The sequence below is a fragment of the Eulemur rufifrons genome, chromosome 1 (assembly GCF_041146395.1).
Source record: "Eulemur rufifrons isolate Redbay chromosome 1, OSU_ERuf_1, whole genome shotgun sequence".
Lineage (NCBI taxonomy): Eukaryota > Metazoa > Chordata > Mammalia > Primates > Lemuridae > Eulemur > Eulemur rufifrons.
The window spans coordinates 72,227,418-72,371,596 of NC_090983.1; the positions used below are offsets into that span (position 1 = coordinate 72,227,418).

Sequence of the window (144,179 nt, forward strand, 5' to 3'; positions counted from 1 at the left end):
TTGGAAATGCTAGGGCAAAGATGCTTTCTACTCATTCGAATAGTGTAGGGTTTTATTTCCAAGGTCCAATTGACTTCAGACTTGTCTGTGTGACTTACTTTGGCCAATGACATACATAAGGAAATGACTTGTGCCATGTCTAAGGGGGAGCCTTAACAACCATCATGTATTTCCTCCATGTTCTTTTTTCTTCCATTCAGCCAGAACACTGACAATGACAGGGGCTGCTTCATCAGCCTGGGTCCTGAGACACAAAGATAGTGTGAAACAAAGCCACCGATGACTACCGTGGACGTGGACATTGAACTGAAAATGATTTTTTTATTGATATAAGCCACTGAGCTGTGGAAGTTGTTTTTCTGCAGCACAGCATACCCTACACGGTAAGGTGTGGATGTGATGCTGGGAACTGCTGCAGCCGTTTCTGCTGCATGAAGTCAGCCAATGACGAAGCTGATGGAAGAACAAAGCAGAGTCGGGAAAATCATAGACAAAGACAGGTGGAACTCTGATGAGGGCACAAACCCTTGGTTCATGGCTGCAGTCATCCCTAAGCTGACATTTTTAAAGTGAATCAGTATATTTGTTTTAGTACTTATACCAATTTAGTTAGGTTTTCTGTTACTTGTAACCAAAGCAAACTAATTGCCTTACATAGCATGCCGTAAGTTCCACTTCATTTTCACACAAAATACATGTGAAATAGCTTGGAAACCAGCCCATGCAATTTAAATTATGAGGTCCTGAAAGTTTCTGGCTAGATCAATATTGACAAAGGAAGGAAGCCACTCAGTAGACAAATTTTTCATAAAAGCAGGTGGATGCCAAGTAAGAACTATGTAAAATCACTATGCTAGTAATAAGACTCAGATTGTTTCTTTAAGGGTGAGTGAAGAGCTTAAACTTTTCAGAATAATGCCTGTTTAAAAATGTATGAACAAAGATCTATAAGGAGAAGTGTTGGGAGAAGGTACAAGGGGTCATGGAGTGATAAGTGCAAAGACCCTTGACCAAATTCCCACAAAGGGTCTAAAATCACTAACTGATTAATCACTGGATTTGTTTTCTCTATTAGAGAAAAATTGAAATTAAGAAAACTATCACAAATAAGTCAAAATAAGTATAGGCACCCCTTTCCCTAAACAGTAAACATCACGTTTTACAGCAAATAGGACATGTAACAATTGCAAAATTTTTTGAGTGTTTCTCTTGGGAGAGTGAGTCATGTGTGCTCTATGCTGCTACTCAAGAGCAGAGGGGACCTTTCCGTTGAACCCCCTGAAATGACTGAATGGAGTTAAAATTGGGCCTCACCATGGATCATTTTTTGGTTGTAGGAGAGAGAGTTACCAAGGTCAGAACACTTTCACTCTCTGAAACTGTCTTCAGTTTATGAGAAAAATTTGTGTCTACCCTTTCGAATGTGAATGGACATTTGAAAGCAGTAAATGGTACAAGTTGAGGGCTGAAATCAGTAACTAAGTAGTAATATTCTTAGCTAAGAATAAGGTGACAGTAAAACAGCAACAATTTTAAATACAGTATCTTTGAATAGTCTCTATGTATAGAAGCTTGTATTTCATTTTTTATATCATCTTATCTCTTATTTATGTAAGAACTTTTGAATAAGGAATACTCTTGCATGATAAATATAGAATACAAAATAGTATGCAGTAGAAAGTTTTGCTCTCACCTTTATTCTCATTGAGCCTATTTTCCTCTGTCACCAGCAGATAACCGTATAGTTAATTATGAGTGTCCTTCCAGAACTCCTTTAGGCACAACCAAGTAAATGTACATATATTGTTGTTTTCCTTTTTTCTCACATGAAATGTAGCACGCTATAGGCTGTTCTCTATTTTGCTATTTTCGTTTAATGATATATCTTGGAGATCTTTGTCAGTACATCAATAGCTTTGTCATGCTTTCTTACATCTGCATAGTATTTCATGGAAGAGGTGTATAGTAATTTATTTAATCAGCTCCCTAATGATGGAAAGTTGCATTATTTTCAAATTTTTATGACTACACAAAGGGCTTTTGAGAAATAATCTTTACACATATTACTTCATACATGTTTATGGCTTATTTCCAGAGAAACAAAATAAAGCCAAGTCCTAAAAGAATCACCTTCAATTTGGGCAAGCTTCTAAGTCAGAAGGCTCACTTGTGTTATTTTAGTGACTTACTGTTACTAATTTTTTTCTTCACTATCCATCTCATTTAGCCAAGAAAAGTGGCTTTCATTTATAAATAAATGTAAGTTATGCAAATATTTGGAAAGAAGGGATGCCTGTCATATATATCAATAGAGCTCTCTAGGACCTCTGTAGAAATGTTGCTTTCCAACAAGAATGATGGAAGGGGCATAGCATAAGAGCCATGTCAATAACATACCAAAACCTTGGAAAGCCCTTGGCCTTCTCATCTTGACTTCCATTTTGAATAAGTTACTTAATTCTGAGGATTTATCTTCCGAATTGATTCTGACACGCATTCCTTCCTTTATATTCCTTTTCCCATCAGCTACATTTTCCAACATGATTGCTCCATCACTAATACCCTTTGTATTATGTAAGGGAGAAAAATTTTTGTTTTTTCTCTATTCATCCTAGGTTCATTGGCCCGGACCTTGTAAATTAGATAGAGAAAAGACAGATTGGTAAGAAATGAACAAACAGATTTATCAATGCATACACACAGGAGCACTCAGTGATAAGTAACTCAAAGGAGTGGTGAGAATTTGAGCTCATATAGCATCTTAACAAAAGAACAATAAATTTGTAGAAAAGTAACAAAAATAAGGAAAAGGACTTTGAGCTTCTAGGGTGGCAAATTGTGGGGAGGCAAATATATGGAGAAACTTACTGAAGTTTGTTGTGTAGACCCCTCTAGTGCAGTATCAGGTGGGAGGTTGTCTCTGGTGGATGAACTCCTGTCCTTCCTGGTAGAGAGGGGAAGGGAACCCGCTTTTCGGCAAATAGGGGAAAGGCAGAGAGCTTTCCTTGTATTTGCTTCTTCTCAATTGTCTTCAGCTCAAAATAATCTTTATGCCAAATAAGTAGCCTATTTTGAGGTTGCATATTCCACTACCCTTCCACACCATCCTATTTATTCTATGTGCATTCTGTTGTGGCTGTGTCACTTTAAAAGATCTCTTTTGTTATCTAATACCCATATAAATTCTTCTTTGTTGTTGTTGTACAATGTTTTCTCAAGGACTTCTTTGGGTAATTACTTTAATGGTTTTTGATGATTTATTCTCTCCCCAAGCACTCCATGGGAAATTTAAAACACAGGCAAGATTTTGTTTGTGTCTGTTTGTTTTTGTTTTTTGGTTAAAAAAAAAAAAAACAAAAAACCCCTCTTAAATCACAAACTGCCTAAATGTGAATTTAGTTAATATTTTTAGTTAATATATTTTTATAGATCCGCATCCTTTTAAGAGGCCAATATTTTCAACTCTACCCACACAATCTGATCTCTGCATATTCCTCTCACTGACAACAATGGCTTGTAGGAAAGTTCCTTTACAAATTCTTCCCAGCTACTCCACCACCAGGACGTGTTCTCTACTAGTCAGGAGTCCCTGGGTTTTTTTTTAAGCATCTGTAGTTCATGCCTCCAGTATTACTTTGAAAAGTATGGGAGGGGAGGGAGTGGAGTGGGGAGTACTCTATTTTCTTTTCTCAGTAATTCCATTTATCGAGTCAATTGATTTCTTGCCATCTTTTTCCCTCTTTTACTGCCTTCTTTTTTTGCTCACTAGTGACTGAATTCCTATCCTCCATGGCTCGCTCTGCAAGTAGTATCTTCTTCAAATTCCTTTATCTGCTTTCCGGAATTCTGAAAGCAAAGGTCTCCAAAACATAAATGACCTACAAGGAAACTGAGAATAGTTTGTTTAATTATAGTCAGGAGTAAGTCAACATTACTATAATCCCTCTTTTAAAAAATGTATTCATACTTCAGTTGGTTTAGAATGGGTCTAAATAACTGTTTAGTCATTTGCTAGTTGCTCCTTGTTATTAGAAATGAAGAGGTCCGATTTTTGTATTTGGGCAATTTTGTGTACGTATTTATAAACCATCACAAAGATACAGTCACCAAAATATACAGAGACTGCATGTTTTTATAGTACTGCAAAGGATAATGCTATTGGTTTATGAATTCAAACTCATTTGCTTTTATATAAGTGAGAAAAAAAACAAAATCATACTTTTCCCAGTGGTTATGGTTAACCTTATGATGATTACCCCTCCAACATGTTATTGCTATTTGGGCAGTGGAATTTTGAAGAAAAGAACAAAAGACAGAAAAATGGAAAATATTCAGCAACAAAGAGACAGGAAATTATGTTCGACTAGATTGCAGTACTCAAATTGCGGTTAAACTGATGGCCTGCCTGATATTCTGGGCTGATTGCTCCCTCCCTAGGGGGATATTATAAACAAGGATTTACTATCAAAATATTTTTTATTTGTCTGAAAACTAATTTGCCAAGCCTGGAGATCAGAGGTGTGGAGCAGATGGGAAAAACAACCTGTTTCTCTGCCTTTAAGGAATCAGCTGCAGAGAGAACTGCAGCAAGTGGAATGGAAATGTCACTTGAGCCCTGAAGCTTCGTAAATATCAGGAAAGAAGACAGTACCAATCTCCCAGCCCACAACTCACAAAACCACTTTCTCCTCCAGCAGGTATTAAACATTAATGACCGTTTCTATAATAAGGCGCGAGGACGACTCTTTGCTGTAGAGCTGCCCAATCATTTGGGTTGTGTTGGATTTTCAACAGCAGCACGTTTCACAATTTTTTTTTCTGTGCCTTTTATCACAGTGAGAATCTTCAGCCTGAAGGTAATGAAGTGCTTCCTTTATCACTCTGTATCATTTGAAATATTTATCTGATTATTTGAATAAAAGATTACTGCAACTTACTGTAACTCTCTCCCTGTGTATACTCAGATTTCAAATGAAAAAGAAAGCTTAACAAACGAAATAATATCAAGACAATTGTCAATAAACTTAATAAAATAATACCAAGACATTTGTCAATACACTTTACAAGTAACAAAAAATGCCATGATAAGTTGCAGCTTGGTTAAGGAATGTAAACTCACACACAATGCTAAGCATTGGACCAAACCTGAAGCAACAATCAGCTTTTGCAATAATAAGTTAGACATCAATAAGTTTAAAAGGCTTTTTAAAAAATACATTTGAGCATTGCTGAATACGTTCTAGCCACCTTGTTGATTCTAAGTGGAGTCACTAAAGATAACGTGGATTCTCTCAGGCAGTTTTCTCATGATCCAGGTTATTCCGCACTGTGTCTCTGGTTTTATTACCTGGTGAATATAATCCATGGAAATGCCTAAGTATAGGTGCCTTCCAATTTCCACCTGCCTGTCTGCGGGGAGTTTAGTGTTTTGCAGAGGAACCCTCTTCACATACTTTTTGGAGTAAACACAGGTGGCAACATGAGTTCAAAAAGGAGCTTTTGTCCTCACTAATTGCCATAGAAGGTCACTCTGAGACTTTGCTCCATCAGGGCCCAACAGCCATAATGGCTGTTCTAATTACATTCCCACCAACAGTGTAAAGGGTCCCCTTTTCTCCACATCCTGCCCAATACTTGTTATCTTTTGTCTTTTTGTGAATAGTCATTCTGACAGGTGTGAGATGATATCTCACTGTGGTTTTAAATTGCATTTCCCTAAAGATTAGTGATGTCAAGTATTTTTTCATATATCTATTGGCCATTTGTATGTTTTCTTTTGAGAAATATCTGTTCAGGTCTCTTGCCCATTTTTTAATCAGGTTACTTTTTTTCTTGCTATTGAGTTGTTTGAGTTCTTTATACATTTTGGATATTAACCCCTGATCGAATATATGGCTTGCAAATATTTTCTCCCAATCCCTAGGTTGTCTCTTCATGTTGTTAATGTTTTCTTTGCCATGCAGAAGCTTTTTAATTTGGTGTAATCTCATTTGTCTATTACTTTTGCTTTTGTTGTCTGTACTTCTGGAGTCAAACTCCAAAAAAATCATTGCCCAGACCAATTTTGTGTAGTTTTTCTCCCATGTTTTTTTCCCCCCATGTCAGATAGGTAATGTGTTGATGTAACAAGGTGTGAGGGAGCCATATCTCACACAGGTGCACGAAAACCCAATCATCACACTGATGAACTACAAAAAGATCTTTCCCCCATGTTTTTCTGATATCTTCCTAAACCTTTTGTAGGACAATAGCTATTAAATAGAGAAACCAGAAATAAAACTCAGACCAAAGTGCCACCAAAGTTCCTAATAGATATGTTGGAGCTCTATAACCTCAATAGCTTCTGTGGATTAAGGAAGATATAACCTGAAGTGCTTAGTTTAGTATCTGACAGAAATTTTCCACAATTTAATAATAATTATTAGTTATTATTCTAGCTTCACATTGTAACTACAATATTGACATTGCTAGAAGCTGTTTTATTTTAATACAAATTAAATTTATTAGTAGAATTCTATGGAAAGTGTCAGCTTTTCTGTCCCCTATTTTTGGTATTTCCAGGATTGCTGGAGAAGAAAAGAGAACAATTACCTGGTGAATGTGTGCAGAAGTACTGTAAAATGGATGCCACATTACTAATGAACTAAATTATTATATTCATTGTGATCATTTTGTGTGATTGTTGTCTTAAGAGCGCTCCTGTGGGAAAGGATGAGGTGGCCTTTGTGATAGGGGAGAAAAAGAGATAAAGAACAAATGAAGTCTTGGGATATCTGGAGATGCTTCTAGCGATTTGGCCAAAGTGGAAATTGCCAGGGACTCCCACCTGGGAGGCAGGAAAGACGGGCACACAGCTCTTGTTCGGAACAATTGCTTGGCAGACTATAAATGTTAGAGGCAGTTAACCAAGAAAGGGGAAAATAAGACAGGTGCTGCAGAGAGTGGCTTCCAATCAGAGAATAATTTTCATGTGGGTCAGTACTGCTGCCTGAGCAGTGGTACATTTTAGTCACGTGGAAACCAAGTGGCAGCTTTTTAGAGTAGGGAGGGGCAGAGGGATGGGTTCTCAGATTGCGCCTTTAGTCCTAAGTCACAAGGAGACTTAAACCAGTCTAATAGAAGGTATGGAGAGGTTGTACAACATTATGAATGTAATTAATGCCATTGGATTATACACTTACAAATGGTTAAAATGACGAATTTTGTTATGTATAATATCTTTCAAAAATATATTTTAAAGTTGAATTTTTAAGAAGGTTTAAAAATTAATAATGCTATACACCAAAAGCCGTTGGATTGTATACTGTAGATGGGTGACTTGTCTGATATGTGAATTATATCTCAATAAGCTGTTTTAAAAAAGCTGTGGTGAGCATTTCGTTTCCACTATTAGTGGGTGAGCTTTCTTTCAGTTTTCTGAAGGGTGCCCAGAAAATAGAATTTGATATAATGGGGGCCACATAAACCCCAAGGTTGTAGGTAGCTCTGCAAACAGAGATGAATATGTCATTTCTGGTATTTGGAGTAATGTAGTCAGCTGAATGCGGAAAAGTACTTGACTGAAATATAGGGCTTATGTGTTTATTATGAGGTTCTCATTTTCTTATTCCTCAATCGCCAACTACAGTGTGTTGCTTTGTACGCAGCCTAACAAAGCTGTGCTTGTAAAATCTCCTCCGTACAGAAGCTGACAGGATCAGACAATAGACTTTTGCTAATTAATATTTAATGGGCCTATGGATTTTTCCTCAGCAGCTGGAGTGCTAAATAATAGTCAATTAGCAAATGTGTTAATTAACCCTAATTACATAGCACATGAGCTTCTCCAAGGATTTTTGCTTTATAGATTTACAAGTGAAGTCCCACCACTTTTCTTGCACACACCAGGCAGCTAATTAATTGATAAATAATAATTCATTCTTCTCTCAAAACATGAATTTAAAAATAAGATCCATTGTAAGCCTAGATGGCTTTTAAAAATGACATTTAAGGGTATAAAATGAATCTGATGTCTACTTTTTAAATGTGTTTGTCTTAATCACCAGGAAGTTTTTCATTCATACGTGAATGAGAAAGAGGGAGGGAGCATTATGAGTTTATGTGTGTATGAGAAGAAGAGAAGAAAAGAAGAAAGGGAGGGAGGAAGGAAGAGATTTAGGAAAGAAAGAATAGAAACAGAAAGAGATAAGAAGTGGGGGAGAAAGAGAGGATAAAGAGGAAGGAAGGGAGAGAGAACAGGAAGGAAGGAAGGAAGGGAGGAAGGAAGGAAGGATGGGAGGAAGGAAGAAAAATGAACTGAAAAACATAAGGGAAGCTGGTTCTTTGTGAGGAATCAGAATATGCCTTGTTTGACTTGCAATATGCAAAATTATGAACTCCGGGAGCAAGGGCAATCAATATGTACCATGCAATTAACAGCAATCTTCTGAGTGTCACGTGCCAGTTAAAGAAAAACGCTTCTGAACATTGTATGGTGCCTGCCACTGGGGACAGAGAATGCTCAGAGGAAAGAAATTAGCATAGCAGCTTTGCCCATGGTCTGGCAGGAGCCGTTAGATCAAAGGCTGTGCCTGCTCCAGGGGAGCCAGCAGCCCTGCCACCATTTCAGTGCTGGAGGACAGGACGCTGCTCAAGGCATTTGCAGAGAAACCCTCCAAGGGGACCCTGTGGGAACAGAGTTGGCTTTTTCAAATAAAATCAGGGTCACGGAATTCAGTTCAAATGGGTCACTGAGTTGAAGAATTCTGTATCACTAAGTTTATGTTAACTCTCCATTCATTGCCTCTAGCCTCTGCTAAGACCCTTAAATATTGGTTAGCTACAAAGAATGTTTAGCAAAAAAAGAATGATAAAATTGATCCTTCAGATTAGACTTGTTTGATCATTTCAATATGACCCAAAAGAGCTCCCAGCTTTGAACAAAAATCATGCTTTTTAAATAATCTCTCGTGTGGCAAAAGGAGTTACCAAATCTATAATTCTCTTTAAGTACACTCCAAAGAAACAGAAGGTACACACTAAACAATGCTGAGCTTTCTTTATGTATTCACTGCATTTCCTTATTGAGACACCATGGCAGGCTGGCTGCACTTACCTTTTTCAAGGTTTAGAGGAAGTGGGTGCGAGGTGCATCTGTTCTTGTGAATGAGCATGCACTTTCTTTAGCAGACAATACATTTGCTTCTGATGGACAGCGGCAGTGTCGCCTGTGTTTTGTTTTGTTTTGTGGAGCCTAGTTGAGAGCCACATTTATGGAGGGCCTTTAGGAAGCCCTGAGGCAATGGATGGTGGCACTGATAACAGGGCTGGAACATAATCTGGGAGAGTCAGTGTAAAAAAGGAAGGTCTAGGTGACACCATGGGTCAGTGACCAGCAGTCATAAAGCTGGAGGCCCCTTGTATCAGATACCTCATTGCCTCCCCTCACCTGGTGAGAGGCCGGCCAGCTGCAATGGGTGGCTCCTGGCTCCAGCTGTACAGCTCCCAGTCTGGTACCTCCTGGGACTCCTGCAGGGCCCAGGCAGCTCTTTTGGAAGCCTGCACAAACCTGGGAGTGCACAACCCCGGAGACAACTCCCTCTCCGTCTCTTGGGTCCTGGGGGGATTGAGGCTTGCTTGTCCACAGTGACAATCAGCTTGAAACACTCCCTCACATTGGCTTTCCTGCTTTCCCATAGCACTCTCCCTGAGGCCCCCACACCTGTTCCCTAGGGTCACCACCTGCACTCGAGCTCTTGTCTCAGGCCGGCCATTCGGAGGGAACCTAGGCTACAGCAACTCCACTCCAGAAATTAAGTTGAAGCCATGACTGGAAACACAGACAGGAATGAGAAGGGAACACATATTTCCCAGACCACAAGAAAAAGCAGGGAATCAGAAACCAGCCAAGTACTGCATGCTGTGGAACTGGAAGCAGCAAAGGAATGTAGATTTCTAAACTGGTCTCTGGGGTCCTTTCAGGCTCTGAGCTAGAGAGCTTGCAGTGCTGCCTGGGTGGAGGCACAGCCTGTGGCTGGGAAATTACTGAAAGACACTATTTAGTCTACCCACCTGGCAGAGTCTTCTGCATGCCCAGGAAAAGGAAAATGCAATGTTTACCCAAATAATTTCAACTTGTGTGGGAAATGTGCTTGGGACAAAAGAGAGAAAACTTCAAAATAAAAGAGTGCCCTTGTTTTTTCCTCCCTATTCTCTCTGCACAGGTGTAAACTCTACCCAAGTGGTGTTGCAAGGCTGTAATTTTTTTACAGTTAACAAATAGCAATAGTTCTGTATTAGTTTTCTGTTGGTACTGTAACAAAGTATCACAAAGTTAGTGGCTTAACATAATATGACTTAATTATCTTACAATTCTATAGGTCAGAAGTCTCACGTGGGTCTCACTAGGCTAAAATTAAGGTGTTGGCTGGGCTGCGTGCCTTTTTGGAGGCTCCAGGAGAGAATCTATTTTCTTGCCTTTTTCGGATCTTAGGGGTTTTCTGCATTCCTTAGCTTGTGGGCTCTTCCCCCATCCTAAACGCCAGCAATGGTGGATGGGGTCCTTCTCACATGGCATCACTCCGCTGCATCCCTCTTCTACCCTTAAGGACACTTGTGATTACATCGTAATAAGATAATCAAGGATAGTCTTCCTGTCTTAAAGTCGACTGATTAGTAACTTTAATTCCATCTTCAATCTTAATTCACTCTTGCCTTGTAACATAACACAGTCACAGGTTCTGGAGATTAGGATCCGGACATCTTTGGGGTGGTCATGATTCTACCTGTCTTTTCTGAAATCTAATTTATAGATTGAAAATTTCTGCTACCCCGGAAGTCCTCAGTCTGGCAATGATAGAGGTCTGACTTCTTCTTCAGGGTGCAATTCACATATTATGTCTTCAATTGAAAGCCTATCTTGAACCCAAACAGGTAGAAATAATTCTTTCCTTTATTCTGTTCCTAAAATATTTTGTACATTTTTCTAATATAGCACTTAGACGCATATACAGGCGCTGAAGATCCTGCAACTGGTGTCCCTGCTGTTGATATGCTCACACACTAAGAAAAGGGGACTGTCTTCGTTCTATCTGAATTCCTAGCTCACAGGTGAGGAAGCGTAGGATGATCAACTCCCACAACTGTCTCTTGAACTGAATGTTAATGGAAGTTCAAGGAAAGACCATAGCTCCAGATCTAAAAAGGTTCTTGTTGGGAGGAACTGTGTTTTTCTCACCTTCCTATTTATTTAAACACTGAGCATGATGCCCTTCTGAAAAGAGAAGCCAGAGGGTTTTGCCAACTAGCTGCTGGTGGAATGCAAGGAAATTTATTTCATCTTTTAGGCCTCATATTTCTCACCTGTAAAATGAGGATGTTGTTTCTCTAGATGTCCCTTAGGGTTCCTGCCAGCTCTAACATTCAGTGAGTCAATTAACTATTGAACCTAATAGAAGTAAACTAAATTCCAATCCAGTGTCAAGAAATATTGAATTTATATCTTACCTTGGAGTTTGAAAGTTTTGCACAAACAACCCCTGGGACTAAGTTTATCCTCATTTAAGTGTGAGCCACAGTGAGGCAACACCACCATTCATTTTCTACACTGGTTTTTTTGCTTCCATGTTTCAATAATATCGATATGTACTTTCATAGCTCTATGGATATGAGATTTATAAAAATTCATTCTCAAATTTTTGAGGAGATTATCATCTTGTTCATGAGCAGATAGATGATAGTGGTGACAGTTTTGGGGTGTATCATAGGGAAACAAAATTATTTTTAACTGTTCATTTGGTAATTTATAGATTTCAGGGCAATGGGTGAGGTTTGGGTAGGAATCATTAAAACAAAATTATCTTTGGATAATGCAGCAAGGCATATTGGGAAAGATGGTAAGTGTAGAATTCAGAAACTAGGCTCTGGTCCTGGCTTTCTTCTTGTGTGACGTGGGTAAATTGTTTAGTGTCTCTGTTCCTTAGTTTTCTCAGCTATAAAATGAGATCGTTCAATTAGATAAGAAAAGTGATAATGATGAACATTTTCTGAGTATTTGGTATTTGTCAGCAATATTCTAAGCATTTTTGACACATTGACTCATTTAATCCTTACAACAGCCCTGTGAGATAGGTACTATGGTAATTCTCACATTACGGTTGAGAAACTGAGGCACAGTGAAGTCATCAGCCTAAACCCAGTGGGAACAGAGCCAGCACTTGGCAGACAGTCTTGCTATAGAGCCTGAGTAGCAACCACTGGACAATACTGGATAACAACTAAAGGGTCTTATGGTTTAGATAGATAGCTTTGCAATTTTGATTCTATAACTCTCTTTTAGAAATATGCTTTCTGGAAGAATTTGTTTTTAAATTCGTCATGAAATAAGTGACTTTTCTAAGTAAGTAATTTAATTAGAACACCAGATGTTTTTGCCCATTGAAATCAATGACAATTTCAGGGGTAATGCACATGTTAAGGCCATTGTTCTTGACTGTGTGCATGTGTATCTGTGTGTATGTGTTTGTGGGTTGGTGGTACCTGCAGATTTAAGTGCTTGGTCTATGACTGGTGAAACTCTTCCCCAGTAATTTCTTAAAATATTTTGGTATACAGAAAGATTATATAGAAACTCTTGAGTCTCTACTAGTTATTCTGTAAATAATTCACAGGGCCTTGTGGAATTCACCCTGTTCACTGACATTTTAGTAAGCACCACTCTCTGTGAATCTATTGCAGCAACCATTGCAGTATTCACTAAAAGATTTTTTGTTAAAACTTTTTCTGGGTGAAGATATTTCGGAGTTTCGCAAACTTTAGCATAGCATGCATAAATATCACATGAGAAATAGGTATAAAATATTGATTTTTGGATCACTACTATCTCCCCACCAATTCTGAACCAGGAAATCTGGATAAAGCCCAGGAAATGCCATTTTTAATGGGTGTACCTAAGTGATTGTCCCAAGCTGACCGTGTATAAAACTGAGATGTGCCCATTCAAAAGTTTTATATAATTGTTTGGTCAAGTCAATCTGATCAATTATGCATAAAGTTGTACAGGTGTATTTATGTTGGAGAGGAAATGTCAACTCTAGTTATGTTTCCTTTTAAAATAAACATTTCCACAATAGTTTATTAGCAATAGCAGTAAAATAATGAGCATACATTTTGTTTTTATGATGCAGCAGGCATTTAACTGTACTCATTTAATCTCCCAAACAATCCTATTCAGTGTGTACTATTACTGTATCCATTTTATAGAGGAGAAAACTGCAGATTGTGGAAGATAATTATTTTACTTAAGGTCACATGGAAAGTTGGTTCTGGAGTCACGGCTGGCAAAGGTCTACTTTAACCCATCTCTCCTTCTGCTTTTCCTTCTCTCCCACACCTTCCCACCCCTCCCCACCCCTCCCCACCCCTCCCCACCCCTCCCCTCCCTTCCCTTTCCTTCCTCCCTTCCTCTCTTCCTCTCTTCCTTCCTTCCTCTCTGCCATCTAGTAATTGGTTTTTATTTTACCATTTTCTGTGTCCTGTGCCTTCGACCTTAGTAAAATGTTTACTATGAAGCCTTGGTCTTCATGAAGACAGAGTAAATTGGCTCCCCAGGGCAGACATGAGCTAGCTCTCTGCCCTATGTCTCTTCCACTGCCATCTGTGTTATATCTACAATCATAAATGTCAGAGGTGGGCCTCAATAGACATTATACAGATGCCAAGGGAAGGGAAGGAAAAAAAAAAGATTGTGTCTTGATTTATATGATAGGTTTTAAAAAAAAAGCACTTTAAAAAAAAAGAAAGCAGGTATTACATTTTCTTTTACCTTTTACTAAAAGAACCCTTGCATGAAAATAAAGCCAGTTTTCTATGTTCTTTTAAAATTGACCAATCTGTATTAATTTTTGAAAAATGATTAAGTAAATTATACATGGTAAATTATTAATTAATCAGTAAGATAACTTTTTAAAATAATTTGAAACATCTAAGAAAATAATCCTACATTAAGTGGAAAAAGAAAACAAGTATGGCAAAGTAAAAATCTGAAAGGAAATACACCAAAACGTTTACTGGGATTTTCTCAGAGTCAGAATTGCAAGAAATTCATATTTGATTTTTTGCTGTTCTCTGTATTTTCCATGTGTTTTCCCAATAACTAGGTATTGCTTTTATAATTGGAAAAATTCTTCTTTTAGTGCTATAGTTTTACGTTGGTAGAGTGAGACTGGTGCTATTTCTGTCATCTGCAAACCACCATCTTTTCAAATAAAAAATGCATATTAAGCTTACCTGTAAACCAAACTGGGGTGAAGATTTGTAAATTCAAAAATGGGAGAGGCACACCCTGGATAGAAAAAAGGAATGGAGTGAAGTGGATGGGGAGGCAGGAATTAGAGACTTCCTCATAGATCATATGCTCCCAAGATTAGGAATTATGTCTTCTGTCTCGCCAGAATTATGTATTCTGCAAGGCCAGTATGCAGCCCAGTTGCTTAATATGTGTTCGTGACTCAAATTAATAGGGAAGTGTTTGGCAGATGGGATCATCCGTGGACTGCCTGGCATTTCTTCTTCATAGTAGGGAAAGTCATTTTTCATATTACCATTTCTCTTAAGAATCTTACAATTTGTAAGATGTCTATAGAGTTCTGGCTGGTTTGACTGTGGTATATTGTTTTTGGTTACTCATCTAATAAAAACTTCAAGACTCATTTCCTCCACCTCTTGCAATATTTCCAAGCATCTTCCTCAGACATCAGGGGGTGGGGACATGAGTAAAGGAAATCAGTGTTAATAAGAGTCTAGACCAAATAATGGGGCAGGGAGGTGGGGAACTGCCATTTCTTATGCATTTAAGTGACTTTTTGATCATTGACAGGTTGAATCATCCATACGAGTTAAGTAGGTGTCACTTTAGAATAATTCACTTTGGGAATTTCACAAGGAAAACAAATTGCATTATTTTTAGTATAAACACAAAGCAGTAGGTAGAAAACCAATAAATCAGACCCATATAATTACAACTGATCCAGAGCACAAATTCAAGTCTGCCAGCAGCCAAGCACTTTCCTTAGAAAGTAAGATTCAGATTGGTGATGGGCAATGAGCAAAGTTGCTCCAAGCCATTAGAAGGTTGAAGTGACATAGTCAATTTCATTGTCATATTAAAAGCAGAGCCTCCTAGCTAAGGGCAGGCCTAATTGCTTAAGCATATCACTATGTGTCAAAATTCCTAATTGATTTCCTATTCATTAAAGCCATTATGCTCCTTCAAGGCCAGATTTCTGGCTGTGCATAACTTGTGTTGATGACTAGGGGAACCAGCTTCAAAATCTATAGATTATGCAGAAATCTATATCAGGGTTGATAGAAACTAAATTAAATGATTTGTAGAAAGCAGATTTATAAATAGAGTACAAGTAATTTAGGTATATTCTCTTAGTGCGATATTCTTTGAGAATTAAATCAAGCAATCAAATATCTTATTCTAAATTCTCATAAAAACTTTTTTTTTATAAAACCAGGCAATACCTTTGAATATGACTAAATGCCATTGGCTGATTCTTACTGCTGTAACACATTTTCCTCCCTGTTTAATCTCACAACAGAATGTCTTTTCTATATTACATTTTTTGATAGATTTTATACACATGTATTTAAAATCCCTTGTGAATTTGATTTGGAAATTAAAACTGAAAATGAGTCTAAGTTTTATGTGAGAATTTGTTCTTAGACCAGGATTATCTAAAGAAGTATATTTTTATGCTACACATTATATATTATATTCAAAATGAAGACAAACTTTGGAAACACAAAATTTATTTTGGTCTGGAATCTTAGACATGTTTTCCCCTTACTTATTTTCTTTTCTCTTTTCCTAAAAACCTAACAATGCTACTATGATAGCAAATATTGTTGCTGTTTTGATTTTTTTCATTGTGAAGCTGATGAACTTGAAAGGGTTCCTGAATGGTGATTTTCTATTTGATTTTGCTATTCTTTTGTGTCTTTTTCTCTGACTAACTAAACTTAATCCAAATATTTGGCAACAAAATATAATTTCTTAAACTTTACCCTCTGCATTCTCAGAAGCTATCAGGGAGACTCGCCTTTGGGGGCTCTCAGCAGAGCCCTTGATTGGACAGAGATAGACTGGTGACATGTGAATGAGTGAGCTTTAAATGATACAGACGACATAATTTTTGCATCTTTTCAGATTTAGAGAACAAATATATATCTTTGCTTTTGTGTGATAGGCATTTTTTACTTTGCTAAAATTCCTCCATCCCAGTTAGTTATCTGTTATGAATTGGATCGTGTCCTTCCCAAACAAGATGTGTTGAAGCCCCGATCCCCAGTACCTCAGAATGTGACCTTATTTGGAAATGAGTCTGTTGCTCAGGCAATGAGTTAAGATGAAGTCATACTAGAGTGGGGCCCCTAATACAATCTGGCTGTTGTCCTTCTAAGAAGATGATCACGTGAAGATGGAGACACATGGAGAACCCAAGTGACGAAGGCAGAGACTGGAGCTATGTAGCTGCTAGCCAAGGAATACCAAAGACTGCGAGCAAACTACCAGAACCAGAAAGAGGCTAGGACAGAGTCTTCCCTAGAGCCTTCAGGAGGAGCGTGGCCCTGCTGGCACCTTGATTTTGGATTCCTAACCTCTAGAATCCAGACAGTAAATTTCTATTGTGTTAAGCCACCACCTAGCTTGTGGTACTTTGTCATGGCGGCCCTGGGAAACTACTACAGTGTCACAGCCTGCTGGTCCTGCTGTCAGAGACTTTGGGTAATGGATGGTGACCTGGTTGACTGCACTGGGTCGTCTCCTCAGAACCATCTGCACACACTGACCCCTGTACTCCATCATGGCCAGCAATGGCTCCCCAAGACTGTGCACCAGCACTTCAAGGCCGGGCCCCAGCCTGGGCCATTGAGACATGGCAGTGGAGAGCTTTGCCTCCTCCCTGGGTTTGGGATGCTTTCCCAGGTCCCTGCTCTGGGAGCTGGCATGGCTGGTGCAAAGTGACAGAAGCCACAGTCAGGTTCTCGTAACTAATCCTGGCTGATAGCAGCAGAAGCAGCAGAGAGTTGCTGTGCAATGCTCGAGACCTTTCTTCACTTCCAGAATGCAACTTTTAATGTCCCACCCTCTCCTTTTCTATTTTGCCTCCATCTCGTTTCCTATGTTAACTATCAGGCCTTGATCCTCTTCCTGTGTGCTTTCTGTAGTTGAACAGATCTCTAATTTAGCAGTTTTCTTCTCTCATTCCAAATTCAGACCTAACCTGGTCTTGCAACAGTTTCTAGGGCTGGCAGCTCCTATATGAAGCACGGTGAACACAAAGGTGTCCTGTGCTGATGCTACCTGTCTTCAACAGTTTGGTTCCACCTGTTTCAGGGACAGAAGAGGATATGCACCAACCAATAAGCACAATTATTTAATCCATGAACCTTGTCTATTCAGTGAAGCTTACATGTCCAAGCAGTGGCCTGCTGGAACTTCTAAGACCTGCTTCAGAAATCCAGCCTACAATTAGGGCTATGTATCTTTCATTTTGATTGTTTTTTCTTATGATTACTGGACTTCCCACAATCCTGTTAATGGAAGTCCTGAGTCTCCCTTAGGAAGCACCATCTCTCCCCATCCAATGTCTCTCCCCTTATTCTGATTTGAAGAATTTGAAGTTAAGCCAGTCTACCCTTAAAAAAGAAGTTAGTCCTTTCTGCAAACACCAAACAGAGAGAACAGGTTAATAATCAGATATTGCCATTACCTGTCAACACCACCAAGTGTATTACTAAGGGAACTACTATGGCCCTAGACTCCTTTATTGGCCATAGTCAGCCAACCAATGGATGCTTGTCTTAAACAGCAATGTAATTACAATGTTTATAATCAATGTTTATAATCGAGACCTATTCTGGAAACCTCCCTCCCCTTCCTCTCCAGTGCAGAAATAAAGCCAGCCTTGTGATTAATAAAATTAACATACTCTGGGTCTAACTTCTTGGACTTGGGAGCTCTGTGGCATCAGGGCAGCCCCAGAGTTGCTGGCTGGTTTCACAGCCATGACTATGGCTCTCACAGTGACAGCAGGGTCACACCGCACAGGAGAGATCTTTTTCTTACATACACTCCTTATGCAACCAGTATTGTGCCTATTGATTATAAAAATTCCTTGGCTTTTTTTTTTTTAAAGAAATATTCCATGGGGTTTATCAATCTTTTCATTCTAGCCTGTCTAAAGATTCTTTTTCTTTTCAGCCTCTGTTACCTTATTTCTTTCCTCTTACAGCTATACATTACTCAGCTGTTTAAATTCTCCTGAATGCTAAAAACCCATAAGAGACCCAAAGGTAATAGATTTAGTGAAAGGGGCCTCCCCAAATCTCTTAAGTAGGACCTTTATGCCCGAACACTCTTATTATTTCTAGTTCATTGTTTCTAGTTATTGCTTGAGAACAGAGTTTTATTCAGTTCTGACACAGTGATGGCAATGGTGACTTGGAGTAGGGTAAGGTGTCTAGCAAAGTCCCTTCTTCTCCACCACTGTGATTGGTTTGGGGCAGTTATCTGATTGAATTGGTTCATTTGCAGCAAAATGCAAGGTTTGTGTTCTGTGCTTGAAGGAGAGGAAGTGAGCTCCTAGGTGCAGCTGTCTTAATGACAGGATGACAGCAGCCACCTTGGGTCAGGAGCAAGACATCGCCCAGAGATGGAGAACCGGGGCCTTTATGGCCTTGCTGGGTTGAGGGATCCATTCTTGCTGGAAACCCAAAACACTCTCAACTTTCCAGTTACACAAAGGAATGAATGTATGCCTTTATGGTCGAAGGTAGTTCGAATTGTGTATTTTGTATAAGTAAAATAAACCTTAATTGTTGTAACATAAAAAACTTTTTATATTCCTCAGCTGTTCAATTAGTTGAATGAATACGTTGCTTCTCACTTGCATAAAGACTCTTAAATACCCTCTTAAATTCTTATAATAAATGTATCCAACAGTGGAATATCTGTATATGAAACTTAAAGTTTGTATAAGATATGGGTAACAACTGAGGAGGGGAAGAAAGATCCCAGACAAAACTTCCATTTCTGTCAGGAAAGAGAGATTGGATAAAAGGTTTGACAATGAGCTTTTTGGTACTCAAAGTCTGAACCCCCAACTCTTCTGACCCCTGCCACACTCACACAGGTCTGACAGGCCACTGTTAAGGAGTTACAGAAAGGAGGTGGTGCAAAATTAACCTAGAGGTAACCATTTATGATGGCTCATAGGATAAAAAGAAAGATATAAAAGGCACCAATTTTCTGAGAGTTACTTGATTTCTGGTGGGGGAAGGGCTTGGTTAAGCAGGTTAGTTAAGGAATGCTTAAACAAGATCTTCCGAATTGGGATTTTGAGAGTCCCAAAGTTGGGTTTCTGATTCCTAGTCGGTAAGAGAACCTCCCCCCACCTTCCTTTCCAGTGCAGAAATAAAGCAGCCTTGCAAGTAATAAAGTTAACGTGCGGCTGGTCGTACTTGGGAGCTCTGCGGCACCAGGTCAGCCCCAGGGTTGCTGGCTGGTTTCACAGCCATGACTATGGCACTCACAGTGACAGCAGGGTCACACCACACGAGAGAGATCGTCCCACAAGGCTGAGTTATTTTTCTTACATAGCACTGCTTATGCAACCAATATTGTGCCTAAGCATTTACACCCTAAAGATTCCTTCAGAAACATTTTCCTGACTCCAAATGAGTGCATTCTAATTTCTTTTGCTTTACTATTTCTTTTTCATTCCTTCCCAGTTATGGAAATAAGACATGAAAGCCAAATCATAAGCTGTGGCTTTGTGTTTGACCTTGAGTTTGCTCTGGTCTTTTTTTCCTTCATCCTTTCTTCTTCGCATCAAGCAAGTGCTTCTTAAATTGACTAGCAATATGCCTGTCAAAGCATTTTGCACAATATCTGGCCACGTGGCAGTGACAGTGAAAAACACAGCTCAGGGCCTAAACCATAGTAGGTATGTGATAAATGCTAGCTGCTATGACATCAGCATTATTAATATAATATTATGGTTATTCTTTTTATGCCAGCTTTTCAGACATTTCAAATTTCATTTCATGGATAAAAAAGCCCCAAATCTAACCAATATCTCTTTTCAAAATTATTTTTTACTTGTGTTTTCTTTTTTATTTTGTTTTGTTATTTTTATTTAGAATGTTATTTTTATTTATAGGATATATTCTAAATTCAGGCATGTATCACCTTAAGCAGATCCATATAACATACATAATAATTTAGATTTGTACATTTTTATAGGTTTTTTTTTTTTGAGAAAAAGCTAGTTCTTTTTTTTAACTTTAAATATGATTCAATGACTTTAGTTTTTTCTGTTTGTTTGTTTTAAATAAAGTTGCCGATTGGAGTAAGGGGAAGTCACTGATATGGTCCTTGTGGCAACCCCAACAAAAAGGGGTTTACTATTAACTAGTGTCCTCAGTAGGCTTTCTGGGCTCGGCAGATGTGACCTGACACAAAACAATTCTACTGTGGTTTTATCCACTAGGATTTGTTTTCATTGTTATTCGAGTCTAATTTTTCATTCAGACAATGAAATTGGTTTTCCATGCAAATTTTCTGGCTATCTAGTCCTTGCTCCATTTTTCAAGTGGCATTAATTTAGTCACATTATTTTCATTTCCCTCTACTAGCTTTGGTTTGTATGTTTATTTTTCTTACATCAAGCTAAAACAAAAACCTCTGCTCTCTGTTACCTACAATAAAACTCTACTTCAAGTATTTATTTACAAATATGTCCAGCATGATAGCTTTTGGGTGATTTCCTTCCACTTTTATTTTTAAATTAGAAGAGGAATTTATTGAAATCCTTAAAGTTATATGTCAATTCAATCAGATGCTACACCCCACTGAAATGTGTTCAGCAATTGTCACGACTGGCATCATTAACTTCTATCTTCTCATCTGCTGTAATTGGTGATTGATGATGAAGGTTTCTAATTACAGGGATGATGATGGTCCATTCGGGCTGTGTGATGCCTAAGGCTGAGTGAGCACCTCCTTCACAGCCTCTCATCCCTCAGCTCACAAAGGATAAAGTAATTTCCTATAGCATTCAACCATTCTAATCTTCAGGGAATCTGAACTTATTTTTATCCTATGCTTTAAAACACCACCACTGTACATTTTCATTCACAGACACCATGTGCCAAAATAATTGGTTCATCTACTTGACAATTCAACCAACCGATCAAGAAATTCAAAACAACAATAAAAGTAAAATTTTTAGGTAGATTTGGTCAACCAATTTAGTTAAATATTTGGTTTTAATAAGTGTGTGCGTACAAATAGACATACTGAGAAGAGTTCATATAACATGATAAAAATTGACTAATTTTTACATAAATCAATTTCCTAAATGTAACATCATGAGCCACATTTTACAGAAAAGTAACAGTAAAATGGTGTTTAAATCCTAGCCTTTGGGGAAGAAAAGTGATCCTGCTATATTTTATAAATAAGAATTTTGGGAATGGCTAATACAATTTTGCTTATGTTAATAGAGCAATTGTAATAAGACATTAAAGTTATGATAACCATGCTAGCTAAAACTGAATTACAGTAGCAGACTACTTTTATAAACAGTTTGGCAAAACTCACTTGACTCATCGCAGAAAGGTTACATAGAAACATGTGCTGGCAGATGGTTTCCTAAATGATAATTATTGTTAAAATAAAACTAATATTGTTGAATTTGGAAAAACATGGGACTTAATGGGTGTGAGCTGTCTTACTGTGAGCAGTGAAAACACAGGAAACGTTAGCTTAAGTGACATATTTCAGCTACTTTCTGTTCGAAGGCAAATCAGATTAGGCTAAATCAATGAGGAACTATGAAACTCTCAATAATATATTTTTTTCCTTAATCACTAAAATTATAGCCAATTCTAAGGAGGAAAAGGAATACTGTTTTAATAGGAACAATTCACTTAGTGTATAATAAATAAACATATTATGAGCTCATTTGAGGGAAGCCATGTGATGTGTTTATAATTTAAACTAAGCTTTGATGTTTAAAATTCATCTGTCAAGTGTCAGGGACCCTTAATAATTGCCACAATAAGTCATCATTTACTGTCAGCCTATAATGAGCAAAACTGATATAGGGACTGTAGCAATACATGGAACTGCTCTTTCCTCTTTGCGTGTAGCTGTAGAGATGGGCGTTCACACGAGCTGAGGTAATGAAACAAATTCAAACAGCACATGCCTGGGAGTAAGCAAATGCTAATGCCTGGGTGTCATGGAAAAGTAGAAGATGGGCATGTAATTTTTCACCTTAGCTGGTCAGAGAGTGTCTTAGAGATTGGCTTTAGGCTGGATCAAGAAACACAGATAGAATAGGAAATGACTTGAAATGACTTGAAAAGGAGAAGATGAGCTTAAGGCAGGCCACACATGGATGTCATGGGAAGAAGATAAAAACAACAAAAAATGCAAGGTATATTTTGGTAGCCAGTTGGGCCAGTTGGGCTGCCTGCCAGTTTTCTATTCAGGAATAAAGAAAGGAGGCAGGAAATATAAAGAGGGGCCAGGTTCCAGGGGGATTTGATTGTAGATAGAGGAGCTGTTGAGTAGAGCAGCATTCATCTTCAAAACTGTCCCCAAAGGTGCCCTCTCACCACGTCCCTTTGTCTTTCTGACATGTGTTATACGTCCCCAAGTCTTTGTTCTTCCATATTATCTTGTCCAACCTGTGTTGTGCTCCATGCTTCATACTTCTCTATTTTATGTCTATATATGCCTTGACATTAGAAGTCAGGTTTCATTTTGCTGCATACTTATGTGGTCAAATCCGAAAGACCAGAAAACAAAGGTGGATTTTGGGGTAAGTTTTTACCAAGAAGTGTCTTCTGGGGATAGAATCTAAACTTAGGTGTCAAAGGTATTACCGGAGAAGACAAGAGATTTCACCATAGCTCCCCTGATACCCTAAACCTTCTGTTCTCACATCTAATTCTATCAGGTTTTTCGCCTGTGTGGTGATATCTGACTTACCCATTTAACTTAGCTAGATGCTCTCACTCCCACCATGAAGTCATTCAGTTATTTTTGCAAATGTATTGAGTACCTACACTGTGTTGAGAAACATGTCCTGGAACCCAAAGAAGAACAAGACAAAAACAAGCTCTCAAATACATCTTTCTTTTGAAAGACTGAATGGACAAATGAACTATGGCCAGACCGAATAAAAAAATAGAACTCTGACCTGCAACCTGCCCAGAAAACTAACACTTTTATCTATAATAAACAACCCAGAGAGCTGGCCTACTATAAATCAAACTTGCAGGAAGCCAGTTTGCTATCTGTAGTAATAATCCAGGAAACTAAATAATAACTTCTACAATAATTGGCCCAAAATGGCCAGGACTTGATTAATAACTGACAGCTTCTCTAATTTTTGTTTCTACTTCTAACTTAGGGCTAACCAGGGAAAGCCAAATATACTCTCCTAACCAATCGATAGAATAGAATGCTCATTTCTACTTACCCCACTCACAGCTTCCCCAGGCCAATGGCCTCCAATCAAGGCATACCTGAAGCCTTCCATTTTTTCCACTATAAAGCTTTCCCATGTCTTTACCTCCTTTGATTCTGTGCCAAACGCAAGTGATGGTAGCTGACTTTCTTGCTATAGTAAGCTTCTAGTAAATAGCCTTCGCTTTTTTCATTTTTTGGTCTTTGTTTATTTCCCACAGTTATTGTACAAGAGTCACTCTTGACAGTTTAGCACCATTGCAGAGATGAGTTGCAAATCTCCAAGAACACAGAATGCTGTAGTAACAACAGACTTCTCTTACCCAAATTTGTAGAGGTCTGGTTCAAAGCGCCACCCAAGGAAGCTACGGGTAATTTGGTTGTTGCATGAGTGACAGTCAAAGCAGCAAAGCAACCGTATTCCGTTAACTCCATTGTTCTTAAACTGGCTGTGCTATGGCAGAAGCCTTTGGAGATAAAGTGTTTGGGCTCACATCTAAGCTTTAGCAGCTAATTTTTAGGTACTGTTATGATTTTTTTAAAGTTTGCTGTCTCAATTAATTAAAAGATCTACCCCTCGCATGTAAGAAACTAGAAACATGGGGGTAGGGCAGAGGAAGGGGTGATTGTCATCTTCGCTATTTACCCAACCAACTCTTCCTCACCCACTTCTTTCATTTGGCTGCTCCCGGTTCCCCATGACTGAAGCTGAGGACAGGAGTGACTCGACCAGCGTAGCTGTAACGTGTTGTGCGAGCTTCTCGCCATGCCTCTCAAAACATTAACAGAATGTTAAAGTGTGGCAGCAGGGTGGTGGCAGTGGTGACACTCCAGAGGCTTCTAGAGAGCAGACTGCATGCTTATCTGTGACCTTGGACACCCCCACAACTGAGCTGGTTCTGCTCTGGTGAAGCCGGAAGTTCAAGTTATTTTGAATCCAGGCCTGAAGCAGCACAGGCCCTAATCCAGGGGTTGATATATTTTTTCGTGAAGGAAAAGATAGTGGCTATTTTAGGCTTTGTGGATCACATGGTCTCTGTTGCAGATTTTCAACTCTACCATTGAACACAGCTATAGACAATATGTAAATGAATGTGTGGCTGTGTTCCAATAAAACTATGAACACTAAAGTTGAATTTTGTATTATTTTTATGTCATAAAGCTTTCTTCTCTTGACTTTTTTCAACCTTAACATGTAAAAACCATTCTTAGTTTACAAGCTGTGCAAAGACACGCAGTGGGTCAAATATAACCCAGGGCCATAGTTTGTGGATCACAGCCCTCAACCAACATAATATCACTGTGTACAGCATCACAGGAGTAGAAGGAGACGAAATGTTTGCAGAACCTGGCTCTGGAGATGACCATCAGAGAGGTCCAAGCACATTGTCAAAAAACGCATAAAACAATGTTGGCTGTAATTCTGGAAATGGCAGGGGTAAGATTACCCAAAGTAGTGAGGAAATGAGCTGGGGTCAACATAGGGAGTGAGGTGAGGAGGAGGCTGTCCCTGCAGGATAGTTGTTGCGTCACAGGCCTGGCTGAGGGAAAGGATTTTGTTAGAGCTCCTCACCATGGGCTGCAATTCAGGTTTGGGCCTAGGTCCTACACAGTAGCTAATCAGGAAAAAGACAAGTGACCTGGCAAAGATTTAGCCTTATCACCTGTGCCAAAATTTGCAGGTAGGGTCTGGGGGCAGTACTGAGTAGTGGGTAAGAGCACAGGCTCTGGCGTCAGACTGCCTGGGTACCAATCTCATCAATGGCACTTTTTTACTTAGTGACTCCGGGCAAGTGGCTGGGGAATGATGAGTAGTACACCTCCCTCTGTCTTGTTGGGGCCATCACTGGTGTTAGAATCAAAATAGCTTACTGTCTATATTAAACAGATTTTACTCTCCCACTGCTTTCATTAACATAATTTTACTATTCTTGAAAATGCTTACCTAGGAAGATAAAAGTTCCAAATAATTATTATTTGTTCCGAGACTTTCTGAAAGACTCATCAACTCTGCAATAGAAAGGATCAAATGACAATTTATACCTCAAGACTCTCAGACTCCTTGTCTCAAAATTCCTCTCTTTGCTGTGCCTAGTAATTTTAAGCTATTATGTCATGGTCTTTACCCAATCCTAATTAAGCACCCTGTGTTGAAAGAGCCACCTTAAATCAGACCTCGAAATCTCAGTAAATATCTCAGCCTTGCCCTTCTCCCTCTGAGGTACTACTAAGAATCCAGATGTAGTGCTCTCTCTAATAGCGGTAAGCAAAAATATTCAGCTTTGTCTTATCAACATATTGTTTTGGTAATATTTTGGGAGTCAGTGTAAAGCTCTCAGCTTTATGCCAGCTACCATCCTGTTTTGTTTTGTTTTGTTTTGTTTTAATTTCAATAGATTTAGTAGGTAGAAGTTGAATTCTGTTACATGTATATATTGTAAAGTGGTGAAGTCTGGGCTTTTAGTGTATGCATTTCCTGAGCAGTATACATGGCACCCAACAGATGATTTTTCATCCTGATGCTAAGTTCTTTAAGGAGTTAAATTTATAGATCCCCTACAGCATTATTCACAATGGCCAAAAGGCGTAAGGAACCCAAATGTCTTTCTGTGGATGAATGGATAAACAAGATGTGACATACACATACAATGGTTATTATTCAGCATTAAAAAGGAAGGAAACTCTGACACACATTACATAGATGAACCTTGAAGACATTATGCTAAGTGAAAACCAACCAGTGAAAGAAACCAACACAGAAAGATAAATACTGTATGATTCCACTTATATAAGCTACCTAGAGTAGTCCGATTCATAGAGAAGGAAAGTAGAATGGTGGTTGTCAGGGATGGGAAGAGGGGAGAATGGAGAGTTAGTGTTTAATAGATACGGAGTTTCAGTTTGGGATGACGAAAAAGTTTTAGAGATGGATGGTGGTTACGGTTGCACAAAAGTGTGAATGCACTTAATGCTACTGAATTGTACACTTAAAATGGTAAATTTTATGTTGTGACATTTTTATCACAATTATATATATGTGTGTGTGTATGTGTATATATATATCACTCTCCTTGATAAAATTTAGATTTTCCAAATAATGGTTGCTACTCTATTAATATTAGTACAATACCTCTGTTCCCCAAACTAACTGCACTGTGGCCAACACCTCTCCTGCCAAAACCTATAAAATATTCTGCCATCTTTCCCCACATTAGAATGAGTTTCTTTGGAGATATCTAGTTCCAGGCATTTTCTAAGGTAATCTGGTTGATCTCCTTTCACTGTCTCTGTGTGTGTGTACATATACAAAGGATAAAGAGACAGAGAAATGAAGAGTGCCAACAAGCTTGTTGTCTGTAATCTCGGTACTGCACGGGCTCCCAGAGCTTTCCCTTGGAATGTCAATCCCTGATCCAGTTAGATGTAGGAGATTTAGGAATTGCTTAAGGAGGCCAAGGCTAGCAATGGCATCTGGGCCACTGGACCTTGAGAGTTAATATTGAGTCCCACCAACACATACTTAGGGGTAAAAGACCATTAACTTATGTTTCGTCCCAGGCAGAGTGAATGAGAGAGCAGGGTGGCTCTGAGGCTGCAGAGACCCAGCTGGAAGGAGCCAGGAAAGGCACAAAGTAGGAAATGACAAGCGGAGGCCACTGGAGATGGCCTCTTTCCTTGAAGAGCTGCTGAGTACCAGTCTGAAAAGTCCACTGTGTTGGGATTTCAGGAGAGACTTGAGGACAGGCTTGATGAGGAGTCTGGGATGTTCTGAGCCCTGGTGGGGAGGGATCCAATTGGTATCTGTGGGAAGAGTATGGAAGCCAGTAAAAATGGCATTCAGTAGAAGACCAAGTGGTCCTGATGCATGACATTAGTGAGCTTCCCCGAGCAGCTGGGTGGTAGTACATAGAGGCAAATCAGAGTTGCCAAGACCTCTGAGTGTTGGGGGCACTCTAACTGGCTTCACCCTTGGAGGGTGTCAGGAGCTGCCTGAGACAGGACTCTAGGGCTCCTCACCTGCAAACTAGTCACAAGAACCCCATTGTGTCCTTGAGGGCCAAAGCTCGGGACAGAAGTCTTACCATTGCAGCTTTGGCTTCAAACAATAACCAGTCTACAGTCATCCAGAACATTTTAACCTGGATTCAGCACACTCAAATAAAAAAGGAAAAAAAAGAAGAAGAAGAAAGAAAACAGGGAAAGTTATGCACCTACCATCAGAGAAAGACTTATTTTAGAGATGTTTAAAATACAAAAACTTTGAATTCGAACACTAAAACCTTCAATTATCTAAAAAGTTATTTAAGAGATAAATGCCCTGAGTTGGTAATGGCAGATGAGTAAGGTGTTACAGAATCACATTAAAAGCTGATTCATCCTTAAATATTTGAAAGCTTCTAAGAGCAAACTTAATGCAGTCGCAAGTCTCCATCATGGAAATCCAGAGTTCTAACTGATTAACAGCCTGGGTTAAGGAGAAACGTCCTCTTATGGGGCATGAGTTAGACCCAGTGCTGTTTGCTTTTAAGCCCAGAAAAATATCCAAGTAGGAGACTGAATCTCTTATTGGTACAGGGGCCGGCATTCATTACATTCATTATGTTACTGAGAATGGAGTAAAAACCTATTTGAGCTATTCATGTACTACTTTTTACAGACCAAAGGAGCAGTCAGTTAATAGCTGGCACTGGCAAATTAATAATAATGGACCAGACTCTCATCCCATGCAATCAAATAGATGTTATTCTCTATTGAGTTATGCAGCAAACGAATCTCACCTAATAACAGTAATAAATAATGGGATAATTTCCATGCCAGCTGTTAACGGTTTCCTTGCTTCTAACTAGAATTTTATATCATTGCATTTCTACCTACAAGAAACAATGACATTCTCAGACGTATTTTAAAAGTCTGCACTTTTTGTTTTTTATTGCTATAGTTTTTATGGGTTGTCTCAGCCCGGGGTTGAATTTTTAGGTCCCTAAGAGAGGGAAATGTGTTCAGAACAGTATTGTTAGTGGAGCTCGATGTGCTCACTGTGGAAGAGGTGTTCAGGACAAAGGTACCTGTCACTAGGATTTGGGGGAGACCTTTTCAAGGCAATTTTCATGATACTCAGGGGAGAATATGTACTTTGCTGATAATGATTATTTTGATAGTGGTTTGAATCTGTCTTTGATGGTGTAGATGTGATTGAGTATTAAAGTTTAGTGGAGTAAACTTACCTGGGGTTCTGAATCCAGAGTGCATAATAAATTGATATATATATGTATATATATATATATAATATATATTTCATTTTAACTTTTAGAGAGATTTCAGAAGATGAGAAACACAGTAGAGTCAATATGTGAACTTATAAATATCCCTGTTTTTACTTCAGGCTTCATCTCTGTGTCATCTTGGAGAATCATTTTGCTTTTACTATATTATCTCAGAGTGGTTTTATCATCTCTCTAGTGCTCTAGAAGTGAATGTGCCTTAACCTCTGCCCCCAGTGCCTGGATTTTAGGCAATTGCTCTATACTTCTACTTTAACTTATCACTGTTTGGATGCTACTTGGATTGACTGTATACCTGTTTGTTTTCCTCATGTGGCTGAACTCTCTTTGCTGCGTTGTGATGTAGGTTACTGTTACTCTCAGTTGGCACATTGGAAACTGAAGCACACTGAGGTTTATGTGTCCAAGGTTGCAGAGCTGGTAGGTATAAAAGCGAGACTAGAACCCAGGCAGTCCGGCTCCAGAGTCCATAACCTTAACCACTCTGCTGCCTCTCTGGTGAACAGCTAGCATAGTGCCTTAGACATAGTTTATTGCATTGAATCGCTTTGCTCACAGACATGGTGTGCAAGCAGAAGCTGATATTGCTGTGAACAAAGAACATTTGGAAATGAGGCAGGTGTGTGCCAGGATGCTTTGCAAATTCTTGCATCTCTAAAGGTATATCCTATTTTTTTGGTCCTTCTTTCCACAGAAACGCTGCTCTGGATTTCTGGATCCCTCTAAGGGGAAGAAGGAATGCCCCGTACTGAATCTGATTCTATCAGCTTGGGAAAATTCTTGACATAGCATCCCAGGCTCCCAAACCCAAGCAGCTCATCTTGTGGGTAATGTCTGTGGGTCCCTCTCAGCGGTGGGATTGTTCTCATTCATCACTTGGAGTAAACACACCTAACATATTCTTAATAGTCTTGAGAGTAGAGAAAATAACATTAAATAATACATTTCTCTTATAGTAAATGATTCAGTTTGCTGAAAAAAACATTTACGTGAAATCCATCTCCTCACAGTGTCATTTTAAGACTTAACAGTTTCTAAATTACAAAAGAACACTTTGAAAAACACTCTGTTACGTTCCTCCAGAACAAAAAACACTCTGCTACGTTTCTCCAGAACGTCTTCCTGATGGCAATACACACGGCAATCCTAATTTTGGATTTAGACAGATGCTCTTTTGGTTCTCTGAATAATTTGCCTAAACAAATTGCTGAATGCTTCAGAAACGAAACCTATGATGTCTAGCACAGGTTGTACAGAATCCACATAAAAGAGATTGCGGCAGTACTCATTGTCAGATGTTTCTGATACACCCTGGCTGATGGCAGGATGTATATTTATGAGATCATCTTAAAAGAATTGCAAAATATTTAGTTTCTTTTATTTTTATCCCTACCCGTGGTAAATAAATAAACCTTGATAAATAAACAAATGCCACATACCTGAGAAAGATTCTGATGCTAGCTGCTAAAATAATTTTTCATCAGAAGAACAATACATGTGCTCAAAATAATTGCTATGAGTTCTCATAATTATTCCTTGTCACTTTCCCCTTCCCCTTAAAGTAGGAAAGTCCTATGACCAAGGGACCGTCTTAAAAGCTGACCATTAAAATATAGGCTGTCCTGTGTATAGCTCTGCAACTTACCCCATCTCACTATTACTTCTAAATTCTGCTTGTGAGTAAGATAGATGCAGTTTTATTAGGCGAGTGACATCTGTTTATCTGTATAGGGGGCGGGGGGAGGGGCTAATAGATAAAAGTAACCATGGAAATCAAGGAATAGAAGCAAGCCTCATAATGGAGAAAAACACAAAGCCAGAACAAAACAGCAAAAAGTAGAAATATGAACCAGACTTTCTAATTTGGAAAATTCTTGAATAGGGCATTGAATCTTCTACAGAATGTGAGATGAGTTCTGGTGACCCCAGAAGATATGTGGGTTAAAATTAATTCAACTATATTTATTAAACACCTTCTATGTGTTGGACTGTCTTCTAGGTCCTTGGAATATAGAAACGAAGAAAACCATGGACATGACCCATACTGTGCTCCCATCAGAGCATGGGTAGGGACCACACCAAGCACGTACAGCCCTACCTCTCAGTGAAGACAGCAAGGCCCAGAGGTTAAGGAACTTGCCCAAGGACACATAGCTAATAATTGGCACTGCAAAGATCATACTCTTGAGCTCTTCACTGGATCATATTAGTTACTATTTCACCCATCTCAAACTATGTTTTATAGATGAGATCACTGGGCCCAGTGAGATAACGTGGCTTATTTAAAACATGCCCATGGTAAGTGGTAGAAGGAACCATATCACATGTCTGGCTGCTCAGATGTGTAGATATGGTTCCTGCAGGGAAGAAGATGATGTTTCCTCACCATTCTACACTACCTTTACACCTGCAACACTGGATGTCAAGTGCATTCTGTGTGCATTTCCAGTATTATATTTAATAAAATATCATTGAAGAGTTGAAATCATGGACATAGGATGTAAGACCATCTTTGTGAGATGAACGTGATACATCAGAATAACAAATGTAGATTAATCATGCTTTTAAAAAATGAGTATCAAATGGTTATATCTGAGCCTTTATATTTAAGATAAGCCCTAAGAGTTTCCAAAATATATTGCTGCATTGGAAGTGGGTATTATGTTTTTGCTGCTAATATTTTTAAAATGATTTCTCCTTTTCAAATTTGATATACTATTCTAAATAATCACAGTATTTAGCTCATTAGAACCCCCCCCATAAATCAAATAAATAACTTAATAAGGTGTCAGTAACAAACTAAACTATTAGAATAGATGAAAATATTTAAGAATAACCACAATATGAAAAATTTAAGTAATTCTTTTTAAGTGGTATATAATTTCCTCATCCTCGTTACTTCTCTCCTGCCCCACACCCACAAGCTGCAAGTTAATAGAAAACAGGAACACAGTGTGTGTGTGTGTGTGTGTGCGTGTGTGTGTGTAGGCTCAGGATATTGCCTTTGTGTATCCAAAGATTGGCTATTTTATTCAGTTTATTTGGAATTCAGGAAAGCAGGAAACATATTTAACTCTTAAGCGTCATGGGAATAGGTCATATAACACAGTCAGGAACCTCTCATAACAAATTAAATACAGCCAGGTGTGAGAGAAAATAAATTCCATATGTTTAAAAATTATTTGAGGAGATAGAATTTCACTGAAAATATATGTGGAATCTGGAAGTCCTTTCATTAAAAAGTTTATTAAACTGTAACATGTCTTATAGCCAGTGCTTATCTGAGAATAGGATGAAGGTGAAATACCATTGAATAAATATTTGAAGGACCTTGTTCAAACTACACCTGTGACTTTATTTGCTCAAACTAGGCTGTTCTTCCTTAATGGGTTAGAATATTCACTGAGTCCTTATAAAATGTCTGGAACCATTAGGAATCTTCTAGAAATGTCCTTATTCCTGAGTGATAGCAATTGACCAAGACCCAACAAGGCAAGTGGAATCCTACTCCAGCCAAGAAAGAGCTTTAACAATATGCCAGATCCTGTGTTAGATATTTCACATAGATAAGTGTGTTCCATGCTCACTACAAGCCTAGAAGTTTCTATTATTATCTTCCTCGGACAGAAGTGGAGATGGAGAGATATAGCAACTCACTCAACTTTCCCAAGCCTATAAGGACTACAATTTAAATCCAGGTCTGACTTGTTGCAAAGCATTTCTGCTGGGTCAGGTTGACCTATGATGGAAAGAATTCGAAAGTGATGAAGAAAAGAAGACAGATAACAGTGAGATGAATGCTCAGATACCGAGAAGGGAGTGAGCCCGACGGTGTGCAGTGGTGGCGGCAGACGTAGGAATGAAGCTCCTCGGCCGGGCTCCCTCCTGGCTGGCTGGGCGCTTCCTTGTTGCTGGACCTCAGCCACTCCAGATCCACTGCCAGACCTGACCACCGATCCTACAGCTGTGTTCCAGGACGGTGTCCTCTGTCATTTCTCCTTCGCCGAGGACCTGACACTTCATTCTGTTCCTTACATCATGGTGCTACTGCGTAAGGACCTCATGCTCAGTCCTGGCTGAACTTGACCTCCCATTATTACAGTACCTGCCTTTTTCTCTTGTTTTCATGACACTGTTGGATTTTGAGTGATTATCTAAGGCACTATATTGAGAATACTTTTGTCTAATGGGGAGGATTGATTGATTGTATCCGTGATCAGAAAAGAAGGAAAGAGTATAGGCATATGTGCTGTATATTTGCTGTTCTTACACAGGATAGGCAGGGCTTGATTCTGCTTTGCAATGTATTCGCTACTCAATTTTATTAAAAAACACAAAATTAATCCTTTATCTCAAATGCATAATAAACAATTGTGAGCAGACACTATTTGCTATTGGGGAAATGGTGAGCATGACTTCATCCTTGTTATCCTAATTACCATTTGTTTAGTGCTTGACAGCTTTCAAAACTTATTCAAAAGACAATCTCCTTTGATCATCCAAACAAGTAAGGTAGTCAGAAAATGGCAAATATTACGCAGGTTTTACAGATAAGACAGTGGAGGCTCAGAGGAAAAGTAATCTGGTTATGGTTAAGTCATAAGTATGGAGCTAGTATTTGAACACAGGTTTTCTGTCTCTAGGATCTATGAGCTTTTCCACTCTAGCATATAATTCACATTCATGTGCAAATGGGAAAAATCTAGTTAATTTCTTTTTCAGGAAGCTTGTGAACGATTGAGTCTTATGTAGTATACCGCTTATATATTCCAAAGAAATAAATCTAATGGAAATTTCTGGCCAACTAAGAAGATTACTATATTAATTTGAGAATATTTTCAGAAGAAAATCTAAATAACAATGGCTTAAACCATTGGGCAGGCCTCAGGATGCAGTGGCTTAAGGATATCAATGCTGTAGTCTTTGCCATTCTCTCGGCCTTTCCCTCATGGTGGCAAGGTGGCTGCTGCAGCTTCGGCCATTGCATTCACAGAAGGAGAAAACAACAAGGGAAATGTGGGGTCACCTCTACTGGGAAAGCAAATCTTCCCAGTAATCCCCAGAAAAGCTCTGTTGGCTCTGAATAGAACTATACCACGGGGTCATTTCTAGCTTTAAGGAAGGTTAGAAAATGTTTATCTAACTGCCCCAAACAAAATCTGGGTTATGTTAACAGGGGGGGAGAAAAAGGAGGAGAATATGTATTCGGCAGACTGAAAGCAGTGTCTGCCACAGGTACATCCTCTAAGCCAATAGATTGATCATTCAGGGACCAATGGCATGGTGGTGGCGGTGAGGAGAAGTTACCGTGTAACAAACCATAGTTAAATTGTACTTTATGGGTGTTTATATCTACTTAAGATAATCCAAGTTGTTTTCTATTTTCCAGAAGTACCATTACCCATAGCAACTCTTTCCAACAAAAGGCTACGAGGTGTCTGGATTTATTGTATGTGTGTGCATGCTTTTACATAGGACTGTATTTCTGTGCATTTTCTAGAATGTAATTTAATGGTCCAAAGGTAATATGCACCTCACACTGCGAATCACTTCCTTTTCACAGAATGTCCTTGGCGCTACCTTGCAGCAGGGTTAATGAATACTGTTGTTAGAACTGTGTGCTCCAGTATAGAATGTCTTCACATTACTGAAGTGAAAGCGTGTATTACAGAACAGCCTCTCAGGAAATCAAGACATTTCCTGTTGATTCATTTCCTGGTTAAGAAGGCATACAATTCCGCAGAGTAAGAAGTGAAAATCGGGATATAAACTTTTGGTAGCATGAACACATGCTGAGGAGTAGCAGGACTTAATTCAGGAACTTAGGTTTTAGGAGACAATATACTTCACATCCTATGCTTGCTTCATTCTGAAAAAGATTGTAATCCCTCTCCAAGGAGGAGCACATCTTCTTGATAATCCCAGTGAGAACAGACAAAGACCAAAGGAAAGAGAATGAAGAAGAGAAGTGTCAGCTATGTCCAAGGAACTGTGCTTGGTGTCTTGCATATATTAACTCACTAAATCCAAAGAACAATCCTAAGAGCAGGCATTTATTAATATATTCCAATTTTATAGATAGGAATCTTGAAATTTAGAGAGATTAAGTGAATTGCCCGAGGTCACATCACTAATGAGTTGGAGGTTGGCTCTTGCTTACACTGGAGACTGTGCTTTTTTTCTGTCCTGCCCTGTAGAATTGGTAAAACATCCCTCAAAACACTACAAATAGCTAGTATGCAAAATATACTTGAAAACCCCAAATCTACCCATTCTAAACATTTCCTTTCCAACTCTAACCAGTTCCTACTTCATTTCATTTCACTTTGCTTCCTTCTATGAGAGAATAATCAGAATGTCTCCAAACGGCTCCACTAGGGGTTAAACACACAGGAATGGGGAAAAGGCATGGCTAGCATCAAATCTCTCCAGACCTCCTCTCTTATCTACTTTAATCCCAGGACAACTTCTTTTTTGGCCCAGGACATGGGAACCAGTTCATAGACATACTGCAATAGATTGGCTGTTAGCATCATAAGCATTTGTAATGGGAATGTATTTACCTAAGGTGAATTAGTTATTAATATATAGTATAAATCACAAGCTCTTAGTGTGCTTCAGACCCGGCAGGGGCCCCAAAATATGAATGTGTATTTGGCTGTGTGTGTATTTTACTTTAGTGAATAAATAAATGGACTGAATGAAAATGCATTGGGCAGTGAATGAAGAGTTGGATTCCTGCAGCTACCCTCTCATAGAGAGCTCCAGCCAATTTGCAGGCAAGTTAAGATTAAAGTTAGCATTAGGGCCTTCCCATATCTTTTTTCCAGTCTTTCCTACTTCATCCCACAACTGTCAGAGGTCTCAGTTTGGGGCCTGGGGTGAAGCTGGTACCTCTCTGAAGGCAAATTCTGGCTTATTGTTGATCTTCACCCCCAGGCTCTGCTCAAATGCCATGGAGAATGTAGTGCAAAGCTTGATTTTCCTCCTCTGAGTGCCCCACACAATGGGTGGAAGCATGCTTACTTTAATTAATTTATCTTTTTGATAGCTGATATATCCACCCATCATTTCATTTTTAGACAGTAATTGTCATTCACCATAGCTAATGACATTTTCAACTGTTCCCTTTTGGTTTTCCATGATTAACCCAACTGCTTAATGGGTGAACTGCTAGTGATGGGCACAGATGTGGTGGATTTAGGTTGGTATGATTTTTTGAGGCAATAAAATACAAATTTCCTTCATTTTGAGAAATGTTACTAGGTAGTAATCTATACTTCTTCCTTCTCTCCGAACCTCTGCACCACCCATAACACAACTTGGCTCAGTTGTTTTACAATGAAGTCAAGGTTCCTGGCCAGCCTCATGGGTCTGTGATCCGTGCAGCCCCACCAGCTCCCCCAAAGTGGGCCCCACGCTTGGTTTACCGCTCTGCAGTTGCTCTCTTGAAACTCTTAATAATTTCTTAACAAGGGGCCTGCCTGCATTTTTATTTTGCACTGGGCCTTGCAAATTATGTAGCTGGTCCTGCCTAGATTATCTGCTTCAAATGACCAAAGGGAAGTGGCTGGAGGGGGCAAGAATAGAAGGTAGCAATTTTATCAACCCAGAGACTTGTATGCTATGATCAGATGCAGACATAAGAGAAACAATTAGTGAGAGGTAAGCAGGGAAGCAGGTCATGGAAGTAGTTTCTAGCTTTTAAGTCACATTCTTTGCATTAGATATGGGATTTATAATGTGAATTCCCTGAATAAGAGATAGATTTGTAGTCATGCCATTCAAAAAGTGCTTTCCAAAGTCCAGTGCTGTTACGTTTTGGAGTGCTCGATTCATTGTTTCCACACCCGATAAGCTCAGATAATCACAGGTTGATGGTAAACTGGTTGTGCAAGAGCAGAGTAACTGTAGATACAGCTCGCTACCATCCCAGGGTGAAGCAACCTCCCCTGTTTCCCAACATCCTTCCCATCTGTTTGCTGTGTAGCTAATATCCAGCAAACTAATAGATGCTAAAAGTTTTATTTAGCTGTAAATATAAATTGCAATCTTGCTTGCTATTGCCATCTTTCAAGAAACACATCCTTTGTCGTGTCCAATTTGGGGATGTGTAATTTTCATGAACAGGTACATCTTCCTCCTTCACTTAAGCCGTGCTACCTTTTCCCTTGATTGTTGGCTAAATCCAGTCAATTCATATTTCCTAACTATCCCTTGGTTGATCACCTTTCCACGCTCTTACTTCAGTCCCTCTACACTTCTTTCATGGGTGATCACTGTAGTTGGTCCTTAACTAACGTTAGATTAGTCTCTGCCTGACATGTACTCATCACTGAAACCAGGGTAGTCCTTCTAAAATGCATATCAGAGAGGTGGGCAGGTATGGAGGGAGAAATTAGGACAAATTAGCAAGAGTGATTTTGCCACCGTCCTACTTTATTCAAGCCAGTGCTTCCTTTCCCCTTTAGAACAAGGTGCATTCTCTTCATGACACAAAGATTCTCCAGACGGACATTGCCAGTGCCTCCGCCTTCCTCCCCAGTCTCATCTCTCATCACTTCTCCCCACATACTTCCAGCTCTAGCAGTTCCGGGAACAGGCTGTATTCTGTCTGACCTAGAGACCATGCTTGCTTGTTCCTCTGGTTAAAACTCTTTACTCTGTCTTCTTCAACAGGATCCCTTCTACTTGCTTTTAACGATGTAGATAAAATGCTACCTTCTTCAAGGAAAACCTTGGAGTAACCCTGCTCACTCCCTACGTACTCGGGTACCCCTCTTTTACACTTCCAGAGAAATCCAAGTGCAACTCTGTCATAGCACTTATCATAGGATATTATAATTGCTTACTTATTGGACTTTTGCCATTGGGCTTGACCACTTTGAGATAGAGTCTATACTTTTTTTAGTACTTGATACTCGATGCTTATAGCCTAATGAGTGAATGAATAAATGTAAGAGTGAGTTAATGGAATGGATCAAAAAAAAAATTCATTATCTGTGAGAGTTTCTAGGATGTCAAGAGTAAGAACTTCAATGCTCTTTTAACAGGACACCTTAACTTTACAGTTAACCATGTTTGCTGTTTCTTGGAGGGATTCAAACGAAAATCTTTCTGAGCCATGTCAACAATATTATATTATAAATCAAAATCACTACTGAACTATGAGATTTGGTCATGGAAAAGGAAATAGATTGCTGTAGTTAAAACTGGTTCTATAAAGTATAATTCCTAAATTTACAGACAAACCATACGTTTGGGCTTTGAGAGGTATTTCCTACTGGTTGGGTAGACCGAGGGAAGTGTGCATGGATGGAGTATATGGATGTAACAGGCAGGATGAGAGTCTATTTCCCCTTTTCTGCCTTCCACAAGGCTGCACGCCTTGGTTTGGGGTTTCTTTGAGAGGAGGAAAGAGAACATGGACACAATAGGATTAACAAAGAGAAGGAATTCCATACTCAACTTTTAAATAAAACTGGCTATGTGCCCCCAAGAGTGAAAATATTTGAAGCATATTAATGACAAGGTGTAATGTCATCCAAATATTTCTCTATGCTTATTTGTGTCCACATAAAAGCATTTTGAGCTCTATCATCTAAAGCAAGGATGGCAAATGTGTGGCCCAGGGTGGGCCCAGGACAAAAACCAGTCCTCAGTCACAGTATGTTTTCCTGCTGATTGGGCCTCAGAATTATTCTCAGTACAGTGTTGCAGGCAGCTTTTACCAACATATTGGAGTTGCCAAGCAACATGAAATCAATTTTCCATTCTTGTTCTAATGGGGTTGTTTACTTGATCTATCTATTGGTTGGGTTTTCTTAATTTTGGATCCTCTCCTTAATTTCATGACCATGGTTGGTGGCAGGGGTTGGGGGAGGGTATGCAAAAGGATTTGTAGAATCTCACTCTGAGTTCCCAAATCTATATTAGGGTTCTCCAGAGAAACAGCACCAATAGAATGTGTGTATATATACAAACACACCTACACACACACACACACACACACACACACAGACTGATCTCAAGTGATTGGTCCACATGACTTTGAGTCTGGCAAGTCTGAAATCTGCAGGTCAGGATGGCAGGCTGGAGATCCAGGAAAGAGTTGATGTTGCAGTCTCAAATATGAAAACTGTGCTGTCTGGAGGCAGAAATTCCTTATTTCTCAGGAGGCATCTCTCATTTCTCTTAAGGCTTTCAACTGATTGGATGAGGCCCACCCACATTATAAGAGTATAACCGGCCTCACTCAAAGTCTACTGACTTGAATGTTAATCGTATCTAAAAAATACCTATATAGTAACATCTAGATTGGTGTTTAACCAAACATCTGAGCACCATAACCTAGCCAAGCTGGCATTTAAAATTAACTATCACAAACTCTATCAGCTAAAAAAAATTATACCCATGCTATGTAAAGAATTATATATAATTCTCTTCTTCCTTCCTTCCTTCGTTCTACTGCCTCTTATGTACCATGGACTATTCTAGGAACGGAGGATACAATGGGGGATTCCACAACTCCAGGGAGCATCATTTACAGAGACTAAAACCCCAGTGGTGTTTGCTGAAATCTGGCAACAGAGTGGCCCTGGATGCAAAGCAGAAATTTCAGAAAAAATAAATATTATGTACCTTCTTTGGTTATAAACAATTTCTGCAAATAACTTCTACAGACCGATTCCTTCTTCCTTAGCAGGAGGGCATTTGTTTAGTGAAGCAAACCTGAACACCATCTAGAGTGAGTGTTCTCCGGAGGCATCTCCCTCATTATTCAAGATCCCTTTTCTCCCTGCTTATTTTCCTCCTCTTAGAATCAAACACACACTGGCTTCCTCATTATGCCATCTCACAGAGTTCTTCCTGTCCAGGCCCTTGTACTGATGTAAACAGGCATAATAAACACATTAAGAAATGTTTTTATAGTGGTAAAATACACATAACATAAAATGTACCATTTAAATTGTTTTTAAGTGTACAGGTTAGTGGTACTGAGTACATTCACATTGTGCAACCATCACCACTATTCATCTCCAGAACTCTTTTCATCTTGCAAAACTGAAATTCTGTACCCACTAAACAGTATTGCTCCATCCTTCCCTCCTCCCAGTCTCCAACCACCATTCTATTCTCTGTCTCTATGACTTTAACTGCTTGAGGTGCCTCATATAAGTGGGAACATACAGTATTTGTCTTTTTGTGCTGGCTTATTTCACTTACCACAATGTCCTCAAGGTGCATCCACATTGTAGCAGGTGTCAGAATTGCCTTCCCTTTAAGGCTAAATAGTAATCCATTGTATGTATATACTGCATTTTGTTTATTCATTCATCTGTCAAAGGACACTTGGGTTACTTCCACCTTTTGGTTACTGGGAATAATGCTGCGGTAAATGTGGGTGTACAAGCGTCTCTCTGAATTCCTCCTTTTGGGTATATACCCAGAAGTCGAATTGCTGGATCATATAGTAATTTTATTTTCAATGTAATGAGTCTATTTTAAAAGCCCCTGATTCATATTCTCTCCTCTGTTGAACCTTGTCCATTTATACTTCCAAGGAAGGGGGCACGATGAAAACCTGGGGGGTTATGGGGAGGGAAAGAGCACAGAGGCTCGGGAGGCAGAGAGTGAGGTGTGTGTCCTCTCCCCGTCCACCCCAACGCCCTCCCAGGTACAGTCTCAGCCGGAGGGGTGTAGTGGATAGATCGAAGGCGAAGGGGAAACCTGGGAGGACTCTGCCTCATTTCCTACTTGGGATTAATCTCAAAGGGTGGTCTCAACACCACTATCACAACCATATTAAAATAAAATTTGTAGATGCAGAAAATAGCTAATGACACAGATGGGTGAATTTGAGCAAGATGAAGGCACAATTGATAGAGCTGGGCATCAGGTGGCCCTGTGTCTGCTGGGCAGACTAGTGGGACAAGAGAGGGCATCCACCATCACCATAGGTTTGTTGAGAATGGCAGTACAAGCTGACCATAGACTACGAGGGCAGGGAGACCCAAGCTAAAGGAAAACAGACCTCACCTTCACCAGAGGCCAACACAGCAAGCAGACAAATGACTCAACAGGCAGACAAAGAATACAACCATTAAAGGGAAGAGAGAGGACAGGAGCAAGGAGCACAACTGCAGAAGACTGAACATTTGTCTGAAAGAGTTGTGAGCTGAATTATCATTAATGGGCCCAGTTAAGTTTCCCTGCTACCCCGGTGCATGAAGAAGGCCAGAGCAGTATAAGAATATAGATTACTATACAGATTATAGTATAGAAACAACTTTTTCTAGGCAAACCTAAGTTGTTGTGTGATCAAATCATGATGCTGATAAACCTACTACGTGCAGATTTCCTCATTTACAGATTAGCTATGAGACTGGAGACAGAGGAAAGCGACACAACAAACATGATATCTAGAATAGCTCCAAAATTAGCTCAATATTCTTTTTTATTTGAGTGAGAAGACCTGATCTGAGCTATTTTTCACCCTTCCTATGCAAAGTGGTTTTTGTGGCTGCTCTGTGAAACTCTCATTACCATGATTATTGAAAACGAATGAGTCCCCACTGCCGACTGAACTCCCTGCAGAGGGGCAGCAAGGCTTTCTTTAAATGGGGTTCTGGGCAGCACAACTCTGTGTCTGCCACAGATGGTATTAATAATTAAAGATCGTGATCCAAGGATTTCTATAGATTTCAATAATGGTCAAGTTTACTTACTGCATGGTACTCAAAAAGACTCAACAGCAGGTTGTACTCGTGGCTAAGGGGGTGTGTGTGTGTGTGTGTGTGTGTATCAGGAACAACAGGAAAAAGATAGACAAGGACAATGTATAGTAAAGAATTTAACTTTACACAAAAAGAAAAAGAGATCTGGTCCTTGTCCTCTGTTTCTGGGAGGAAATCACTAAACCTTGGAGTGTTATGCCTAATGTAAGTGTCTTTCTTTACCGTGAGATCTTAGATCATGCTGGATAGTCTGAAAAATGTGATTTATGGTGGGGACTGGCCACACCAAATGGTGTTTAGAGTAGGAGCTGACTATGCCCAAAAGACCAACATTGTGATATGGGAAGGACTCATTGAGGTTTGGATGGGTTTCCCTAGGGATGGGTTTCTTTAGTTGGCAATATTCTACACACATGTATTGTATGTACATGTACATACATGTACATATTCTACATATATGTAGAATATTGACACATGGCAAGATAGTAACACTGTCCTGACTCCATAGAGAGAAGACAACAGCACTCTGTGTTTGGTACCACCCTCGACTCTGCTCTATGCACTTTTTCCTTGGCTGATTTTGATTTGTGTCCTTTGGCTGTAACAAACTATAACTGTGAGCTTAATAGTTAAAAAAAAAATTAAAAAGAATGAGTCCCTTCTAAAGGGGATAGGCATATACATTACTTAGTTTTGCCCTCTGCCACAGGCTCTCATTGAGGAAAATAGCTTAATAAACTGTAGAATGGAGGTGGTCACCTCTGCGAGTCATTATGAGTATAGTTACAGTGACTTAATGGAAACAATTTTTAAGAGTTTTTGAGAGGACTCAGGAAATATCCTTACAAGGAGGCACAGTGAATGGAATGGAAAATGACCTCAAGAGGAGGTGAGAAAAAGACTTCTCCACACTCTGTGATACATGGATGATCAGAGACTTCTGCTTTTCTTGAGGCAACAAACACAGACTGGAGCCCTTTATGACCAGAATGTATTTCTTTTTTTAAAAAAAATCATTTTTAAAATAAAAATGGTATATATATATATGTAAGGTGTACAAAATGATGTTTTGATACACATATGCATAGTGAACTGAATTCTACAGGCATGCTAATTAATATATCCATCTCTTCATGTTACCATTTTTCTTTTTTCATGTGGTGAGAACAAGCTGAGCAGAGATCTACCTCTTAGCACATTTCCGGTGTACAATACAGTCTTATTAACTGTAACCCCCATGCTGTGCATTAGAACTCCAGAACTGCTATTTCAGTATGTAAAGAACTGATAGAAAGGTACTAGTGCCCTTCAGTTTAATCAGTGTTCCTCAGGACAAAGGAAAGAGCGAACCGTCTACCGTTGGTGCATCTGCGTGGGTGACATGGAACCAACTAGCAGTAGAGATTCTGTACTACTTCACATCCTCATGAAGTTATTACGAAGCAGCAGGAATTTCTTGGAAAAAAGTCACTCTCTGTCATATTCTTCCTGTTATGCATTCAGCTTTAAGTCAGGCTTATTTTCTGTGATGAGGCTGTCAGCAAGGGCCATGTTCGTAGTTTGAGTCCCAAGCGAGGGATAGAGTATTTATTCACCCAGCAAATATTTCTTGAGCATCTACTATGTTTCAGGGGCTCTTAAAAACACTGGAGTATATGGATGTGCTGTACATTCTCCCTTCCTTCTGATACTTTCCCAACACACCAGTCTCTTCTGCCTCACTTGTGAATAATTTAAATGATCCCTGATGACTAAGAAAATAACAGCTCTATTGTCCAAGGCTCATATCTACAGAAAGGACCTTTTTAGCCTTCAGAAAATCCTATCATTATGCCGTTAACCTAAAAGAAGGAAATCTTTTAGGAAATTTTCCCCTGGATTTAGTATTGGTAGTTAAAATGTGGGGTGTGTGTGTACCTGCATGTGAGTCAGGAGTGGGAAAGGGGTAGGATGAGTGTATTTGAGACACCCTAAGAGCTATGATCTCAATTTAGCAGTAGAGGAGATTATAGATGAGATAGAATGACTAGGACAAAGAAAGTATGTCTCAAAAATGTGGTTCAAACTCATATATTTTCTCTGCACCGTTAGGCAGGCTATCTCTATTCTCCTTTCAAGTCTTACTTTCAGAAAAAAAGGTGAATCCACTTGACAATTAATGTAGTGCCTTCCCATTTGGCTTTAGGTGCCCTCAAAATGAATTCTGCTCATCACATCAGGCATATCCTGTCAAAATAATAATAACTTTACTGTTTATTCTAACTATACTTTTTGCTATTATAAATAATATTGTACCAAACATCCTTATACAAAGATATTTTCGTATTTTTCTGATTATCTTCTTAGAAGAGATTTTTATAAGTAGAATTCCTGGATGAAGGTTATGTACATTAAATTGTGTCCATTGGAAAGATGTTGCCCTTTATTGTTGGGCCAAATTATGTTTCCACCCACGATGTGTAAAGAAATCCATTTCCCACCACCCACGCCAGCCTAAGGGGCCAATTTTTTAAAAAACTTTACCAATTTTCATTTGCATTTCTTTAATCACTAAAGAAGTTAACATTTTTATATGTTTATTGACTGCTAGTATTTTTACTTTTATATATTACTTTTTAAAAAATTGTTTATTTTTCCACTAGGTTTACAGTATCATCTTTAAAATATAGCATATGGAATGCACTTTAAAAATCTATCAAATTCTTTTTAACCTTGTAATAGTCCTCTGAAGTGGTTAAGATAAATGCTCCTGCTTTTATCTGAAAGACAGAGAAGCTGAGCCTGCTTTCTTGTAATAAGCTAGTGGTGGGGGCAATCCCAGCACCCTGGGCTCATCCCCTCCCCGCTGTGCCCCCTTTGCCCTGCTGCCTGTCAACCACCCTGGTTGAGCAAAGGAGCCATTAGCAATAGCTGTAATTGAACATGAGAGTATCCCATAAAACAAGATAAGCTGATATGGGTGACTTCAAACGAAAATCAGCCCAATTCCTAGAGATGCAGTTCACTGGGCCTGCTGTGCATCTTCAAAAGGGAGAAGAGATTTCTACAAAAAAAAAAAGAAAAAAAAAAAAAGGATAGACAAAATCAACTCTTCCGAACTGCATCTGATAAACCAGGCTTCTCCCTGGTCTGTGTTAACACTTGTACGTAATGTCACATACGAGCTACTCAGGTGAAATTTCAAAGCCAAAGAAACAGAAATGAAAGAGGTCTAGATCATAATTCACAATGATGTCAGCCTATAGTAGGAGAAGTTTTATGTAAATGAGATGGGTTATTTAGAAAGTCATAATTCCTAAATAATATGAAATACCTGAGGTGTCCAAAATCATTCATATTTTGACAGTGGTATGGGAGAGGATGAACCTAAGCTGAACTAAATTCGATCTCATTGAATAAATGTATTTGTTGTCGAAACTAAAAGAAGAAAGAGAAATAAACACGGAGAAATTTATGGCTTTGTTTAGATTAAATAACTTGGTAGTTAATACCAAGTATTTCTGAAAATTTTTTTCTTTTGGAATTGTTCTCTAAATATATCCTTATATTAAAATATTATAAGTGATCAGAGGAAGAACTTACTATTTTTAAATTAGTTTAAATAAACTAAAAAGCCAAACAATATCATAGCATTTTGGAATGATCATTTTTTAATATGTGCTAGCAATAAACTTAAATAAAATTCCTTTGGGAAAGAGGGAATAATGCCAGAAATAATTGTTAAATATAAAGGGGTTTCAGGAAAAGATTATTAACTCAAAATTGCCCCACAGAAATATATAAATACTGAGGAAGTCTGAATTCCATCGGGATTTTCATCACTTAGGCCATAGTGTTAGCAAAGAAATCTGAAATCTCCCCATTAGGCTGTAGAATGGGGCTCAAAGGAAATGTAAACCAGATGGGGTCTGTTTCCTGCAACCCAGAGCTGAAGCGATGGGTGAGGTCCCAGGCACAAAGGGAAAGGAGAACTCACAGCCACACTGAGAACAGTCTCAACTTTCCGAGTCTTGACACGGAGAGAAATGAGTGTTATTTACTCTGGCGACCACTTGACTGATAGAAGATATAAGGTCAACCAGCTGGTTTTAAAACTTAATTTACTATCTTCTAGATTCACATTGTATTTATTTGAGAAGGAAGAGTAGCCAAGGGCTCTTATTTATTTTGCTGTGGCCAAAGCTAAAGGAAGGTAAAGTGAATTTTCGAAGCATCTATGACCTGCTAAATGCGCATTACCCATTAGATTACAGGGCTGTGCTCTGGCCCACATCATTTTGCTGGTGAGTCAGATTAGAGAGAAATTTATTACAGATGAAAGAGGGTGTCAATTTCCACTGCGGTTGCTCCTCTAAAGCAATTACAACAAGGGAGGCAAAGGAGAACGTGATGTGAAGGGAAGAGATAATAGTTATGGTGCCGTATTTAGGAATGTGTCCTTCTAAAATGATAAAAGTCTTTCATTACGAGTTTGCTGGGTATCTGCTCTGTGCCAGGCACTGCTTTCTATATGCTGGGATGAAAAGATGACTAATACATACTGGCAAGAAGCTCTCCCAATCTAGTTGTGGAACCTTTAGAAATAAAAAGTTACATTATCAGGCGATGAGTCTTATTTGAGCGGGGTGAGCTTTTGAGGACTTAAAGGAGTGGGATATGAAAATGTGACCAGTAGTCGCTTGGAGAGGCAGGCGTGGGAAGGGGAGAGGAACTCTTTCATCATTTGAAGGAGACGAGCCTTCATTTCTTAAGGCTCAGCTTTATCCCCAGCAAAGATAGAAGAGTCCTTTTGTGTTCCAAAGATTTAGACTCTATATCACTTGCCAACAAAATTTCATTCCCATGTTAAGAGAAAACTGATGAAGTGAATGGTGGCCCAGTGGTGGCCAGAGGGGCAGCAGGACTGAGTACCCCTGAACTGCAGAAACTGGTGCTGAGCAGCATGGAGAGAGGTCAGAATGTCAGATGAATAATGCCATCCTGACAACTGTGACAGCGGCATCTTGGAGCGGGGGCCAAGGTCCCTGGGTCATGCTGGCAGGGTGAAATGAGGCCACCAGAGGAGCCACAGGCCACTCTGGGGATCATGCTGGTCAAGGCAGTCACTGGACAAGCAAGACTGGCTTTGGACAATGCCACAGTGCAAGACCTCAGCAGGGTCCACCTCATACTTTTTGAGTAGTTTCCTCATCCCCAACCGTCCCAAGAGACAGAAGAAGAGAACGACATAATAACAAAACCCAGAATGACTCCCTGGTGGTGGCTATCTCCAGCTTAGACAGACAGACAGTAGACTTGTAGAGTCACAGTTACATGTCAATGTGACAAATAATATTTTAACAGGGTAATTTATTCAGATTTCAATGTAGCCAGATATGAAAATTAAAACCATGATTGAAGTTGAGAGCTACAACGTCTCTATATCATTTTCTTGGCCTCTGATAACATTGGCTTCTGTGTCATTCAAGTAAAGAGATATTTCCAATAGTTGATAGATTGCTGTGACTAATTTCTCAGAGAGTTCTTCCCCTTGTGTCAGTGAGGGTCGTATAGCAGAGACTTCTCGCTGAGGATGTCCCCTCCTATGCTACATATCTATAAAGTGGCAGCAGTGAAACTGGGTCACCTAATTCCAGCAAGACCCCCTGATGTCTGGTCGCCGTGCTCAGGGAGCCACCTCCCCGTTAAACGTGAAACATGCGTACTGGCCGATGCAGGCAGCACAAAATGGGCCCCAATGCAAGGATTTCCACTCCATCAGCCTAATCCAGCTTCGTTTTTAAAACAGCCATAGCCTGTTTGCCTGATTCTGTTTTACAGATGCACATTAAGCAATGGAGAAACTGAGGTTTAGTTGGTCACATTGTCACTTAACACGTCAGTGCCTTAGCTGCTGAGCGTACATAAATAATGAGATCTGTATTACTGCCTTATTTTGGGCAGATCTGCTAGAATGAGAGTGTTACAATAAAATTGCATTCCAAGGAATCAAATGGACTACATACCTTGAGAACATTGCCATCTCCAGTAGAATTTAGATTAAGCGTAAACTCTCCTGGGCTTATATACACGACTTAAATTCTATTAAAAAAAAAAAAGTGTGTCTGTGTGTGTGTGTGTGTGTGTGTGTGTGTCTGGGAAGAGTACATGGTTTTGATAACATTGGGATGGTGGGAAAAAACAACTATATGGTAGATTTTATTCATTTAAAAAAAGTAGTAATACCTAATAATTCTCCCGTTTGTAGTAAAGTCTTTTGCAGTGAAAGATTGTTACTATTTTGTGCAGTGTTGAGCAACCCTCAACCCTTTTGCTGTGTTAACATCTCTACATTATTGCTTTTATTTGCAAGGCATATTTCTGCTACAGAATTTGTAACATTGAGAAACATTTAATGAGTTATCAGCAAACACTAAAGATAAAAAGAACTTTGATTGAATTTCATAAGCTGCTTAACATTCCTGTGTTCTGAGATTGCAATGAATGTTTACACTTCTGTTAATAAAATTCTATCAAGCAGATGACAGGTACCAATTAAAAGCAATCACAAAGCATACTCTTTCCGTAATCCCTGAAGCAGTGTCTTTAGATGCTGGTTTGCAGAAGCGTTACCTGGCATGGAATAGCTCTGATCCTCAGTAGCATCTATAGCTTGCGGAATTTCAGCCATTCCAATGTGGGAGAACCAGAGGGAATAGAAAACGAATTTTGGCGTTTGTTGCATGCAGTATGGAAAGATGTCAGCTTGTGGTTTAAGCTGCTGAAATGGTAGATATCATGCCTGCCTCAGTAGGGCAGTCTGAGCTGAGGCAACAAATAGATCCCCACATGTAAAATGTCCCAGATGCAGTAGAATTTTGTTTCCTACTCACCTAAACTCCTAACAGGTATTTCTGGTTAAAGGCTGGCTCTTGTCCAGGTAGAACCATCAGGATGTAGCCATCTTCTGGCCTCACTATCATTGCGACCTTCAGCATTCAGCCTGCAGATTCACATCTTACAAGGGTTGACCTGAAAACGTTGCACATCCTTTCTGCTTACATCCCATTACCTAGAATTCAGTCACAGGTGGATACCTCACTTCACAGGAAGCTGGGAAAAAGCATCGTGCTCAGAATCTAGGAGAAGAAAGTAGGAATTTGATGAAAAGCTAGGTGTTACCACAATACCCAGTGTGATTCCTATGAAACAATTTCTTTTGGAGAAGGGCATTTGCAAAGAGCTTGCTTGTCATTCTGCCTTGGGCGTGTTATGTTCTGGATAGAGTCGGGCTATGTGTCTTGGGAAAGGAAGTAACACCGGTTGCTGTAAGTTTTCTGGGAACATATCTTAGCTCAGATCCTGTCTTGCCAGCCCAGCCTTTCCAACGGCTCTATGTCCCCACGAGAACTATGAACTAAGCTACTCCTATGGCTGGGGACAATTTATGTATTCTCTATGTGGACATATTTTGTTTGACAATATATTTTTAATATAATTGTGAATATATATTATACATAGAGATATGTGCATATATATAAGATGCATGTGTATGAGCACATTATACTATATATAATATATATTTTATACAGTTCAATAAAATATAAAATAATGTAGGCTCATAGATTCCCTTCACAATTTATTTCAATCAAACATTTGATAGATTATCCTACTTTTAAGTTCTTAGAAGGTAGGTATGCAAATCCACTGTGGAAATTCATCCTGATAATGAAACTGCACTTCAGGGGTGACTGTTCTTCATTCAGGTACATGTTTATATTGTAGATGAAGGCCTTTGTGCAAGCCTAGTGGGCTTAGATCCAGAATGTTCTCCAATAAGAAATATATGGGGATTCGGGGGATTGGGCTTGGAGCTGGAGTCGAGGGGTCGAGATGGGTCCCAGAAAACTCATTAGGAGGCTGGACACATAGGAGAGGAGGCGAACAGTGGTGAGTGTGACTGCAAAACCCCCTCCATTTGTACCTCTGAGTAGTGAGTAAAGATTTAACTTGCATCGCATGGTGATTTAGGAAAGAGGCTGTGTCCCGTCTTTGGGTCAATGAGAAAGGACAGAGAGCATGAGAAAGCAGCCAGATTGGTAGATTGGAGCCTGACATGACCTGCGACACTTGTGCCTCTGCCCAGGGATCTTCAGATACACTGTGGCAATGTGCTTCCTCCTGTAGTACAGAGTGCCCAGTTAAATTTAGATTCCAGATAAACAGTGAGTGATTTTTTTTCATATAAGTATGTGCAGCCAATATTTAGGACACTTCTGTACGTTATCTGACAGCAGTACCCTCTCCCCACCCTGCATATACGGGGTTTGAACCAATATTTCTGTAAACCTAAAAGGTCAAGGTGACCTCTGCTAGAGAAAAGATTGGAGGCAACATGTTCTGAAATCTAAGTCATACCTCCATTCCCTGATTCTCATTTAAATTGAGAAACTCTATGCAAGATTTCTTGGTCATTGTATTTTCCTTTTGCTGATTACATAGAAAAAATTGGCAAAGGGAGACTGAGAAGATACGTCACAACAGAGATGTACTGACAAGAGTTAGGGACCCTTGGGTCTGAGAGAAATGTTGATAAAGTTTTGTGTCGATGAAATTTTAAGGTGATCCATACCTTCCTTTGAGACCTATCTTAAGGTATTAGTTATTAATAAGACATGGCATCCTTAAAATATTTTCTATGAAAACGTAAGTACTTGGAATAGAAAGACTAAATGTTAATCTGGAAGACCACATGCATAATAACAACTTTGAGAAAACAATTGGCCCCGAAACTCAGGGTCTTATTTTCCTAAAGCCAGGTAAAATGAGTGGTACCACTTCTATTTTGCCACAAAATTACATGGAGTGAACTTAGCCTGTCCTCCATATTCCTCGCAGTGCAACCTACAGCATTTTACAGTCATCTGGAAAATAAAGAAAGCGTAACCCATGGTTTCTGGGTAGCGTTGAGTGTTTCATTTGTCTTCCAAGTGAAGTTGCTGAGAGTGGGTGAAGAACTGAGCTGTGAGAGTCAAGCTTGGGTCGGTTATGAATTCCAGAGAAGAGGGGCCCAGGAAGGGCTGCTTCCGGGGCTGTGCAGAAAATCTGAGCTCCTCTTATAGGACACAGATGCTCTATTGGAAGGAAGCAATTCAGATCGGAAGCTGGGCAGCATGCAGGGTCATGAACTTAGAGTTTAAAATATCTGTCTGTGACCCCACCAGCCAGCTAGGATTTCCTGCTGACCCTGGAAATTCAAAGGATTCTAAGTTGGCACACAAGTTTGCCTCCTCCTCACACTCCAGATGTCTGACAAAGAGTTTCCAGGCTTTGACACAGGTAGCAAATGTTTTGTGGCTTTGCTGTTGTTAATTAATGGCCGAGGTCAACACCCTGGGTAATAGAAATGGCCAAACTATCCCCCTAAATAATGCAATTTGAAAGCCAAAATATGAATTCTCTGACTTAGATAAATGACAAAGAAGGATTAAAAAGTCAGGGCAGCTGTGTTATTGTTAAAGGAACGAGGCAGCTGGAATCCATAGGATCCCAGTCTGGTCAGTGGCCCAGTAGACTAAATTTTAAAACTGATTGTTAACAGTTAGGAAACACAAAACCCACAAGCTAGCTCTACTGGAAGAAAACACTGGTTTGCAATGAAAACAGAATCAACAAAAAGTGAAATTCCGAACTTGAGGATTATTTTTAAGAAAAAGTATCCTCTGAAAGATAATTGTTTAAAGAAGCTTTAATCATGATTCATGTTAATGTAAAATAAACATGTGCCAAACATTTTATTAATATTTAACTCATTAATTGAGAGAGAACCAATAAGATGTGACAACCTGTTCAGAGGAAAATTCAGAGAAATGTATGTGTGAAATGTATGTATTTGCATATATATACATATATATATATGGATAAGGAATGCTAAAAATGGGAGCCGGGTACAGTGGCTCATGCCTGTAATCCTAACACTCTGGGAGGCTGAAGTGGGAGGATCGGTTGAGGCCAGAAGTTTGAGACCAGCCTGAGCAAGAGCGAGACCCCATCTCTACTAAAAACAGAAAAATTAGCCAGCGTAATGGCGTGCACCTGTAGTCCCAGCTACTCGGGAGGCTGAGGCAGGAGAATAGCTTGAGGCCAGGAGTTTGAGGTTGGTGGGGGCTATGCTGATGCCATGGCACTCTAGCCTGAATAAAAGGGAAAAAAAAAAAAAAAAGGAATGCTGAAAATTAATTTACAAGTAAATGCAAAAGTGTCTTTTTACAGAGGGGTGAGAATGGAGGGTGTGGGAGGAGAAACAATTACCCTTTCACCTGGACAAAATTAATTTGCATGTCTATAGACAAGAATCATTTGCACTGGTATTAGTTATCTACAAATTACAGAGTGCTAAATAGCTCAAAGACAATGAGAGGAAAACCTCAATGAGTCAGAAAACAGGGAATTAGGCTATGCCATCAGAAATGTTTTTAGTCTTTAAATGGATAACAATCTTGTCAGTCTATTTAAAAGTCTTTCACAGTTTATTTTGACATATATGACACTTGAAAATAAAGGCAGACATAGTACTGCAAGCCTTTTTAATGTCAAACTAGAGTAGTGATTCTCAAAGTTGGTCCTTGGGCCAGCAGAACAGGCATCACCTGGAACTTGTTAGCAATGCCAATTCCTGGCCCCCCCCCCCCCAGAGCTACTGAATCTGAATTGCAGAGTCTGTTGATGGGTCTAGCAATCTGTCTTAATGAGCCCTCCAGATGATTCTAATGCACACTCAAGTTTGTGAGGCACAGGTAGACACTGTAACATCGTCTGCCTTCCAATTGATTAGAATTCTCAAACTCAGAAAAGTTAGATGTTACCTTGTTGAAGTTTGAAAAGTTGCAAACGATTTTTGTTTGTAAATATGCAACAAGGTCTGTGTTGTAGACAAGACAACAGCAAAGGCTGTGATTCTGTGTCTTACTTAGCGATCTTGTTTCAGCATTTTTCTTTCATTGGCCGTCCAGAGCAGTTTCTCCTGCCTTTGAACTAGCTTTGTCATCCTGCTGGTTTCCTTATTGATTGGGTAAATAAATTTTGGACAAATGCTCACCAAATATTTGCAAATCATGTCTTTAACTTTATAAAAATTATGTTTTGACATAATACAACTCAAGTAGGAGTTGCTTTGATCTACTTAAGGGAATGAAATGCAATTAAGACAATAAAAAGGATCAGGTCAGGGTGTGGGGATGGATGTTTCTGGAACTTTTTGGGGGACGCTGTTATACCATAGATCAGGCCTCACGCTAAGCTGTTCAGTGTGGGTTACATGGATATTCTCTAGTTTTCCCTGTGGCCATCTCTGGTTGGATTTTCAATCTCCTCATTTCTTTCTTCTCATCACTACCTGCTACCTACCCTCTGCCCTGCCACCATCCCACCACACTCACCAATTTACACTTTGCCTCCATAAATAAAGGTCTGCGCCAGTTCTCACACCCACCAGTTGGGAAGATCAGTGATAAAAACATATCAGGGACTAGAGAGAAAAGCTGAGTTGAATTCTTATGATGAAATAAGAAGTAGGTCCCAAAGGTTTTTAAAATTATGCTCTGCTAGGAGCTTCACACAAATACCTCGAGGATGCTCATTAATTTTTCACCTGCCTTTTGGCACCAAGGTAGCTTGGTGCCAAAAAGTTTAAGCTGGAAGGAGGGTTCTAAGAAGAATTTCTGTCTTTGCCAACTTTCACAAAACCCTTAAGGGAAACAGATACTGTATTTAAGGCAGCTTTACAGGCTGGGAAAACAAACCCAGGAGCTTTGAGGAACTCTGCTGCTATGCTTTCAAGTGAAGGGACCTTTTTTTTTTTTTTAAACTAAATTACTTCTATTTGCTCAGAAAAAAATGGGTTGTTGAGGGTGTTCAGCAGGGAACTGTAGATATATTTAAAAGAGATATTTTCCACAATGAGAGTGATTATGGAAAGTCTCAACAGGTGAGATTGGACTGAAGAGGCGTAAGATCCAGAGTGTCATTACTGTGAAAGTCTTCTGAAACGAGTACTCTCCGGATGCCATTGTCACAGAAGAGGTAAGAGAACACATTGCAGATAAGACTATGTACCAAATCCTTTATCTCATGTCTTTTTCTCCATAGACCTGTTAGGTAGATAGCAAGGGATTCCGGGTCTCCTAGGGACAAAAGTGGGTGCTGTTGCCCCCAGTGTGGTCCTGCCCAGCCCTAATTCTCCATACCTGGGGGAGGAGGGAATACTCTACCAATCTGCCAATCAGAGCTTGGGGTGCCAGCTGCAAAAGAATGTAGGGGACTCCCTATCCAACGGGCCAAGCCACATGGGTACCATAAAATCTGGAAAGTGAACTAGAACCCACATGTGTAGTTAAGGCTCAGCTCATGTGACTCCCAACTGTCCAATCAAAGTGGTTCCATGGTGAACTCTGAACCACAGGGGAGGTCCCTATCCAGGCACAACAAAATAGGATGCAGACCATAGCCAACCCCTTTTTCTTTGTTCTTCCTTTTCCTTGCTCATCTGAGACAATGGGTCCCGTCATTATCCATGGCTTATGTACCATGCTCTGTAAACCTATATCTTACTCTTGCCCTATAATCCTATCTTTCTCTCCTCAATAAACCTCATTTTCATGCTTGCCTTACTTTGGTGCATCTGGTCATTCTTCCGCCATGAGCATGCCAAGAATCGATGTTTCAGACAAAAACCTGACGGACCCTCCTCACTGGTTTTGAGGTTTCACTCCTTTAGACATACTTAGCACAGTGTCACCTGTAGACAGTTTCTTCGGGCCTGCACAGTGTTTAAAACAATTAGATTTTGAATGTCTGTAAGTTCCTCTTTCCCTGCTTTCTCCAAGATGTGGGTTGGGCACTCTCTCCCAGACTATGCTGATCTTTTTTCTTTGAGATCCTCTCAAGTACAGCATCCCAGTATGCTAAATGTAAGACGATTGTTCATTAAATAAACATAGAGACATTATTAAACTCTTACAAGGAGAGAATGAGAGAAAATGTGACAAAGGCCTTATAAAAACCATAGATTGGGGATAGGCTGAGAGATCATGGAGTCTTCTGCAAACTTGAACTTTTCCAGGAGCGTGAAATTATCTCCTGTAACGACCCCCACATATATAACGCAAGGCTCAGGGACATTAACTAGATTTACTCTTTGCAATATCTGCGCTGGTGGTAATAACAGTCAGTGACTCAATGCACAAAATCCTTTCATCTCTGCAAACCACCCTATAATATAAACCAAAGTGGTTACCCCACTTCTCTCAGTCTCTCCCCAAGACCCTAACATGCTACGTAAACAACCAAAAGGCCCCCTCAGCGCATAACTTTCTACAGTAATGAACTTCAAAGGCATTTGTGATATTCCATTCACAAGTATTTCTAATTTGGGGCAGATGCTCATATGCTGAACCACTCAGCTGTATGTGACATTTATATTGTGAACCTATTGTTCACAAAGTACTGTTCTCCTTTCCCTCTCAGTTGTAATTTGTTTAGAGAAAGCATCTTGGGGGGAGGGGAGTGAAGGGTGGGCAGCAGCTCACAGGCTGCCAGGCAGGACGTGTGTGGCCTTGGGGAGAGTCTGCATTGAATGAGAATACTAGCTGTGGATTTTCATCACCAGGAAGAACGCTGGAGGGAAACTATCTGCACATAAATTCCTTTGCCTGGAAGTCAGGAGGGGAAAGAATGTTCAGAGATGCCCTGTAGGGTGCCTTTGTCTCTTAAGGTGCATTAACAGTAACTGCATCCTCTCCATGCAGGGAGAGCTCAAGGCCCCTTGCCAACACCCCCAAGTTAAAAAGTGCAATATTTTTCTTTTATTTGTCTAACTCCATTCCTTCTTTATCAACAGTCTGTGAGATGGGAGGGAGACGAGAGAGAGGCAAAACATCTGGGATTGAGAATCTCATTTCTTATCCTTGACATTTAATTTCAATGAGCATTTTTCTTATTTCTGTTTTAGTTAACCAAATTCTATCAATTCTTTTCTTAGAATTAACTCTCCCGTCTGTTTCTGTCTGTCCATGTCACACTGCCACCATCTTATTTCTGGTACTATCTTCTTATGCCTAGAAACCCGGGTAACCGCCTCCTGTTCTCCAGTCTGTCCTCACGGCAGGACCAGTTTTAGGTCTTCCTAAAACTCAAGCTGATCAAATCACTTTCCCCTCAAGCCTGGCACTCATGTCCTTCGATTAGCAAAGATTAGCAAATATTTGAGTGTCTGCTGTATGAAAATGATAATTCCAGACCCTGGAACATTGTAACCATTTTTTTTTCATGTTCTATCTATCATATTTTTCAATTTACCTGCTTACTCTGTTCTGAACACCCGTTGAGTTTTTGGACTTCCAAATTTTGCTCACTCTTTGATCCCCACCTGGTGTGCTGGCTCCTGTCCTTGTTATCTACTCAATTCCTACTCCTCTTGGAAAATCTGGTCCAATGCCAGCTCCTCTGTGAAGTCTTCTATGATCCTGCTCTGGCTTGTTTACCTATCCTTTCTCTAAACTTATGTACTAATGGTCACCTTCACTCAGTCAATTGACTTTATCTATTGTTGAGTATTGTCTTTTATTTATTTGTATTTTCACCCTGTGGCTTCACTGTGACCATAAATTCCTGGAGAACAAGAATATATAATATATTTTTATTCGTTTGCATGTTGCAGTGTTCAGAAGAACATAACTAATAGCTAAAATGCATGATGATGATTTGAAACAGCATATATTTACTATCAAAGAAATAGTCAGATATTTGAATGAAGAAATCTTATATTAATACCATCAGTCACACACACACACACACACACACACACACAAAGACTACAAAAAAAAGGACTCTGTTTTCAGTATCTGGGAATAGACCTGAAAGAGCTAATGATTTGGGTCCATGTTGAAGGAATTCATTCAACTAAACCTGTAGGGGAAGAAAAGATAACTTTCTCTTTACCCTTCACAGTTCTTAGTCTAGACAGACCCCTGTCACAAAAGACAGATCAATAAGAGAAAAACAAACAGTTTATTAACAAGTAGACCTCATGTATACATGAGTTATACCCAGGTGATGAGTATTCAAAAAGGTGGCTCTGAATTCAGGCTTCAATAGCATCTTCAACAAAGAACAGTAAACGTTTAGAGAAGTGATGGGACAAAGGAAAAGGACTTTGAGTTCCTAAGGGAAACGAATTGTGGGAAGGTGAATAAATGCTAGATAAAGGCTGGTTAGTAAGGTTCGTCATGTCAAGTCCTCCAGTGCTGTTTCTAGGCTTATTACGGTCTAAAGTTGTCTTCAGTAATCAACTTTTGTCCTTTCTGGCAGGGAGGGGAGGAGGGGAAAGGGTTAAAACAAGTTATAACAAGTGGTAACAAGTTTGATTAGGTCAATATTTAGTATTTACATCAGTATTATTCTGTAAATGCTATCCACAGCTGAGCCATATAGTGTACTTTTCCTTCATCTATACCTTTGTTTCCTTAGAGTTGATAAATGTCTTGCTTTTGTGAGGTTTTTTTTTTTTTTTTTTTTTTTAATTTTACAGAATCAAAGAGTCTAACAGTATATCTTGTTAGATACAGTATGTCCTCATAATGTATACATTATTTCTTGTACAATGATATGAAATAATATGGGAAATATTCATGATAAATTATTAAGTGAACAGTGCAACTTAAAAACAATAGTTTCATATTTTTTCTCCACCCCCCCTTTCCCGAGTCAGCACCTTCAAGTGTTACCACTCCCCAAACGGTGCGCAATGCACTCATTGTGTAGGCATACCCCCATCCCCTCCCCCACCCCCCACCTCAGTCTAATGTCCAATTGGTGTCGTTTCCAGATTTGTATTTAGGTGATGATCAAGGAAACCAATTTTCTGGTGAGTACATGTGATGCTTGTTTTTCCATTCTTGGGATACTTCACTTAATATAATGGGTTCCAACTCTCTCCAGGAGAACCATAGAGATGTTGTATCTTCATCATTCCTTATAGCTGAGTAGTATTCCATGGTATACATATACCACAGTTTACTAATCCAATCATGTATTGATGGGCATTTGGGTTGTTTCCACATCTTTGCTATTGTGAATTGTGCTGCTATAAACATTTGGGTACACGTGCCTTTGTTACAGAATGACCTTTTTTCCTTTGGGTATATGCCCAGTAATGGGATTGCTGGGTCAAATGGCAGGTCTACTTGAATCTGTTTAAGATACCTCCATAATGCTTTCCACAGAGGTTGCACTAGTTTGCAGTCCCACCAGCAGTGTATTAGTGTTCCTGTCTCTCCACACCCACGCCAACATGTGTTGTTTTGGGTTTTTTTGATAAAGGCCATTCTCACTGGGGTTAAGTGATATCTCATTGTGGTTTTGATTTGCATTTCCCTGATGATTAGAGATGTTGAACACTTTTTCATATGTTTGTTAGCCATTTTTATATCTTCTTTTGAAAAATTTCTATTCATGTCCTTTGCCCACTTTTTGATAGGGTTGTTTGATTTTTTCTTGCTGATTTTCCTGAGTTCTAAATAGATTCTTGTTATCAGTCCTTTATCTGATGTGTAGTATGCAAAAATTTTTTCCCATTCTGTAGGTGGTCTGTTTATTCTCTGGACTGTTTCTTTGGCTGTGCAGAAGCTTTTTAATTTAATCATGTCCCATTCATTTATTTTTGTTGCTGCTGTGATTGCCTTGGGGGTCTTCTTCATAAATTCTTTGCCTAGGCCAATGTCTGTAAGAGTCTTTCCTACATTTTCTTCTAGAATTCTGATTGTATCACGCCTAAGGTTTAAGTCTGTTATCCACTGTGATTTGATTTTTGTGAGAGGTGAAAGCTGTGGGTCCTGTTTCAGTCTTCTACAAGTGGCTAACCAATTCTCCCAGCACCATTTGTTGAATAGGGATTCTTGTCCCCAGAGTATATTCTTTCCCGCTTTGTCGAAAATTAGGTGACTATATGAGGATGGTTCTATATTTGGATTTTCTGTTGTGTTCCACTGGTCTGTGTCCCTGCACTTGTGCCAATACCAGGCTGTTTTAAGAACCACGGCCTTGTAGTATAGTTTGAGGTCTGGCAAATTAATACCTCCCATTTTGTTTTTGTTGCTTAAAATTGCTTTTGCTATACGGGGTCTTCTTTGATCCCATACAAAGTGTATAATTATTTTCTCTATGTCTGTAAAGAATGATGTTGGTAATTTAATAGGGATTGCATTGAATCTGTAGATCACTTTGGGTAGTATAGACATTTTAACAACGTTGATTCTTCCGATCCACGAGCATGGTATATTTTTCCATCTATTTGCAAGTTCTGCTATTTCTTTTCTCAGTGTTTCATAGTTTTCCTTATAGAGGTCCTTTACCTCTTTAGTTAGATATATACCTAGATATTTTATTTTCTTTGTTGCTATTTTGAAGGGTATTGAGTCTTTAATTTGGTTTTCCGATTGACTGTTATTGGCATATATAAATGCCTCTGATTTGTGTATATTAATTTTGTAGCCTGAGGCTTTGCTGTATTCGTTAATCAATTCCAGGAGTCTCTTGGTTGAATCCTGGGGGTTTTCCAGATATAACATCATATCATCAGCAAAAAGTGAGAGTTTGATCTCTTCCTTCCCTATTTGGACTCCCTTGATTCTGCTCTCTTGCCTGATAGCTCTCGCAAGGACTTCCAATACTATGTTGAAAAGTAATGGAGACAATGGGCAGCCCTGTCTGGTTCCAGTTCTAAGTGGGAGTGCTTTCAGTTTTTCCCCATTCAGTATGATGTTGGCTGTGGGTTTGTCATATATGGCTTGTATCATTTTTAGGTAGGTTCCATCAATGCCTATTTTGTTAAGCGTTTTTATCATAAAAGGGTGTTGAATTTTGTCAAATGCTTTTTCTGCATCTAATGAGAGTATCATATGGTTTTTGTTTTTGCTTCTATTTATGTGGTGAATTACATTTATAGATTTACGTATGTTGAACCACCCCTGCATCTCGGGGATGAAGCCCACTTGGTCGTGGTGGATTACTTTTTTGATAAGTACTTGGATTCGATTTGCTAGTATTTTATTGAAAATTTTTGCATCTATATTCATGAGGGAAATTGGTCTGTAGTTCTCTATTTTTGTTGTGTCCTTTCCAGGTTTTGGTATTAATGTTATATTGGCTTGGTAGAACGTGTTAGGGAGAACTCCATCCTTCTCAATATTGGAGAATAGTTTATGTAGGATGGGCACCAGTTCTTCTTTGTATGTATGGTAAAATTCAGGTGTGAACCCATCTGGACCAGGGCTTTTCTTTTTGGGAAGGTTTTTTATTGCTGTTTCGATTTCAGTTCTTGATATTGGTCTGTTCAGGTACTCTATTTCTTCCTGGTTGAGCCTGGGAAGACTATGTGTTTCTAAAAATTTGTCCATTTCCTCCACGTTCTCCAGTTTGTGTGCATAAAGATTTTTGTAGAATTCATAGATGATATCTTGTATCTCTGTAGCATCGGTTGTGATTTCTCCTTTCATGTTCCTAATGGAGGTTATTAGAGATTTTACTTTTGTGCTCTTGGTTAGTCTAGCCAGAGGTGTGTCTATTTTGTTTATCTTTTCAAAGAACCAACTTTTTGTTTTATTAATTTCCCTTATAGTTTCTTTGTTGTCCTTTTCATTTAGTTCTGATTTGATCTTAGTAATTTCTCGCCTTCTGCTGGGTTTGGGATCGTTCTGTTCTTCTTTCTCCAGTTCTTTGAGTCTATTCGTTAGGTTGTCTATTTGCATGTTTTCTGTCTTTTTGATATAGGCATTTATGGATATGAATTTTCCTCTCAGGACTGCTTTAGCTGCATCCCATAGATTTTGATAAGTTGTATCTCCATTGTCATTTAATTCAAAGAAATTTTTGATTTCCATCTTGATTTCTTCTTTTATAGAATAATTATTCAGGAGAAGGTTATTTAGCTTCCATGACTTTGAGTAAGAGTGAGGGTTTCTGTTTGTGATCATTGTTACTTTTATTCCGCTGTGATCTGAGAAGATGCATGGTATAATTTCTATTTTTTTGAATTTTTGAAGACATGATTTATGTCCTAGGACATGGTCAATCTTAGAGAATGTCCCGTGAGCTGATGAGAAGAATGTATATTCTGTGGACTTTGGGTAGAATGTCCTATAGATGTCAGCCATGCCCATTTGTTCTAGCATTCTATTGAGGTCCATTATGTCTTTGTTTATTTTCTGTTTAGAGGATCTGTCCTGTACTGTCAGTGGGGTGTTAAAGTCTCCAGCTATTACAGTATTGTTATCTATCATTTGGTTGAGATCTAGTAGGGTTTGCTTTATGAATCTAGGTGCACCTAGGTTGGGTGCATATATATTGAGTAGAGTCATGGCTTCTTGATGAATTGTGCCTTTAATCAGTATGTAGTAGCCATCTTTATCTTTTATTATTTTTGTTGGTTTGAAAGCTAAGTTATTGGAAATTAAGATTGCCACACCAGCTTTCTTTTGGTTACCATTTGCTTGAAATATCGATTTCCATCCTTTTATTTTCAGTCTAAATGCATCTTTGCAGGTTAGGTGAGTTTCTTGGAGACAGCAGATACTTGGATTGTATTTTTTTATCCATTGGGCCAGTCTATGTCTCTTGAGCGGGGAGTTCAAGCCATTCACATTTATTGAGAGAACTGATAGGTGAGACAGTTTTTTGTTCAGCTTGTTGGGTAGAACTTCATTGTGATGTTTTCTCTCCTGGGCCATTGTGGTATCTGGAATTTGATCTTTAGCTCTTGAGTAGTTTTACATTCGTGGATCTTTCTTGTGCTGATCCGTGTATAATTCTCTTTTGAGTACTTCTTGGAGGGCTGGTCTTGTCTTGGTGAATTCCCTCAACCTTTGTTTATCTGAAAATGTCTTGATTTCTCCTTCGTATAGAAAACTTAGCTTAGCTGGGTACAAGATTCTAGGCTGGGCATTATTCTGTTTCAGAAGCGTGAAAATGGGGCCCCAACCTCTTCTTGCTTGTAAGGTTTCAGCTGAGAAATCTGGCGTAATTCTGATGGGTTTTCCTTTGTAAGTTACTTGTTTCTTTCTCCTTACAGCTCGGAGAAGTGACTCTTTAGTGGATATTTTGGTCAGCCTGATGACTACGTGGCGTGGTGTTTTCCTATTTGCTATGAATCTCCCAGGGGTCCTTTGAGCTTCTTGAATCTGTATGTCTAGAGTATTGGCAAGGCCTGGAAAATTTTCCTCGATTATGTCTTCAAATAGCTTGTCCAACCCTTGCTTGTTATCTTCTTCACCCTCAGGAATGCCAATAACTCTCAAGTTAGGTTTCTTCACATAATCCCACATTTCTTGAAGACTCAGATCATTTCTCTTACTTTTTCGATCTATCTCTGTGACTGACTTATTTAGTTGGAAGGAGTTATCTTCAATTTCTGAGATTCTTTCCTCTGTTTGATCTACCCTGCTCTTGAGGCTTTCCACAGTGTTTTGTAGCTCTCTGAGTGAATTCTTCACTTCTAGGAGTTCAGTTTGGTTTTTCTTCAATATTTCAATTTCTTTAGTGAATTTTTCCTCCAAATCCTGTATTTTTTTTGTGTTTTCCTTGTGTTGTTTATCCATTGATTCTTGTATATTATTCAGCTTGTTTATAATCCATAATTGGAATTCTTCCTGTGACATGTTGGTGTTTTGAGTCTGGTTTGTGTCAAATGGTTGGGAGCTGGTATTTCTCTTTGGGGATGAGCTTTCCATTTGATTCTTTTTGCTCTCCGTGTTTTTTCGCTGGGCCCTTCCCATCTAGATTTGTCGTTGGATCTTTACTTATAGGTTTAGTCTGGTTAACAGGACTCTTTGTGCTCTATTCTTAGGCTGTGAAACAGTCTAGGTATGTTGCTTCTTTTGGCAAGAGGGGGAGACTGTTGTGTATTGTTCAGAGATTTTTCTGTTTCCGTTGGGGGACTGCTTCCGATGGGTCCAATCCTAGAGGATTGGAGTGATCCAGGACCGCTTTGGTGAGTTAGGACACTGTGTTGTGGTCTTTCAGAAGGCAGGCAGGGTCCACACTAATAGTAGACCGAAATTTTCTTTGTTTGTTTGTTTCCCTTTGGTTCTTCCTCTATAGGGGAGGTTTCTGACTCTATCTGCCGGCAAGATACTAGCTATGGGGAGAGGACGGTGACTTCGCTTGCTCAGCGCCCCAGTTGCTGTAGCTCCCACGGGCAAAAGTCTGTCTTGGCCCAATGTCCCCAGGGATCAGGTTCCACACTCTCGCTTCTGGAGAAGTATTCAGTGTTTACACTTGGGCAGGGATCCTATATAAGGTCCGTGGACCAGGGGAGAGGGCCGTCCAGGGAGCCTCTTGGTACCCTATTGCTCCGCAGTGACTTGGCTGTGGGCCCTAGAGTGGCAATTGCGTGCCCGCAGATCTCCGGCCCTGGGGGTGACTACTCAGGATCCGGTATGTACCAGAGCCAGGGACCTGGCCCGTTCCGAAGCTCACCGTGGGTCCCCAGTTAGAAGGCGAAAAGAGAGGAGAAAGAGAAGAGAAAAAAAAAAAGAAAGAAAAAAAAAGAAAAAAGAAAAGGAAAGAAAGAAAAGAAAGAGGAGAAAACGAATGAGAAAAGAAAAAAAAGAAGAAAAAGAAAGAAAGAAAAAGAAAAAAAAAGAGAAAAAAAGAAAAAAAAAAGAAAAAAAGAAAGAAAAAAAAAAAAGAAAAGAAACGCAAAAAGCCAAACCAAAAACCACCAAAAACGCCAACAAAAATGAACAAAAACAAACTACATAGCACTTCACCACACCGCAAGGCAGAAAGATACACAAATCTGAAGTATATAATTCAGCGACTCAATGTTTTTTTGTTTGTTTGTTTGTTTTACGCCTTAGCACAGCTCTGCCCCTTCACTTCCGCTCGGCTGGGACCGGAGCGGCCATTAGATGTTTTTGTTTTTACGCCTTAGCGCAGCTCCGCCCCTTCACGCCCGCCCGGCTGGGTCCCGGGCGGTTTCGCAGTGGATTTCAAGATGACGTCTGCGCGCCCGCACAGCTCCGAGGGTGGTGGGGATCCAACCTCCGCGCTCAAAAAGGCGCGGCAGCCAGAGGCCCAGAGGGCAAAGGTGCCCGCCGAGGCTGTCCGCCGCCGGAAAAAAAAAGAAAAAGAAAAGAAAAGGAAAGAAAAAAAAGAAAAAACCCCCAAAAAACAAACACAAACACAAACACAAACAAACAAAACCCAGAAGAAATTTACCAAGAATAAAATATACAGTTCGGCGAGCCTATTCTTCTTGTTCGTGTTTTTTTTTTTTTTTTTTTTTGCCTTAGCGCAGCTCTGCCCCTTCACCCCGAGCGCGGCCCCGGCATATCCCGCACTCCTGGTGTTGGTTCAGAGACCAGTGGAGGGCGCCGGGCAGAGAGAGCCGCTCGGCACTTTATGGCTCCCAAGCGGTTTCGCCCTCGCTTTCAAGATGGCGCCTGCAGAGCTCCGGGGCTGGAGGAGACCGGCTCCCCGGCAGGCAGAGACCACCACTGCCCGGGGGCTGGCGAGCAAGAACGCGCACCAGGGGGTCACCGGCTGGAGAACCGCCGAAAAAGGCAGCACGGGCAGAAAGAGCCGCTGGGCACTTTTTGGCTCCCAAGCTGTTTCGCCCTCGCTTTCAAGATGGCGCCTGCCGAGCTCCGGGGCTGGAGGGGGCCGGCTCCCCGGCAGGCGGAGACCGCCACTGCCCAGGAGCTGGCCAGCAAGGACGCGCACCGGGGGTGACCGGCTGGAGAACTGCCGAAAAAGTCAGCACGGGCAGAAAGAGCCGCTGGGCACTTTTTGGCTCCCGAGCCGTTTCGCTCTCGCTTTCAAGATGGCGCCTGCTGTGCTCCGGGGCTGGAGGGGACCGGCTCCCCGGCAGGCAGAGACTGCCACTGCCCAGGGGCTGGCCAGCAAGGACACACACCGGGGGTGACCAGCTGGAGAACCGCCGAAAAAGGCAGCACCGGCAGAAAGAGCCGCTGGGCACTTTTTGGCTCCCGAGCCGTTTCGCTCTCGCTTTCAAGATGGCGTCTGCCAAGCTCCGGGGCTGGAGGGGACCGGCTCCCCGGCAGGCAGAGACCGCCACTGCCCAGGGGCTGGCCAGCAAGGACACGCACCGGGGGTGACCGGCTGGAGAACTGCCGAAAAAGGCAGCACGGGGTACAACGCTATTTGCTGTCCGGGAGTCTTTTGTGTTTTTCTGCCCTGGGGCAGATCCGTCCCTCCTCGCCAAGCGCTGTCTCAGCTGAGATCCCCCAGGTTCTAAGGTAATTTCTCAAAAAAAGCCTCCTGTCTCCAATGCGCCGCGTATCCCTCAGTGATTCTGCGCTGGCCTGGGTCAGGGCTCTGTTCAATTGGGAGCGGAGGGCTAGCCGCTTTCCCGAGAGGCTGCACCCGCCCCGGCTGGGGGCCGGTGTATCCGACCCGCGCTCCGCTGGCTAGTGTCTGTCCCGCGTTCCCAATTTTTGTTCACCTCAGACCTCACTCGCTCTGTTTGTCCCACGCTGATTCTCCGTGGATTCACACCTCTGTTCCTGTGTGGGAGCGGTCTTCTAGCGTTGTGGCAGGTCCGGATCGATGCCTTCCTTCCCGGGAGCGCAGATTCAGGCCGTCACCACCACTCCGCCATCTTTGATCTCCCCAGTTTTTTAGTGTTTAATTTTTTTTTTAAATATATTTAACACTAACTTCTTCCCAACATGCTCTCATTTCTGTAAATCTTTGAATACATTCAGGCCCATCATAGAGGCCATTAATTTCCTTTCCTCGGAGACATCCCTCCTGGAACATTCTGGCCTCTGCCAATTTATCCAGGCTGTTCTCTGGGGCCACTGCACACCTGTGATATTGAGGACTTGCTTCACCACCGTTCTTTGCCTTTTTCTTGTGTTGCCTACCATTCCCTAGATCTCATATCATTTTCTGTTTGATCTACTTTCTTATGTGAATAAAATCTGTCTTCTAGTTAAGTTTCTTAGAGTGCATAGGTGACACATTTTTTGGAGACCTTGCATATATTAAAAATTTCTTTATTCTACCTTGTAGCAGATTGACAGGTTGATTAGGTAGAGAATTCCAGGTCAGAAATCATTTCCCCCAGAATTTGGAAAGCACTGCTTCATTGTCTTCTAGTTTCCAGTGTTGTTATGGAGATGTCTCTTTCTATTTTGGTTTTTGATTTTTAGAACCTGACTTTTCTCTCTGGAAGCTTACAGAAACTTTTCTTAGTATTTAGTGTTCTTAAAGTTTATATTTTTCACTTTTCTGAAAATTCCTGTTAATATGCCTTTATGTGTGTTTGTTTTTTACTCATCATGCTAGGCATTCATCTGGGTCCTTTGACGCTGGAAGCTCCTATACTTCAGTTCCTGGAAATTTTCTTGCTCTATTTCATTAATGCATTTAACCTTTTGTTTTCTGCTTTTAGAACATTTATTATTTGAATGTTGAGCTTTCTTGACTGGCCCTTTAATTTCCTAATGTTTTCTCCCTAAATTATATCTTTTAAACATCTTGTTGGTCTGCTTTCTGATAGATTTCCTCAGCTTTATCCTCCTAGGTTTCTATTTAATTCTTTCATGTTTTTATTACATATCAAATCTCTGAGAGCTCTTTTGTCTTCTGAATTGTTGGTAGAAGAACCTCATGAGTTACCGCATTATTATTAGCAGCACAAATGGGCTAAGACAGAAATTGATACTAGAGGGGTCAGTGGTTGTTATAACAAATATCTAAAAATGTGGAAGCTGTTTTGGAACTGGGAGATGGATAGAGGCTGGAACAGTTTTGAAGTACATGCTGGAAAATGTCTGGATCATCATGAATGGATGGCGCAGTGAGGGCGGTTCTGGTGAGGGTTCAGAGGAAGAAGAGAGCTCTAGGGAAGGCCTCAGTTGTCTCAGTGATTACCTAAGTGGTCGTGCTCAGAATGTTGGTAGAAATATTGATAGTAAAGATCATTTTGATTAGGTCTTAGACAGAAATGAGGAATATTTTGTTGGCAACTGAGGAAAGGCCATCCTTGTTGCAAAGTGGTTAAGAACTTGGCTGAATTGTGTCTGTGTCCTAGGACTTTATGGAAGGCAGAACTAAGGTATTCGGCGGAAGAAGTCTCTAAGCAGCAAAGTGCTCAGGGTGGTGCTTGGCTTCTCTCAACTGCTTATAGTAAAATGCAGAAAGAGAGAAAAAGTCTCATCCTGGCCATGTAAAGAATAAAAAAGTGTGTTTAGGAGAGAAAACCAAGGGTGTGGCCAAATGACTGATGAGGACATTAGTATGGACAGAAAGAAGTCAGGTTCTATTCATCAAGAGAGTGGGGGAATGACCTCAAAGACATTTTAGAGACCTTTTGGACTACCACACCCATCACAGGACCAGAGTGCTAGGACCTTGGGGACAGAATGGTTTTAGGGGAGGGGCACAGGTCTCCTGTAGGATGTTATAGCTCACTGAAGAGGGCTGTCTCAGGTCTCAGTTTCCTGTATTCTGGTGCAGTACTCCTCGGCCATTCCAACTGTGCCTCCAGTGGGCCCAGGTGCGGCTCACACTGCCAGTCTGGAGGGCCCAGGCAGTGAGTCTTGGTAGCATCCATGTGTGCCAATTCTGCCAGTGCACAGAGTGCGATAGCTGTGGAGGCATGGATATCTCCACCTAGATTTTGAAGGATGTCTTAGACAGCCCCAGGGCTCAGGTAGAGACCTGCTGCAGGAACAAAGCCACTGCAGAGATCCCCACTAGGGCAATGCCTAGTGAAGCTATGGGAGCAAGGCTGCCCCCTAGACCCCAAAACCACAGAAGAACCAGCATTCAGCGATAGCCTGGGAAAGCCACGAGCATGAGGTTTCAATGCACGCGAGCTGAAGCATGGGCTGTGCCCACCAAGGCCCCACACAGGGGTGGGGCTTCCTAAGGCCTTGGGGGCACACCCCCGACCCCAGTGTGTCCAGAAGGCAGGACATGGAGTTAAAGATAATTCTCAAGAATTCATATTTAAGGTTATTTGCCCTGTTGGGTTTTAGACTTACTTTAGAATCTGTTACTCCTTTCTTCTTTCCTATTTTTCCCTTTTGGAATGAAAATGTCTGCTCGATGTCTGTCTCACCTTTGTATTTTGGAAGCACATAATTTGTTAGATTTCATAGGCTAACAGCTGGAGGGGAATTTGTTTTAGGATAAATCATGCCTTGAGTCTCACCCATATCTGATTTAGATGAGACTTTGTACATAGATTTCAAAGTTGATGCTGTAATGAGTTAACACTTTTGGGGGCTATTGGGATGGAATAACTTATTGTTTATGTGTGAAGAACATGCATTTTGGGAGGCCAGAGGGAGAATGCTATGGTTTGAATGTGTGCCCTCTAAAATTCAGGTATTGCCAATGTGATAGCATTAAGAGGTAAGCCTTTAAGAGAGGAATAGGCCACAAGGGCTCCTCACTCATGAATGGGATTAGGTGCTCCTTTAAAGGGGCTTGGCTGAGGGAGTTTATCCTATTTTTGCCCCTCTACCTTCTGCTATGTGGGGACACAGGAAGAAGGCCCTGATCAGATGCTGGTGCCTTGATCTTGGGCTTCCCAGCCTCCAGAACTGTGAGAAATAAATTTCTGTTCTTTATAAATGAACAAGTCTGCAGCATTTTGTTATTGCAGCACAAGTGGACTGAGACACAAATCACCTAATCCAGAGTCTCTCTATACCCCCTAACCACCTCCTTATCTAACTCTTGCACACTAAGCCAATATTTCCCCTTCCCTGAATCATTCAAGGGCCAAGTACCAGACAAGCAGAGACCACCTCTATAACCCAAAGCCCATCAGAGTTATTCAAAATAACCAACTCTAAACGTTTACCTAACTCTGTCCTGCCCTGCTTTTCTAGAAGAAACCCCAATAAAGGATCTGGCCTAGATTTTCTTCTTGCTCTTGTTTTATACCTCCTAACAGACATTGGTACTTTCTTTTGGGGGCATGTGGTGACCCTTTCTCTGAGACCTGTGAGTACAATAAACTTCTTCCTTCCAAACCTTATTCTTGTTTCCTCCTGTGGCCACTCTGACTTCACCATACCATATCCAACACGTACATTCTTAGAACATCCCTGCATATTCTTTGTTTCCTCCTCTTTATCTTATTTATCTAGCCTCTGATTTTTATTATTTGAGACATTCCTCACTTGTCTGGTGACCCTAACTGATTGTTTATATTCAAGAATTGGGTATCAAGAAGTAATTGGAAATTTTATGTCCAGTCTGGGCTTGTCAACCATGTGTTTTACTGTGGGTGATCTGACTGCTCCCACCCCTGGTTGAACCTCCAATGGTAGTATCTTTAGGTCTCTGCTCCTGGGCAATTTAGACTCCTTAGAAAATAAAATTCCAATTTCCTGCCTGGAGAACATTAACCTAAATGCCAGCATTTTGGGAACCAATCCAGGGAAAAATGGCTGGAGGTTTCAATATCCAGTCAGTGAAGCTCTGTTTAATCCTCTTGTTTTCAGTAAAGTAAAATATATGTGGAGTTCTTCGGTCAGAGGCACTCTGTTTGGTCCTCTCTAGAGTAATCAATTTGAGGGCAAGTCTAAAGTTTTCAAATGTCTCAAATGATCTCTGCACATTGGTGGCCATTCTGCAGGGCCTTTGACCTTGAAGGAATTACTTCCTGGGGTGATTTCATTAAAATCATTTAAATACAAATGGTAAAATTTCCTCTTTTGTATTATGAGTCATGAATTCAATAACATTGTATGTTGAACCCTCTGAATGTTAAGTACAAAAGATTAATTCAAACACATGTAAATAAACAACTCAAACTGGAAAACAATTTGCATGTCTTGAAGAAAATACCACATTACTAACTAAAGCACCTATTGATTAGAAACTAGCATATCCTTGTTGCTAGAACTCGATACATGTCTTCAATTTTTATTATTAAAGGGGGAGATTGTTATTCATTTCTGAATTTGACACCTGCTAACATGCTATTTTATATCACTGACACATAATCAGCTTCAAATGCCTGAGCACCAGCAGTACAAGAACATTTTTTTTTTCTTTCCATTTTTTGTACCAAGCTCTTGATGTCATATAAAATATCTTCCTGGAGAGTACATTGGTGGTGCTTTTATCATAATTATGATTATTATCATTTACTCTCATCATTTGGAACCTTCTACTTTCTTGCTATATAAAAAGAATCACTTTAAGTTGTATGGCCTTTTAAAAGAGTAGAAATTGAAAAATAAGTTGGAACTTCCATCTGAACTGACCATCGACCTACATACAGCTACAGACTTCAGGAATTGCCAATCTCAGCATGATACAATATGTTTCATCCTTTTAAAACTTTCTCTTTAGAAGGCCATTTGATAAAATATGAAAAATAATAAATAGATTCTGTGAAAGGATGAAGGGTTGTTGGTTTTTTTTGTTTCATTCTAATTTGGTCTTGAAGTTTCTCTCCTGAGAGTGGTCATAACTCTATCTCTGTCCTGATGGGAATCCAAGGGATTTGGTTGTGAATGTTTACGGTGTGCCTTTCTCAGGGTATTCTTTATCCTGGTAGATACCTAATGCCTAAGTTTCAGACACATAACCAGGTGTCCTTCTCCTAGGAAACTTGTTTACACTGGCAGACACCCTTGTGGCTTTCGTCTGACCTATGTCCAGTTTATTCCTATCAAGGTAGCCACTCTGGGAGAGCCCTGACAGGAAAGAAGTTAGGTTTAGGTTGGCATGGATCAGGTGAGACACGGAGGAGTCAGTGCAACAAAACACATGAAGTACCAGAAGCAGCATGTTACTCACAGGTCCCAGAGAGAAGAGGGGTACCGACAAGGACCAATGAGAAGGTGGTGGGGGAACTATGCTTAGCCAGCAGGTGCAGAGCCAGAGAGAGATGGACCTGTGGGTTGAGACGTTTAATGGGGCTCAGGGCATTACCCAAGCACGTGTCCATCAGGGAGTTCTAATTGGTGGGTCTAGAGAAAGCGGATGCGGCTCCTGTGGATCCATGCTGGAACTTAGGAGTGGTCACTGTGCATATCTGCACAGTCCATGTCAGGTAGGGGGGTCAGTAGAGTGAATCTGGTGGGTCATATCTATCTGTCCCATGGAGGATATAGGTATAGGGCAGATATCTAGATCAATCAGGTGGAGGAACAGGCAGGAGGGGAGATCTGGAAAGTGTGTCAAAGGTTACTAAGCCTTTACTTCCTGTATGAGATAGTCAACCCTATACTCAAAATGGATACTGAGGCAACGTAAAAGTACAAGTATTCACTACAAGGCCAAGTTCTGACGACAGCTATGAGTTCATTGTGTTTGTCAAAGTTGAGGAAGGGCATTTGTAAAACTATAGAACTTGGAAGAAGTATTAATAATTGCAGAGCCATCTAAGGGTCAATCAATGTAAACAGTTTTCTTAAGTTCAAGGAAGAGATGGTCTTCACTGCCAATATAAGCCTTCCAAAATAAGGATCCAGCACATTACTTTGCATAATTTAAATATTAAATATTCTGTCAAAATTTGAATCTTCTAATGTCACTAAAGCCAAGAGTATTCTATATTTGGACAATTTAAAGGCTCTTTTGGCAGATCTAGCATCTAATCTATCAGCAAATTTTGTAGTATTTGCATTATTGATGATGAATAATACTGACTTGAAACAAATGCTTAGCTTTCATCTACAAATGAGCGTTGAGGGGAATTCATAAACTGTTTAAAAGGTCTAATGAAATATTTGAAAACAAATTACTCTTGAGAAAGCATACGCTTTCTGTATTTGTCAGGGTTCTTTGGAGAGACAGAACCAATAGAAAAATATATATATATATATATATATATATATATATATGAGAAGGGATTTATTAGGAGCATTGGTTCATATGATTATGGAGGCTGAGAAGTCCCACTACAGGCGGTCTGCAAGGTGGGGGCCAGAGAAGCCAGCAGCATGGCTCAGTCCAAGTCTGAAGGCCTTAGAACCAGGCAAGGTGATGGTGTAACTCTCAGTCCGACACTGAAGACCTGAAAACCAAGGGGAGTGGGGTAGAGAAAGCGGTGCTGGTGCGAATCCCAAAGTCCAAAGGCCAGAGAACCTGGAGTTCTGATATCTAAGCATTAGGGGAAAGTGTCCCAGCTCCAGGAAGGAGAGAATGAATTTGCCTTTCCTCTGCCCCTCACAGATCGGATGGATGGTACCCACCTATATGGAAGGCAGATTTTCCCCCTCAGTCCACTGACTCTCACACAATTTCCTTCAGAAACACTCTCACAGACACACCCAGAAATAATGCTTTGCCAGATCTCTCAAGTATCCCTTAATTCTGTCAATGTGACACCTAAAATTAACCATCAGACTTTCCAATTTCAGTCATTCAAAAGGTTGCTCATGGATTTGTTCTAAAATATATTTCATATTTTTTATTATAAAATACTTTAATTGTGCAGAAATGTACAGATAGTAATGTAACAGATATTCATAAATCTACCATCTAGACTTAAAATATATTTTGCCAGAATTTTTTTTCAGGTCACTTTTGTTTTAAAAACAAAAATAAAATTGAGAAAACTAAGATAAAAACCCACCACATTTCCATTCTTTGACTCTTCAACTAGATACATGGAATTTATGAAAATCATTCCAATGTAGGTTTTAAAATATTGTTTGAGTGTTTAGAATATCAATTTAAGTACTTAAAATGTACATTATTTGTATTACATGGTACTGGTCTTATGCAATTTGCTTTCTTAAGTTGACTTTTTAAAAGATTTATTCATATTTATAGATAGGTGATAGATCTAGTTTATTCGATTTTACCTTGTGCTGCTGAATAAAGTTTTGTTGTAGGAATAAGGCAAGGTTTATTGATCCATACCCTTACTTATGGATGTTTAAGTTGTTTCTAACATTTTTCATTACAAACAATGCTGAAATAAATATATATGTTTATGTCACCTTGATAATATATGCAAGAGTTTCTTTGGGGAGTGGTTCTCAACAGAAGATGATTTTGTTTCCAGGGGACATTTGACAATGTCTGGAGACATTTTTGCCTGTCACATATAGGAAGGATGTGCTACTGGTATCAGGTGGGTATTGACCAGGGATCTTGCTAAACATACTACAGTGCACAAGAAAGTAAAGAATTATCTGGCACCAAGTGTGGGCTAAGTTTGAGAAACTCTGCTCTTGGATATGTAACTAGAAGAACCAAATAGATAGAGACAAACTGTCATGATAAATGTTGAATTCAATAGCCTAAAAATAACAGTTTCTCCCAAATTAATCTATAAACTTCAGTCTTGTTAAAGTCAATATCCTCACAGGGTATTTCACAGGATTTGATAAATATTTCCCATTAGTATATTTTTGTCTTCCCAACACTGTAAATGGATCTAATGCACATTGCTGATGAATCAAATTGATAAATATGGAAGATAGAAAGAGAGTCAAGTAATTATCTTCCAATAGCATGTTTTTCAATAAAGAATTTTCCTTTGACTGGATTTGGGTGGTATAATTTGGCCCCAGGGGGTGGAATGCTTTCTCTTCTTAAAATACCTATCTGGACATGGACGTAACACTTGCAGCCATTCCAGACCCCTCAGGCTATAATGCTTATATTAACAATTATATTAATAATTAACTTTATAACACTTCAGCATAGGCTGATGATAGGATGTGTATGCTAGGCAACTTCAGTTCTAAGGACAATTGGTGCTCCTAAATGAATATCCAAACTCTAGGTAGCATCATTTCAGAGAGGGGCACACCTCAGAACTTAATTTCTCAACTTTTCTAGTCATCCACATCTTCAGTAACTTTCAAAATTTTACTAATTATTATACTTAATGTCACAAATGGGTTTTTATTGTCAAATTAGCATAATGAATACTAAAATGGGCTCTCCTTGGTGAAATAAAATTATTCACATTTAAATAACCTAGATTTTATTGGTTTCAGGGAATCATTTTTCTCTTTATGTATGCAGTTCCATATTTCTGTTGCTTTTCTGCTGTGACTTATAAAAGACTTGGGTTTTGATGGCCTCCGCTAGGGAGTTATAAACCTCCTCATAGAATCTTAGAGGTCTGCAACACACTGCAAGATTCTGCTAAGTTTGCCATTTCCCTAAGGTCCTAATGAAGTTAGTACTAGATCTTAATTATGGTTGTGACCTTGTTGACCAACACTGGTACCATAATATATTTGGCTTGGAGTGGTTAATTCTGACAGCTTCATTATAGACCTGGGAGCTGTGGTTGGTTGGTTGTGGCAGTCAATTCTTCCTTCTTCTCTTTAAATTTAATGACTCCATGGATAACTAGAGTGCTGAGGACTATAGTCCTCCTCCACAATGGTGTGTTCTGATTTCTCTAGGTTTATATAATACAGCAATAGTATAGCCATTCATTCATTTGAATAATTACTGAGCACCAACCTGGTTTAGGATCTTATCTCACCTGCCTATGTGAGGTTGCTTCAGCCTGGGACTTTCTTCCACCTTACTTCTTCACCTGGTTGTCTCCTATTATAACTCCTAGGTTAGGTGCCCCTTCTGTGGGCACCAATGCTCCCTATGCTCCTCTAGTAATAGCATTGCCCGCACTAGAGTGTCATTGTTTATCAGTCTGGATTCAGATTACCTGGGTCCAAATCATCGCTTCATTCCTTACTAGCTCTACGACTTAAGGCAAGTTACTTATTTCCTTTGAGTTTTATTTCCTCATCTATTAAATAGAGATGATAACATACCTACCTAATAGAGCTGTTGTGATAATCATATTTATTCATTCAGTAGCCAGTTATTGAGAAACTATTATATATTAATCAACAATTCTAAGTGCTGGGGATAAGGAAATGAACAGAACGAAATCTCTGCCCTGCTTACAATCTAGTAAGAGATGGACAATAAACACATAAATATATGACATAGTGGAGGACGACAGAGTAACTGGGAGTACCATGTTAGATAGGAGAAAACAGTGAATAGAGAGTAAATGAAGATGAAAACACTGAGAGAAAAGCGAGATTTTTGGAGGTGGGGTGGTGGTAGAGCGGGATGTAGAGATCAGTTTTGGCCAAGTTAAGTTTGAGATTACCATTATTTACTTAAGTGGAGAAGCTGAGTATCCACTTGTGTTGTGTGCTGAACTGTGTCTCCCCAGAATTGATATGTTGAATTCTAACTCTGCCCCACCCCGGTACCTCAGAAAGTGATTGTATCTGCAGCTAGGATATTTAAAGAGGTAATTAAGTAAAGCCATTAGGGTCAGGCCTAATCCAATATGACTGGAGACTCTGTAAGAAGAGGAGAGTAGGACACAGACACGCAGAGAGGGAAGACCACGCCAAGACACAGGGAGAAGATGGCCATCTGCAAGCCAGGGGGAGAGGCCACAGGAGAAACCAACAACCCTCCTGACACCTTGATCTCAGACTTCAGCCTCCATATTGGGAGAGAATAAATTCTTCTTTAAGCCACCCAGTCTGTGGTTTTGTTATGGCAGCCTGAGCACACTAGTGCAAGCTGAACAGCTGAGTAGGCAGTCTAGCATTCAGTGGACACAAGTAATTGGCATGCAGAAGATATTTAAAATTACCAAGGGGAAAGAGACCACTTAGAAGGGGTGAGAATAGAGGAGGGAAGAAGTTTGAGAGCTGGAGCCCGATACACTCCAATATTAGGAGTTCAGGGTGATGAAGAGGAGCCCACAAAGGAAATATCAGAAGAGCAGCCTGTGATACAAGAGGGAAGAAGTCAAGGGGAATTCAAGAAGGCAAGTGAAGGAAGTATTTCAGGAGACAGGGAGGGGCCAACTTTGTCAAATCCACTTAAGAGATTGAGCAAGATGAGGACCCAGAATGGTTCAATTAGATCTTGCAACTTGGAGATGGTTGGTGACCTTGGCCACAGTGATTTTAAGGAATGCTGGTAACACAAGTCTGAATGATGACGTTTCGAGAGAGAAGAGGAGGTGAAGATGTGGAGACAGTGAATTAAGACAATTCTTTCAATGATTAAATGAGATATTACATGCATGCGGTATACTTTTGATGTAAGTTGTTGAAGGACATTATTAATAAAATATTTTACCTCAAAATATATTTCTTTGACATATTTTGAGATGGCAACTCAGAGAGCCAGCAAACAGAAGGAATTCTGCAAAGTTGTCTTTTGTGGGGGAGATTTGAATCTGTAGAGAATCTACATTGATACAACCAGGTTTTCTATGAAGCCTTCCCTTGTTCAGATCTAGGAATGATTAGCAGAATCGGACACCTTGGAAGATCTGAAGGAAACAGTGACCATCTATTCTCTCTGAGGGCTGCTACCTATGAGGTTTCATCCACATAACAAGACCACCTTTGCTGGCCAGGCCTCCTTTTCTCCCCCTCCCAGAACCTGACTTACCACCAAGACCTGGTTTTGGCCGTGCTCGGAGCCGCCATGCTTTCTGTAACCTCAAGATGGTGTATAAGCTTCTGCACCACACTGGGAGATGGGGGTAATCACTCTGTGATTTTCCTGCCCCATCTACATGTTTGTAAATTTGTATGCCTTTCCTCCAATTGATCTGCCTGTTGTGAGTTGATTTTTTTTCAGTGAATCTTCAGAGGACAAAGGGGAAGTTTTCCCTTGGCCTCTACTGCTGTTTTTAATATCCTTACTACTATTATTATTCACTACTTGGCTGCAAAGTCCACATGGGTAGGGACCATGACTACATGATAAGTTCATTTTTGGTATCTATCATAGTATATCACGTTGACATCTCTTTCATTCATATATAAAAGGAGATTCAAACAAATCTTTTGAAGGATTGATAAAGATTTCTCTGCTACAAAGGAAACATTTCTTCCAGCCTCCTAATTAGAGATAAGTGTACTGTAGAGCTTCTTTTAAGAAAGCAGATTCACATCTTTGGAACTTTTATAAAAGTTCTGGAAAAGCTGAAGTCACTGATGGTACGTGCTCAAGCAAAGGTGGCCCTCACTCAGGAACAGTCAAAGCTGAATACTGTTGAGCAAGACGGTGTCGGTAGCAGAATTGTGAGCGGATATGGTTGAGGAGTAGTGCAGCACACACACACACATACACATACACACAGAGGGTGGGGTGGTTAGAGGGACACAAGAAGCAGAAGAGAGAGGAAAGAAAAGCTTAGTTTTCTGTAATCAGTTAGCCAAACAGGACAAGAACAGAGTTCCATTGTGTTCTGTCCTCTTGACAGCGTGCTACTCAGGTTGTAGAGACCCTTCTGTTTACACAACACTTTCACATACATGACCTCCAATAACCTTCGCCACAGCTCTCTGAACAAGACATTGTAAGCTGTATTTTACAGATGAGAGAATTAAGGTTCTGGAAGATGCAGTGACTTGTTTATTGTCAGACAGTGGGAAGAATTTAGGCTCCTCACTTAATAGTTGTGTTTGACTTCAATATATCTGTACTTAAAATCACTTAATTTGAATGTTAGAATCCTCCTTCAGGGTGTTTATTTTCTAGTCCTCCCTTACCCACTCTTTGTTATTTCTCTTTAGAAGAACATCAGTTTGGTGTTAGTAATCCCTTTTATCTTCTCTCATGTGAAGTATTTAAGACAGATCTAATATAATATTTCAGTCAATGTCACGCATCTTTGGCTCTTTGGCTTATTAAGACTTCGGTTAAAAAAAAAATCACAGAAATTTCATTATGATCCAATTCTTGGAAACATTAATTTAGTCAAATAAAACAAGACAAAAAACCCCTTAATTTTCACTGTTTCTGTTGGGGCTCAGAAAACAATACCCCAAAATGAAGGCCTTGGTAGCAACCTCAGAAGCAAAAGAATTCTCTGCCCTCCTCTCTCCCAGTTCCATTCTCCCCCAAGGCTAGACATAGAAACTAGAATCCCTCTTCCCCAAGGTGGGTCATAGAAGCCAGAACTGCTTTTCTCAAAAGCCAGGCATAAAATTTAAAAATATTCTGTGTGAAAACTGACCATAAAGAAATTATCTGACCTACTTTGTTTGACTGTAGGTCATAAGACCCCCATTCCAGAAGGGGTCCTGCCCTACACCCACAAGGGAGGAATGCTGCTGAGAGAGGCCAAGAAGAATCTAGATGGACAGGCCTTGCTGGGTTTCCCCAGTGTGTAGCATTAGGTCATACCCTTTTTGTCCAAGCATATTTCTACATGGCTGTTTAGACTTTGTTGAACCTAAGCATAAAAATAGACAATTTCCTCTGTACCTTTTGGATCTTCATTCTGAAGTCTCCTGTGTATACATGTTAAATAAATTTGTATGTCTTTTCTCTAATTCGTCTTCCTCTTGAGGCTTGATGTTTTCCATGAAACTTCAGGGGGCCAAGGGCCTTGGCCCTGTAAAAAGAAAATAAAAATCTCAGAGCCATCCTTCCAACTCCTTATGCAGAAGGAGATGTAAAGGCCTCGTGCTACCGTGCAGGCTTGGCTGCCCACCACCCGAGAACCAAACACAACAGGCAAATGCTGGGGAAGGAAGGGTGGTTGATTCAAGGGCTGGAGGCCTGAGATCGCAGGATAATGTCTCAAAGACCACATTCCCTCTCTCTGCTTACTGAGAAACCTATAAAGGGAAGGGGTAAAGGAGGTTTGTGACAGAAAGCAAGCTTTGTGCAAGTCATCCTGACTTGTTTGATGGTTATCAGCAAACAGTAGGTCATCTGGTGGATCTTGTTATCGGCTCTCTGTGGTTGGCTTATTCTGGACTCTGGAGCTGTTATACCTCAAGGTCATTTTCTAATCTTGTGCCCAGCAGCTGTGTAAACAAGCAGCAGGTTAATTCTAAACTTTTAAGGCAGAACAAGCCGAAAGCACACTGGAAGCAAAATGGCTTCCCTTTAGCCAGCCTAGTCTTGTAGTCTGGGTGGCCTTTGGGGTCCGTTTACACTCAGGTACCTGTGAAGAACTGGCTCCACAAATCATCCATTAAGGAAGTTCGTTACTGGCCCCCCATAAGCAAGGACACACAAATTGTACCTTCAGGCCCCCAGGCTGTGTCTAGCACCTGAAACTAAAGCCTGTTTGATTCCACACTAATAATGAATTACAAGTTCATCTTCACAGGTAACAGAACAGGAGACATGACAGACTCAGACATTCTTCCACCCACCCAGGGACATCTACATAATTGATGCTTCTTTCACTCCCTTTTTCTGTTCTAACATTTCCTTTATTTTATGTAAAAGGTAGATTTCCTGGGCCTCACAGGAATGTAACCATTTTGCCTCACCGCCGGTCACTTCCCTGCCTTTTCCTTTCTCCCTGTTTGCTGTTAAATGCCGAAGCTCCCAAATTCCCCTTTGGAAAAACAACCACAGGTCTGCCGTGGTTCATGCTTTCCATGGGTGTGTCCTCAACTTTGGCTTAATAAACCTCCATTGACTGAGATTTTTGCCACAGTCACTTATTTGGGTTGACAGCCCTTACACAATGAAGCCCCTAACGTGTTGGGAACAGCAGGCTGAAGTATGGCGTTGGTTGAGAAGAGTCTGGATGACTTTGTCCGTGACTGGTGTAGGTTTTAGGAAAATAGCAGCTGGCCCAAATCGTCTGAATATCCAAGGCTTTAGGCCAGAGCTCTTATATGTCCTGGTTAGAGGTAGGATACAACCTCACAATCACAGACAAATTTCAGATTGATCTATGTTTAATTTCTCTCCCCAGGAAGAGACCAGCATCCTGAGCTGAGTGACTAAGTGAGCAACAGCTGGGTTTGGGGCAGAGAAACATAGATGTAACTTATCTTAGGCAGTCACCAAAGGACTGGTTTAACAAGAACAATTATGTTCAGGGAATTTTCAATGCACTTTGGTACTGCTGAAGAAACTGTCTCCATCCATGCCTGTGAGCATGGAAAGGCTAACCCGCAATGCCCCAAGGAAGGGTGCTTTGCTCAGAAGTGTGGCATTCAGTTTCTGTAACTCTGCATGGAAATTCCTTTTAAAGCTGTGCATTTCACAATATGCAATAATTGCCTTGGGGCAATGAATTACAGAAGATGGGGGTAATCACAAAGAAACAGCATAAGGGGGAGGGAGATGCACAGAAACCTCATTGTTTCCAATGATCATCAAAATTGGGTCAGAAAACAAGTTCTGCTTTGATGTTTGCTGTTTTTATTTTTAAGGAATTCTGTGTATTGAAGTGTAACCTCAGCAAATGGAAACTAGACTCAGGGAAGAGCCAGAGAACTAGTTACAGGAACAGAGTGTGGGATGAGTCATTTTCATGGCATACTTGAATAGACTCTCGGTTTTTACGGTTTCCATAAAAGTTTTCTTAGTTTCACTTTTCTTCTGCTTTCATTAGTCCATTGAATTGGATGTCAGCAGGTGGAAATGATTTTACATGATAGTCATGTGGATGTCTTCTTAGGCAAAATCAAAGATATCTTTATCATGCGTGGCAGGAAAACTGCAGAGGGCAGTGGCTGGAAGCACATGTCATGCAGACCTGGTTTTGATATTGGCTCCAGCACTTGCTGGCTGTGTGATTTTTGTCTTAAGCCTCAGGTTTCCCATCTGAAAAATGAGTGTGATCACCCTGTTGTCATGAGTATAATATAATATATGCCAAGGTCCTGATACATTTGGGGTGAGTAAGGGCTGCTATTATTATCATCATCTCTGAAAATACTCATCAATTGCCCAGAAGAACCTGTGTGTGTGTGTGTCCATGCACATGGCATGTGTGTGTGTGGTAGAGACTTGTTTCAAAGACAAAGCATGAAAAAATATTCAAATGTTATATGCGTATACGTGTATGTGTGGAGGCGGGGAGAATTGTTTCTGTCTACTGGAGAAATGAGAGTTCTGCTCTGGATGAAGTTAGTCATTGTAGTCAGACTCGCCTTGTGTGAGCACTTAAGAGAAGCTGAAGCTATCCATCCCGTCTCTTGCCTGTGCCCGTCAGTCTTCCTGACCAACCAGAGTTCTAATTTTCATCACTTGTGCAGATTTAAGATTTTGATAAATGAGACCTGGTGGGATTTGCATAGTTCACTCTCCTCTGCCTCTCTCTTTCTGCCTGCCAGAGTTTGAGACCCACAGTTTTGGTAACCATGAAGATGTCTCAGACACATCAGCAGTTAGCATGGGACTGGTTCTGACTGAGCTGCACCACTCGCTCAAGGGCTTGTTTCCTAGATTCCTAGGTTTAGTTTGCAAGTAAGAGTGAACTCACGTGCAGCTCAGTTGCTAGTGACAATTCCAGGCTGAAAAGTCTTTCTGCAAGCTGCTGGTGAGACCCATTTGTCCCTGAGGACAATGTCACTCACCAGTTGGCTCTCTCTTGTTGCATTATATGCAAATTACTTTCTCCTTAAAAGAATAAATATTCATCAAGAAATCGGCAATAAAGCCAAATTTGGGAGGTATGGCTAAGCCTACGGGGCAGGGCTCTTTCATAAGACTAATTCAGAATAAGAATGAGAATATATTTACAACACACACACATGCACATATACGTATATATGTGTGTATATGCATACAATGTTTGAATATTCTTTTTCATATTTTGCCTATAGTAAAAGAAATATCCCTGTTTTAACATACAGCTTTGAAAGGAAGTTTATCAAATTTCTTTAAGTTCTACATCTGTAGGAAGCAGATAAGCTCACTGTAAGCATTGATGCAGTGCAGTCCACACAGTTTTTGAAGTGAGCTCTAAATTCAATGTGTTCTGTTTCTGCTCATATCGTCTATTCAACTGCTACAAATGCATTTCAATTCCATTTACCTGCACTGAGAAAGTTTAATGATTGTTTTCAATATTTAGGTGGATGGCTTCACAGAGCCTTTTATTTCACTTGGCTTATAGAATCTGAGATATTTACCCTCACACCATTGCCTATGCCTCTAAACCAGCACCCAAAACATTTCCTCCTGAGAAACTGCTGTATCTCAGTCAGCGTCTGAGGCAACTGTATACTTCCTCTGAACTCCAATGAATATATAGGGAAGAAAGGAAGGAAGGAAAGAAGGTGTAGGGGAACAAAAATAATTTTCTCTTCCATCCTTCATGAGTTCTTAGCTGGGACTCTCTGTAACAAAAGACAGATTAATAAGAGAGAAAAAAAAACAGAAGTTTAATTACATGTACACCTGCTGTATACATGAGAGATAACCCAAAGAAATGAGTAAATCTCTAGAATAGACCTCGAAGAATTGTCTTGGACTTCAGCCTTTAATCCCATTGATCTCTAAAGAAGAAAGAAAGGTGTGGGAAAGGCCTAGTTAAGATGAGAGGGCCAGGAAAAGCACCATAAAACAAGGGCGAGGCTTGTTATACAGATTCAGCTGCGTGCCTTCTCCATTGATTTAAAAGTCTCTGGTGCTTTAGTCATGCTGCTTTTCCTGGTGTGGAGAGGGAGACACCCTCACAAATGGGGATTTCCTTTGCAGATATTAATTTCTTTTACAAAAAGGTAACTTTTTAGACCTTCTCCTGTGTCTGCAGTTTCTCAAAAGAACAAGCTCAAAATAATTCTTGTGGCAAAGAGGCATATTTGGGGTGGCATATTCTAGTCCTCCTACGGATATATTTTCGGGTGGTATGTACTGAACCACATAAAAGGCAAGAATGAAAAAAGGAAGCAAAGACGAAAGGAAGAGAAGAGGGAGGGAGAGATTAACTGAGGGAAGAAAATAACGTATGTTTCTATTTAGACCCACTGACTTAGTTTTATTGAGTCCAATCTGCATTTATCGTAGATTCTGGGCTCAAGGCTGGTGTTGTGTAAACTTGGACACTAAGTGAGGCTGTCGTGACAATTGTCCTTTTTCCAATTGGGTCTTCTTTTCTCCTGCAAGTGATGGTTTTTCTTACTGAGTCGTATCCAGCCTCTTCTCCCAATTTATTTGACTGAGAAGTGACACCCCCAACATAAGTGACTAAGGCAAAGATCTCAGTCAATGGAGGTTTATTAAGTCAGAGTTTGAGGACATGCCAAGGAAAAGCACAAGCCATAGATGCATCTGTGACTATTTTTGCCAAAGTGGGATTTGGGAACTCAGTATTTGAAGGGGATTGGGCAGACAGAAAGAAAAAGGAGGACGGGGTGTGGGTAGTGAAGTGAATGGTTACATTCTTGTGAGGCCCAGGAAATCTACATTTTATATAAGATAAGGTGAATGTTTAAAGAGGAAAAACAAGTGAAGAAAGAATCAATTATACAGATGGCCCTGGGTAGGTGGAAGAATGATTGATCTTGTCTCTGTTCTGTTCCTGGGAAGATAAACTTTTAATCTACATTATTGGTGTGGAATTGAACTTTAGTTTTAGGAGCTAGACTTAGGCTGTAGACCTAAAGTTACAATTTGCATGCCCTTGTTTACGGGAGGCCAGCAAGGAATTTCTTTATGAATGGTCTCTGGGGGCAGTCCTTGTAGATGCCTGAAACCTTTTACCTTTCCAGCGGATCTGGCTAATGCATAATGTTAGTAACAGCTATTCATTTGGAAGAGAGTGTTGCATGACTCAGTCTTCAGGCTTGACCTTCCCTTTTGCATAAGGAGATGAGGGGTGGTCCTGAGATTTTCATTTTCCTTTACAGAAGCAAAGACTTAGTGCTAAAACCCAGTGCCCTTGTTGTTCCGCACATCACAACTCTCCTAACAGTATGTCTCCTGGATCCAAGGTCCTAGGACTACCATTCTGGTCCAGGCTTCAATTAAGTGCAAACATCTCTGCCTGGCAAGTTACCAGACCTTGTTAGCAGACAGGACGGGTGCCTGCTCCATTGCATTTCATCCCACTTGCCTGATTTGTTTTATTGTGAGTAATATGCGCTTCATTGTGAATGAAACCCAAGTATACCAACAGGCTCTTTCCATGTGTGGGAGTATTATTCTACCCATCTACAGGTACAGGAAACTGAGGCTTAGAGAAGTTTTATGGTTTGCTCAGTTTTATAGGCTTTTTAAAGCCCATTTGAAGAAAACTGAGAGCAAACTTTTCCTATTTATAGGCCTAAAAATATATTGAGAACTGAACATGCTCAAGAAGACATGCCTTATGGACCCTGAATCTCTCTGATCAACAACATTTAAAGACTAAATGCGAACACTAATGGCTATGTTCTGTCATCACTCAGCTGATGTCTCTGGGCCCCAAGTGTCTAAATAGTTAACTGTGATCCTTTTGTCAGGTCAGCAGACTGCTCTCTGTTCTTGGCCAAAGAATGACCAGACACCAAAACCAAGGCAAGCCCAAAGTGAATTTTATTGAGTAAAGTAAGACATTTGCCACAGAGAACAAACACCCCTGTCATAACAGGAGGGCCCCAATTATGGTCTGGGGTCCTGTTTTATATTGCCTATGCTGGGCCCCCCCCGTGGTTTAAATGTCACTATTGAACCACTTTGATGGACAGTTGGGAGTTATATAACCTGAGTCTTACTGCATATGCGTTTCTCCCATGAGCCTCTCTGTAAGTCCATGGTGGGGGGGTGTGTGGCAAACTGCAATGCAGATTTAAGCTAATGACATGATAATTAGCTTTTGGTTGCTCTAGGTCACCTTCCAGACTCTATTGTGCCTGCTGCGTTGCCAGTGGGCTGGGAAATCCTCTTCATTCCTTTTCAGCTGTCGCACTAAGTTATGATTGGCAGGTTGGCAGAGCCTTTGTTCCCTCCTACCCCAGGTGTGGCAATTGCTTAGGGCTCCTGGCTTTGTCCCCAAGAGAGCCAGAGGTCCCTTACTCCCTAACACTTTCCTTGCACAGTGTATATGTGCCTGGTGGATAATGGTTAATCCAAGGCGCTCACCCCTGGATTTGTTTCAGTGGTTTTCAGAGACAGGAACTGAAGAGGTGGGGATATTTATTTTGGTGGTGGTAGAGCCTCATCACAGAGGTGATCCATTGTGTTCTCCACATAAACATGTGGCCTACGTTTGTTTGCAAGACTAGGGTCTATCAAAGAACTGGGCCTCTTTCTTCTTTTCCTGGAGAAGTGTTTGTAAACAAAGATCCTGCACCAAATATACTGGTCCTCTGGGACGCTGCCAAATCTGCTCATACAGTAATGATTTACAACCATGTGTCCTGGAGTCAACATGTTCTTGTGGAAATTGCTACAGTTGGAAGCAAGATGAGTTGATAGGAAAAATGTGTTAGAATGTAAACATATTTTAATAACTTCAAAGAGCTGGAGTTTATAGTAACACCCTCAGAATCACTTTTCCCTTATTTCCAGAAGCTTATGGCATTTATAAAAGGAATATACAATCATACAGTAAAGGCACTGTGGGTGGGCACTTTATTTACATATTATCTTATGTTGGGGCCTTTCTTACCCAGGCTTGATCCATAATAGACACTCGACAAATATTTGTTGATCCTGAAAGTGAAAACTACAGGCATTAAACATGAAGTTGGTAGCATTTTAAAAGCCATAATTTTTGAGTCCCTATTTCCTATTTTATGCAATCACTGCACACTGGCACCCCCACTCCACTGGGTGAATTGAGGACATCCTCCTTTAAGTGAAATAATTATAGAGCAGATATTCTACACTCCCCTCACTTGGATATATTAGTAAACCAGATGTGTGGATGAAGAACTGTTTTCACCATATGTTTCCACTTGCCCAATGGACTGATATATGTTTCTTTTAACCAGTTCCTGTCTTAGTTTTTACTGTGTATTTTGGCCTTTTTAGAGACACATACATAGTCCTTCTAAACAGTCAAATGTCTGCCCAAACTGAGAAGCTCAAAATGGTCTAAGTGCTCCTGGGATGTTATTACCAAAAATAATAAATAGATCGCAATCATTAAAATGAAAGACTAAGCCTTTGATAGAGGGAAATTGTTCAAAGAAGGTTAGGACAGTAAAGCAAGTTAAGTCTCCTTTTGTAGACTGGAATGCTTTTTGATCTTCACTTCCCTTTTATTAACAGCTGCATATCTTCATACTAGGGCAAGTGAGGCTAAGAAGCCCTCTTCAAAATACATTAATTATATGATGTTGATCAGACAATTAATTATCACCGATTATGCAGATCTAGTCTATTCAGTAAAGCTAACTAGAATATTTGAATATTAATATGTTTTTATAGCGTAATAATATAAAATAATGTAATAATAATTGGGGATAGCAGTTTTGGTGTCATTATTCAATTGAATATGGTCTCATTACCTCCAAGTGGCACAATGAAGTGTTGTTAACTAAGCATTTGTGTGTACATTGGATATATATTACATTGTGGGGGAGGACTTTATACACATTGTCATGTGTTGATGCCTTCCTTGTCCACTGCTGGTCCATAGTAGTCACCCAATAAATGTTTGCTGATCCTGAAATTGATCAACCTTTGTCCTTGCTGATAGGGGAGGAGGGGCACCTTTGTAAATTTATGTCCTACTTTTAGGAAAACAGGAGGAGAGCAGAGAGTTTCTGGTACCTGGTTTTTCTCAATTGCCTTCAGCTCAAAATAATTCTGATGCCAAAGTGGTATATTTTGGGGTGGCATATTTTGCTACATTTCATCTCTGAGTTTACTATCAACATACCAAAGTTAATAGGTGAATAATCCTTCACTAAGCCTATTCATACTGCAGATGAGACGTCAAAGCCTCAAGAATTCTTACAGGCAACAGATAAAACCTCTATTTACCATCTACCATGTTTAAAGTACTGTGGTAAGCTATTGGGGGCGAGGAGTGGGGTGGTAGGAAGAAACACTCTTCCATTAAGGAGTTTATTACCTAATTGCATCTAATTTTTTCTGCTGGTAGAGTTTGAAGTATCCCACAGACATCCTAAAATTGAGGGTCTTAGGCTATTAGCTAAAATCTTTCTAAAATTCCTGAAGTCTTAAGTAGAAGTCTCCCAAATGGCTACTGTTTCTTGTGTTCTCTATCTCAGCAAATCATTTTCCAAGTATTGAGACTTGTGCTAGACTTTGCCATCTCCTTTATCTCCCACATCCAACTGGTCATCCATCTGAAATTCTATTGATTCCTTCCTGTGACTCTCGGCCACACCTCTCTGTTTGCACTAATACTGTATTGCTTTGAGTCTTCATCAGGTTTTGCCTAATGTAAATTAAGATAACCACCTTACTTATATCTGTACTTACTTTTACACTAATGGGTCATCCACACTGAGCTAGAAGGCATTTTCTCAAAGCCAAGAACAATTCTATTACTCAAAATCTTTCTAAAATTACTGAAAGCTTAAGTAGAGGTCCTCATATTCCCTGAGGAGGCAACTGCAGTCCAGAAGAAATGTGAAGACTTCATTATATTAATAACTACTGGGCATTCATTCTTTCTCAGGCCATGTGATCGCCAACATGGGGCTGGCCATACATCCCAGTTTGCCCGGAATAGTCCCAATTTATGCCCACCATTCCCAAGTAATTATTAATAATGCCTTTTTTTCCTCTGAAATGTTTAGATGATAAATTATGTGGCCACCCTATTTAAATATCATAGATTTGTTAAAAGAGATTTGTGAGGACTCCTCTTGTAAGAATAGCCTGGAGATAAATAAGCTAGAGCTCTAGATATCTTATCTAAAATTCTCAGATGTGTGTCATAAAATAAAATTATTCTTATTTTAGAAAGAAAATAGAGTGTATTATTATGTATTATGTAATATCCTCAGCAGGGTCTAAGGCAGTGCTCCTTAATCAAACATACCACCATTTCTGTAAAGAAATGTATGAATGTAGGAATTTTCTTCCTCCAAATGAGAAATATAAAGACTATACAGTTCAGGGCAGGATTTGATGCTAAATGATTATGAAAACCATATTTGGCTTTCAGAGCTCTTTGGATCTGGGAACAAAGGGGTTTTAGACCTGTACTTAATTGTGTGAGCTTGAAAAGTTTCTTTGTCCTCACTAATCTTTGGATTTTTTGTTTGTAAAATAAGAACAATAATCATACCTCTTAATAGAGTTGTTGTGAGGATAAAATGAGATAACTATGTAACTGGGCTTAGCAAAGGGCCTGGTACGAAATGCTCAATAAATGGTAGTTATTTTTATTAACTGCATCCTTTCTCACATCATCCAAAGGTAGGAATCCCAAATTATCTTGAGGCATGCAGAGCAAGGCAAGAAAATGTGCTGATTGTGAGATTAAAAACCTCTATTTTTTCATCTAACCTAAATTCTTTTCCGCAGAGACTGTTTATATCCCTCTGCTGTATTGTAAACAGAACAAAGACTTGCTATTCACCGTTGTGTCTCAAGGGCCTAGTACTCTTTCTGGCACATAATAAGTATCTCAGTAAATGACTGATTGAGTGAATTAAGGCCTATGAGACCTCTATGCAATAGCACATTCAAAGATATTCTGAGCATAGGTATATTTGGGAGAGTCCAAAATATAATCAGTCAACAGTGTTTTTAATAATAATATCCAGGAAATCCTAGCACACTGTTTCTTTTTGTTTTGGCCACATGAAACCTTTGCATTCTTCCATTTAACTGCCCTACTCCTCAGCAAGGTATTATAGTACTTCAGGGCCCTGGAAGGTCTTAAAGGACTTTCACTGCTTCTAGTATAATCTGAAGCAGAGGAATAAATGCACTAGAAGAATAGAGCTCCATTTTTAGAAGTTAAAATGTCAGTGATTTTTTTAAACAGCCTTATTTTCTTTAATTTGCAAACAAATAATTTCCCTCAAATTTCTTCTCCATCAAAGCTGTAAAACATTTATTAAATAAGTTGGCAGATTTTATTCTCACTTGGCAATTTTCCCTTCAATAACTTAAGATCATTTATCATAATAAACTAAAAGCAATTATGATGGCATCATTTGAAATAACTTATGCCCTTTTATAATTGAACAAGAGGTTTTCAATGCTATTTTGTTGTTTTTTTTTTTTTTTTTTTTTTTTTTTTTTTGTTGAGACAGAGTCTCACTTTGTTGCCCAGGCTAGAGTGAGTGCCGTGGCGTCAGCTTAGCTCACAGCAACCTCAAACTCCTGGGCTCAAGCGATCCTACTGCCTCAGCCTCCCGAGTAGCTGGGACTACAGGCATGCGCCACTATGCCCGGCTAATTTTTTCTATATAGATTTTTTTAGGTGTCCATATAATGTCTTTCTATTTTTAGTAGAGACGGGGTCTCGCTCAGGCTGGTCTCGAACTCCTGACCTTGAGCAATCCACCCGCCTCGGCCTCCCAGAGTGCTAGGATTACAGGCGTGAGCCACCGCGCCCGGCCTTCAATGCTATTTTGGATCTTGCCCATGAGGTGTGTGCATTTTTGGATATAGGAACATAATAGGATTTAAAATTCTCTCCAGGAAGATATATTGTGGGGTCTTCAATAATTTACCCATAATTCTGAAAGTCAACAATTCTGAAAACTGTATGTTTTTTCCTTCTTCTTTGGTTATGGAACTTGACTTGATCTAAACTTATTTTATAGGGCTCTTTTCTTTATTTATCCCACTGTTGTGAATATTTATATATTATGTTATAGAAATACTAATATGTTTGATTATGAGTGTAGCCCAGACCTACTGGGGTGTTACTTAGTACAAGGTATGTCTTAGGATGGAGCTACCTGCACCATTCTAGATTATTTTCCTGAAATTTTCTGTGTATTGAGGGGATAGTGTATTTGTACTGAGCCTTAAAATCTTTTCTGTAAATATTTTTGATGCTTCCCAAACAAGATGATAAGGAGTGGGTTCAAAGATGTGTCCTACTGGCCTCTAGATTGAATTAACTGAATTAATGTTTATGATGGATTATAATTGCAGCATCCTTGGTTACATATTTGTCTCTATAATAAATAGAGTTTGCTAGCCCATGTCCTCATGAGATAACCCATCCACTGCGATGCTTTTTCTTGTACCAGACATGGGTTCAAGTCCAGGCACTGTAGATTGTGGCTCTGGGAGCTTGGTCAAGTTATTTAATATTTCTGAACTTCCATTTCCAGTAAATGTGAATTAGGGATAATAATTTCACCTTTAAATAAATGGTGGTTGTTAGCAGTAGACCAGATGAGGCGTATGTCCCATTGGAGATGCTCAGTTCTGTTAGTTCTTTTCCCCTTTCTTGTATTAGCCACCCTTTAACTGACCTGCCATGGGCAGAGTTCTTTAGGTTGGGTCTAGAATATTCTGAATCTTTTTCTTCTCTTGCCAGTAGTAAACCTAGTGTAAGAAAAAGCACAGCAATCTCACCCATGTCTGTATAACTCCAAAGCCCATGCTCTTCCCAAAGCTCTGCAACCCCCCTGAGGGAAGAAGAAAAACCCAAAGAAATAACTGATGATATTGAAACTCAGAGATACTTCTCACTAAAACTTAGTCATTTTTATCCTTTGCTAAGGATGTAACTTTCTAAAAAATGACAGAAATGAAGACTCCCAAGGCCACCTACGTAATCAACTGAACATGTGGCTGTTGGTGACCTCTACCTCATCAATATCTGGTCTCCTTTCCCTGCCTCTACTCAGTCGACAAGTAAGATGGATTTAGAATGAAAACTTGGGGAGAAGAAATGTGATGTGCCAAACCTAATGCACTTTGAAACAGTAAGAATGTGGAAAACATATGCCTAGAGTTTTGTTAGGAGTTTGTTTTACGAAGAGTTTATGAGTTAGTCATTGTTTTCTGGCATTTAAATGATAATTAGGCTATAAGCTGCCTCAAGAAGACGTGATGGCCAGCAGAGAGTCAAATACCAGAAAAAAGCAAGTTAAAAGCATCATCTGTTTTATTTTTCTTGATTTGCAGTTCGTGTAGACATGTGCCTCGTGCCAAGAAAGACAAATTATAAAAATGTTCCCCCTTAATTACCAACTCTAGGAGGTAGGTTTGTGCATCACCTTCCCTTCTTTCCCCTGCCACAGAACACACACGTGTGCAACGTGCACACTGCGACAGTTTCTCTTTAGCGTGTGGGTTCTCAAACTTAAGTACATCTGAATGACCTGGAGGACTTGTTACAGTGCAGGTTGCTGGGCCCCACCACTGGAGTTTCTGATGCAGTAAGCCTGGGGTGGGGCCCAAGAATTAGTACTTTTAACAAATACCCAGGTGCTGTGGTCTACATGTTGGTGTCCTCCCAAAATTCGTATGTTGAAACCTAACCCCCAATGTGATAATATTAACAGGAGGTGAACAGGTTATAAGAACTCTGCCCTCATGAATGGGATTAGTCCCCTTATAAAAGAGGCCTGAGGAAGCGTGTTTGCTTTTCCTACTGTGTGAGGACACAGCAAGAAGGCGCCATCTTTGAATCAGGAAACAATCCCTTCTTCACAGACATCAAATCTGCTGGTGCCTTGATCTTGGACTCTTCCTTCTCTAGAATTGTAAGAAATAAATTTCTGTTGGTTATAGGGCCCCCAGGTTATGGTATTTTTGTTATAGCAGCCCAAACAGACTAAGATGCCAGATCATGCTCATGCTACTAGTCTGGAAACCACACTTTGGAGGACAACTGCTTTGGTGAGTTATTGTTTAACTTGTATTGCCCTGAGCCCCAGAGCGGCAATTCTAGACCAGTGATGAGCATCAGAATCACCTGGGAGCTTGTTTCAGTGCAGCTGCCCCTCTTCATTCTTGCCTCTGGCTGAACATTAGAATCACCTGGGCAGCTACCACACCATGATCCACTATAGACACACTGCATCAAAACCTTTGAGGATCAGTCTGAGGAAGGTATTTTTTCTTTTTGATCTTGCAGTATCATCATTTTAACTTACTCTTTCCTGCTTTTTAGCAATTTTTAAATTTTTAGTTATGGGTATATAATAGTTGTATATATTTAATATTTTTAGGGTACATGTGATGTTTTGATACAGGCATACAATGCAAATGAATCAAATCAGGGTAATTGGGTTAGCCACTGCCTCAAGCATTTGCCATTTCTTTGTGTTAGGAACATTTCAAAAACTCTTCCAGTGATCTTGATACTCAAGGAGGACTCATAACCACTGCAGATCGATTCCGAAAGCATGTGGGTGTTCATGGGTGTGTATTGAAAACACATCCAGGCAATTCTTATGCAATTTGAAAACAATGCTTTGGGCCAAGACCCAAACCTTCTTCCAAGGCTCATCACCAGCCCCTATGCCTCCAAGGGCACACTCTCTTATATACCATAATGTGCTCTGCACTTACTCCTCCTCCCACTAAAAATCTCATCTCTTCTCACTGGGTTAAATCCTTCATGTCCTTGGACACTGAACTCAGGGAGCCACCAGCCCAGAAATCTTTAGATGCTCCTCTTCTGGGCTCCATGGGACCCACTGTTCTCCTTTACCTTAGCACAATTATACCAATAGTAGAGTTTCTCTCCACTTTTCTACAGGTCTCTTCCATTGAGGTGCTAAGCTCTGAATGGGAGAGATAATTCCAGTTTTTATTTCACCTACTCTTATTGAATATAATTTCTCACAATACAAGGTGCTCAATAAAATTAAAAAGATTGATGGTAATTAAATCCTACAAATAGGAAAAAAAAAAACCCTATTTTCCTCTTTGGGGATAATATTTTCTTTTTTTTTTTAAATATGAATCAAGAAATATGGCTTTCAAAGATAGGATAAGACAGTTTACTGAAATAAAAGAAATGCCCTATGTTAATAAAGGAAGTCAGCAATAGTACAGGCAATAAGAAGAAAAACCTCATTATCATTTTCTTTTTTCAAATGAAGTCTGCTCTTAGGAAGCCATTGCAAAAATATCATTTTATAAAAAGCTACACTCGAATGCTTGCTGCTTTAAATCCGTTGAAGTCTATCCTGAATTTTTAGTTTGTATTTTCTGAGATAGTAACCATATGTTCAAACAATTGTTGTTTTGACTGTGTGAAATTCTTTCACATACTCTGAGGAGTGATTAAAAAGTGCTGCCGTGGCAGGCAGGAACCTGTACGGATGCTGTTGGCCCCTTTGAAAATATCTGGAGTCTCAAAGACCTCAGGCCAAACCTTCAGGACCTTCAGAACAGCGTGGCGCTGTCTCGCTCTGTAACATGATGCCACAACGCTGGGCAGCAGCAGTTTGTTATGGCAAAACACATCTTCGAGCTTGTGATGGGAGAGGTGGTGGGACAGATTTTGTTTTTCTTCAGGGTCTGGAATGTACTTTGTGTATATCACAGCATCTATGTGGTTTATTATGTATTTCTCATTTTATCATAAAAGGCACAGTTTTACCACAAATTATATAACTAATAATACCCTATATCTGGCTAGGAAAAAAAAACCCACCAAGGATAAAGGGAAACAAATGTCTTGCTTAGATCTACTGATTTTTTAAAATAACATATATTATATAAGCAGATGCATGTTTCCTGCTTTAATGGACTTAAGCATTTCCATGTTCCTATATATAGTTTTATTGTCATGCCAATACATACAAATTGTCAGACTAGAATCTGTTGTCAATCTGCACTCCTTTGGAGGACTGTATCAAGAGTCATTATTCAATTTGCATGTGTACAGATGTTCATCTGTTTCGGAATTAGACTAAAGATTTTGGACTTGGTCTATGGTGATCCAGTGTGAATGCAAAATTATCTTTAGACTTTTGAGAGAAAAAATGTTTCTATTCAGGAGGAGTAGGAGACAATGAATGAGGAACCACTGAAAGTTTTCAAATAGGTAAATAATGTAGTTGAGTGTGGCTTCTGGAAAACAAACCTGGTCCCATTTTGGGAGAAGCAGAAGATTGGAAACCTGGTTGGGAGGCTACCACAATAATCTCAGTGAGAAGCAATGGAAGATCACTTTAGGGCTCTGCGGCAATGGAAAGAAGGAGGCAGATATGATTGCACAGAAATAATCCTGAAATTGTGCAAGTGATATAATGTCTGGGGCAAGAAAGAAAAAGATGCCAAATATTAACTCTGAAGTTTTAGGTCTTATTGACTTCAAGGGTCATTGTATTAATACAAAATGGGGAGTACAGGAGGAAGAGAAGCTTACTTTCCAAGATATAGAGTCAATTATGTGTTAAAATGTACCCTGGATTTGTTTTTATCAGGGGTGATAAGACATGCAGACATAGAAATGATTGTCACGAAAGGAGAAGTTTTTTGACTCACAGATCCCTAGAAACAGGAGGTACATGTCATGCCACGCAGGGCCACATGGAGAAGAACCAGGTTTGGTCAGTGGCAGAAGGACTGAGGGGAAAACCATGGGCAAAAGCTTTTATTGTGGTTTTCAAGGGAAGGAATAGCCAGGACAGGGGAAGGAGCTATAGGACTGGAGAGCTTGAGCAATTTTGGCAGGGTCTGGGGTATAGGGTTGTCTCTAGTGTTCCAGTGCCTGGCCCTGGTGTGTTTTAGGACAGGAAGACAGTGTCCTGGGCTGTAGGAGTCCGTTAGGAGGCAGGTGGGGGTGTGCACTTAGGATTGATCAGTTTGTACAGCCAAGCCATGCTCAAAGGCAAGTTGCTTGCTATCTCTAGGAATTAGCCTTGGGAGGGGCAGTGTCTCCCCGTTCAGCAAGGTTCTGGATGTAAAAGCTTCATAAAATACAGAAAATAAGAAACATAATTAGCCCAAGTTGTCTAGGCAATGTATCAAGGTAGAGCTTCCTCAGCAAAGCTGGACACTAGAGGATCTGAAGAAAAGTTAGGATTCTACAATAGAATTTGGAATCATCCCTATAAATGGGAGCTAGTACAACTAGATGTCATTACCAGAAGAGAAAATGCATCCGGGAGAAGGTGATCACATGTAAAACTAGGGAATGCCCACATTTAGCAGCTGGAAATGGAAGTAGAGTAAGAAGAGACTCTGGAGGTCTCAGAGGTGACGAGAAAGTGTTTTGGAAAGAAGATAGAGGTGGAAGAGGTGTCACCCCAGAGAATGACAAAGACCCAGGTATTAGGCAACTAAGGAGTCATTAAGGACTTCTGACTGTGTGGAATAAGAGAGTTGGAGGCATGGAAGCCAGGTTGCAGGGAATTCAAGTATGAGCAGTATTGAAGCAGCAAATGCAGACCTCTTTTTTGAGAAGCTTAATGAAGGAAGGACGGAGAGGGATAGTATCTGTTATTATCAGCTGCTCCTTACTAGGTACTCCAAACCCCACTTTCCTAATTTCATTCCTCTGTTTCCTCCTTGTATCCTACAGCTCTAGGGAAATGAATGGAATTTATTTTATTTATTATATGTTGTAATATATATATATTTTACATAGCCTATCTTTACTTATGCCTATGTCCTTCATGAAACTATAAGCTTGAAGACAGAAATGCTGTATTATTTGACTTTGTATTTGCAGTGTCCAACACTGTTTTTGGTATAAACTGTGTTTGGTGTGTGTGTATCTACCCCTTCTTGAACAAAAGAAGGGGTAGATACTTCTCAGAAGAGTAGTTTACCGACCCAACTTGCCACAAATTGCATATCTTCAACTCATCTCTCTGTATGTATTTTTTCTTTGCTTATATCTATTAATTATTAATATTTCAAAATGCAGCTAGTCACTCATTGCCTTTAGAAATCTTTTCCCTATTAACCTAATGTGAACCGAACAGTTATTTTGCATATCCTCAGTGCATGAGCTATACATGTATTTCCTTTGTGCGAATTTAAACTGTGCTTAATAAAATTCTGTTCTTCAACTATTCTTAGGTTGTAATATGTATGTAAGTTTTCTGTCCTAAATATAACAAGACATTGTACATGCTGAGTTAATGTTAATGGGCGTATATAAACTTTAAAATACATCTGAATATGCAAATAGAGATCAATATCATAGATCTGCTACCTTTGTGCCGTACTAGGCAAAAATTTTTCATCAGTGTTACTGTTTGGATCTCATAAAACAGAATTTTATGAATTAGTGACCTTCAAAATGTTGAAATAACACTCTAAATATAGTGCATCTTGCAATTTATGTTCACATTCTGATTCTTTGTCATTTGGCAAAAAATGAAGTGGCTAGTAGAAGTGTTCCAGTCATTTAATCATGAAAAGTATTGCTTCATTATGATCATTGTTTGAATATTATACATTTGGTGAACTAATTCATATCATTTTTATAGACATCTAGCAGGTAAATTATTTGATTGAGTATTATTGGAAATTACAAGCTGAATCAGAACTACTCAAGGAAAAGACAGGATTTTCAGTTGCAAAATCCACATAGAAACTGTAGCACATGTAACAGGAACTGGAGAAGTAGAAAGAAACACCAAACTGATGGACTGTACAAAGAAAGGTGCAGATTATCTAACAGGCTGTATTTCATATACCTATTATGTTCAGAGGTTACACTGCTGTAATTATTGTATTTACCTGTCTGCTTCCCCTACTAAACTGGAAACTTCTCAAGGGCAATGTCTGTGTCTTATTCATTAATGCTCAGCATGAAACCTGGCATAAAAAATTGCCCTCAGGAAAGTGTTTATGAAACTGAATTAAAAATGTAGTCATCAGGCCAGATATTGATTACCCTTCATGTATCTTTGCATCCATTTATTTATGAGAATATAGATTTATATCTATTCCTATGGAAAAATGCCTGCCATGCCTTGTTGAAGGGAAAAAATAAGTTTTAAAACATTTAGAAAACCATTTCACCAATATAAATATATATCCATACATTCATAAGTGAAGAATGCATAGAGATAGGTCTGGAAGGAGAGCCAATGAGGTGGGATTTCAGATGATTTTCATTCATGCCACCATATTTTTCCACATTGTCTGAGCCTTCCATGGTGAGCTCAGTTCAACTTTACAACAAGAATGAAGTCATTTTTTAGAACGTGGAAAAAATATTAATTAAATCTGGAAACCTCAGGTCCCCGGCCTGCTTTTTACCATAAACTACTAGTCTAAGTCACAATTTAATCATACGTAAGAAAACAAATAGATCTGTCCTGTTAATATTCTGGACTTGTTCTAAGGATCAACATGCGCCTGGTCTTGGTGTACAAACTCAAGTTTTGCTTTGTTTGCTCATCCTTGCCTCTTAAGATTATGCTTGAGTTCCAGCATCTTACACGGTGTGAAGACTCGGGGCTTGCTGGGGGCAGGTGGTGGAGTCAGTGGTTTGGGGTCCACAGCTGTTATTGATGGGACATCTGTTCTGCTGGCCTGCGTGGCCCCTTCAGGGCCTGAGGCTTTCTTTTGCTCCAGGATCATCTTCAGGGTACCGGGATATTTTACAAGGCTGCCAACAGCCCTGTTGCCTGTCCAGGCCACCGTCTCTCCCCGTGTTTGCTTACAGTGCGATGTCGGGAGTCTGGGCTGGAAACTTCCTCTGATTTCAGAATCTATGGCTGTCCTCCCTCCAGCTGAGAACCCAGGACAGTCACTTACTTCCCTGGGGGAGGAGCAGGGAAAGCTTTATGGCCCCTGGTTTTCATCCCCCAACCCCCACCAGCCTCCAAGGCATGTTATCTATACCATGGGATCCTTTTTTTTTTTTTTTTTTTACTAGGTGGAGGTGATTCCATTGTATAGATAGGTGGTCCCCAACCTTTTTAGCACCAAAGACTGGTTTCACGGGAGACAATTTTTTGCATGGATGGGGGGTTGGGGTGGGGAAGAGGCTGAGCTCAGGCGCTTATGCGAGTGATGGGGAGCTGCTTGTAAATACAGATGAAGCTTTGATCTCTTGCCTGCCACTCACCTCCTGTATGCACTCCCCCCTTCCTCAGTTTCACAGAAGACAATTCTTCCACAGCCAGGGGCGGCTTGTAGGAGCGCAGGCAGGTGCAGAGCTCTGCAAGGTACCAGTCCGCAGCCTGGGGGGGTCGGATAACTGCAAGTATAGATAATGTGTCTCTTAGGCTTTCTTAAGGACGCTTAGGTTCCTTCCTTCTCTTTTGCGTCTAGCCACAAGACTCTCTGAAGGCAATGAGTATCAGGGCCTGTACCTGAGAAAGTGAAAGAAAACAGAAATAAAGGGAGGAAAACAAAACTTAGAGATACCTCAAAACATTTTCCTGACAGTTAAAAAATTGCTATAATCCTGGGAGGGGAGGCAGGGTGGGCACAGACTAAATAGAAGACACTCTACCAGGCTTCCCAATGGGCTTCTGAGAGGGAATTAGGTCCCAGTGTCCTGTGACCATCGAATGTAATAAACTTATCTTCTCTCTGACATCTAGAATGGTATTGGCCACGTACTTCCCTTAGGAGAACAGAGAAAATGGTTACTGAGGCCAGCTCCTGAGGGGACCAGTCATCTCCTTGAACTAATTGAGAATGACCACAAGACTGGTAACTGTGCTGCAGTTCAGCTGAGGAGACCCTTTACTAAAAAGGTAGTGCAAATGAATATTGTTGCAAAAAATGTCTAGACACCCTACCCCAGGAAGGAGAGGTCGAGGAAGGCATTCTCAGGAGTCAGTGACAGGGATGGGGTGAAAAGGCAGGAGTCCTGGACTCCAGACAATGGGATAGTACTAGTGCTGTAGATGTCTTAGCACAGTGGAGAGTAGCAGCTTTGAATAAAGGAAAAACCAGAGTAAGAAATGGGAATTCTTTTTGACACCTGTGTTTTTGCTTGCCCAAATTGTTGTTTGAATGTTTTATGAAGATATGAAAATATCCTGGACCCCAAATCATGCCTATAAAACTAATTGCAATGTCCTGCATCCTTCAGTTAGAAGTGCATACCTCATGGTCAGGTTTACAAAGGGGAGAGGGAGTGTGGTCTTTGAAGTCAGACGGCCAGCTCAAGTTCATTCATTGTCCACATTTGCTAAACTCCAGATATTCAGTTTGATCATCCACAAAAAGAGATGGTGCTATTTACATTGTAAGGTTGTGAGGAGATTCAAATTAGGTAGATGAAAAAGCCTAGGGCAGTATTGGGTGTATAGTAAATGCTCAACCAATCACAGGGATCATTACTTCTCTTGGTATTTAGTTGCTGCACAATAAGGCAAGTATATCCACTATCTTAAGGAATAAAAAAAATCAGAAACTAAAAAAGATTTCATCTCTTCCCCTTTTCTAGCCTTTACAGAACTACTCTGATGATAGACAAACTGATGGTGGCAAAGAAGGAAGAAAAACAAGGTTATAGAATCCATGAGTTTTGTGGGAAGTATAAAGAGCTATTTTATGCCTCTTCCTCTTTATTTAGTTCTCAGTCAGTTGTTTGGTTCATCTGTTTTGTTATGGGGGAAAATGGGATGTGTGAGTAACTGTTTTTCTTGTCTCTCTGTGTGTGTGTGCATATAAGTATTTCTATTTTTATAAAGTGCTGACCCCAGTTGATTCAGAATACTTTTAATTTTTAAAAGATTCTATTTTCCTCCAGAATCCTCTTATATCTATAAAGGCAGAAATAGAGTATCATTTAAATAATATGCTTTAGTTAGAACATAACAAAGTGGTTAAGAAAAGAATTTTGGAGGTTCACTTAAAGTACATTGACTTTGAAATAAATATACATCTGATATGAAGAATGAATTTTACTAAGTATGCGTATTGGTTTTACCAACAGATACCACTTTGGGAAGATATGTATTCTGGTTTGAAAAATATTCTGGTTTAAGTTCAGTTTTATTATAGCTTGCATAATACTAATTAGATGCTGGCTCAGAACTATGTGTTAGTCATAAAGTTTTGGCTAGATTCTCATTAAATATCTGAAAGGGTAAAGAACAAAGTGGTTGTGTATGTGTTTAAAATCTTGAGAAAAACACACTATGTACCACTTAACAGCGACATTATCCACCGTGTTAAGGAGAAAGGACATGAAGGTGCTGAGGACTGCTGGGCTCAGAGTGATCAGACTTTAGCTGAGCTGGATAATGATCTATGATCCACAAGCTCCCTGTGCCTTGATTTCTAAGACAAAGTACAGAGAGAATCAATATCACAAATATTTCTTGTTTTGTTTTGTTGTTGCTGTTGTTTTGATAAAACAAATGGAGATTCCTTAATGGACCAGACTATTTGACAATGCTGGCATTAGAAGATTAGAAAAACTCCTATCTTATAAATAATTTCATATTGCATATTTACTATTTGTAGTTAACGAATTTCTGAATATATGATTTGATCTGCTATATTTAAACTAAGTAATTAATTAACTTATGGAATACCTATTGTATATTCAAATAATCCAAGTTAATATTAAAGGCATGAACTTATCAAAATTGTGGTTGTTTCTTAATTTGTCAAGAATTTTAATGCTAAATTGACCTTAAGTTTTTAAAAATAAGTATTAGATAACTTGCTGATTACTTAAAATAACTTAGAGTCATAAAATGTATGTCCCTGGGTGTGAGTTCCTTGTCTGCCTGTGCACTCTATATTTGTGGCTTGTTCAAGGTGCTAAGAAAAGTTGATGTGCCTAATGATAGCAGAAGGTGAAGGATATGTCTGTGATAAGAGAAAAATGCCTTTGCACATGTCCCATTACCAGCTTCCAGTTCCCCTTGAAGTGGTCTTCACCCTGGCTTTGTCTCCCCAGCCACATTTGCCTCTGGCCTTCCTGGGGGGACTGTTCCCCTACTGACCCTGGGGCTTGGGGTTTTACCCAGGCCTGCGTCCATGTGCTCAGAAAAGGTGTGATTTTGTCCATCTGGGCTGTGGGTGCTCATGTTACCTTCCTTCTCTGAGAGATCAGGGGAAGAGTCACCTGTTTGCTATTAAACTTGGATGCAATTGTGCACATAAGAAATGGAGACAGGGACAGATCTAGCTAGACATGCAGGTGAAATAGAGATCAAAGCAGTACATTAAGGCAGATGTGAAGGTATCTCAAGTGAGTCTGATTCTGTTATCATTTTATTTAGATATATGGTAAGAGCTATTGCAAGATGATTTCTTCTCTTTTACCCAATTTTTTCAAAAAATTTTTGTAGTGGGACTGTGTCTGATAGTCCTGTTGCCTTTTATACTTCAAGGCTTAAATTATCATAATTATTTCTCCTTTCCATCTTCAACGAACTCACCATTTATTGAGAATATTATCTAGTTTTCATTAGTGTTGACACACGGTAATAAAATCATTTGTTGAACAAGTTTGTGAATGAAAGTGCTCACCCAGTCCAAAGGCATTCATTGAAACAATGTTTTCATTCACTAGTGGGAAGTAGCAAAGGGATGATTTCTCATGGAAACATTTATATTTCATAGTATATATAAACTATATATAATTGTTTATTAAAAGCAAATTTAACCATGAACAAATATTTACAAAACACCAAAAACATCAAAGCAGAGGCCACTCAAATTCTAATGAAGACACATGCACGATGAACTATGTCACTTAAAAACAAGAAAAGGACTATCTCTATTTCATTCTCAGAGCTTTATTTAAAATCAAGACAAAGTCAAGCAGTTGGGGCCTTTACTTTAGAGTTGTAATATGTTTTCCAAATCTTTTTCATTTTAATATGATTCTGGGTGATAGTCGCTAAAATTCTCACATTTGGGCACTGTAAACATTATTTTACTCTTGTGGCCCACTGAACAACCTCAGAAAAGATAAATTTTGGCAACTGATCTGTGCGGAAAATGAAGTGACTGTCATTTTTAATTTCTCTTTGGATTTCTCAAACAAGCCTGCGAATATTGAATGAAAGCACTTTAGAAAGTAGTAACTGGGATATTAGCATAAAGAAATATTAGGGCTTTTTCCCTACAAGTTTCCCCAGATACAGTATTGCTGAAAGACTTCCACTCCCCTATTTTGACTGTATATGTGGCTCCCTGGTTTCAGAATTCCTGTTATAGACATAGGCCTTATCCTAAGCAATTAACACACTAAAATAAATGTGGGTATTTACTCCTAGATTAATAAAAAAAATTATCTGTGCTCAATTAATTTTAAATGTATTCATTCTTGTGTGAAGGCTGATTTAGCACCTTAATAAAATTGGCTGGAAACAATCTGAAAGCCATCCGAAGGTAAGAAGTTAAGAAGAATAAAAAAGGATTATTTTATGATCTTTACCCAAATTTCATAGCAAAATGCTTGCCAAGCTATATGAATCTAACCAAATCCCCTTGGTGTTAAGAGTTTCAGTCAGCACATGCCCAAGCCATTTGCATCCTAGGAAACAAATGTAGAGCACATGTTCTGAAACAAGTTTCTTTGAGAGCAGCCTGGACTCCAGAGCCAAGAATCTGAATCTTGGCCAGAAACAGAGGGTTAAAAAAATTTCTACATATAGAAAGATAACATTTGTCTTTAATGTTTAAGCTCTTTTCTTAAAACAATGTGAAATCAGTTTAATGAATGGGAGGAACATGCCATGTTGCAGCGCTAAGTCATAGCAGTTTGGCTGCATGTGTTCAACCCTGTGACAGATTTTGTAAAATAGAAAGTATTGTTGCACTTTCAACAGTAAGTAAAGCCATAAGGCAAGGTTTCTGGTTTCATTCATGGATTAATGATCAGGCCAGTGGACCAAATGCTTAAAGCAAAATGGAACAAAATGTTTATAGTTATGGATATGTTACCTGTTGTAATTAACCCCAAAAGGAATAAAATATTAAAATTTATTCAGAAGAATTTTAAGTATGGTCTTTCTTAAATTTGATGGAAGTCGTGATGGTAGGATTCATTCATGACAGGACATTTTGTTAGGATATTTGATTGAGAAACATTATAATGCAATAAAAACCACTTTATTGTGCATACTGAAATCTCAAAGAATCTCATCGTATGAGTTTGTGGGTGAAATGAAAATGTGAAAAAGAGAAACTTCTTTTTTACCACTTTATTTCACTCTTAGAGAATGATTAAACAATCCCATAGGTGGGATGTCATCTTGCTGACTAATGCAGCTGAATATTACTCACTTCTTTTGCATTGTATGATTCAGGTATATGAGAATTTGTGGTGTAAGTAAAGCATAGTGCTAACAAACCTAAAATCATAGTTTGTTTCCCCTTTCAGCAAGTAACATTCACTGTGACCCATGAATGCATCCCTAGTGCCCACTGCCCATCTCAAAAACTACGTGAGCAACACTGTAGAGCAGAGGGGTGGAGTCAGGAAGACTGACATGTTAATTCTAGCTGGATCCTGTGCTGCTTCTATGAACTTGGCCAAATGACCCCAAAGGCTCAGTTTTCTCCTTTGAAAGTGGGAATGCTACTGCCACCTACCTTCTGGGACTGTAGTGGTGAAGATTACATTCGATAATGTGTCAAGCACTCAGCACTCAATAAACGTTAGTTATTCTCCTTCGTGGTGAGCATGGTAAGACTCCATGATTGGAAACAAAGGAACTCAATGGGCACGTGTTGCTGAGTGGGAATCACTGGCAAGATCTTCACTTTCCGTGGATGGTGAACCAACAAGTAGAGGTGTGGCCAAGGCTAAAGGTGAACAACACTGACCTCTACCTTCTCCTCGTATCACAAAACACTGCCCTCGCCCCCCGAATTTCTTTCCTAACCGTTCAAATATCAGTGGTGTCAATTTGCTTTCTCCTTCAAAAAAGTGCAAAACAAACAAAACAAAAACAGAATAAGAGTGGATTGAGAAGAGACAAACTTTGGCCCCAACCTCTGGTGACACCAGGTCCAATATAATTGTATTATACAAATCCAATATGAGATATTTCCTTTTAATTTAAAATTAAATTATTATATGAAGACATGTCTACTTACGTTAAAAGTGTTTCTAGCCAGTGGAACTCTTCAATTTTTCATGTTTATTTTGACATGGGAACGATTTGCTATGTAATTCACAGAAAATGTCATTTTTCATTTTCACATGGAACAATGACAAATGGTTGCTCAGAAGTTTACTGACTACAAATGACACACTTTCCCAAGTAATAATGCTGAGTGGATTAAATATAGCCATTTCTGGGAAGTACAGAAATGTGGATTGTAACAGGTAAAATCATGCCAGACTTTTTAGTAATATTAATATGGGCCTCTAAAGAGAAATACATTTTTTCCTCCTTCATCTTTTTAATGGTGCATGAGGGCTGCTGTACAGATGTCAAGATCCACAAGTGTGAACTATTTTTATCTAACTTCTATGATGAGACTGTTCTTCAGCACAAATTAGATTTTCAGACAGCCTCACGGATAAGTAAAAAGCGAAAGTGTGATTTAAAAAATAATCCTCAAAGTTTAGATGCTGGGGATATGGAAATCCCATAAGGAATAACTGTCTTGAAAAATGTATACTTTTTTCTTCTTTTGCTGAATGAAGTGTATTGTGAACAAGCAACCTGTCTCTCAGAATTTTGCCACTTACATTACCAGCTGTTCCCAATCAATGTAAAGATGCAAATGCAAAGCTCAGTCTATCCAAGTGTTCATAAAAATGCAGGGCAGTTCTTAAACATTTATTAAGAGCTAGCCATGTGTTAGGTGTTAAAGAAATGGAGGTAAGTGTCTTAAGGGTGTACGTTATGCCAGAGTTTTCTTCACAGGAACAATACATGAAAATGAAAATCCTGTTGTGGTAATTCAGCTACAACACGACATTCATTTGGGACGGAGGTGACAGTTGGATAATCCTTCTGTGCTGACTGGGACACAGGCCATATGGTTTGCACAGAGGGGCTGATTGAACTGATAACACAGTTGTCAGAAAGCTCCTCTCCTTTCCCCATGTTGCTGCCACATTGTTCTAATTCCCATATTGTGATAAAACTTTCACCTACAGAAACCTAGGCATGGTCCTTTCTTTACTTGCTCTCCAGAGTCACTTGTCATTCAGCTCTTGCAAAAATTTCAACCTAAGTAAGAAATACCAGGCTACCAGTACTCTATAGAGAGTAACTGACTATGCTTCCATGGCCTTACAATCTTGCATCTGCTTTCTTTTTGAGATAAAAGAAGAAACTTTGGCTCTCCAATTATAGTGTAATAACAAGGGTAAGGGCAGGTGTTTGCAATCATTTTCTAATAAAGCTGACTCTGCAAAATTATGACATTTTTCCCTTTAACGTTAACCCTAGACCAAATGAACACTTCTGAGAACCATAGTGCATAAAACATACTAAAATGTGTTTCAGTCATTTCTTTTTTTATTGACTCGTATACAAACATGAAAGAATGACAAACCTGAAAAAATTGTTAGATACTGAAATGTATGAAAAATTAACCAAAAGTCTAGCACTCTATGCTTGCATGTAATGCATTTGATAAATCTAAATTAGTGTCATTATTTAGTCTTAAGACTTTCCCTTTAGAAGGGGAAATAGTCATCAAAAGCATTCATCAAAAAAGGAGGTTAATTTCTCAAAATATGTGTACTTTTTCTATTGGAAATTGATTAAGAACTTGATTGCTGGACTCCAACAGCCTGGAACTAAATCCCTGTATCACTATGAAACAGTCAAATGGTCTTTGGCAAGTTATTTATTGTCTGTAAGCCTCAGTTTCCTCAACTTTTAAAATAATAAAAACTCGGGGTAGGCAGCCATGAGGATATTCTCAATGACCCCTACCCCTGGTACTCACACACTTGAGTGTGGGCTGGGCTGAGTGGCTTCCTTCTAAGGGACAGAATTTGGCAGACGTGATAGGACAGCATTCCCAAGATTAGGTTATACAAAGATTGTAGCTTCCTTTTTGGGGACTTATTTTTGTTCTCTTTCTCAAATTCCTTTCCCTGTGGGGCGCAAGCTGCCTTGCTGGTAGCAGCCCTATCGAGAGACACAGTTGGCAAGAACTGATGTCTCCAGCCAGTAGCCAGCGTAGACCTGAGACCTGCCAACAACCACACGAATGAATGTGGAAACAGATTTTCTGAGGTTTGCTAATAACCAAGAACATGAGCCTGAGGTATCTGGCTAAACAGTGCCTGGTTTTCCCAATCAACAGAAAATGTGAGATAAGAAGTGTTTATTGTTTTAAGCTTCCAAGTTTGGAGTTAATTTGTTATACAACAATAGATAACGAATACAAACTGAGACAATAATAACCACCACCATGTAGGAGGTTGTGATGATGAAGTGTGATGATGTATGAACAGAGCCTAGTCCAGGGCATGGCTCACAGCACAATCACTGTAAATGAGAGCTATTATTCTCTGCATTGAAAGGGAATTAAAATATATTAGTTTTAATGGTTTAAAATAGAAGAAAGCTAATGAAGCAAACCTTGTTAAATCAGAGTAACCTTAGTTTTTGTATATAACTGTTTTTTTTTCTGTTTATAAAGTCTGTTTATAAGCTGTGTCCTTTCCTACTAAAGTCTTCTTAAATTTTCCCTTCTATAAAAGGGAAAAAACTTCCTTCTGTGGTTAATCTCACAATATCATCCTTGGCTCAAGTAATCCAGAATACTTTTTTTTCAAGAAAGTATATATTATCTTAACCTACAACCACTATAATGACCAACATTTTGAGTTCCCTCCAGTAAAGTTTACCATCCTGTAGGAAAGAAAAAAAATTGTTGCTCTTTCTGTGTGTTGGGAAGAAGATTATGGAAATCTGTGCTTTATGTTCATTTTTAAATCTGAGTAGGGTTTTATTACAGCTATATTACCCAACTGTTTTTGAAATTTTTTCTGGACGCTTAAATCAATGAAAGTGACTAGTGTTGTTCCACATTCGTTCATTTTTCTAGAATTCTCTTTTAGAGCAAAAGTCCAGCTTTCTGAAGACAGAGAGCTCCAGCAATTGAGAATTCTAATAGCATTTTTCGAGCAGGTCCGACTTCTCAAACAAGTTGGTTATGTTTCCTGACAGAAATAAAGTATAGACAAGAAGTATTTCCCTTATCTTTTCTTGTGCTTCCTGTAGACTTTTGTGTAGATAGGTGGAAGGTGGAAAAATTCCTTTTACATGAAATGGGAAGACTTGGCACAAGATCAGAATTTTTAAAACCTCCTCACACTCTTTAAAGTGCAACATCATTATTCAAGTGCCATAAAAGCCAAGGCATTCAGCAAGGATTGTGGCCAATTTATGGATTCCACAGACATGAATAGTGCAATGTGGAACACTATTGATGGGTCAGGGACTCTTCTTCCAGTAAGATTTTCATGCTTCGCTGACAAAGTGAAAGAAAGCCATTAGTCCACTTGACCTTTCTCAAAGAAGGCTGGAAACCATGAAGGACAGATCCTGGAGATGTATGTCTGCCAAGTCCAAACACACTGTTTAATTCAATGGGTTAGCCAGTGGCTAAATAATCGCTGGAAATTCCCATTCACTCTTACAAGATTTGGCTTAAGAGTTCCATGCACAACCACCTTACAATGTAGACCAGAGAAGTCACTATTTTGCCTTTGAGTGTTTAAGCAAATCAAATTCATACTTGGAGAGGCTGTGCAGTATAAAAGAAAAATAGCAATGAACAGCGTTCAGTCCTGCTTTTGCCTTCACCTTTCTGTGTAACCTTAGGCAAATTTCTTAATCTTTTTGAGTGCAAGTTATACGTATCTAAGTCAAGTGAGAATAAGCAAAAATAAAACTAAAACAAAAGACATGAATTAAATTGCATGTGTGTGTTTTAAAGGATATGAGAGTTCTAACAGAAATAAAGATGAGGTTATACCCCTGCCTTAGCAAGAACTGTATCCAGGAATTCCAGTACTCTTATTTCTTCTCTATTGTAGGGACATCTTTACCCTTCTTTTGTTCTTTAATTTTGGTTTCTTCCGCCTGTCTTGTTCACAAGGTAGGTGAGAGGGCTGCTAATATGCCCAAATTCTACACCCTATAAAAAAAATCAATGAAAGGAGCTTCATGGCTTAGCATGGTTAAGGTGCACAGAAGCCAATGGCCTGGCATGGATCAGATGCCTACAGACCAATGGTGATGGAGTGAGATGAATACTGCAGTTGGGGAGCCGGTAGAGGTGGGGGTAGAAGGAGAGTGCTGGGCAGGTAGCACAGTCAGGCTGCTGCGCTCTGTACAGGGACTCAGACCACCTGCTCAAGATGCAAAGGGAGGAAAGGATAGTAAAAATGTGCAAGGGTTTGAAGTACTACCAAATCATTTAAAAGCAGAAAGTCCCAAAGCACTGTTTCTCGGCCCTGATTGAATGTTTAAATCACCTGGGGAGCTTTTTCGAAACCCCCTTACTGAAACAAAGTTCTTTCTCTATCCTCTTGAGAATCACCTGGAGGAACTTTTGAAATTCATAGCCTTCCTAGACCTACTCAGACCTATACAATTAAAATCTCTGAGAGATTAAAACAAGCTCCTCAAGGATTCCTTTGCACATTGAAATGTGGAAATCCTTGCTCTAGACTGATGATTCTCAAAGTGTGAATCTCAGACCAGCAGTTTCAGCATCACCCGGGAACTTATTAGTAAAGCAAATTCTCAAGTTCACCTTGGATCTAATTCATCAGAAATGCTTGGGATAAGGACCAATAACCTGCATTTCAAGGAGGCTTCTAAGTATTTGTAATATCACTAAAGTTTGAGAATCACTGCTCCATTTCATCTTTCTAAGAATTCCTTTTTATGGTATTTTACAAATGCATTGATCCTGAGTTTTAGCATTTAAAATATGTAATTGCTTTTCCTTAAATTCAAAATTTTGGTTAGAAAATGACCCTGCAACTTCCTTGGCACCATAATGCCACTTGAAAATGAACTGTTGCAGAAGAGACAAAAAAAGATACATTGTTAACATCTACAGAGCTCACATAAAGATAGATTTTGTCATATTTTTATTGCCTAATTACAGTTTCACCTCGTGTCTTCGGAATGTATTCTTCCATTCCATGAATCAGGAAACTTCAATATTGGCTTCATTGTTTTCAGCATCGTTAGCCACAGACAGTGCAGCTGGGGCCTGAGAAAGTTCATCTTTTAATCTCCCCCGTTAAAGCCAATGATCCATCCTTAAACATAAGAAGAATATATTTTAAAGCTTTTACTTAGAATAAAACATTATTGAATTATAAAATAAAATTATAAAATAATTTTAGATAATTTAAAATATTTAGTAAAGTTTTCAAAAAATATTTTAAAGTATCATTGCAAAACAAGACTACAAAGCATATGTACTTGTTATTGTGTTTCCATATAGAGGCTGGGAAAACTTTTGAATTTCAAATATAATGATTTACTGGAGATAAAGTAGTTAGAGAGATTCTACCAGTTACAACAGAAGATAATAGCAAGAGCATGGTAGAAGAGAAGAAAGTAAATTAATATTTGAAAATACACATATTTATACTCTAAACCTACTTTTGAAAATTTTAGAAAAAATGAGATTATACAAGCATATAGTCCATTCGCCATCAGAGGAAGGATGGTATCCTATGCCAGGAGTTTCCAGGAAACTCCACTGTATGTCCATTTGAGAAGAAGGGTGAAAAAGCAAATAATGTTTTTATACTATTATTAAAATAATTTTGACCTCATATACCCTCTAACATGGTATTTGGGACTCCCAGGAGTGCCTGGACTACAATTTAAGAATGATGAAGTGGGTCAAATTCATAAAGTTAAATTCAGATCCTCCTACCTGATAAACCTAACCAAACATAAAGTGCTACAGTAATAAAAAAACATTTCTGTGCCAAGAACATGTTCTGTCAGGGGAGAGAGCCTAGAGGCATCTAAGTGCCCCAAGACTGAGAGCTCTGGCTATCCAGTTTCTACAGATATATGCTGCTTCCTGTCAGCATACTGACGGGGACTTTGTACCCATGATCATGAGGACTCATTATCAAACAATATCAAAACAATATCAAACATTATCAAAACAATAAATATTGGCTTGGATGCAGAGAGACAGGAACACTCATACACTGCTGGTGGGACTGCAAACTAGTACAACTTCTGTGGAAAGTAATATGGAGATACCTCAAAGAGATACACGTAGAACTACCATTAGATCCAGCAATCCCATTACTGGGCATCTACACAAAGGAACAAAAGACATTCTATAAAAAAAGACATCTGCACTCAAATGTTTATGGCAACACAATTCACAATTGCAAAGATGTGGAAACAACCCAAGTGCCCATCAATACATGAGTGGATTAATACAGTGTGGTCTATATATACCACAGAGTTCTGCTCAACCACAAAAAACAATGGTGATCTAGCACCTCTTGTATTGTCCTGGATAGAGCTGGGGCCCTTTCTACTAAGTGAAGTATAACAAGAATGGAAAAACAAGCACCACATGTACTCACCATCAAATTGGTATTAACTGATCAACACTTAAGTGCACATATAGTACTAACATTTATTGGGTGTCGGCAGGTGGGAGGGGGGAGGTGGGGATGGGTATATTCACACCTAATGTGTGTGGTGTGCACCATCTGGGGAATGGACACACTTGAAGCTCTGACTTGGTCGGGGCAAAGGCAATATACATAACCTAAATATTTGTACCCCCGTAATACACTGAAATAAAAAAAAATTTAAAAGAAGTCAATTGGGATGAACCCAAGACACATTTTTTAATGTATTTAAGATCCCTGGCAGCAAAGAATTTGTTGTGAGCTTCAGATTCATAGAGAAGGAGGATTTGTTTTGGAAAATGTACCGGGACCCAGCTGAAAGCAGATTCCTCTGATTCTAGACCTCTGGTAGGACTAGAAACCTTATTTTCCTGTGATACTGGGTTAAAATAAGGAATTTTTAAGTTGAAAGGTCTTTGTGGCATGCTAATGATTCATGGGACAGTATGAGCCAGGTTTGGGATTTCTTCCAGAGAGTATGGTTCAGATTGTTATCAAAGGGAAATCAGTTTAATTACCTCCCAAGTGCAATTTTGAGGGCTTTAGGGAGTCGCCAGTAAGGAGCTTTGGGTGAGAATATTATTGGGTGATATTAACAAAGTGATCTCTCAATGGCGAGTGCTTATATGCACTTGAGAAAATATATCCCTATCTACACTTGAAAAATATAATGTGCATACAGGAATTAATTTCTGAGGGTATTTTATTCCTTCCTGAAAATTCCTAACTGTTTCAATCCAGATACTTCATAATCTCCTCTCCAAATGCCACTTATTTAGATAAATAATATAACTAAAAAACTGAGGAAGGTATTCTTAAAAACAAGGGCAAGAAGTAAAACCATATGATCTTTTATTTGTTTCATGATCTCAGGCAATAATTTCTGTTTTTAATTAATTTATCACTTTTTTGGTTTTTTAATTGCAGATTTGTCTATTTTTATTTAGAGATTACAATATGCACCCTTAATTTATTATAGCTCTCTTGAATTATTATTGTATCACTTTAAGAACAGTGTAAAACCTGTATAATTTTATTTATTCCCTTCCACACTTTGTTATATTTTTGCCATGTACTCCTTTATAGCTTGCAAACTTCACAATATATTGTTAATTTTATTGCTTTAAATGATTATCTTAAATTTAAAAGTGGCATTGTATATTTATTTCTTGGGGTCTTCCTTCTTTCCTGAAGGTCCAGGCTTCCATTTGGAATAATTTCCTTCATCCTGAAATTTCTTTAGTATTTCTTGTAGTGCAGTTATGCTAGTGACAAATTGCCTCAGATTTTGTTCATCTAAAAATGTCCTTATTTCACTTGGAATCTGAAGAAAGTTTTTGCTAAATACAGAATTTTAGGTTGACTTCTTTTGTTGTTGCAGAACTTTAAGATATCAATTCATTTTCTTCTGGCTTCCATTGTTTCTGACGAGAAGTCAGCTTTGACTTTTATTATTGTTCCTCTGAAGTTAATGTGACTTTTTTGATCTGACTTCTTTTAAGATTATTTATTTATTTATTTATTCATTTATTTCAGGAATGTGACTATTATATGCCTTGGTATGGTTTTCTTAGTATTGGTTCTGCATGGTGCTCTCTGAGCTTCTTGTATCTCTGAGTTAATGTCTTCCATTTATTGTGGAAAAATCTCAGCTATTGTCTTTTCAAATAATTCTTCTATCTGATTCTTTCTTTTCTCTGTCTGGGGCTTTAATTGCATACATATTGACCATTTGTTATTGTCCCACATGTCTATAAAACTCTCCTTTCATTCATTTTAAAAGTTAGTCATTCAGTTTATATTATTTCTGTTGACCTAAGAATTTTCTGATTCCTTCTTTTTCTGAATTTAGACTACTGTTAAGCCTGTCCAAAAAATCTTTAATTCAGACAGTATATTTTTCACTTCTAGAATTTTCATTTAGTGTTTTTAGAGTCTTCATTTCTCTGCTGAAATTCCCCATCTTTTCCTCTAAAGCTTTTAAAATGTTATGATTTATTTGAAGTCCTTCTATGTTAATTCTACATCTGTATCACTTGTAGTTTTATTTCTACTGACTATTTTCTTGGTCTTAATTATGAGTCACATTCTCCTACTTCCTTGCATATGTGTGTGTGTGTGTTTTTAATTGCATGGCAGATACTGTGTGTAAAAGATCTATAAAGTCTGGAGTAAATCTTCTTTTCCCTAAAGAGGGCCTACCCTTTCCTCTGTCAGATAGCTAGAGGGAGATCTCCTTGACCCAATTAGGAGTTGAACTAGGTCTGAAGCTGGGTTGCAACTTTACAAATTTCAGTGCACCTGCTGTGTCAAAAGTCTTGAGGTTAAGATTTGCTCTATGTGTACTTTAGGCATCGCTCTGTAGTGGGGCTTTGGGATGTAAGCACCATTAGGACTGCTAGAGATCTTTCTTTGCTTTCCAGTCCAGTACGGCACACACTGAGCCACCGCAGACTTGTGGGGGAGAATTCATGGCATTGGGAGGAAGTACTTCTGCATTTGAGACTGCTTGAGATTAAAATCTTTCAAGCAGGCTCAGGTGATTGGTAAAAGTTTTGCTGATTTCTCCTTACCCAAGCATACCAACCTTCTCTTCCCCCTGGCCTATGGCAGGCAAGACACTCCACTTATTAATGCTTATGCCCAGACTTGGCACTTGTCTCTATGGAAGAAAGTAGTAAGTGACCTCAGATCCCCTAGGAAGGGTACAATCCTTTCAGAAATTCAATTTCTTAGGATTTTTTGAGTATATAGCTTTCTGGTGGCTTAAAAAATGAAATAAAGGAATATAAAATCTCTTTCTCTCTTTTGATATGGATATAAATGGTCTATTTTTACTGTTTCTATCCTTGAACTTAATTTCAACCGAACAGATAAACAGAGAAGCAGAAAATATTAATGAACTATTTTCAATCTTTCTCATTCCCGTTAATGATCCATTTGAATCATTAATGGGAATGTTCTCATTTCATTTTCATTTTTTTATAGAATTTATTTGATTGCCTAAATAATCTGGAAAAATACTTTTAGAAATATTTTTAAATTAGGGATTACAAAGATTTTTCCTAGCAACCTTTACTCTCAAAGCCTTTTTCTTTAGTGTTCCGCTGGTATTTTTTGGTCCTTGGAGTCTCTATGCCACAATTTCAAATCTTTTTTCAGGGAATAAAAATAATTTAAACTTGACTGTAGGATGTAAGCATATCTAAAATGTATAAAATTAGAATTAAAAAAAGAAACAACTTTAAGGAAGTCAATATTTGAAATAGTTACTTAGAAATTATCTGCTGATAAGTTTCCGTCTGCATACAAAACCTCTGGATTCCAAACACATTCCATTTTAATCTAATAGAAAATAAACCCATAAAACTTCCTTACACCATTCATGCTTTACACTTTTAGACTCAAGTTATAGCAATTAAGAGAAGATATATTTTTTACAATATAGCTGATTTGGAAGATTTGGAAGCTACATTATAATTTTCTTCTTTTAAAATTTTTCTTTTTCTTTTAGATGAAAACGCCAGCCAAATTATAGTATATTTGTTGTGCATAGTAATATTATATAATAAAACCATTGATAACATCTGAGTTGTCTGCAGGGCAAGAGACTGGGCAGCAGTAACACAGCTTCCCAAGTTCACTTTGTTCCTTTTGCATTATTTAATTATCTTCTGGGCTTTAATATTCTGCCCAGCAATTATTGTCTACCGCAAATAAAAATCATTCATGGACCAACCGGAAAAAACCTCCCACATTCCTAAATCTTGCCAAATTATAACAAAGCTGTCTCAGAATAAAAGCAGCTGAGAAATACCAATTCCCAGTAGAGCAGGGTCCTTGTTCCCACTTCTACTTATCACAACAGCAACTTTATATTTTCATGCATTTTCTTGATTCTTATATGCACACTTGGAATAAAACATTCTAGTTTGGCTTTTCCTTGCATTTGATGCAGAGCTAAGTGGTGCAGATAAAAACTTCAATAAAAAGCCTTGGGAAAGGACACAATGGATTTGCCCTGGAAGTTCTAGAATGCATTGCCTGAAAGGTATGCTGTAGATCACCTGAACAAGAGGAAATAATTGTCTTTTTTTATTTTTTAATTTTATTTTTAATTTACAAACAATAATTGCATATATTTAAAGGGTACAATGTGATGTGTTGACACATGTTTACGATGTGAAATGATTAAGTCAGGCTAGTAAAGAAATCCATTACCTCCCACACATCTTTTTTTTGTGTGTGGTAGAAATCCTTAAAATCTATTCTTTTCGCAATTTTGAAATAAACAATGCATTATTATGTATTAAACTCACCATTCTACTTGACTTAGGGATGATTGAGCAATTGGGTGAATCCACTTAGCCTGAGGAAACTGAATTTTTCCATGTATTTCTTTTCCAGCTTGATTTCTGTTTAATAATTACACCCTGTAGTATTTTAAACAGACACAGATACTGAGTTATGCTCCCAAATGAATACTAAACATACTCTGGTTTGTATCACATGTCTACATATCATTATCTTCTTCTTTACTGATGAACAGAGAGAATGCTTGGAGGCAAGAGGATGAAGGTGTGATGCTTTTGTATATTAAACAAAACACCTTTCTTTTTTACCGTTGTACTTCATACTGTTGTATGTGTAACTAGGTAAGGATGCATGGATTCAGGCCACTATTACTATGGAAACCATGGTCATGGCCCGTATCTCTGGACTTCCAAAGCACTTTACTGTTCTCTTAAAGCTGCAGATGGCACTCCAAAAGAAGAAGGAAAAAAAAAGCTTAAAAAATAGAGCAGAAAACTCTTTTTGTTCCCCAAATTGAGGGAAATAGGATAAACTTTAGTTTTAAATAGTCGCCAAAAGCTGTGATGCAATATTCCATTTTGTTCTAAATTGTCTGAACTTGGATAAGTAGTCACTATCTAATTGTTATAAAGTATTTCCATTAAGATCTGAAGGATGTGGCATTTTACACAAGATTAATATTTTCTAACAACAAAACTTAAAGTTCAGTGCCTGGCCAGAGGGGAGCAGGGATTGTATAATAAATCTGAAAGCAACCTCCTTGTATTTTTAAAAAATGATATTTGAAATTATGAGAATTTTTCTTCCTCTTTTTTTCTTCCTACTTTTTCTCAAGAATTTTCTTTGCAAGATAGAGTGTCCTGAAACTAATAGCTTAATTTTATCGAACACTTATGTATCATGCACTCAGCTAAGCACTTTGTATATATTAATTGATCAAAATCTCACGGAAGCACCATGAAGTAAAAACTGTCATTTTTTTATTTTATCATTTTATGGTTGAGGAGACTGAGGCTCAGTGATATGACCAAGAAATTAAACCTAGGCAGTCTGGCTGCTAAGATCACATCTTTGAACTTCTGTCTGTGTTCATCATGTTCTTCCCAGCACACAGTTTTGATTTCTAATATAATAAACAAAAAGACAAGTTTTGGAAATTATTTCCCCTAGGCCCTCAGAAGCAATAGAAGGGCACATTCATGAACATAAAGGCAACTAATAATAGGGGAGAATCCAGTTACTTGCACGTCATCCTTTTAGATCTGAATGGAAAGTAGCTGGACACTTACTGCCTGGCTTTTTCTTCCTTTTCCTCTCTGCCAACCACCCCATTTAGTTATGGAAATACCTCATTGGTAGTAGTGGCCCAACAGACAAATGAATATCTATTCAGGAATTAGATGAACAAATAAAATGGTTTTTAGAATAATACTATAGGTACAATAAGAGCCAGACAGTTCTCTGGAGATGTTGGACCCACCCAGTTCTGCCCCACCTGCCTTCCTTGTAGTTATCAAGAGTAACTGTCTACTGTGCTGGGAAGGCAACATCCTGAGATAGGGACGAACTGCCTGAAACAGCCTGGGCCTTGTTCCTGTCCCTCCTAGGGAATGTTAACACCTTTGAGTAAGGGGTGCTGCCCTGGACAGCCTGAGGTTTTTTCCTCCCTCCCCTGGATGCATGAAGTCCTTCAAAGCCATACCCCATGAGCCACACTGCCCCTGAGGTATATAACCAAGGGCCAGCTGCCTTCTGCAGTTCCTCGCTGTGCTGTACATGGGGCCTACACAGTAGAGACTCCATCCGCCCTGGGCGGCTGTCTTTTTTTTTTTTTTTTTTCAATTTAATTTTACAGAATCAAAGAGTGTAACAGTATATCTTGTTAGATACAGTATGTCCTCATAATGTATACATTATTTCTTGTACAATGATATGAAATAATATGGGAAATATTCATGATAAATTATTAAGTGAACAGTGCAAGTTAAAAACAATAGTTTCATATTTTTTTCCCCACCCCCCCTTTCCCGAGTCAGCACCTTCAAGTGTTACCACTCCCCAAACGGTGCGCAATGCACTCATTGTGTAGGCATACCCCCATCCCCTCCCCCACCCCCCACCTCAGTCTGATGTCCAATTGGTGTCGTTCCCAGATTTGTATTTAGGTGATGATCAGGGAAACCAATTTTCTGGTGAGTACATGTGATGCTTGTTTTTCCATTCTTGGGATACTTCACTTAATATAATGGGTTCCAACTCTCTCCAGGAGAACCATAGAGATGTCGTATCTTCATCATTCCTTATAGCTGAGTAATATTCCATGGTATACATATACCACAGCTTACTAATCCAATCATGTATTGATGGGCATTTGGGTTGTTTCCACATCTTTGCTATTGTGAATTGTGCTGCTATAAACATTCGGGTACATGTGTCTTTGTTACAGAATGACCTTTTTTCCTTTGGGTATATGCCCAGTAATGGGATTGCTGGGTCAAATGGCAGGTCTACTTGAATCTGTTTAAGATACCTCCATAATGCTTTCCACAGGGGTTGCACTAGTTTGCAGTCCCACCAGCAGTGTATTAGTGTTCCTGTCTCTCCACACCCACGCCAACATGTGTTGTTTTGTGTTTTTTTGATAAAGGCCATTCTCACTGGGGTTAAGTGATATCTCATTGTGGTTTTGATTTGCATTTCCCTGATGATTAGAGATGTTGAACACTTTTTCATATGTTTGTTAGCCATTTTTATATCTTCTTTTGAAAAATTTCTATTCCTGTCCTTTGCCCACTTTTTGATAGGGTTGCTTGATTTTTTCTTGCTGATTTTCCTGAGTTCTAAATAGATTCTTGTTATCAGTCCTTTATCTGATGTGTAGTATGCAAAAATTTTTTCCCATTCTGTAGGTGGTCTGTTTATTCTCTGGACTGTTTCTTTGGCTGTGCAGAAGCTTTTTAATTTAATCATGTCCCATTCATTTATTTTTGTTGCTGCTGTGATTTGGGCGGCTGTCTTAAGCCTTGGAGGACTGGCTCACAGTGGATCCTCGGCTCCTTTTGTCCCTTGCTGTCTATCTGTAGCAACAAACCCACTTTCCATAACTTGCTGTGTGTGAGTGCGTTCCATCTCACTGGACTCTGGTAAGTGGGTAACCAGTGCGTGGCAAACCTGCTTCACAATAAGAAATTGAGAACCAGGTCCCTTTCAGAGAAGGCAGCCAAAGGTAGGATTAAGGTTTGAAATCCTTATTTGAAGGAAGGTTTCAGAAAGTAGCTTTAGATAATCAGACATGCTTTGATGATTGAGATTTGGGGATTCAAAACCTGCTTCAGAAATCCACATGGTATCACCAGGGAAAACGCATTAAGCTATTTTATGGAGGGTAATTCGAGACCTGCTGGCTCGGCCCTAGTTTGTCAACCTTGCCACTGAATGTCCATTTTAGGTGTTACAGTCAATTGAGAACCTGCCCCCTATAAAAATACACCATAAGCATCTTATCCTTGAAGACTAGAGTTGTTCTTAGGATATTTTGCACATCCTAAAAAGATTGATAAAGTTAGAGTAGATTATGAATGTGTGCCTGGAGAACATTGTATTTTAATTTCACTGAATCAGATTCAATTTAGCAAAACAACGTGGGCTGAAAATCATTCCAGTAAACTACCAGATTTAGTGAACAGATAACCCCTCTTGTCAATAAAGCAGGTCTTAACTGTAAATCTTGTGTTTGTAATAAGAGAACTGTAGTAAATTCACAGGGCTCAGTAGCTATAGCAACTGCAGGTTTCAGTCAATAGCCTTTGATCTTCAACATTAGATAGTCATGTCTGATTGCTGCACGCAATCCTTTTCCCAAAAGAGGTCAATATGTTCTTGCTGAAATACTTCAAAGTATTCTTGGCCCTAGAAATGCCAGGGCCTTTATATTAGTTACCCCCCATCTTTGATCCATAGTCCTACTTGAAATGTTACGTGATGCTCACACAAATGTAAACACAGATAAACCCACATAGATAACGTAACTTGTGCATTTTCCTTTGCTAAGGGGATGAATTGTTGAATTCTTATAGATATGAATTCATATCCAATATATGCAGTTATGCACTATGTATTATATTTTATATAAATGCAACCATGCCTGAAGATAAAAAAGGAAATATTATTAGTAGGCATTCTTTAAATAATAAAAACATATTTTAGATAATGGCCTCAAAATCATGGCAATTCAAATACTGTTATTGATATTAGTTTAAGATAACAATTATGCTTTTATTTGAGTAGGTTTAATTAGCAAAAACAATAATAATTAAAAAGGGACAGTTTAAGAGTGTGTCTTAAGTTGCTTGTTGTTCATTCCATTTTCATCTAATTATTCAATGAACATTTTATTGAGTTTTCATTTTATGTGAGGCCTTTCTAAGCACTGTGGGAAATAAAATAGCAAATACAATGTAGTTTATAATCTCAAGATTATAAATACCTTTTAAGGTTATAATTATAATCTTATAATTAGATTATAATACCCTAACACCTAATTAGGGGACACAGCTCACATAAAAAGATTATATATAAGAATTAATGCACTAAAAAGAAGTACAAATCAATGCTCTGGGTACCTAGGAAGAAGAGGTACCTTTTTGCAATATGAAGGTCATTGGTAACCTCAACTAGAACAATGTAAGTAGAGTGATGTGGTCTGATTAGGGTGAATTTAACCTTTGTTAAGTTTAAAATTACTAATTTGATATCTACTTAGTATTCTAAGATAGACAAACATGAATTTTAGAACTTTTTGATAGAAATATGGTACCCAGAATAAGGGAAGGACATATCCAAATATATCCTATTGAAGTTGGACGATAGCTGGAGCAATTGAATTTTATAAGGCATGTTAGTCATCCTGGGGTTATGACCAGCTGTCTCCTATGCAAAATGGGAAAGAAATGGTATATTCAGATTGAAAGAGTAGATGGTTATAGGTATCTAGTGTGTGAATGGACTTTCATGAGGAGAAAGTCTTTTCTAGAGGGCAAAATTTGAATGAAAGAGTGGGAGTGTTGCTGTTTGGATATCTGACCCTCCAATCCTCCTGCCTCCTGCTGAAATTTGATCCCCAGTGTTAGAGGTGCCTGTTGGGAGGTGTTTGGGTCATTTGGGTGAATCTCTCATGAATGGCTTCGTGCCTCTTGTGGTAATGAGTTCTCATTCTATTAATAACTGCAAGAGATGCTTGTTAGAAAGTCTGACACCTCCGCACTCTTTCTCTTGCTTCCTCTCTTGCCGTGTGATCTCTGCACACCCTGGCTCCCACTTGCCTTCCACCGTGAGTAGAAGCAGCCTGAGTCCCTCACCAGGTGCATATGCTGGTGCCATGAGTCTTGGACAGCCTGCCAAACCGTGAGCCAAATAAACCTTTTTTCTTTATAAATTTTCCAGCCTCAGGTATTTCTTTATAGCAACACAAATGGACTAACAGGGAGGTAGTAAAATGTAGATTGTTTTTTTCTTGGAAGAAATAGAAAAAAGAGTCTTAATCTGCCAGAAGCTGAGATTTCTGATCAGTACCCCAAGCGGTAGTCCTGCTCCTGAGTATTCAATTGTTCATCGGTTTACACTTACTGCATAATCTCACTGCATAAATGAGTGATGACTTTCAAAGGAGTTTAGGATCCTTTTGGCTCATGGGTGGAGGCTTATGTGGGTGGGATGATAGAGTGATCAACGCTGTCCAAAACTCTGTTCCAAATATATTTTAAAAAGTATTACAGGCAGAAGAGGCCCTGTCAAAGTCAGATTGCAAGAAAAGACAAAGGTGGCCCCAAGAGAAAACTCGCTATAAAAAAGATAAGGTGTAGCCCAGACTCGATAATAGGATTTGCTACTGCTGGAAGGCAATGATAGTTTTAGTTACCTGGCTGTGGCCAATCTTGTATCTTATCTCGACCTGGCCATGCTGGTGATGTGATTTTGCCCTTAGGAGAAAGTGAACATGTGTGTGAATTGAAAGAACCATTCTGCCTTAACAATTCTAGCACAGGCTCCCTGAGGGGCCGAGAATAACACGGAAGGATTGCTTTCTATGAGAAAGACATGTTTCAAGGCTAAGATTCCAGGGAGGGTGTCCAGCTCCAAGAATAGAAGTGATGGGGCAGAGTTTGAGGTTGGAGTAGAAATATCTGGAGTTGCTATGGAAACATTCCAGGCAGGTGGGCTAGCCTGGTGAGCAAGGACCACGGTATATAAGCGCCTCTGAAGATGATGGTCAGGAATTTTCTGTGCAAACTGGACTTCCTGCAACAGTGTGGGTGAGAGAGTGGAACCACCAAGATTCAGCCAAGTATCAAAGAACTGCGTTTGCTCTCACTGGTTGGCATGATTTCTGTTAGAATCTCCAGCACTAACAGAATGAGTGGACTGCGTAGAGTGGATGAGTAGTGTTTAAGGAGAGACTGGATGCCTTTATGTCTGTATATGGTCATACTCCAGTAGAAAGCCTACCTATGTCTATTTTCACAAATTATAAAACAGTCTCTGCAACATAGATGCTATTAATATTATATTATCATTATGTATGTTATGTGGGAAATCTCACTGCATAAATGAGTGATGACTTTCAAAGTCTTCTTTCAACTCTTAAGAATCTATGGATTTATCAAAATAAAGCAAGCAATTTCAACAAGTAAAAATTATGTCAAAATGAGAAAATGTTGGTCAAAGAGTACAAACTATCAGTTATAAGAAGTATATGTTCTGGAGATCTAACATACAGCATGATGACTATAGTTGACAATACTGTATTGCATTCCTGAAGTTTGCTTAGAGAGTGGATCTTAAATGTTCTCACCACACACACACACAAGCACATACGTGTAATTATGTGAGGTGGTGGATTTGTCAACTAACTTGATTGTAGAAATCATATCACATATATATGTACATAAAATCATCACATTGTACACTTTAAATTTATATGATTTTATTTGTCAATTACAGCTCAAGAAAGCTGGAAAAAATTATGTTATGTGTGCAGATTCAGCGACTGGTCATTTCTCAAAAATAAACAGAGTCGTGTTTGCTCTCTTTTAAGTAGACAATTTTGTAGATCTCCTATGACTGCAAGTGGTTAACAAATAATACTAAGGGATTCATGGTAAACTAATTTTTGATACTTTCTTAAATTATAAAGATAACGAAACTAGGAAACAATGAATCAGATGTAGGGGAGAAATTTGATAAGGGAAAAATTCATCTACTGTCTGTCCATAAATAGCCATGCAATCTTATCAAACCCCTATGCAGCCCTGCCTGGCATCTTGACTCTTACTAGCAATGAAGTGCAGGGTGCTGCCTTTGGTAAAATCTGCAATAGGCATGTACATACATATATATGACTTTATATATAAAAATATATACACACACCTATATATGAGTGTATTAATATATATACATGATTTTATATTAATGCTCAGAAGCTTATATTTGAACATTAACATTTGTGTTAAGACTGTGAAACTGAAATACATTTAATAGCTCAAATAGATCTTAAAAACTTTATTCAGCTGATGTGCACCAGAAAAACTTGAAGACCAGCTAACTCTCTGAGTTGAAGCGGCGTTGTGTTTTGTAGGGTAAAGAGGAGAGAGGAGTATGTATCTCTGTGGTTTGGCTAGGCTGGTGGTTTTCATCTTTAATTGTGTGAAATTTGCAGATGGAGATTGTTCTGGTTTTTCTGGAATGTTGGTGCAATCCATTGGATGCCTGTTAGCGTGGTACTTTCTGAGTGCTGTTTTTGCAAACCTCAAAGTTTGTTGGTTAGTCAAGGTTCAAGGGTAGGTAAAGTAGCCAAAAAAACCAAAAAAAAATGTGGGTGGGAGGAGAGAAATGAAAAAGGGAAGGAGGCTACGGTTGAAGGCAGAGGGGAAATTGGGAATTCGCTGTCATGTCCGTTTTAGTCTTTTTACAAGACACACTGTGATTTATTTTTTCTGTTAATGCCTAATAAAGGGGCACATATATGCAAGGTTATGTGCAGTTTTCTTAAAGATGAAGTAAAATTCTAAAGTCATTTTACTAGATGTTTCATTTGGATTCTTTGTTATTCTACTGCAAATACTTTTCTAAATTAAATGTCTGAAGGCCGGTGAAAGCAGTCTCACAAATCAAAATGTCACGACCCACCTCACTTAGTTTAAATAAAAACAAATTATTCTTTCCATGCTGGATTATAATTCCTGCTATATAGCTTTCATCTTTTCTTTTTTTCAATCCAGGTACACTGGGTCACCATTTTCATGAATTCTTTTACAATGTGGTTTCTTCCAGTGTAATTGCAAATATGCCAGAGAAGGGTAGTACGCTAAGTTCTGAGCAGTCATAACACCTTGCTAAAAATTTATTTACCAAATTCTTATCTTCTGAAATAGGAGATGTTTAGTATCACTTGTGTGCTGACTTACTTAGATGAGGGCGGAGGAATGCAGAGGAAGTGAACATGGCAACGTAGAGAAAAGAGTTCAGTGCTGGAAAAAGATGGTAAAAAGGTAGAGAAAGAGGAAGATCATTTGTAAGATTGTTTGCTTTGTTTGCAGGTAGACCTGTAATTTGAACTTTGTTACTATGCTGAACCCCACCTTCCCCTGCCCCCCACAAATGCATTCCCTAAATCTCTATAACATTAACTACCCTCTTTGGCCACACGGTACTTGAGTTTAAGGGATTGTCCTGCTTTGATAGCTGGGAAAAATCACACCATCTCTTAGAGGGATAAACTGATTTATACCACTTGGTGCTTGAAGGCCTACTGTAGCATTGATCATAAATATTTTTTTTTTTCTGTTCAAGACTTGTTCCTACTCCTTGAATTTGACCATAATCCAATAGTACTATTTATTAGCACTTTCTTGTGCTAGATAAGGACTAAGCCAGGCATGGGTGACACAAAATTGGTAATTTAGACAACTTCACCACCCTTATGGAATAATGTCTGGGAAATACAGACAAATAAACAGACAGCAACATCAAACAATGTAATAGACTCACTTGAGACTGTGAAAAGTCCTCCCCACTCTGGGACCTGAGTTTCACTCCCACTGCAGTTGCTGATCTTGGGTGGCTTGGGGGCTGCAGAAGTTCCTTGCATAGCAGCCTTGTGGTCCAAGCACTGAGATCATGGCACTTTTTAACTTGCTGGAGGAGACTGACAAATGGGAACTGACAGGTGGTACCGAGAGTCCATATCTCTCAAAAACCAAATTCAGAGAGTTTGGTCAAATATCCTCCTTGAACTGCCATAGGTGATCGAGCCCGTGAGCCCTTCCCTCTATGGAGGAGGTGCTTTGAAACAGAGTCTAAATATGCTAAAACTTGCCTAAAGCTCATGTTTTGTTTTATCCTCTACCTGTATCAGTAAACCAAAAAGGGGATATCATTTGCAGTTCCCTAATCCTATATGCTGTCAGTTGGGAAATGTTAAAACTGCGTGGAGAAAGAGACATACAAAAAGCTGGGTTTAGTCTTGAGGCACACCCTGAGAAGTCTCTATTTATAGATGTCTGATCTCCCTCCCTGAAGATATCCTAAGTTTCCTCCCCTCCTCATTTTTATTTCTCTGTTGGTGCCAACTTGTGGTGTGGCTTTTGAAATATTAATGCTATGCTCAAATTAAATAGGGTAATAGGAATGTAATGGAAATGTTATTTAAAAATGAACTATTTGTAGCCACTTTTCCTTTCTAGGTGGAGGAATTTGGTATCATTCATAAGAACAGAGAAATAAATCTATACCCCTCTTCTCTCTTGAGGTGACTGGAGAGGGGAGAAAAAATGGAACACAGATGTTCCCTGGGGTCACTCAGCTCCAAGCATCAGGATAAGGTCAGCTCAAACCCTGCCACTATGTTTTATGGCAAGTCCATCACCCTCAGGATTTCGGCAAATATATTTGTGCTAGTCACCTCTGGCTCCAGTTTCCTGCTTTTGTTGACTTCTCATTACTCTAAGTCTTGAGGCTGCTCCTTTATCTCCGCCCAGGCTTCAAGTCAAGTGTGGGAGCATTTCTTTCTCTATTCCATGTCCTCCTTCTCCTTGGACTGTTCACAGGAGCCAGCTGTGAATACAAGACATTCACTAAGATTTGGGGTTGCACAGCAAAGGGAAGGGCCATGTACAACACAGATCACTTAAAATAATCCTTTCACTTTAATATACAGAGAAATGCAGCTGTCTTCAACCTAGAATATGATCTTTCTTGGTACATGTTCTGTGTGCACTTGAAAAGAATATGTATTCTGCTGATGTTGGGCAGGATGCTCTGTAAATGTCAACTGGATCAAGTTTGACAGTGTTGCTGAAGACGTCTATGTTCTTATTGTCTTCCTGTTTACTCGTTCTGTCAATTGTCAAAAGGGAAATGTCTAACTAAAATGTAGGATTTGTTTATTTCCCCTTGCAGTTCTATTAATTTTTGTTTTTATGCATTTTGAAGCTCTGCTATGTAGCATGTACATGTTTAAGATTCTTACATTCTCTTGAATAATTGACCCCTTTATCATGAAATAATGACTTCCATTAGCCTTGCTAATATTCTTTGCTCTGAAATTTATTTTGTCTGATATCAATGTGGTCACTCTATCTTTGATTAGTGTTAACATTGTACTAAAAAATATCTCTTTACTTTTAATCTATTTGTATCTTTATATTTAAAAAGAGTTTTCTGTGGACAGTATATAGTTAGTCTTGTATTTTTATCCAGTACAACATTCCCTTCCTTTTAATTAAGGCATTTAGATTACATATTTACATTTAATATGATTGGCTTTAAATCTACCATCTTGACATCTGTTCGTCATTCCCATTTCCCTCTTTTTTATCTTCTTTTGAATTAACTAATAATTTTAAAACAATTAATTTTATCTCCTTTGTAGTCTTACTAGCTATAACTTTTTTGTTGTTGTTTTAGCTGAGTATATGCTTTAAACTCATAGTCTACTTTCAAGTGATATTGTACCACCATCACCTTCCAACAATATATTTCCATTTATCCCTTGCTGGCCTATATGCTATTGTTATCATACAATTCACTTACACACATGTTATAAGCTCTGCACATTGTTATTTTTGCCTAAACAATCAATGATCTTTTAAAAAGATTTAAGTGATAATTTAAAACTATATATAATATGTGTATGTGTGTGTGTGGATATATATACATATATAGTTGCCCATGTACTTACTAAATTCCAGGGCTCTTCATTCTTTTGTGTAGAGCCATATTTCCAAATGGTATCATTTTCCTTCTGCCTAAAGGACTTTATTTAACATCTTTATAGATAAAGTCTGCTGGTGATTGAATCTCTCAGTACTATCATACAAAAAATATAATTTCACTGAATATCAAATTCTTGGTTGGCAAGCTATTCTTTTAGTACTTCAAAATTTTGATCCACTATCTTCTTACTTTCATTGTTTCTGATGAGAAATCTTTCATCCCTATGTTTCTTCTGGGTGTAATGTGTCATTATTCTCTGGCCGCTTTTAAGATTTTCTTTTTATCACTGGTTTGGCCAGTTTGATTATGACCTGCCTCAATGGAATTTCTCATGTTTCTTGTCCTTGGGATTCATTGAGCTTCTTGGGTTTATAGTTTTCATCAAACTTGAAAAAAAAATTGACCCTTGGGTAGATTTTCTTTCCAGATTTAGCAACTCCTTGGGGATTGGTTTCATTTTTTTCTTAACAACATTACAAATTGAATAAATGACCAAATGCCCTTCTTTGTTTATTTGTTTATGAAGAGATCTGCCACGTTTACAGCCTATTCTTATCACAGGATTTCATGGTGGGCATTTTTATATTAGCTTAATCCCTAGTTTCTTACTATAATCCCTGTATTTGTTTTCCCTGTTTCAAAATTTATCTCACTTTTTAAATATATAATATCTTTCTGTAATTTAATTAATTAATTTATTTAGAGACAGAGTCTCACTCTGTTGCCTGGGCTAGAGTGCAGTGGCATTTTTATAGCCCTCTACAGCCTTGAACTCCTGGGCTCAAGTGATCCTTTGCCTCAACCACCCAAGTAGCTGAAATTACAGGCACATGTCATGATGCTCAGCTAATTTTTAAATTTTTTCTATAGATGAGGCTTTTCTATGTTGCCCAGGCTAGTCTCAAACCCCTGACCTCAAGCGATCCTTCCACCTGGGCCTCCCAAAATGCTCAGATTACAGGAATGGGCCACCGTGCCCAGTCCTTTCTGTGATTTTATAATTCAGTTTGAATATTTTTAAGAATGATGTGGGATATAAATTCTTTCATCAATTGCTCTATCTTAGCTGCAGAATACTAATCCACTAATTTAAAAATGAAGCTAGCAATTTATTAATGCAAATGGATATAAATTAATGTAGATTTTTAATATGTCTTTTAGCATATTCTTAAAACTCATTGTGTTAGTTGAACAATATAGTGCCTCAATAGCAGAATTTCAGTAGCAGAATCCAGTGACAGCTCTGATAAAAATGGCTTGTGAGAACCTTTAATGACATAGGCAGCTGATTGAGAATCTGGATGTCTTTGGGCTTGGAGTTAGTAAAAAGTTTTGTACCTTGGTACTATGTATCTTCCATAAAATTTCCAAAAGTATTGTCTAGAGAAAATTCTTAGAATGTAGAAGTTTGGGGACGTATATCCCCTAGCTTTTAGTGGATAGAGTTGGCTGGTGTCTTCATGCCTCCCTCTGTTCCCCACCTCAGCCTTTCTTCCTCCTCAACTTCCTGTTGTGTCCCTGACTTCCTAGCTACCTCATTACTGAAAGAAACACCTATTTTCCTTCTCTTTGAAGAGAAGTTTACCAAGTTTTTCAACTTTTTTTTTTTTTTTAAGGAAGCTTATGATTTGTTTGAATTCTTTTCCTGCTCGGGAGTTTGGAAATAAAGACATCTACCTCCTTGACATCCTTTTCTTCTCTTCTCTAGTTTGGATGTTCTCTCTCCCTTCTCTGTGCTCCCAAGTTATCTTCCCATGTAGACCTGACTCCTTCATAACATTTAAGACACCGTAATGTCATCATGTGATTACTTGTATTAATTTCTTAGTAGACAACAGTTTCTTTAAGACTATTTTTTTAGAGTAGTTTTAGGTTTACAGCAAAATTGAATGGAGAGTACAGAGAGTTCCCATATACCGCCCCACAGCACACACGCATGCACAACCTTCTCTGCTGTTAACATTCCCTACCACAGACGTATGTTTGTTACAATTGATGAACCTGCATTAATATATTATCACTGAAAGTCCATTAGTTTACACTGAGGTTCACTCTTGGTGGTGTGTATGTATTCTGTGGATTTGAATGAATGTATACTGACATGTATCCACCCTTGTAGTATCATACAGAGTATTTTCACTGCCCTAGAAATCCTCTGAGCTCCAACTGTTCATCCTTCCCTCCTCCCATCCCCTGGCTCCACTAATCTTTTTATTGTCTGCATAGTTTTGCCTTTTCCAGGATGTCATATAGTTTGAAGAATACAGTATGCAGCCTTTTCAGATTGACTTCTTTCACTTAATAATGTGCATTTAAGTTTCTTTCATGGCTTTTCTTGGCTTGATAGCTCATTTTGTGATGAATATTCTGTAGTCTGGATATACCACAATTTATTTATCTGTTCATCTACTGAGGAACTTTTTGATTGCATCCCAGTTTTGGCAATTATGAATAAAGTTGCTCTAAACATTCATATGTAGGATTTTGTTTGGATATCAGTTTTCAACTCATTTAAAAATACCAAGGAGCATGATTGCTCGATTGTATGATAAGGATACATACAGTTTAAGAAGAGGTTGTTAAACTGTCTTCCAAAGTGACTGTATTATTTGACATTCCCACCAGCAATGAATGAGAACTCATGTTGCTCCACTATCCTCTCCAGCCTTCAATGCTGTCAAGTGTTCTGGATTTTGGACATTCTAATAGGTGTGAGTTGTAGCTTATTGTTGTATTAATTTTCAATTCCCCAGTGACATATGATGTTGAACATCTTTTCATATGCTTATTTGCTGTTTGTATATCTTCTTTGGTGATGTGTCTGTTCAGGTCTTTTGTCTATTTTTTAATTGAGATGCTTATTTTCTTTTTATGAAGTTTTGAGAGTTCTCTATGTATTTTGAATAATGGTCTTTTGTCAGATGTGCCTTTGCAAATGTTTTCTCCCGGTCCGTGGCTCGTCTTCTCATTATCTTGACATTGTCTTTCACAGAGCATAAGTTTTTAATTTTAATGAAGTCCAGTTTATCAATTATTTCTTTCATGGATGACAATACAGTTTTTAAGGGAAGGAATGTCATATTCTTATTTCTACTTCTGACACCGTGACTGGCATGTTTTAGGCACTCAGTATTAAATGAATGAGTGAATAGATTAGTCCCTTGTCCTGCTCAAATAATTCTGTATTCAAAACAGGATCACCTACATTCTTGTATTAATACAAGAGCTTAATGGATTTAACAAGCAAAAGAATAGTAACAGGTAATTGACTATTTGCTTATCAAATTGACTCAGCCCTCTGACTTTTGCTATCTTCTTTCCTCCACAACTTACACTAGAATGCTTATTATGTTTACCAGTTGTCCTTGCTTCAGATAGGAAAGAACTTTCTGTTATACACGGGAAACCTCTAATCTTCTGGTGTCACTGAATGCTGATGATTTGTCTGTTGTTGTTCAGAGATCACTTCATCCTCTATTACCCCAAATCTACACCTAGATATCAAATCCGCAGACTATGGTCATATGACATTATCTTACTAACTGAAATCTACTCTCTACCTCTTTATAGTGTTTTACTAGAAATATAAAAAAAGACAAATGCTTGATAATTAATCAGAAAACTTTTGACTATTTTAATGAAAATAATGATGCTTAACCTCTGATTTATTCCCGAATAAATCTCAAGCCTTGTTAAATATCATGGGATTGAGCCATTACCTGAGCATGAATATTATATAGAGATAGTGAAAATAATTTTCAAAATAAAAATGATGTTATATGATTGGAGTTGTGAATATATTTATATGTGTCCTTTAAATAGTAAAAATTAAATCCCATTTAACACATTGTCTTGAAAATAAGGTATATAATAATAAATTAAACAGAAATTGCTTTAGAAAACCAAGACCCATGGTTATTGAACATATATAGGGTAAAACTTCTTATTTTAGACCCCTTTAATTAGAAATGTAAGAACACTAAGTAAGGGGACATTTTAAAGTAAAACTTTGTTTTAATTTTAAGCCTTTTCTCAACCTAAAATGCAAATTGCCATCTACCTAATGTAAAGTTACTATGACGTATAATTGATATCATGATAACAAATAATTTCAACCTCAGCATGCTGGTTATTTATTAATAGGCAACGTTAGCTTCTAACACTGTAGTTTTTTAAGGATATTTAGTAATTCATACTTTCATTCATTAACTCATTTAAAATGACTTTTCTCTCAATTTTATTTTTTGAGATCAAATCCTATTCAATGATTTTTAATGTGAATTTAACCTTTTATAGTGTTATCCAAATGTAAGTTTTGATTCTATTATTTATCACTAAAAGAATAAAATATGTAGATGTGTGTATTGTAAGTTATTATTCTTCATTTGTTGAGAACTTTCTACATGTTAGGCCCTCTAGAATGAGGCAGGAGAGTACATGATACAAAGATGAATTCAAATGTCTGGTATTTACTCTCTATCTTCAAGTAGCTAATAATCTAACAGGGGCCAGGACAATTCTACACAAATAACTGCGATATTAGGTAGAAATTAACAAGTCCTAAATAACACAAAGAGATAAACTGAGGGTCAATTAACAAGTACTTTGTAATTTAAGTCATAAATAGTCTTTGCAGAGATATTTTCTTATTTCCCATGAATGAATTTTATTTTAAAGGAGAACATTCATTACTAGAAAATGAACTATTTTGCATAAGCAAAGTGTATAAATAACAGAAACACACTTTTCTGAAACTATTAACCAATTTTAACTTTGTTAAGATTTTTTAAAATGAATTTTACATAATATTACTATATTTAACGTTTTTGGTGACTATGATATTATGATCATTTGTCATCAGAGGCTAATGAAATATAGCAATTTGCTTACCTACACTAGATGGCCATGAACCAGTCTCCTTCTGAACTTCTGATTTCTGCTTTCTAAAGCCTTTTTTTCCCTTCTTCTTCACATTCCTCTTTATCTGTCATCACAATTTGTTGCCATTAATGTGCTTGTCTCAAAATGAGATCCTGTCTGCATCAAGCTGGTTACTTCTAACTTGCTTTTGGGAAATAAACCAGTTAGCCAAGCTTGTTAGAAATTTCTAAAATAGGGGTTAATGGAATTTGATTAGGATTTTTTTAGGAGTAAAATGTATGAGCTTTAATGGGTGTATTTGTGCTTAGTTAATGCATAATGGATTATTAATAATTTATTTGCATTTTTATTTATGATTTTATATTTAACTTTATATGGAAGACTAAAATTATAGCTTGCCTGCTCAATATTTATAATAGAATTCATGGTACTATCTTTTATGAAAACATAATAGCACATTTGTATGTCTGTCACTTGACATTAATTTTTTTTTTTTCTATTTCAAGAAACATGAACAACAATCTCAAGTCATTACATTGGTTCAAGTAAAGCTGGCATTAATATTAATAACTCCAAGTATGTTACTTAAAGGTAACATTGGAATATTATACCAGGTGTGGGCAGATTAAAAATTAGCAGTAATGCAATTAAAGAAAATTCTCTCATTTCAAATTTATGGAGCTAAAAATGTTACGTGGAATTCTGCCAATTTTTCCCCTTAACCACATGATTATAACTGCCATAATTAGTGTAAAGTCTCAAGCAAGAGCTATTTACTGTAGAGTTACTCTAAGTGCAGATATTATGGGGGTAGGGTTGAATTGTCTGCATGCCTGAATGTCCACCATACGGTGTTACCAACTAATACCAGAGCAGAATGTCTGACAGCTCACAGTGGGCTGGGGTTGACTTGGATATTTTGGATGGTATAAAAGTTCTCTGACCCCAATGAATCCTAATTTCCAGGTATATGTTTTGAGAGTTGGATTATCACAATAACTTTGTATTTATCTATGTTGTGAGGTCCCTTTTTCTGTCCAAACATTTTTATTAATATTTCTCAGGGTTTAAGACTCAACCTTTAAATCTTATCTTAAGTTACTTTTAGGTGATCTAATCAATTAATACCTGCTTCAGTTATCATCCATTTGCTGAGGATTACAACTCTACCCCTCCTTTCTGAATTCCAGACACGTTACACAACTACATTATGGCATTTCTATATTTCTATTTCTATTTCAATATATTGAAAACTAAATTCATAAGTTATCCTATCAAGTCTAACCCTCACTAATGTTCCAGCCAATTAATAATCCAGGCCCCAACCCAGAATTATCTTTATTGATCTTTTCACAACATCACCCCACCAATCAAACATTGAGTTCCGACAACTCAACTTCATAAATATGTTTTAAAATCTATCTGCTTCTCTCCATTTCATCTACCAAATCCTTAGTACAGGATGACATTATCTTTAGTGTGGATATTGCCACAGCTTTGTGTTCTCCCCACTTTGAGAATTATCCTTCCTAGATAAAATTTTTTCTACTCAATTTTCTTTTTCTACTTTTAAGTTTTTAAATTTTTTGAGGTAAGCTGACATACAATAAAATACACCTCTTTAAAGGGTATAATTTGATAAGGTATGACATATGTATATAGCTATGACCCATCACCATAACAAAGAAAGTAAACATATCCGTTATCCACAAAAGTTTCCTTGAGATTCTTTATAATTCTTCCCTACAGTTTTATTTCATAATGTGCATTCTGTCACTCTAGATTCATTTGCATTTTCTAGAATTTTGTATAAATGGAATCATCATACATTATTCTTTTTGGTCTGGATTTTTTCACAGTTATAATTAGCTTGAGATTTATCTATGTTGTTGCATATATCAGTAGTTCACTATTTTATTGTGGAGTAATATTCTTTTATATAGATATACTACTGTTTTGTTTATCCATTCACCTGTTAATGAACACTTGGGTTGTTTACAGTGTTTTGCTATTACAAAACAAAAAAAAAGAACTGCTAGATGAACATTTGTGTACAAGCGTTTGTATAAATATTGCTTTTAGCTTTCTTGGGTAAATACCTAAGAGAGGAATAACTAGATCATATGTAGGTTTACGTTTAACTTTTCGTGAAACTACAAAACTGTTTCTCAGTAATCAATTAGAATTTGACAGCTTCACGTTCTCACCAACACTTGGCATGGAAAGTAATTTTAATTTTAGACATTATAATAGGTGTGTAATGTTAACACGCTGTGGTTTTAGATTGCATTTTCCTTAATGATGGATGATGTTGAACATCCTTTCATGTACTTATTTGTCATTTATACATGTTCTTTGGTGAACATGTCTCTTTAGATGTTTTCTCCACTTTTTATTAAGTTTTTGCTTTCTTATTAAGGTGTTAAAAGTTTTTTTTTTTTTTTTTTTTAACATATCCTAGATACAAATGTCAAAACAGATATTTTATCTGGAAATATTTTTTTCTGAGTCACTGGATTATCTCATCATTCTACTGGCAGTTTCTCTGGAAGAGCAGAAGTTCTTACTTTTGATGAGGTAGAATGTGCGTGTGTGTGTGTGTGTGTGTGTGTGTGTAGTTTAATGGATTGTGATTTGGTATAGTGTTAATATATAAGAACACTCTTCCTAACAAAAGGTCACAAAAATTTTCTCATATGTGCTAGAAGGTTTACATTTTAGGTGTTACATTGAAGTCGATGGTCCACTTTGAGTTTATTTTTATATATGGTGAAAGGTATGCATTAAAGTACATTTTTTTGCATATAGATATCTAATTTTTCCAGAAACATTTGTTGAAAAAACTATCATTTATCCACTGAATTTCCTTTGCATCTTTGTTGAAAATCAGTTGTTCTTATCTGTGGTTTTCTAAACTCTCTATTCTATTCTGTCTTTATGCCTATGCCACACTGTCTTTATTACTGCAGGCTTATAATAAATCTTGAGGTCTGGTAGTATAAATCCTCCAAATTTGTTCAGCTTTTTAAAGTTGCTTTGGTTATGCTAAGTCCTTTGCATTTCCATATGAATCTTAAAGTCAGCTTGTCAATTTCTACAACAAATACATGCTGGGATTTTGATTGGAATTGCACTCAATCTATAGATCAATTTTCAGAGATCTCTGTAGTAACAATATTGAGTCTTCTGATCCATGAGCACAATTTATGTCTTTATTTATCTGAGGTCCTCTTTAGCATCTTTCAGCATTGTTTTGTAGTTTTCCATGTAAAGGTCTTATATACCTTTTGTTGTATTTATTTCTAAGTATTTTATATTTTTGATGTTTTATAAATGGTATTTTACAAATTTTAGTTTCTAATTAGAAATCTATTTTAGCATGTAGAAATACAATTGATTTTAAAAATTTTTGATCTTTTGTCCTACAACCATGTTATACTTGCTTATTCATTCTAGTAGCTTTTTTATAGGTCCCACAGGATTTTATAGTCATGCCATTTTCAAATAAAAAGTTTAAATTGTTTCTTTCTGATCTGAATGCCCTTTATTTTTGTTACATGCCTTATTGCATTGACTACAACTTCCAGTATAATGTTGGATAGAACTGTTGGAAAGCAGATTTTCTTACCTTGTTCCTAATTTTAACAAGGAAGATTTTAGCCTTTCATCATAACTTATGTTAGCTGTAGGTTTTTGATAGTTGCCCTTTATCAGATTGAGTAAATTCTCTTCTGTTTCTAATTTGCTGAGAGTTTGTATCAGAAAGGATGTTGGAATTGGCCAGTTGGTTTTGTTGCATCTGTTGAGATGGTCACAATTTTTTGTTTGTTTGTTTATTAACATAGCAAAATCACATTGATTGATTGTTGAATGTTAATCCAACTTGCATTCCTGAGATAAACCCCACTCAGTCATGATGTATTATACTTTTTTTATACTGTTGCATTCATTACTAAAAAAGAATTTTATATCTATGGTCATGAGAGATATTGGTAAGTAGTTTTCTTTCCTTGTATTAAATAGCATCATTGTCTGGTTTTTGTATCAGAGTACTATTGGCTTCATAGAATGAGTTGGGAAGTGTTGTTTTCTCTTCAGTTGTCTACTAGAGTTTCTGCAGAATTGATATTAGTTCTTCCTTAAATGTTTGGTAAAATTCCCCAGTGTAGCATCTGAGCCTGGAGTTTTGTGGGTTTTTTTTTTTTGTGTGTGGGAAGGTATTTACTAATTCAATTTTTTAAATAGATATTGGGCTCTTCAGGTTATCTGTTTCTTCTTGAATGAGCTTTAGTATTAATAGCTTGTGTTTTTCAAATAATGGGCCCATTTCAATTATATCATCAAATTTATTGGTGTAAAGTTCTTCATAATATTCCCTCATCATCCTTTTAACACCTGTAAAATTTATAGTGATGTCACTCCTGATATCAGCAATTTGTGTCTTCTTTCTAGTTTTCCCGACCCATCTTAATAGAAGCTTATCATTGGTTGGTACTGTTCTTCTCAGAGAATCCGTTTTTAGGTTGAGTGATTTTCTGTATTATTTTTCTGTTTTTGATGTTATTAATTTTTGGTTCTGATCTTTATCATTTCCTTTCTTATATTTCTACTATTGCTCTTTTAATTCTGTGTTACTTATTTTTCCTTCTCTGGAAGATTTAAGGGTTTTCTTCAACATCTCTGGCATCTTGAAATTTTACAATGATGTAACTTGGTATGGGTCTTTTTCAGTTTTTTTTTTTTTTTTTTTCCATTCTTGTAGCTCTTTAAGTCTAGAATTGTATGTTCTTCAGTTCTGGGATACATTCTTTTATTAATATGATGTGTTAGTCTGTTTTGCATTGCTTAAAGGAAATACCTAGGGCTGGGTAATTTATAAATAAAAGATGTTTATTTGGCTCACAGTTCTGCAGGCTGTCCAAGAAGCATGGCACCAGCATCTGCTTCTGGTGAAGGCTTCAGGGAGCTTCCAATCTAGGCAGATGGAAAAGGAGGAGCAGACTTGTCACTGGACCAGAGAAGGAGCAAGAGAGAAAAAGAGCAAGAAAGAGGAGGAGGAGGTACCAGGCTCCTTTAAACAACCAGCTCTTGTGCAAACTAACAGAAAGAACTCACTCATTATCACTGGGCACAAAGCAATTCATGAGGGATCTGCCCCCCATGACCCGAATACCTCCCACTAGGCACCACCACCTCCAATACTGAGGGTCAAATTTCAATATGAGATTTGGAGGAGCCAAATATTCAAAATATATTATATTGCATCTTTAATTAACATTGTTCTGTTTTCTGTGGTACTCATGGAATTGAAATGTAGGACCTCTTAGATTTGTCCTCTTACCTTCTTATCTTTTCCTTTTTTTTCCATCTATTTTTCTCTGTTTTTATACTTGGGAGAGTTTTGCAGCTTATCTTTCAAATATTTTATTATATGTTTTTCAAACTTGTTTTCTTATGTTTTCTTATGGTTCCATTTTTATAATCCCCTATTCTTATTTCATGGATCTAACATCTTTTATTTTTCTGAGGATACAAATTATAGCATACTATTTTGAGTACTTTTATGCTTCTTCCATTGTTTCCTTTAGTTCTTTTTTTCTTTCTTCTCCTCCTCCTCCTCCTTCTTCTTCCTTCCATTTCTACTTTTCTGCCTTTCATGTTGGAGCCTTTTTTACTATATAGGGATGTCTAATTTTCTTGTCTGTAACGCTTAAGATTGAGCCAATAAAACCGGGTGAAAGCCGTGCATCATATGTGTTGTGTGTGTGTGTACGCACATGTTGTGGGGAGAGATGCTTACCGTTTAGTTAGCTTTATGGTAGGATTACTAAGAGGGACTTGAACAATTCACTGGAAGATCTCAACTGCCAATTCTGTATTTCTTTTCTCTAGGCTAATTTCTTCAGGGAAAAGTCTGTTTCCTAGTATTCTGTGACTCAAATGAGAGTTCTCACCATTCAGGATGCAGAATTTCGCTGAATCCCCATATTTTCTGAATGGCATCTCACTCCTGCCCTTTCCAAAATCTTGTGCTGCTGATTTTAGAGCTTTCCCACTTCCATTTCTTCACAGAATAAAGACCTGGCTTTCTTCCAGATTGGGAACAGAGTTGCCTAGTTGTGTGAGCTGGTGAGGAGAACTGGGATCTCATGGCTGCTCAGTCCTCCTTTTGTAAACCACACCATTTTCCTCCCATCTCAGACACTTGGGATCTCTATTTCTTGAGACTAAGGTTCTCTGTGTGAATCAGTCTTGTTAGACTAGGAGACCAAGAGACAGGGCTGAGGCTGGGTGCAGGGGCTTGCAGATTGGGTGCAGGTGTTAAACTAAACAACCTTCAAGCAGAAGGTGACTAGAGGGGCTGATAACCACGGGCAAGAACCAGCTTCAACCAGCTTGTCAGCTATCTCTGTCACCTTATGCGAACTTTGGCTAACTACAATATCATTTACTTTGCATTTAAAAATTTCTCCACCCTTGAAATCATCATGACAGTTTTGAGACAACCACATAAAGTATGAAAATGAGGGAACACAAATCTAGGAATTACTATCCAAATTCTTAGTAAAAGGCCACCCCTTGGTCTTGAATATTCCCTCCCTTAATTAGTAAAACTACAAAATTCTAAAACCACTTCCTCCCAGGGCAGCTGTTCTCTTTCCAGCCTGCCTGCTCTCTCTCCTGAGAGTGTACTTTCACTTTCAATAAAAAGTTGTCACTTGCTTGGCTTTAGTGGTGCACCATGAAATTCCTTTCCTGACAACCACCAAGAATTTGGGAAAACCTCCACTTGGAGGCTGGCAACAGTCTTACACTCATTCACACTCCTCTTTATAGGCATTTAGACATCAGTTTCCTCTGTACTTCTTAAATGCTCTTCTGTTGACTAACCATCCTTCAAAATTTCTATTTTTGTTCCTTGTTCTGTTTCCTTTGTATTGTTTTTTTGGTTTCCATTTTGTTTAATTCTGCTCTGAGCTTTGTTATTTCTTTTCTTCTGCTGGCTTTTGGTTTGATTTGCTCTTCTCTTTCTAGTTTCTTGAGATGTGACATTAGGTTGTTAATTTGTGATCTTTCTATCTTTTTGATGTAGGCATTTAAGGCTGTGAACTTTCCCCTTTGGACTGCTTTTTCTGAATACCATAGATTTTGAAAGCGTGGGTCCCCTTTGTCATTCTGTTTGAGGAATCTTTTGATTTCTATCTTAATTTCATCATTGACTCGAGGATCACTCAGCAAGAGGTTGTTCAGTTTTCATGACTTTATGTAGATTGGAGTGTTTCTCTTGGAATTGATTGCTAGTTTTATTCCACTGTGGTATGAGAAGATACATGGTATGATTTTGATTTATTTGAATTTGCTGAGACTTGTTTTGTGGCCTACGAGATGATCAATCCTCTTGTTTTCTTTATGCCTCTGGCTTCATACTATTTTTATTGCATTATTTATTATTTTTTATTTATTTATTTATTTTTTTTTTGAGACAGAGTCTCACTCTGTTGCCCGGGCTAGAGTGAGTGCCGTGGCGTCAGCCTAGCTCACAGCAACCTCAAACTCCTGGGCTCAAGCGATCCTCCTGTCTCAGCCTCCCGAGTAGCTGGGACTACAGGCATGCACCACCATGCCCGGCTAATTTTTTCTATATATATTTTTAGCTGTCCATATAATTTCTTTCTATTTTTAGTAGAGATGGGGTCTCGCTCTTGCTCAGGCTGGTCTCGAACTCCTGAGCTCAAACGATCCGCCCACCTCGGCCTCCCAGAGAGCTAGGATTACAGGCGTGAGCCACTGCGCCCGGCCGCATTATTTATTATTGTGGATTTTAGGAAGGAGTCAATATAAACTTATGTTTTTGGATCTGTTGTGTTGAAAGGGCTATTCCTCACGTATATTTTTCATACTGTAGCCAGAGCAATCTCTCTAACACAGAACTCTGATAAAATCTTAACATTCCACTGCTTAGACCTTACCATGGTCTTCTATGGTCTGTAGTCAGATTTGCTTTGTATGTCATGTGGGGCCTTTCATGCTCTCTTTGCTTTCTCCTGCAACTCAGTACCTGGAGATGGTGTGCTCCCTGCTCTAATTGTACTAAAACACTTGCAGTTTCATTAACATGTGGCATCTTCAGGCTTTATTTTTTTTCTTAAATCTGCCATTCCACTTGTCTGAATACTCTTATCACTGGACCATTTCTAGGTGGAACTCAGAGCTTAGTCATCAAACACTCAATTCTAAGCATGCTTCCTATGTACTTTCTCTCTATGGTATTAAAATTGTCCAAGCGCTTGTCTCTCACCCTGGTTAAACATTAGCTGGTGTAGTAAAAGATCGTATCTTTTCACTAATATATTCCCAGCAGATCCTATAGTACCTGGCATAAAGTAGCCAAATCCATAATTGTGTGTTGACTAACAGGTAAATTTATTTTTATTTCTATAACAGGAAATTAGATAACAGCATAAAATTGATAAATGAATAATGATAACATTTTAAAGGGATTCCATCTCTAGATATAAAGCTTAAATAATTTTCAGATTTCCTAAAATTTACTTTCTAAGGCTACATACTGTGAATACTGTTCGTCCAACCTAAAACACCTTCAGTTAATTAGTAATATTTAAAGGTTTCGTATACAAGATTTTTTAAAGTAGCTTTTTGCAAAGTTTTCTGTTTTTTTTTCCTTTTTCCTCCTCATTTGTTTCCTTTTCCCCCTCCTTTCCCCCTCACTTACTGACAAATTATGAATTACATCCCAGATAACCTGTTCTGGTTCAAAGATCAAGCTAATAACTTTGTAGTATGCTTTTGCTATGTAACCTAACCTTTAAAAAAAGACCTTAGGAACTATCCAAAAGTCAAAGAAGATAACATGTTTGCAAGTCATAGTGGTACTGTTCTTCACAAATTCTTGAAGGAAAGAGAGCAAGGGCATCAGAAGGCAATACAAGCTGGGCATGGGTTCATGCTTGTAACATCAGCACTTTGGGAGGCTGAGGCAGGAGGAGTTCTTGAGGCCAGAAGTTTAAAATCAGCCTGAGTGACATAGTGAGACCCTGTCTCTACAAAAAATAGAAAAATTAGCTGTACTTGGTGGCACATGCCTATGGTCCCAGCTATTGTGGAGGCTGAGGTGGGAGGATTGCTTGAGCCCAGGAGTTTGAGATTCCAGTGAGCTATAATGATGATGCCACTGTACTCTGGCCCAAGTGACAGAGTGAGACCCTGTCTCAAAAAAAAAAAAAAAAAAACAACAACAACAAAAAAAAAAAAGACTATTCATTTGAGAATAAACTTAAGTCTTTAGCATTTTCTGATTTTTTTTTATCTGAAGTTATTAAAACACAAAACAACCTAACACATTATTTGAAAGTCAGTCTTCAGCAATTCTTCTTTTCGATTGTCCAGAACTACATGCCAATAGTATGTAAAAACACGTTCATGTTAACCTGTTTTGTGGGATTAGTAGAAAAGATTAAAGAATGTAGATGGTAACTCTTTTCTTTGCTAATGTAACATGACGAGAAAATATGGCTAGGTATATTAACAAAGAGAAGAAACATGAGGTGTCTCTTGGGCTTGAAGTGGAATGGGAAAGTGTGGAGGAAGGTATATCAAATTTTACTAGATATGGTGTCTTAGCTTTTGAAAGATTTAGGATAAAAACCAGGAAAAAAAAATAGTGACAGTCCCATAAAAGAAAATGAGAATACTTAAGAGAAAAGAGAGAAGGATTAAAAGAAAGAGACAGGAAAAGACAAGAGATGAGAAGGAGAGAGAAAGCGAGAGAGAGAATAAAGAGGGAATGCTTCCATTTAAAAATCAGAAACATGTGGTCAATGCAATGGCGTGGGAGGTCTCTCAGGGGCAGAGCTGTGTTAGTCCTCCTGACAACTTAAATAATTTCACAGATAATTGCTAACAACCATGAAGTACCCTTTCACCTTTTTTTTTGCGTGTGGAGCACAGACTGTTCAAATGTCCCAGTTAATTAATATGAACTATGCTTTTTAGGTAGGGAAGGTGGATGGTCCTAATTAGCCTTGCCTAACTGATGAACAAGTCTGGTCACAGAGGTTGGGACTCTTGCTGGAGGATATTCTGCAGCTCAGCTGCACAGCCTGAATTGAACAAGATCCCTGAATAATCTGGAGTCCAGTTTCTTTCTGTCTCTCTCTCTCTCTCTCTCTCCCCCTCCTTCTTTCCTTTCTTTCTCTCTCTCTCCACCCCCACCCCATCTCCTACCCCTTTTAAACATTACTGTGTGTGCAAAACTACATCTGTAAATACTGGGAGAACTTTTAATCTTCAACTGAGTAATCCATTTCATTTTCGACATTCACCAACATTCATCACAAAGACAATTGAACAATTTTGTATTCCATTATATTTTTACCCATTTAGCTTGACTCAGGATGTACAGTTTGCCTTGAAGCTGCTGAACTGTCCTCGTACATTGGGGTGGGTATATGTGAATAATTTCTTTAAAATGTTTTCTGGTTCTATTTGCTTTTATTTCTGGAATTCTTTTTTTTTTTTTAAATCTGTTTTGCATTAATTTACCATTGAATTCAAAATTTAAATCCCAAATCAGACCCAATAACTGATTATCAGTGTGTGACTTGTCTGGTTTTGGTCATAGGGTTTATCCACAACAGCTGTTCGCTCTAACATTTGTCACCAGGTAAAAAGCAGCCATTTGGTTCTGAAGCATAGTGGCTTTTCCACTTGCGGATGACATGCGAATGGAGGTCTCTCCCTCTCCTTGTCTAGATGTTCTTCATTTCTTTAGACTTGTGCTAAGCTCTGTCTTGGATAGAATAGTGCAGAGAATCTTTAGTGAATTATTTCACCGTGGAGTTTGTATCCTGTGGTTTGTAATATGTTCTGGGCTACATCCAAGAAAGAGGAGCCATATGGAATGTAACAGCTTAAACGAAAGGCAACAGGAATTGTCAGAAGACATTAACCCGAAAGCAACGCTGAAAGACAGGGGTCGGGCCAGGGTGCAGGAGATGGAAGCACAGCTGAAGCAGGCAAGGGTGGGACCTGCACTGGGTCACAGAACGATATTCTCTGGAGGAGAAAGATACTTCTAAGTCTTTGGAAAGAAATGCAATAAATATTCCACAAGCCTGCCAAGAAAAGCAAAAGGTGAAGAAGTTATTTGTTACCCAGAGACCTCCATATGGTTGCCTTCCTCCTACATCAGGAAGGGGAAAAAAACCTTTCAGCTTACTTTTATAATACAAATTTTTTGTTTGCTGCAATTAAATGTGGCTTGAGATAAAGAAGAGCCATGGACTGCCAAAAGGCTCTAATAAATAATACCGGATGCCCATCTCGCTGCAGCTTCAGCCCCAAGTGCTTGTAATGGAGATAAATAAGGTGAACTTACCTGTCGGTCAGTAACTCAAAACATCAAAGATATTTAACCACAGTCAGGTGAATGTAGATTTTTTTTTTCTTTATAAGACTCCAGTAGTTCTAGGTATCAGCATTCTCCTTCTTATCGTTCACAGTCCCAGGCCACCTACCTGATTCCTTGTTCCTCTATGGTACATAATGGGTCGTGCATTTTTAAGCCATAGAAAGGGCATCTAACTATGCCAGTGGCAGAAGGCTGGGACTAGAGAGGTTGGCATAATAGCCACCTTCCGGAAGTGACACGTAAGCTGAATCTTAGAGAGTAAATATGGGATTGGCAGAGGAGGAGAGGAAGGCGTTCCAGGCAGAGAGAATGGCCTGGGCAAAGGTGCCAGGGTGAGAAGCTGCCTACTGTCTGTGCTGTGGGAACTGCATGCAGCTCAGCGTGGCCAGCCTGTGTTGTTATGATTCTGCATAGTTGAGGGTAGACAAAATACAGCAGACCAAAAACATGCAGGATTCAGACTGCTTGGTTCTGCTGTTTACTGGCTGCATAACTCTGGGCGATACACTTTACCTCCCTAAGCCTCAGTTTCCTAATTTGTAAAATGAGGATAATATTATCTCTCCCTGTACTTTAATATGAAATCATGCATTCAAAGTGTTCAGAACAGTGCCTATTACATTAGAAATAATCAGCATTAATGCTTACTTCATTGTAATTAATAATTAACAATTTTGTGTTAAGGAGTTCACCTCCATAGTTCCATATGTATGTTTTGCCTTTAATGGTGATTGGTGCTAGATTATCCTGTTACTGCTACTTGATGGAACTCTAAGTTCTCTTTGTTAGGCTCCAGAGATTTCTCTACTATTCTAATAAGATTGATGTCTGCATTACATTTGTGACTTGTAAACTAATAAAAGAACATAATAGGCTTCACATTGAGAAGGATTCACTGACTGGAACCTATAAAAGGACTTTGTTAGTGTTTCTGTGATGTGGTCTTATTAATTTAGCTGAAGAAGGGACTCATATTTTATGATTTGCAACCCTCGTAGATTGAGCTACTGCACTTCCTCTAGTGGGGATAGTCTAACTTGGAGCACTTAGCCCTAACCCTGGATTGGAACGAGAAATTAACTTCATGGACTGGTCTGCACAGGTAGAAGACTAAGAAGCCACACCTTAAAAATATGTCTGTCTCAGTTAAGAAAAAAAAAAAAAAAAAGGATAAATTTTTTTTTTTAGATGCAAAAAAATAGAGGTGACCTTAAACAAAAGTGGGATGGCATGTAGCTGGCAATTCCAGGTCCTTTGGGCAGGGCCACTGAGACAACAGCAGTGTGAACTGAGCTGCCAGGGACTCATGCTTTGTAAAACTTAATAAAACATCAATGTTGTTTCTAGCAGTAAGCAGTATGGGAGACACTTTCCATGAAATCATGGCATCATCAGTTTTAATCAAGGGTTACAATAACAGCTCTTCTACTCCAGGATCACTGGGAAGATGAGATGATACGATACCTCTAACATGCTTTACATAGTGCATGGAACAGTGGAAAGGCTTAATATATGTCATGGGTCACTATCAGTAGGATTAGGGTACAGCTGAATGGCATAGTTGAGTGGTTAGAGAAAGTTTCAACCCCCCAGCTTATCACTGAGCCCTAAGCACCAGCAGGCTGTGATCAACCTCTCTGTTCTCATGTTCCTTCATCTGCCAAAGGTAGATAAGCATCGTTAGCTACCTCACAGGAGGTTTTGTGGAGTATATAAGTTAACTTAAGAAAAGCATGTGATAATATCTGGCCCATAGTAAGCACTCAACTAAATATGAACTCTTAACAACAGTCATTCTATCATAAAACAATTTATACTTGCCTGAAAACCTCAGGATTGATCACACTTTTCAGTTCAATATATCTTTTTAAACAAACAAATTTTTGATAGTTTATAGATTTGTAAGTCATTGAAACAAATTTTGCTTGTATCTATAGAATCATAGATTGGATATTATTATTCTGTATTATTCATATGCTGATATTAATTAACTGTTTTCCAAACATTATCAAACCATCTCCTGATCCACATTTTGGACTTCAGAAGTACAATTTAGGGTTACATTTTTCCAAGAAAACAGTTCAATAACTCTCCTCTCCTCTGGGGTCTTGGTGGTGGTATAGAAAGCAGCATTGATTATTTCCTGTTTGTACGTTTTGTTTTATCAGTCGGGAAACGGATGGGTTGTGTGCAACATCAACATAGATCTTGGGAGCTGAAGGCATATTTTTTCTTTTTTTTAAATATTGACATGGTCAGGAATGCTAATCAGGGCTTCAAGAAACAGTTTTTGAGGTAGATTCTGTCACCCACTTTTCTGTCTTTAATTTCCCTCAAAATAAGAAAAAATCAGTACCTGAACTTTATACTGAATCACCACAACATGTAACTACAGGATGCCAAAAAGGATTGAAACAATAGAAATTTCTATCTTTTCGTAAACATAGCATTTTTGATGGGACCTGGGGAAGGTAAGTCTAATCTGCCCAGGCTGAGAAATCTGCAACAAAAGCATTCAGAGAAGATGATTTTGCCAAAGAGAAGTGCTCCAGGAGGGGGAGGGCGGCTGGGCTCCAGCAGCAGGAGAACGGGGTCCTGTCTTCCCCACACTAGAACACAAGCTGGG

General features: G+C 38.8%; 1 non-coding gene across 1 annotated transcript; it reads right to left on the bottom strand.

Moving 5' to 3' along the window:
- Positions 1–6,099: 6,099 nt before the first annotated feature.
- Positions 6,100–6,200, bottom strand: LOC138388142 (small nucleolar RNA U13). The gene has a single exon (XR_011234087.1). It is a non-coding gene; the product is annotated as a small nucleolar RNA U13 (small nucleolar RNA).
- Positions 6,201–144,179: the final 137,979 nt, after the last annotated feature.